General features: G+C 37.8%; 5 protein-coding genes and 3 pseudogenes across 7 annotated transcripts; 4 read left to right on the top strand and 4 right to left on the bottom strand.

Annotated features, from left to right (window-relative positions):
* The first annotated feature begins 6995 nt into the window (after positions 1 to 6995).
* On the top strand, positions 6996 to 7745 carry LOC119542895 (ADP-ribosylation factor 1-like). Its single transcript, XM_037847494.1, has one exon. The coding sequence runs from the start codon at positions 6996 to 6998 to the stop codon at positions 7743 to 7745; it is 750 nt and encodes a 249-aa protein (XP_037703422.1).
* Positions 7746 to 13100: 5355 nt separating this feature from the next.
* On the top strand, positions 13101 to 13758 carry LOC119542894 (annotated as a pseudogene).
* A 7879-nt stretch (positions 13759 to 21637) lies between these two features.
* On the bottom strand, positions 21638 to 22937 carry LOC119542893 (sorbitol dehydrogenase-like). Its single transcript, XM_037847493.1, is given in 1 exon segment — positions 21638 to 22937. A coding segment is annotated over 1 exon segment (1275 nt). The 5' UTR covers positions 22913 to 22937.
* A 13616-nt stretch (positions 22938 to 36553) lies between these two features.
* Positions 36554 to 117510, top strand: LOC119541384 (basic salivary proline-rich protein 3-like). Of its 3 annotated transcripts, XM_037845254.1 has the most exons (5): positions 36916 to 37638; positions 97239 to 97365; positions 112801 to 113037; positions 116078 to 116338; positions 117416 to 117510. In XM_037845254.1, exons 2-4 carry the CDS (start codon positions 97317 to 97319, stop codon positions 116314 to 116316), a joined length of 525 nt encoding a protein of 174 aa, XP_037701182.1. In that variant the 5' UTR covers positions 36916 to 37638; positions 97239 to 97316; the 3' UTR covers positions 116317 to 116338; positions 117416 to 117510. The 3 variants fall into 3 exon arrangements, 2 of the variants coding, with proteins under 2 accessions (XP_037701182.1, XP_037701181.1); XM_037845253.1 differs by lacking the exons at positions 36916 to 37638; positions 97239 to 97365 and adding an exon at positions 110841 to 110912; XR_005218241.1 differs by lacking the exons at positions 97239 to 97365; positions 112801 to 113037; positions 116078 to 116338; positions 117416 to 117510 and adding an exon at positions 59276 to 61860 and having other exon boundaries at positions 36554 to 37638.
* Positions 46265 to 47206, bottom strand: TAS2R42 (taste 2 receptor member 42). The gene has a single exon (XM_037845252.1). The coding sequence runs from the start codon at positions 47204 to 47206 to the stop codon at positions 46265 to 46267; it is 942 nt and encodes a 313-aa protein (XP_037701180.1).
* On the top strand, positions 65546 to 66415 carry LOC119541385 (annotated as a pseudogene).
* Positions 77524 to 78265, bottom strand: LOC119541383 (annotated as a pseudogene).
* Positions 117511 to 120229: 2719 nt separating the features above from the next.
* LOC119542892 lies at positions 120230 to 130756 on the bottom strand. Its single transcript, XM_037847492.1, has 12 exons — positions 130327 to 130756; positions 129290 to 129352; positions 128398 to 128460; positions 127645 to 127686; positions 127435 to 127497; positions 126677 to 126718; positions 126468 to 126530; positions 125697 to 125738; positions 125487 to 125549; positions 124513 to 124575; positions 123731 to 123783; positions 120230 to 121196 (listed from the first exon to the last, which is right to left on the bottom strand). The coding sequence occupies exons 1-11, from the start codon at positions 130754 to 130756 to the stop codon at positions 123749 to 123751; spliced, it is 969 nt and encodes a 322-aa protein (XP_037703420.1). The 3' UTR covers positions 120230 to 121196; positions 123731 to 123748.
* Between the last annotated feature and the right edge of the window lie 8024 nt (positions 130757 to 138780).

The following is a 138780-nucleotide window of genomic DNA, read 5'->3' as shown; positions in this document are numbered from 1 at the left end:
ATTTCTTTTACAATAATTTGTTGGTTATTTCAGTTGAAAGGTTACTAAGTGTTTTCCATTTTACATGTCTTATCCTAAATTCCATGGTCATCTCTTCCTTCTAGGCACATAGAAAATTATATTTTCCAGTCCTCCCTTACAGCTGGTTGTGGTAATATGACTGAAATCTGAACAATGTACTGGGAGTAGAAATGAATTGCACCAATTCCAGGCCTGTCCCATAAAAGCCTCTGATGTACTTCTCCACACACCATTTTCCTTCCAGCTGTCTGAAATGGAGTTGACTAAAACACAATATTGAAGGCCACATGTTAAAGGTGACAAATTTGTGTATGTGGTGGTGGGGGCAGGTAGGCTGGGGTAGGGGTGGGGAGGGTGAAAAGGAGAAAGTCCAGGACTCCAAATATGGAGGAGATTGGATTCTGCTGCTCCCCTGGATGTGGCCTTGGACACTCCCTTCACTGCTTTGATCCTGAAGGAACAAACTTGTGAAGCTCTAGAACACCACTGTCCCATAGAACTTTCTGGAGATGCTCTATATCTGCAATGTCCAGTTAGCCAGCAGCCACATGTAGCTACTGAGCTCATGAAATGTGGCTTGTACCACTGAGGAACAGAATTTTATATTTCATTTAAAATTTTTTTTAAAAATTTTACAAATGCTTCTCCTTTCCCCATTCCACCATACCACCTCCCCCATAACCTCTAATCTTTCCATCTCTGCAAATTTGCTAACTTCTAGTGATCTCTTATAAGTGATATCATACAATTCTGTCCTTATGTGTCTTTCTTGTTTCAGTGAGCATGATTCAAAGCATCTTCCATGTTGCAGCATGTCTCATAACTTTATTTGTTCTTATGGCAGTATAAATATGCCATTGTGTATATGTACAATATTTTGTCTATCCATTCATTTGTTGATAAACATATGCATTGTTTCCAGCTTTGGCTATTATGAACAATGCTGCAGTAACATTGGTGTACAAGTAACTGCTTCCAACTCTGTTTTTGCTCTTTTGGTATATACCTAGAAATGGGATTGCCAAGTCAATTGTAAGTCTATATTTAACTTTTTGAGGAACTGCCACACAGCTTTCCACAGTGGCTGCCCATTTCACATTCCCACCAACAATGCACTAGATTCCCAATATCTTTGCATCCTCTCTATCACTTGTTATTTTTTTGTCTGTTAATAAACATCTTTGTGGGTGTGAGGTGGTATCTCACTGTGGTTTTAATTTGCATTTTCCGAATGGCAAATAACGTTGAGCATCTTTTCATGTGTTTTTTGACCATTTCTCTGTCTTTGGAGAAATGTCTATTCAGGTCCTTGCCCATTTTTCAATTGGGTTTTTGTCTTTGCTGTTGTCAGTTGTAGTAGTTCTTTATATATGCTGGATATTAAACCCTTATCTGATATTTGGCTTGCAACTATTTTCTCACATTCTGTAGATTGTCTTTTTCACTTTCCTGATAATTCCTTCAACGACCAAAAGTTTTTAATTTTTAAAAAATTGTCTAAAAAAGTTCATGAATATTTGTCCCTATGTTATCCCCTAAGACTATTACAGTTTTAGCTCTTAATAACAAGGTTCTTCATCTATTTTTAGTTGAATTTTGTCTATGATGTGAGGTATGTATCTAACTTCATTCTTCTGCATGTGGGTATGTACTTTTCTCAATGCCATTTGTTAAAGAGAATATTCTTTCTCTATTGCATGTACTTAGCATCCATGTCAAAACCAATTGGTCATGTATGCATGGGTCTATTTCTGAACTTTCAATTATGTTCCAATGCATTGAATTTATATATTGCTTTGGATAATACTGACATATTAACAATATGAACTCCTACAATCCCTGAACATGGGATGTCTTACAGTTTGCTTAGGTCTTATTTAATTTTTTCAACAGTGTTTTATAGTCATTAGTTAAATTTATTCCTAAATATTACATTCTTTTAAAGGATATCATAAATGCAATTGTTTTCTTAATTTCCTCTTCATGTTAATCACTGCTAGTTTATAGGAACACAATTGTTTTTGTATGTTGATCTTGTATCCTGCCATGTGCTGAATTCATTTATTAGCTCTAATAGCTTTCTTGTGGATTTCTTTGGAATTTCTCTGTATAAGATTGTCTGATCTGCAAATAGAGATAGCTTTACTTCTTTCCAATTTGGACACATTTTATTTCTTTTCCTTGCCTAACTGCTTTCACAGGTATTTCTAGAATATTGAATAGCAGTAATGAATGAGGGTACCTTTGTCTCTTCCTAATATTAGGGGGAAAGCTTTTAAGTCTCTCCATTGAGTATGATGTTAGATGTGGGTTTTTCATAAATGCCCTTTATCATGTTGTGAAAGTTCCCTTCTATTCCTAATTTTCTGAGTGTTTTTATCAAGAAAGGGTGCTGGATTGTGCTGAATGCCTTTTCTGAATCTATTGAGATAATCACAGATTTTTTTCCCTTCCATTCTATTTATGTAGTGTATTAGATTGATTGATTTTCAATTTTCATAGGTTGAACTACCCTTGCATTCCTGGGATCATTCCCACTTGGCCATGGTGTATAATCTTTATAAAATGCTATTGGATTCAATTTGCTAGTATTGTGCTGAAGATTTTTGAGTCTATATTCACCAGGGAAATTTTGGTGTAATTTTCTTTTCTTGTTATGTCTTTACCAGGTTTTGGTATCAGAGTAATGCTGTCCTCATAGAATGAATTAGAAAGTGTCCCTCCTCTTGAATTTTTGGAAGACTAGGAGAAGGATTGGTATTAATTATTCTTTGGATGTTTAGTAGAATTCGCTATGAAGCCATCTAGTCCTGGATTTTTCTTTGGTGGAAGGTTTGTTGATGCTTTCTATTTTCTTCTTGAACCAATTTGGGTAATTGGTGTATTTCTAGGAAATTTTCCATTTCTTCTAAATTATCTAGTTTGAGGGTGTACAAATGCTTATACTATTCTCCTATAATCCCTTTTATTTATTAAGTTCAGTACTCATATCAACATTTTCTTTTCTGATTTTAGTTATTTGCATAGTTTCTCTTTTTTTTCCTTGCCAGTCTTGGAAAAGGTTTGTCAATTTTATTGATGTTTTTAAAAGAACCATTTTTTTGTTTTGTTTTATTTATCCCCTAAATTGTTTTTCCATTCTCTATTTCATTTATCTCCACTCTAATCTTAATTATTTTCTTTCTTCTGGTAACCTTGGGTTTATCTTCTTTTCATTTTTCCTAATTCCTCAGGATGTGAAGTTAGGTTAACTTGAGATCTTTCTTTCTTTTTAATATAGGTTCATGTGTCAACTTGGTCAGGTGATGGTGCCAAGCTGTCTGGTCAAGTAAGCACTGGCCTATCTGTTGCTATGAGGACAGCTGTGAACTTAAAGCATCATTTTATTGCTTGCATCTGTGGCTAATTACATCTGCAGTCGGCCAAGGGGAGTGTCTTCCATGGTGAGAGCATTTAATCAATGGAAGGCTTTTAAGGAAGAGGTGATACCATCAGCAGATAGAAGAGAGAACTTTGCCTAGACAGCCATCCTCTGCTGGGGAATTCATCAATGACCTTCATCAGAATGCCAGCTTAGAATTTGGACTTGTGCATCCCCCACAGTTGCATGAGACACCTTTATAAAACTTATAAAATTTATACAAATTAGTAAAATTTCGTGCTATTTACAGCTATCTCCTGTTAATTCTTCCTAGAGAATCCTGACTAATAAATTAAGCATTCATACATATCAGTTTCCCTCTGAGCAATTCTTTGCTCCATCCCATAAGTTTTAGCATATTGTGTTTTTGTTTTTCTTTGTCTCTAAGTGTTTTTCAATATCCCTTGTAATTCCTTCTTTAACCCATTGGTTCTTTAAGATGGTGCCATTTAATTACCACATACTTGCAAATATTCCAGTTTTCCCATTTGTTATTGATTTCTAGCTTCATTCCATTATGATCAGAGAGGTTATTTTTTATGATATCAATAGGTTAAAATTTTATTTAGACATCTCTTGTGCCCTAATGTATGGTTTATCCTAGAGGATGATCCTTATGCACTAGAAAAGAATGTGAATTTTCACAATTGTTGAGTGAAGTATTTTATATATATTGGTTAGATCTAGTTGGTTGATAGTGTTTGTTCAGGTCCTCTATTTCCTGATTGAGCTTCTGATTGGATGTTCTATCCAGGATTGAAAGTAGTATTCTAATTTCTGACTATTATTGTAGAACTATCTATTCTCCCTTCAGTTCTGTCAATGTTTCTTTCATATATTTTTGCACTCTGCTGTTAGGTGTATATATGTTTATAATCATTAAATATTCCTGTTAAATTGACCCTCTTATCAACATAGAACATCCTCCTTTGTCCTTTGTAACAGTATTTACCCTAAAGTGTACTTTGTCTGATACTAACAGAGCCACCCCTACACTTTTATTTTTAATAAAAAACATCTGAAATTACAAGACAAATCAGCAAATATCTGAAGGCAAATGAACATGAGAACACAACATATCAAAACCTATGGGACAGGAGCGGGGCAAGATGGTGGAGTGGTGAGGTGAAGAATTTAGTCTCTCCTCTAGGGTAGCTGGTAATTACCCAAGAACTGTATGAAAGTATTTTTTGTGTCTCCATGACTATTCACACATTGCACACAAGTTTGGAACCTGAGGAAAAGCTGAGATCACAGCAAATTTTTTAAGTTACCCTGACAAGGGGTCTGCTGCTCCTCCCCACCCAGACCCCATGGAATATCTTGCAGCTGGCTCCCTGAAAAGGAAAAAACAAAACAAAACAACAATATGCCGAGGGCAATAAGGGGGGCTCAATCCAGCCTCAAATGCAGAATTAATTAACAAATTAATTAACTAATTTTTGGAGCTGGGGGTGCTAAAGAAGGACTGGGCTCTGAAAAGGTGGGGGTCACATAAAAGCCAGCACCCATTCCCTGGCTTCAAAAAAGCCTTTTTTTTTTTTCCCCTACATTTTGTCCCTTCTCCTTTCTCACTGAATACTTGTCTTTTTGCACTTCAATAGCCCCCATCAGGGGCAGAATTGAAGCAGTTGGAGAGTAATGATCAGTCAACAGCCCAAAGTACATCATTAAATGCTCTATTCTGACATTGACAAAACATCCAGGCTGGGGAAAGGCTTTTAAAAGGACTTCATTTTTTTTTCTTTTTATTTCTTTTCTATTTTTTAAATTTAAAAGTAACAAATGTGGTTACTTTCTATCAGACAGCCCAAGTTGAAGGTCTGGGCTAGTCTTGTAGGCAAACAGAGAACCCAGAACTTCTTTGAACTCCAGATTCACTTATGAAGAAGGTCTCCACTCCAGTCTTTAATTGGCAACTCAGGCAAACCAAGGAATTAAGCTGGAGTTGCCCTAAAGAGGAGAGAAGGGAATAGTGCCCCTGGGAGACAACTGGAGTTCTTAGGATTGGGAGAGTAGAGGGAGGTCCAGATCAACTGGCAGCCCTCCTTCTGGGGACTCAGACCCCAGGAGCTGGAATTCAGACTCCAGCTTCAGTCAGCCATGCCCCCAACAGGATCAGAGTCACCAGGAGAACTAAAGGCTCCATACCTTTAGTATGGGGAGCTATGGGCTGGGAAGCACCACCTGCTTGACAGGATAGGAAAAGCACTGATTCTAGAGGCCTCACAAGAAGGTCTCATTCTCAGGGAAACTCCATATCCTCCTCATAAGACCTGGGCCTCTCTAGACTGGGAAAACCAACTGGGGTAGACCATATCAGAGGAGACCCTCTCACAAAAACGCTACATAGAGGCAGGACAAGAAACAGAAAAATAAGAGGTGAAAAATTCTGACCAACTAAATAGAACCTAAGTTACAGGTATAGAATAAATTGAACTGAACAACAAAGGTTAGAGAACAAAACCAACAAACAAGAAACCCCTAGGTAAAAGAGCAAAAGCAAGCTCCAGAATAAACTAATCTAGAAAATCAGATGCCTAGACAACTTAAAATAATGAGCCATACTAGGAAACATGAAAATATGGATCAGCCAAAGGAACAAACTAATAGTTCAACTGAGATACAGGAGTTGAGGCAAATAATGCTAAATCAATTCAATGAACTGAGGGAAGATATGGCAAAGGAGATGAAGGATATAAAGAAGACACCAGATGACCATAAAGAAGAATTCATAAACTTGAAAAAACAAATGGAAGAACTTATGGGAATGAAGGCCACAACAGAGAAGATGAAAAACACAATGGAGGGACACAACAGTAGATTTGAACAGGCAGAAGAAAGGATCAGTGAACTGGAAGACAAGACATTTGAATTCATACACACAAAAGAACAGATGGTGAAAAAAATGGAAAAATATGAGCAGGGCCTTATGGAGCTGAGTGACAACTTGAAACACATGAAAAGATGTGTTATGGGTATCCCGGAAGGAGAAGAGAGAGGAAAAGGGGAAGAGAGAATAATAGAAGAAATATTCACTGAAATTTTCCAACTCTTATGAAAGACAGAAAATTACAGATTCAAGAAGTACAGCATATCCCAAACAGAATAGATCCCAATAGACTTATTCCAAGACACTTACTGATCAGCTTGTCCAAAGTCAAAGACAAAGAGAATTCTGAAAGCAGCAAGAGAAAAGCAATCCATCACATAAAAGGGAAGCTCCATAAGACCATGTACAGATTTCTCTGCAGAAACCATGGAGCAAGAAGACAGTGGCATGATATATTTAAGATACTGAAAGAGAAAAACTGCCAACCAAGAATTCTATATCTGGCAAAACTGTCCTTCAAAAATAAGGGGGATTGTGGGAATGAAACCAATGCCTGGCTCCGAGCAGCAGCAGGAGCAGCAGCAGCAGCAGCAGCAGCAACAGCAGGAGCAGCAGCAGCAGCAGCAGCAGCAACAGCAGCAGCAGCAGCAGCAGCAGCAGCAGCCACCACAGCCGCCAAGGGGTTTCTCTGGCCAGTGTTGATTACACCAGCCTGCAAGCATGGGGAATATTTTTGCTAACCTCTTCAAGGGCCTTTTTGGCAAAAAAGAAATGTGCATTCTCATGGTTGGCCTGGATGCTGCCGGAAAGACTACTATTTTGTACAAACTGAAACTTGGTGAAATAGTAACTTCTATTCCCACTATAGGTTTCAACATCGAAACTGTAGAGTACAAAAACATCAGCTTCACCGTGTGGGGTATGGGTGGCCAGGATAAGATCCAGCCTCTGTGGCACCACTACTTCCAGAACACACAAGGTCTGATCTTTGTGGTCCACAGCAATGACCAAGAGCATGTGAACGAGGCCTGCGAGGAGCTCATGAGGATGTTAGCCGAAGATGAGCTCAGGGATGCTGTCTTACTAGTGTTTGCTAACAAGCAGGATCTCCCCAATGCCATGAATGCAGCTGAAATCACAGATAAACTGGGATTGCATTCTCTGTGCTGCAGAAACTGGTACATTCAGGCCACCTGTGCCACCAGTGGGGACAGGCTGTATGAAGGACTGGACCGGCTGTCCAATCAGCTCCAAAATCAGAAGGGAACTGAGACTGTGTCCACTCCCCTCCCTCCTCTCCTTCTTCCTTCCTCCTCTTCGCCCTCTGCTTTACTCTCATATAGCAAACTGTGCTACTCTGTGGTATTGAGTGCCAGAAGCTGTTTCCCTGGGTTTTGGTCACAGTATGTATTGCACCATGCTGTAAATGTGGCAGACGCAGCCTGCAAACAGGTTTTTTATTTAATGTAAATAGTTTTTGTTTCCAATAAGGCAGTTTCTGGTACTCCTATGCAATATTACTCAGCTTTTTTTATTGTTAAAAAAAAAAAAGGAAAATCAACTCACTGTTTAGTACTGAGAAGGGACTTCAGGTGCACTGGCACCTGGGCTTCCAGGGGTTACTGTGTTAGAAGAGCTGACAGTGCCTCTGCTTGGCTTTAGATCTATGTTGAAATCCATTTTAGAGGTTGGTTTTTAACCCAAACTCAGTGCATTTTTTAAATTAGTTAAAAATAAAAGATAAGGAGAACACTTGAACACACAGAAGGGAGAAATATGCCTAGTGTAGGTTTTGCAGTAACAACCTGAATACTAGTCCATCCGATCATCTATGTTTCCCTTTAGGAATGTGAGAGAAGGTGATGCAAATCAAACACATGATAAAATTTTGCATGGTCACAATAGAGATCCCTGTAATTATGCTTTGTCTTTGGATCATCCTGTATTTCATAGAGTTTCTGCTTGTACTTGTGCTCAATTGGTTACCTACGAAATAAGCTTTGAAGCTGTGGTGAGGCCCTGGCCACTGTGAGACCAGTGGCCCCTCTGTCAGGTCTCTGGGGCCCTAGACATCCCCCATATGTCAGAGCCACTTGACCCACAGGAGGGCCTGTGTGCTGGCCATGGGCATGGCAGCAGCCTCTGGCTCTCAGTTGAGAAGAAAGCAAGGAGCCACCAACCTTTTATTTTGGTCAGGTGTGTGGTGCTTTTGTTGGAAACCACTTGATAGAGCCAAGAGCCTGTTACTCCCAGCGTTTACTCAGTAGATCTCTTGGGGGTCCTGGGGTGTCACCTCCAGAAATGCATGCAAGTTGGGAGAGTCATTCCATTCTAGAATGCACAGCCCATCTCGGAGCACCTCTGTCTGTATATGTCTGAAGTAGCTTTCACTCCCTCCTCCTGCCAGGGTCAGATTTGCCACCAGAAAAAGATGACCTCTATCCTTTTTTTCTTTTGTATTTTGATAAACACTGAAGAAGCTGGAGCTGTTAAACTTTATCTTGGGGAAAAACAACCTCAGAACTGCTTTATTTGGTGTTGTGGAACCTCTTACTGCTTTCAATACACAATTAGTAATCAACTGTTTTGTATACTTGTTTTCAGTTTTCATTTTGACAAACAAGCACTGTAATTATAGCTATTAGAATAAAATCTCTTAACTACAAATAATAAGGGGGAGATTAAAATATTTTCAGACAAAAAGACACTGAGAGAGTTTGTGAATAAGTATTTCTTGCTCTACAAGAAATACTGAAGGGAGTGCTACAGCTGAAAGGAAAAGACAGGAGAGAGAGAACTGGAGAAGAGTGCAGAAATGAAGATTATCAGGAAAGGTAAAAGAAGACAGAGGAAAAAATAAGATATGACATATAAAATCCAAAAGACAAAATGATAGAAGAAAGTACTGCCCTTACACTAATAACACTAAATGCTAATTGACTAAACTACCCAATAAAAAGACAGGCTGGCAGAATGGATTTAAAAACAGGACTCATCTAGAAACTCACCCAAGACACAAGGGAAAAAATAGACTGAAAGTGAAAGGTTGGAAAATGATATTTCATGCAAACAACCAGAAAAAAAGTGAGAGTAGCTATATTAATATCAGACAAGTTAGACTTCAAAAGTAAAACAATTAAAAAGGACAAAGAAGGACACTATATACTAAAAAAAAGGGGGGGTAATTCATCAAGAAAACATAATAATCATAAACATTTATGCACCAAGCCAGAATGCCCCAAAATTCATGAGGCAAACACTGACAACACTGGATACCTCTACAATAATAGTTGGAGACTTCAATACACCACTCTGATCAATGAAAGAACAATCTAGATAGAGGATCAATAAATAAACAGAGGTGTTGAATTGTATGATAAAATGAACTAGACTTGACAGATATTAACAGAATAGTACATCCAACAACAGCAGGATACACTTTTTTCTCAAGTGCTCTTGGAACATTCTCTAGGATAGACCACATGTTGGGTCACAAAGCAAGTCTCAACAAATTTAAAAATATTGGTATTATACAAAACACTTTCTCAGACCATAATGGAATGAAGTTGGAAATAAATAACAGGGAGAAGCTCATAAAATTCACAAACATATGGAGCCTAAACAAAAACCTCTTAGAAAATCAGTGGGTAAAGGAAGAAATTACAAGCAAAATTAGTTAATACCTTGAGGCAAATGGCAATGGAAACACAACATATCAAAATTTATGGGATACAGCAAAGGTGGTGCTGAGAGGGAAACTTATGGCCCTAAATGCCTATATTAAAAGAGAAGAGAGAGCAAAAATTGAGGAATTAACTGTTTGCCTGGAGGAATTATGGAAAGAACAGCAAAGGAACCCCAAAGCAAACAGAAGGGAAGAAATAACAAAGATTAGAGCATAAATAAATGAAATTGAGAGCAGGAAAAAAAAATAGAGAGAATCAACTAAATCAGAAGTTGATTCTTAGAGAAAAACAATAAAATTGATGGACTGCTAGCTCAGCTAACAAAGAGAAAGAGAGAGAGAGAGAGAGAGAGAGAGAGAGAGAATGCAAATAAATGCAATCAGAAATGGGAAAGGAGACATAACTACTGACCCTGCAGAAATAAAGGAGATAATGAGAAGATACTATGAGCAGCTATATGCTAATAAACTAGAGAACTTAGATGAAATGGACAACTTCCTAGAAAAGCATAAACAACCAATATTGACTCAAGAAGAAATAGATGACCTCAACAAACCAATCACAAATAAAGAGATTAAGTCAGTTATCAAAAAGCTCCCAAAAAGGAAAAGCCCAGGACCAGATGGCTTCACATGTGAATTCTACCAAGCATTCAAGAAAGAATTAATACCAATCCTGCCCAAACTCTTCAAAAAAAATTGAAGACGAGGGAAAGCTACCCAACTCATTCTATGAAGCCAACATCACCCTAATACCAAAATCAGACAGAGATACTACAAAAAAAGACAATTATAGACCAATGTCTTTAATGAATATAGATGCAAAAATCCTCAACAAAATACTTGCAAATTGAATTCAGAAGCACATTAAAAGAATTATACACACAAACAGCTGGGATTTATTCCAGGTATGCAAGGTGGTTCAACACAAGAAAATCAATTAATGTAATATACCACATCAATAAATCAAAGCAGAAGAACCACATAATCATCTAGATCAATGCAGAAAAGGCATTTGACAAAATTCAACAACCTTTCCTTATGAAAACACTTCAAAGGATAGGAATAGAAGGGAACTTTCTCAATATTATAAAGTCAATATATGAAAAACTCACAGCTAACATCATACTCAATGGGGAGAGATTGAAAGCTTTCCCTCTAAGATAAAGAACAAGACAGGGATGCCCATTGTCAACATTGTTATTCAACATTGTGCTGGAAGTGCTAGCTAGAGCAATGAGGCAAGAAAAAGAAATAAAAGGCATCCAAATTGGGGAGGAAGAAGTAAAACTTTCACTGTTTGCAGATGACATGATTCAATATGTAGAGAATCCAGAAAAATCTACAGCAAAGCTACTAGAACTAGTCAATGAATACAGCAAAATGGCAGCTTACAAGATCAACATGCAAAAACCTGTAGTGTTCCTATACACAAGGCACGTGCAATTAGAGGAGGAAATCATGAAAAATTCCATTTACAATAGCAACCAAAAGAATCAAGTATTTACGAATAAGCTTAACCAAGTACACAAAAGACATTTACACAGAAAACTACAAGAAACTGCTAAAAGAAATCAAACAGGACCTAAAAAAAATGGAATAACGTACCATGTTGGTGGATTGGAAGACTAAATATACTTAAGACAGCAATTTTACCTAAACTGATTTATAGATTCAATGCAATACCAATTAAAATCCCAACAACTTACTTTACAGAAAAAGAAAAACCAATAGCCAAATTTATTTGGAAGAGCAAGGTGCCCTGAATAGCCAAAAATATCTTGAGAAAGAGGAACAAAGTGGGAGGTCTCACACTACCTGACTTTGAAACATATTACAAAGCTACAGCAGTCAAAACAGCATGGTACTGGCATAAGGATAGATATACCGACCAATGGAACTGAATTGAGTCTTCAGAAATAGACCCTCACGTCTATGGACAATTGATCTTTGATAAGGCAATCAAGCCAAGGCAACTGGGACAGAGCAGCCTCTTCAATAAATGGTGTTTGGAAAACTGGATATCGATTTCCAAAGGAATGAAAGAGGACTGCTATCTCACACCTTATACAAAAATTACCTTGAAATGGATCAAAGACCTAAATGTTAGCACTAAGGACATGTGCAAATTTGAATATATTATGTTCCCCAAAATGCCATTATATTTGATGCAATTTTGTGTGGGCAGATGTATTAGTATCGACTAGACTGTAATTCTTTGAATGTTTCCATGGAGATGCAACCTACCCAACTGTAGGTGATAACTCTGATTGGATAATTTCCATGGAGGTGAGGCCCTGCCCATTTGGTGTGGGCCTTGATTCGTTTACTAGAGCACTATATAAGCTCAGACAGAAGGAGCAAGCTTGCTACAGCCAAGAGGGACACTTTGAAGAACACACAGGAGCTGAGAGAGGAGCTTCAGCTTACAGAGACATTTTGGAGATGGCCTTTGAAAGCAGACTTTTGTTTTGGAGAAGCTAAGAGAGCACAAATGCCCCAAGAGCAACTAAGAGTGACATTTGAGGAGCTGAAGCCTAGGGAGGAACATTCTGGGAGAAAGCCATTTTGAAACCAGGACTCTGGAGCAGATGCCAGCCACATGCCTTCCCAGCTAATAGAGGTTTTCCAGACGCCAATGGCCATCCTCCATTGAAGGTACCCAATTGCTGATGCATTACCTTGGACACTTTTATGGCCTTGAGACTGTAACTGTGTAACCAAATAAACCCCCTTTTATAAAAGCCAGTCCATTTCTGGTGTTTTGCTTTCTGGCAGCATTAGCAAACTAGAACAGGCCATAAGACTCTTAGAAGAAAATGTAGGGCAATATCTTAAAGATCTTGTGATAGGAGGTTGTTTCCTAGACCCCATACCCGAGGCTTGATCAACCAAAGAACAAATAGAGAAATGGGATCTCCTCAAAATTAAAAACTTTTCTACATCAAAGGACTTTGTCAGAAAAGTAAAAAGGCCATGTACGCAATGAGAGATACTTGGAAACCACATATCAGATAAGGGTTTAAAATCCTGACTATATAAAGGGATCCTACAACTCAACAACAGAAAGACAAACAATCCAATATAAAAATTGGCAGGCGGTGCCCTTCTGGCCTGGGTACTGGTCGGAGCCCTGCCCCATGCTCGAGCTGTCTCTGGGCCTAGCCAATTGGCGCACCCATGCCTGCAGTGACCCTCGCCACTTCCTAGACCTATGCGTACACATGGACTGTATGCCGACATCTGGGCGCTGCATGACTGGAGTGCCTGGCTCACACCCTTCATGCGACTCGGCAGTCGTCGCTTCGACACAGCCTTCTTCCTGTGCTGCCTGCTGGAGGCACCATCCATCTGCCCAGACTTGACTGAGGTGGTGGACTGCCAGTGGTCATCTCCATCAGAGGTAACTGAAAATTTCATATCAAAAGAAATTTGGTTGGCAACCCCACAGTTCTATGAAATAAGAAGACTTGAAAACTTTGCCTCTCTTTCTGATTTGCACAAATTTTGTTTGGACCATGCAATAGAAGGGAGGGAAATACGGCTGACAAGCACAATGTTAACGCTAATGGTGTGCTCCAGCTTTTACCAGGTGATGAGCTCTACTTGGAAAATTTACACTATTTGGAAAAACATTTATCCACTGGAAAAAAGGTTGAAGAAATCATGAAAGAAGGCAAGAAATTTCACCAACTAGTGATGCACGAACTCCATCTTTATAGTCTTTATGTGACTGTTCAGTCAAAGTATAAACAGGTTTATCCTAAGTCATATGCCATGGGTAAGAGCCATATGTAGAGGCTGCTTGTTTGCAAACTGGCATATTTGAAGTAGTCCTAATGAATTATGAGAGTTGACCAGACTTGTTTGAAACTGAAGGAACTTCATACCTGTAAATGTTATAGCACAGCCTTTCTTATTTCAAGTGAATTATTGTGCTCTCTTGCTTATTTTATTCTTTAAACCTTTGAGCATGCCACCAATATAAAGCATTAATGTTCTTGTTAACAACATGAGAAAAATTTCACAGTGGTTCCCATTTTTATATTGTTTTATTATCTCAAAAGTTCAAATAAGATGTCCTACTGTCTTTGTTCTTCTAACTATCCAGAGTATTAGTACTTTCCCTGATGTGCTTAGCAGGTTGATCCATGAATTCCGTAGACTTTCTGCTGGAATTAATTAAGGTTGCCATGATTAGGTGGTAAAATAGACTTGAAACAACATTCAACTGATATCATTTTCTTGCTATACCTTTAGCTTTGATGGTTAAAATAAAATTCTGTTTAAAACCAAATAGCATTATCTGTCCCCCAGATTGAAATCTATTTTAGTTAATATTTTAATGAAATATGAAGCTACTTATCAATTTAACAAAAACCATAATTATTTTTACTCTGAAGTGTTAATTAATAAATGCAAAGAATTTAGAGAAATGTAGATCTAGTCACCATTTAAAGGTGTTTAAGGATGTTTATTTTCAGTATGTCTAATATAACATAGGAAACTGTTTCACTCTTAAAAGAGGAATAATATTTGTTGATTAAAGGTGGGAAATGATGAGTAAGACACCTTCTATTTCAAGATCTTTGACTATATTGTACATTATACAATGAATTTCACTTTTCATGAAATGTCTTAGTTTTCTTATCTATAAAATAGTAATAATGATAAATAAAGCAGAATAAAGCTCACATGTATTATTTTTTTTAAAAAATGGGCAAAAGATATGGATAGACACTTCTCTGAAGAAGAAATACAAATGGCTAAAAAACATATAAAAAATGCTCAACTTCACTGGCTGTTAGGGAAATGCAAATCAAAACCACAATGAGATATCATCTCACACCTACCAGAATGACCATTAGCCAAAAAAACAGAAAATTATAAGTGCTGGAGAGGATGTGGAGAAAGAGGCACACTTATTCATTGTTGGTTGGAATGTAGAATGGTGCAACCACTCTGGAAGACAGTGTGGAGTTTCCTCAGGAAGCTAAGTATAGCTTTGCCATATGACCCAGCTATTCCATTGCTAGGTATATACTCAGAGGAACTGCAACTTAAGACACAAACAGACATTTGTAAACTGATGTTTATTGCAGCATTATTCACGATTGCCAAGAGATGGAAACAGCCCAAATGTCCATCAACAGATGAGTGGATAAACAAACTGTTATATACACATGATAGAATATTATGTAGCTGTAAGACAGAACAAAGACATGGAATATATAATAAGGTGGATGAACCTTGAGGACATTATGTTGAGTGAAGTTAGCCAGAAACAAAAGGACAGATACTGTATGGTCTCACTAATATGAACTAACATTAGTGAGTAAACTTTGAGAATTAAAAGCTGACAACACAGGCTACCAGGAGATAGAAAGAGGGTAGACATCAGGCATTTGATGCTGAAGGACTACAGAATGTTCAGCAGGACTGATTGTATAGATTCAGAAATAGATAGCATAATACTGTATGATGGTAGCACAATATTGTAAGTACACTGAACAAAGATGTCTGTGAGTAAAGCTGAAAGAGGTAGGATAGGGGAATGTATGACACCAGAGATAAAGATAGATGATAAAGACTGGGACTGTATAACTTGGCAAAAACTGGAGTGGCAAATGACTGTTACTAAATGTACAAATATAAAAATGTTTTTACATGTGGGAGAACAAACGAATGTCAACTATGCAGAGTGTTGAAAAAGGAACAGTATTGGGGAAAAAACATAATCAAAGCAAACTGGAGACTATGGTCAACAGTAACATTGTAATATGCTTCCATTAAATGTAACAAAGGCAATATGCCAATGCTAAATGTGTATGAGAGGGGGATATAAGGGAGGGATATGGGATTCTTGGTAGTGGTGGTGTTTTCTGTCCTTACGATTATATTTTATTGTATGACATTTTATTTTTCTTTTTATTATCTTTTTTATTATTCACTAAAAAAAAAACTTTTTTTGTAGTAATCAATATGTTCAAGTGCCGATTGTGGTGCTAAATGTACAACTTTATGATGATACCATGAACAACTGACCGCACACTGTGGATAAATGTATGGTATGTGAACATATCTCTATCAAATTGTAGGAAAAAATATAAATGGGGTAAAAGTGCTGAAGAAAACATGGAGAGAGGGATGTACCCATCTACTGTTGATGTAGGAGGCAGAATGGTGTAGCCTTTCTGGAGGTCAGTGTGGTGGTTCCACAAAAAGCTGAGTATTTGGGAGTCATAAGGTCCTGCAACCCCATTAGGGGGTATGTACTTGGAAGATCTGAGAGCAGACACATGAATAGACATTTGCACACTGGTGTTTATGGAGGTAGTATTCACAATTTGCAATGGGTGGAGGTGGCCTAAGGGTACACCGACTGAAGAACAGAATGGTTAACTGTGGTGTATGCATACAATAGAATTTTGAGCAACTATGAGAAGGTATGAAGCTATAGACAGCATTTTGAGTGAAGTATACCAGAAACAAAGGCAAGTACTATAATGCTTCACCAATATGGACTAACTACAATGTGTAAACAGAATTGAATCTTAGAACACAGCCTAAGAAGGGAATGATTATTGTAATGGTCCCTAGACTGTAAGCTCTTAAAGCAGTCAAACCTATTCCTGAATTTTAATGGCTATCTCCAAACTCTGAGATGCTGATCCCTTTGTGTATAACCTGATCAGTCTCTGGAACATTGGGTATCTGTGTGACACCTGAAACTCAGAGCTAGAGCTCAGCAGATATGAATGTCAGTACCAGCGCATACAGCAACTGTTCAAAACAAAACAAAAAGCTGAAAAAAACCCCAGAGTTCAATTAGAGATATGAATGAAGCAGATCTAGCTAAGACTAGGGTAAATCAGGCCAAAGGGTGAAGGTTGAAACTGTGTATTAAAAGTTGGTGCAGGATCTATATTTTCTCAACGGTATCTGGGACTGTATAACACTGTATAACACTGTATAACACAGTATAACAGTATCTATATTTACTAAACAATATAACTTCTACAGACAGTTGTTCAAACACCACAATTACATGGAACTTTAAATAGGAAGTGAGATATGGTAGGTTTGTATAGGTTAGAGTGAAAGAGTGACACATCCCAAAGTAATTTGGGCAAAGAATTAAAATATATATGCAGGACACCCCCCACCTTGAGAAGCTGGGGGAAAATGTGGAAGTGTTGGACTTCCTCACCTGGACTGTTGCTGATGTTCTCACAAATATTGAGGACTGGCGGTTTCATGGGACTTGCCCTTATGAAGCTTGTTACTGCAAAGGAGAGGCTAAACCTGCATATAATTGCACTTAAGAGTCTCCCCCTGAGTACTTCTTTGTTGCTCAGATGTGGCCCTCTATCTCTCTTTCTAACTAAGCCACCTCAGCAGGTGAACTCACTGCCCTCCCCTCTATGTGGGACCTGACTCCCAGGGGTGTAAATCTCCCTGGCAATGCAGGATATGACTCCCAGGGATGAATGTGGACCTGGCATTGTGGATTGAGAACATCTTCTTTACCAAAAGGGGGGTGCAAAATGAAATGAAATAAAGTTTCAGTGGCTGAGAGATTTCAAATGGAGTCACGAGGTCACTCTGGTGGACATTCTTATGCACTACATAGATAACACTTTTTAGGTTTTAATGTATTGGAATAGCTAGAAGTAAATACCTGAAAGCATTAAACTCCAATCAAGTAGCCTGGACTCTTGAAGACAATTGTATAACAATGTAGCTTACAATGGTTGACAGTGTGATTGTGAAAACCTTGTGGATCGCACTCCCTTTATCCAGTGTATGGATGGATGAGTAGAAAAATAGGGACAGACACTAAATGAAAAATAGGGTGGGATGGGGGGATGATTTGGGTGTTCTTTTTTATTTTTATTTTTTATTCTGATTCTGATTCTTTCTGATGTAAGGAAAATGTTCAAAAATAGATTGGGGTAATGAATGCATAACTATATGATGGTACTGTGAACAGTTGATTGTACACCATGGATGATTGCATAGCATGTGAATATATTTTAATAAAACTGAGTTTAATAAAAAAAAAATACACAGGGGAAAAAAGAAAACTAAGGGATGCAGTGAAGGCAGTGCTGAAAGGAAAATGTATTGCCCTAAGTGGTTACGTTAAAAAAGAACAAAGAGCTAAAATTGAAGACTTAACTGCACACCCAAAGGAAATAGGAAAAGAACTGCAAACTAACCCCAACACAAACAGAAGGGAAGAAATAACAAAGACTAGAGCAGAAATAATGAAATTGAGAAAAAAAAATCAATAGAGAGAATCAACAAAACCAGAAGTTGTTTCTTTGAGAAAATTGATTTTATTGTATTTAGCCTTAGCTGGACTGAAAAAGAAAAAAAGAGAGAGGATGCAAATAAATAAAACAAAAAATGGAGGGGAGACATTATTAGTGAACGCTCATAAATAAAAGAACCACAAGATGATACAATGAGCAACAGTATGCCAACAAACTAGACAACTTAGATGAAATGGTTATCCATTTCTGAGAAAAACATGAACAACCTACAGTGACTCAAGAGAAATAAAAGACATCAAAAAATCAATCACAAGTAAAGAGACTGAATCCATCACCAGAAACTTCCCAACAAAGAAAAGTTCAGGACCAGATGGTTTCACAGGTGAATTCTAACAAGCATTCTTATTTAAATTCTTCCAAAATACTGAAGAGGAGGGAATGTTACCTGACTCATTCTATGAAGCCAACATCACCCTAATACTAAAGCTAGACAATGATATGACAAGAAAACTAAATTACAGCTCAATCTCTCTAATGAATATAGATGCAAAAATCTTCAACAAAGTACATGCAAATGGAATTAAGCAGCACATTAAAAAAATTATACACTAGGATCAAGTGGGTTTTATCCCAGGTATGCAAAGGTGATACAACACAAGGAAATCAATTAATGTAATATACTACATTAACAATTCAAAGGGAAAAAAAACAGATGATCATCTCAACTAATAAAAAAGGGGCATTTCACAAAATCCAACATCCATTCTTGATTTTAAAAAAATACTTCAAAAGATAAGAATAGAAGGAAACTTCCTCAACATAGTAAAGGGCATATATGAAAAGTCCACAGCTAACATCATACTCAATGAGGAAAGACTGAAAACATTCCCTCTAAAATCTGGAACAAGACAAGAATGCCCACTGTCACCACTTTAATTCAACCTTGTGCTGGAACTTCTAGTTAGAGCAATTAGGCAAAGAAAAGAAATAAAAGGCATATAAAGTGGAAAGGAAGAAGTAAAACTTTCACTCTTTGCAGATGACATGATCCTATATGTAGAAAGACCTGAAAAATCTTCCACAAAGCTACTGGAGCTAATAAATAAGTTTAGCAAAGTGGCAGAATACAAGCTCAATGCATAAATATCAATAGTGTATCTATACACTAGTAATGAGCAATCTGAGGAGGAAATCAAGAAAAAAAATTCTACTTTTAATAGCAACAAAGAGAAGCAGGTATCTAGGAATAAATTTAACCAAGGATGTAAAGAACCTATATGCAGAAAACTACAAAATATTGCTAAAAGAAATCAAGAAAAGCCTAAATATATGGAAGAATATTCCAAGTTTATGGATTGGAAGACTAAATATGGTTAAAATGGCAATTCCACCCAAAATGATTTATAGAATAATGCAATACCAATCAAAATCACAAAAACTTACTTTGAAGAATTCAAAAAAAACAATAATTAAATTTATCTAGAATGGTAGGGTGCCCCAAATAGCCAAAAACATCTTGAGAAAAATGAAGTTGGAGGTCCTACATTCCATGTCTTTAAAACATATTACAGGCTTCTAGGAAGAAGGTGGATTAGGAGAGGCAGAGCAAAATTCTCCTCCATGAAAAACACTAGATAAAGGACAGAAAATGCTCCAGAACATTAGTTCCAGGGTGCCACCAGCTGGGCAGGGACTTCTACAGCACATAGTGAGACACGGCTGGAGAAATTGAGAGACTGTGTTTAAGATGGGTGAGTATTCAACTCAGAACACTGCTGCAAATGGGCAGTTGAAGTAGGCTGAAAGGAGCAGAGGGGAGCAGCCTTCCATGCCCCATGCACCAATTTACAGTTGGCTGTGGAGATAACCCTTTGCAGCCCTGTGGCCAAGAGCCCCCAAGCCAGGGAATGTGATTGAAGCCAGCAGATAAGCGCAGAAGTGGACAGCATTCCAGATCCTGTGCACATCTCAGCAGTTGGCTGGGTGGATAACCCTTCACAGCACCGTGGCAGAGAGCTGCTGAACCAGGGACTGACCGCAGAACATGGAGCGAGCAGCTTTATAAGCCCCTGCACCCATCTCAGCAGTTAGCTGGGGCGATAACACTTCACAGCCCCATGGCTGAGAGCTCCCATGAGGGAACTCAGGATTCAGTGGGCTTATGAACACATCTACTCTCTTTTTTTTTGAGCACCAAAGCAGAGTTGATTACCCTAAGCAGTTTGACAAATTCCAGGCACTGACACAGCCTTCCCTCATCACAAGAAAACCAGAAGTTCTTGAAACCACACTCCTCCCCAGCTGAAGTGCGAAATTAAAGCTCACAGTCCAAGCTATGCCACAGCTACTGTATCCTCCTTGATGAATCATCTCAAAGTCACAAGTGGGCATGATGTGACTTGGATCCAAATCTTACGCAGACAACCCCACAATTAAAATAAGATTGGTCTGGTCACAGGTCCAGAAATAGAACCTTCACTGCTTTTGAGAACAGGAAGCTTTTCCACTTATAATTACTGGAATTAAATGGAATTGTCTAATAATTATCAGTGAGTTCAGGAGGGCCTAAAAGGAGGTGCTAATCCTGTGGGCTGGGGAAGACTGACCAAACTTTGGCGATTTAAGGTCTCACCATGACCGTCCTTAGGTAGGAATCTCCTGGCTGCCCAGTGACAAGGGAGCCCACAGTGGCTGTCAAGGAGTTTGCCTAGGGCTGGGTGTGGGGAGTGGTGGGAAGGTGGTTCTGTGCAAATTAAATTACACAGAATTCTTAGGAGTTGAAAAAAGGGAATCTTAAAGCAGTGATGAGAAAGCCCCTGACTATTTCCACATTTGGGGAAGACAAGCTTGTCTGATCTCACATAGGACTTTGGTTTTATTTGATTGGTTTTAAAATTATTCTGGATCCAGGAAGGCTAGATCCTTTTCTCGCTCTCCTTTTATCATCAAATCAAATAGCACTTACTTCCAGAAACACTGAGATCTAAACAAAAAATGTGGAAAAACTGACTTTGAGTTGCAGATTTTCATGAAAATCATCTTCGGGCCAGTTACATTTTGATGAAGCTGTCTCCTTATAACTCACCCCCACCCCACACCTGGCCACAGTCAGGGTAGAAGCAGGAACCCAACAGGCAATCTGCCCTCCTTGCTCAACTAAGGCACTCCAGGAAGAAGGAGAGTTTCCAGCAACTGCCTCTGTCAAACTCTGCTCCACCTGAACTTTTCTCAGCATGAACAGGTCATCGTGGCTACAAGTTCCCCCAAACTATCCCTACTAGTATCTTGAGGGCACACCTCCTCCTCTAAATAAGGCTCTCTATTTATAATGAATTATTGCAATTACCATCACCATTAAAAAGAAATTTCAGCATCAAAGCCTACCCCTGCCCAGCCATTCAGCCCCCAAGATACTGGGAGGGTGGGGATGGGGGCAGACCCCAATTAACATCAGGGTTCTGGTCATTGGGGTGACACTTGAGCATGACCTTCAGCCCCAATCCCCTTCTAGATGTTTTAAAGGCCTCCAGAGCTCTCTCCAGAGGAAACCTATGAGTGACCAAGGGCTTAACATTCACGGACTCGGATACAAGCACTGAAATTGCCATTGGCCACGTGTTGCAGTATTGAAACATGCCCTTGAAATCCACTTCCCATATAGCTGAGTGCACGAGGGGCACAGTGGACGTCTTGTGGCCCAGCCCTAATAGCACCAGGGTCCCACCAGAATGGGTGGCATAGATGCCCACCTGGATGGCAGCCTCTGCCCCTGTGCACTCGATGGTGACTTCTGGCTTGCATCCCAGCAGACCTTCTACTTTACTGGCAATTTCTTGAGGGCTCTCCTTGGAGACCTGGAAGATGAGATCAGCCCCTACTTCCTTGGCTTTGGACAACTGAGAGGCAGACAGATCAGTCATCACCATTTGAGCAGCTCCCATTGCCTTGGCTACAAGCAAAGTGACCAGTCCAATTGACCCAGCTCCACAGACAAAGACCTTGTTCCCCAAGGTGACTCCAGCTCTCTGTCAGTTGTGGATCCCCACAGACAAAGGCTTAATCAGGGCCCCTTCCTCAAAGGTGACATTGTCAGGAAGCTTATAGCAGAAGTCTGCATTGTGCTTGTAGAATTGGCAGAGGTTCCCATCATCGGGGGGTGTGGCACAGAAGAAGATAGATGGAGACAAATTGTATCGGCCAATCTTGCAGAATTCATCAGTTTCTCTGGGGGCACCAGGCTCAATGGCAACACAGTCACTTGGTTTTAGGTGCTTTATCAGCAATCCCACTTTTATGACTGTTCCTGAAGCTTCATGCCCCAGCACCATAGACTTTTTCATAACGAAATCCCCAATTCGACCATGCTGCCAGTAGTGGACATCTGAGCTGCAGATTCCAACTGAATGCATCTTCAGCAGCACTTCATTTGGGCCTGATTCAGGGATGTGGTAGTTCTCCAGCAGCAGGTCCCTGGCTCTGTGCACCAGCAAAGAGAGGTTCTTGGGCTGGGCTGCCACTGCCATGTTGCTTGCTCTCTCTGGGGTTGATGATACAGTCTGTAGGGTGCTTGGACACTCTGCTGGCTGCTGGGTTGAGAGTCTGGGGTAAGGGCCACATCTACTTTTCTTCCATGGAAGCCCATGGCACACACAGATGAAGGCAAGGGCACCCATGGAAGTGCCAGGAGTTCCTCCCCAAACCAGGGACTTCCGGGCAAAGAACAGACAGGAACTGTGGGGCATTTGAGGTGGAAGGTGAAATGCACATCTCCACAGCCACAAAGTAGTCCACCCACAGCCCTGGGAGCTGCCAGGATCACTCCTGGAGTGGAGCCCCTACCGAACTGCACAGGACCCACTCCCCTCCCACAGGGCAGCAGTCTTTAGTGTGCATGCAAAATTGGTGTGCTGATGGGATTTCCACCCAGTTTGGACCCCACTCAATGCATAGATGAAATTGGGGAGAACTGGCTTGAGGGTAAGAGTGGCTCAAGAGCACCACCTGCTGGTAGGACAGGGAAAGTGCATCCACCAAGCTGTGGCTCTGCCAAATTAGAGAAATGAATGAATAATCCTACTTATGCTAAAATAACCTTATCAAGATAAGAAAATGCCAAGAGGCCAAAAACAAGAGAAAATTATAAAGCATATGAAGAAACCAGAAGATATGGACAATCCAAATGTCCAAATTAAAAAGCCAGAGGAGCAATTAATCAAAGAATTATACACAAATTTCCAAAACAATTTCAATGCGACAGCTAATGACAGCAAGAGACCCTAGAAGAGCATAAGAATTTGAGAGAGTAATAAAAAAAGCAAATAAATGGAAATAAAAGATACTGTTGATCAAACTAAAAATATTCTAAAGATACACAACAGCAGATTTGAAGAGGCAGAGGAAAGTAGTGAACTAGAGGACAAGGAGATGGAATGCAAAAGCATAAAAGAACAAATGGTGAAAAAAACCCAAAAATTTGAAATGGACCTCAGGGAAACAATGGACAACAGAAACACACAAATAAAAGAACAATTGATATTCCAAGAAGATGAAGAGTAAAGGGCTAGGAAGAGTATTAGAAGATATTGTTTGAGAAAAATTCCCAACCCTTCTAAGTGACATAAATATGCAAATCAAAGATGCCCAACAATCTCTAAGTAGAATAAATCCAGATAAACCCACTCTGAGACATACTCTGATCAGATTGTCAAATGCTGAAGAGAAGAGGAAAGTTCTGAAAGCAGCAAGAGAGAAGTCATTCACCACAAACAAGGGAAACCACAAAAGACTAAGTACTGACTACCCAGCAGCACCATGAAGGCAAGAAGGCAGTGGCATGACATATTCAAAATTCTGAAAGAGAAAAATTGCCAGCCAAGAATAATTTACCCAGTAAAACTCTTCAAAATTGAGGAAGAGCTTAAAATTTTCACAGACAAGCAAATGCTGAGAGAATTTGTTAACAAGAGACATGCCCTACAAGAAATACTAAAGGGAGCTCTACTGGCTGACAAAAAAAGACAGGAGAGAAAGGTATAGAGAAGGGGACAGAACTGAAGAGTATTAGTAAGGGTAAATTAAAGGAAATAGAGAGAGGGAGAAAAACAGATTTGATAACTAAAAACCAAAGGATAAGATGGTTGATGGAAGAACTGCCTTCACAGTAATAACATTGAATGTGAATGGATTAAACTCCTGAATTAAAAGATACAGATTGGCAGAATGGATTTAAAAATATGAACCATCAATATGCCATTTACAAGAGACTCATTTTAGACTCACTGACACAAACAGATTGAAAGTGAAAGGATGGAAAAAATATTGCATGCTAGCTATAGCCCAAAGAAAGCAAGGATAGCAATACTAATTTCAGATAAAATAGACTTTAAATTCAAGGATATGATAAGAGACAAAGAAGGACATTATATACTAATAAAAGGGACAATTCACCAAGAAGAAATAACAATTATAAATGTTTATGCACCCAATCAAGGTGCTCCAAATTACATGAGTCAAATATTGGCAAAACTGAAGGAAGCAATAGATGTGTCTACGATACTCTTGGGAGACTTCAATACACCACTCTCTCTTACAGATGGAACAACCAGAGAGAGGACCAATAAGGAAATTGAGAACCTAATCAATGTGATAAATAAATAAGACTTAATAGACATATATAGAGCATTACATCCCAAATTACCAGGATATACATTCTTCTCTAGAGCTCATGGAACATTCTCCAGGATAGATAATATGCTGGGGCACAAAACAAGCCTCAGTAAATTTTAAAAGATTGAAACTGTTCAAAGCACATTCTCTGACCAAATGGGATGCAACTAGAAGTCAACAACCACCAAAGCACCAGAACATTCACAAATATGTGGAGGTTAAACAACATATTCCAAAATAATCAGTGGGTCAAGGAAGAAATTGCAAGAGAAATTGTTAAATATCTAGAGATGAATCAAATGAGAACACAACATGTCAAAACCAATGGGATGCAGCAAAGGTGGTGCTGAAGGGGAAATTTATAGTTCTAAATGCATATATTAAACAGGAAGAAAGAGCTAAAATCAAGGAATTAACAGAACTGAAGCAGCTAGAGAATGATCAGCAAACTAACCGTAAAGCAAATAGAAGAAAATAAATAACAAGGATTAAAAAAGAAATACATGCTATGGAGAAAAAAAACAATAGAGGGAATGAATAACCAAAAGTTGGTTCTTTGATATGATCAGCAAGATTGACAATTCCTTAGCTAGACTCATTGACCAAGTGAAAAAGAGAGAAGACCCAAATTAACAAAATAAAAAAATGAGAGGGTGGACTTTACTGTGTATCCTGAAGAAATTTAAAAAAAAATAGTAAGAGGATAATATGAATAACTATACACCAACAAACTAGACAACTAGAGGAAGTGGGTAATTTCTAGGAAACACATGAACAGCCTAGACTGACCTGAGAGGAAACAGAAGACCTCAAAAAGCCAATCACAAGTAAAGAGATCCAATCAGTCAACCCCAAAGCCCAGGACCAGATGGCTTCACAGGGGAATTTTACCAAACTTTCAAAAAAAAAAAAAAAACTAACACCCTTTCTCCTCAAACTCTTTCAAAAAATTGAAGAAAATGGAACACTACCTAATTCATTTTATGAAGCTAACATCACTCTAATACCAAAACCAGATAAAGATGCTACAAGAATGAAAACTACAGGCCAATCTCCCTAGTGAATATAGACGCAAAAATTCTCAAAAAAAAAAAAAAAAAAAAAACAAATTGCAAACTGAATCCAAAGATACATTAAAAAAAAAACCATGTACCATGACCAAGTGGGGATCATCCCAGGCATGCAAAGGTGGTTCAACATAAGAAAATCAATCAAAGTAATACAACACATTATGAAATGTGAAAAATCAAATGATCATCTCAACAGATGCTGAAAAAGCACTCCACAAACTTCAGCATCCTTTTTCATAAAAATACTTCAAAAGATAGAAATTGAAGAAACTTCCTCAATATGATAAAGGATATATAGGAAAAACCCACCAGCAGCATAGTACTCAATGGACAGAGACTGAAAGCCTTCCCCTATGATCGGAAATGAGACAAGGATGCCCACTGGCACCACTATCATTCAACATTGTGCTAGAAGTTCTAGCCAGAGCAATCCATCAAGACAAAGAAATAAGAGGCATCCAAATTGGGAGGGAAGGAGTAAAACCATCATTATTTGCAGATGATATGATCATATTCGGAAAATCCTGAGAAAGCGACAACACAGCAACTTGAGCTAATAAACAAATTCAGCAAAGTGGCAGGATACAAAATTATTGCGCAAAAGTCAGTAATGTTCCTACACACTAGAAATGATCTAACTGAAGAGACACCCAAGAAAAAAAATCCATTCACAATAGCAACTAAAAAAATCAAGTACCTAGAAATAAACTTAACCAAGGATGCAAAAGACCTCTACACAGAAAATTACATAACTTTACCAAAAGAAACAAAAGGGGACCTAAAGAGATGGAAAGATATTCTGTGTTCATGGATAGGAAGGCTAAACATTGTTAAGATATCAATCCTACCAAACCGATCTACTGTGTTCATGGATAGGAAGGCTAAACATTATTAAAATATCAATCCCACCAAACTGCAATCCTACCAATGCAATTCCTATCAAAATTCCAACAACCTAATTTTCAGACATGAAAAACTAATTATCAAATTTATTTGGAAGGGAAAGGGGCCTCAAATTGCTAAAAACATTCTAAAAAAGAAAAACAAAGTGAAGGACTTACACTTCCTGACTTTGAAGCTTACTATAAAGCCACAGTAGTCAAAACAGCATGGCATTGGCACACAGATAGACACATTGATCAATGGAATTGAATCAAGAATTTGGGCATAGATCCCAGGATCTATGGTTGACTGATTTTTGATAAAGCCACCAAATTCAGTGAACTGGGACAAAATAATCTCTTCAGCAAATAGGGCTGGAGAACTGTATAGCCATCATACAAAATAATGAAAGAGGACCCCTACTTCACATACTATACAAAAATTAACTCAAAGTGGATCAAAGACCTCAATATAAGAGACAGCACCATACAACTCTTAGAAGATAAGGTAGGGAAACATCTTCAAGACCTAATATTAGGATGTGGCTTCTTGGACCTTACACCCAAAGCACAAGCAATGAAAGAAAAAAAAATAGATAAATGGGAACTCCTCAAAATCAAATGCTTCTGTACCTCAAAGGACTCTGTCAAAAATGGTGAAGAGGCAGCCCACACAATGGGAGAAAATATTTGGAAACCAAGTATCTCATAAGAGACTGCTATCTTGCATACATAAAGAAATCCTACAACTCAATGACAATAGTACAAACAGCCCAATTATAAAATGGAAAAAAGATATGAAAAGACATTTCTCCAAAGAGGAAATACAAATGGCTAAAGAACACATGAAAAAAATGTTCATCTTCATTAGCTAATAGGGATATACAAATCAAGACCACAACAGGATATCATTTCACATCAATAAGAATGGTTGCCAATAAAAAAAAAACAGGAAACTACAAATGCTGGAGAGGATGTGGAGAAATTGGAACTTTTATTCATTGCTGGTGGTACTGTATAATGTTACAGTACTGTGGAAGACAGTTTGGTAGTTCCTCAGAAAACTAGATACCAAGTTATCCTATAATCTAGCAATTTCACTTCTTGGTATATACCCAGAAGACCTGACAGCAGTGACACAAACAAACATTTGCATACCAATGTTTGTAGTGGCCTTGTTCACAATTGCCAAGAGATGGAAAAATCCAAGTGGCCTTCAACAGATGAGTGGATAAACAAAATGTGGTATATACATATGATGGAATACTACACAGCACTAAGAAGGAATAAGGTCTTGAAACATATGTCAACATGGATGAACCTTGAAGATATAATGCCAAGTGAAATAAGCCAGACACAGAGGGATAGTTTATGTTACCACTGATGTGAACTCCATGAACAATGTAAATAATGTATTATATGGAATATAGGGGACCTAGAGATAGACAGAAGCTAGTGAAGGGGGAGTGATAATCTACTATGTACAGATATGATAATGAGGGTGAATCTAATGGTATCATGATGGACAGGTGTGATTATGGTTCATTAATGGGATTGTAAGTATCAGTGCCACATTGAAGGTGAATATGTTTGAATGTGGTTGTTTAAAGGCATGTAACTCACAGAGTAGCACCACAAACATAAATAAATGTTAGCATGATATAAGGTATGACACCAGTACAAAGAGGTAACAGCAGAGTGGTGTATGAAAAACTACCCATTACATATTATAGGCTATATCTAATAGGAATATCTTACTGGCACTACACTAATACTAGGGATGAATAATTAGCAGCTGATAAGAGCTCTGGGATGTTTTATGTTATGATCATTGTTTAAAATTGAGAGTGATAATGACTGTACAATTAAGTTAAGATAATGTGAGAAACTAACCATTTATCTGGGGCAGAATATATGTTATGTGAAATTAGGAACCCAATACTTAATAAATCAGGCCCTCGATCTTGAGGCTTGCTCTTGTGAAACTTAGGGCTTTAAATGAGAGGCTAAGTCATCCTATTAATTATGCCAAAGAGGCACCGCCAGTGAACCTCTTTTGTTGCTCAGATGTGGCCTTACTTTCTCTATTATCTATCCTGATATGAAGGCAGTTGAACCCTGTAAAAAAGTTATCAACCATGGAGGATATTATGGAGATGGATTAAATGCCATTGTTGTGTTTGCTGTCTGTTTTATGCATGAAAGTGGTCAACCTAACTATAGATACCAGATGGACAATCTCTTTAAGCATGTTATTGGCACTTTGTAGCTGTTAGTAGCAGAAAACTACAAAACTAAATGATCATTTGTTTAAATGGTGCAAAAACTTGAAGAAAAATGCCCAGTCTAGAATGGCTTAGGAAATGCTATCAGCAAATGGATAGAAGGTTACAGAAAAACCTAAAATCGCTAATCATTGAACATCCCTTTTGGTTTATCAGAACACTTCTGGCTGCTACAAGATCATTTATTAGAGTTGACCAAGAGCTTAATGGAAAACAAGATGAACCAAAAAGTGAACAATAAGTTTAGCATCTAGTCCAAAGACTGAAGAATGTGCTGATGAAGCAATTCTCTTTTTTTGCATTTATAATGCATTTATTCACCCTTATTTTTAGGTAACCCATTACAAAGATGACTTGACTTTTTCTTAATGGACTTTTGTACAAGGAACTGTTCACTGCTGTATTGGTTTGCAAATCTATTGAATTTAGCTCTTTAATAGCTAATTATATTGTAATTACTTTATATTTTATATTGCTAAATATCCAAGAATCACACTTTATACAAGCAGTTCTTGCATTTGTTTATTGAATGATGCATCATCTTCAGTAAAATATTTATATTCACAAATGGTAAAGATAAGAGATAATACATATTTTTATGTTTTTGAGCAACATTTTTAATGTATACTTGTCTTCTGGAAGAATATGCAGGTAAACAAGACCACAGTTTTGTAAAGTGCATGTTTTTTATTTGTAAATGGTTAAATACATTTCTTGGGTAACTTAGAAAATTAGGTTGCTCATAAGCGAGGACAGTTAAACTCGTTCTCGTGAATACCCAAAGATCCTTCTTGTTCATGAACATAATTTAAATAGAGTAGTTCTATCTAAGCTTTTTTCTCACTTAAATATATTGCTCCTTAATTCAAAGTGAAAATACAAGTGCATAGCACATTTTTACCTTTTTAAACTTAAAGAAGTCATATTGCAGAGTAAGTGATGAGTTGTTCACTGTCACTATTTTTTTCTGTAGAAACAAGGGCTGCTTTTTAACTGCTCTCAATGTGAGCACTTTACCAAAATACTTCCATATCAGTTATATGTAATTGGTAGGTGTTGGACCTAGTCAGAGGGGTTGTTTTCACATTTCTGTTTGTCAGTACTGTAAATTATGTTAACTTTGTAAATCTTAGAGCATTGTTATAGTGTGCTTTTTGGGATGACATATTTGATATAAGCATGTAAACTTGTTTAATTTGGTAAGTACTTTTACTTTACATTAAAAAAAATTGTACCAGTACCTCCGAACAGAGTTTACCCATAAAATCATCCTAAAATAACAGAGTAATCTAATATTGTGTCATATACTTGTGTGACTCATATATATTTGGTAAAATTAGTATCCTCCAGATTTGGGGGTCACACTATTCTCTTGACCATCCTATGAGGTATTTTACAAAAGAGTGGCCTACAGCAGCAAAGTTGAAATGGATGCAAGCTAAACTTTTAAGATTTATTCTGTCCTAGTCTGGCTTTTACCATTGCCTTTTTTAGCATAAAATTCCTATTACAAAAGGAAATTTTCCTTTATTTTTTGTCCTCATCAGTCATGAACTTTGCTAACTTAAAAACAATCAAGGGAGATACTGGGGGATTTCTGGAATAAGAAATTCCTCAGCAGCCTCCTGTTTTAATGTGGATTTAGCAGCTGTAGGTAGATCTTAAACTAATTTCACTATATTGAATAAGGCGAAAACCATTATTGCTTGCTAAAATCTTAGAAACACTTTGTGTTGAAGAAATTAACAGTAACAACTTAGGCATTCCTTTTTAATTCACTGTATGAAGATTATGAATAAAGGATCATATTGAATTAAAAAAAAAACCACAGATAACATCATACTCAATTATGAGACTGAAAGCTTTCTCTCTAAGGTCAGGAACAAGACAAGGATGCCCACTATCACCACTGCTATTCAACATTGTGCTAGAAGTTCTAGCTAGAGCAATTAGGCAAGAAAAAGAAATTAGAAGCATCCAAATTGGAAAGGAAGAAGTAAAACTGTCATTATTTGCAGGTGACATGATTCTATAATTAGAAAATCCAGAAAAATTGACAGCAAAGCTACTTGAGTAATAAGTGAGTTAATAAGTGAGTTCAGCAAAGTAGCGGGATGCAAGATCAACACACAAACATCAATGGTGTTTCTATACACTAGTAATTAGCAATTAAAAGAATCAGATATCTAGGAATAAACCTAACCAAAGATGTAAAGGACTTGTACACAGAAAACTGCAAAATGTTGCTAAAAGAAAACAAAGACGACTTGAATAAATGGAAAGACATACCATGTTCATGGATTGGATGGCCAAATGTCATTAAGATGTCAATTCTACCCAAATTGATCTACAGATTCAATACCAATCAAAATTCCAACAGACTACTTTGAAGAAATAGAGAAGATAATTATCCATTTTATTTGGAAGGATTAAGGGCCTCAAATAGACAAAAACAGCTTGAAAAAGAAGAATGAAGTGGGAAGTATCAGGTTTCCTGATTTTAAAGCTTAATATAAAGCCACAGTGGTCAAAACAGCATGGTATTGGCATAAAGATAGAAATACTGATCAATGAAATCAAATTGAGAGCTCAGAAATAGACCCTCAGATCTACGGTCAATTGATTTTTTATAAGGCTCCCAAGCCCACTCAACTGGGACAGAACAGTCTCTTCAATAAATTGTACTGGGGGAACTGGATATCCATAACCAAAAGAATGAAAGAGGACCTCTATCTCACACCATACAAAAATTAACTCAAAATGGATCAAAGTCCTAAGTTTAAGAACCAGTACCATAAAATCCTAGAAGAAAATGAAGGGAAATGTCTTCAAGATCTATTGATAGGTGGTAGTTTCTTAGACTTTATACCCAAGGCACAAGCAATGAAAGAAAAAACAGATAAATGGGAACTCCTCAAAATCAAATACTTCAGTGCTTCAAAGGACTTTGTCAAAAGGGTGAAAAGGCAACCGACTCAATGGGAGAAAATGGTTGGAAACCACATAGCTGATAAGGGTTTTATATATAAACACACACACACACACACACACACACACACACACACAATAAAAAGGCAAATAACCCAATTAAAAAATGGGCAAAGGACATGAATAGACATTGTTCCAAAGATGAAATACAGATGGCTAAGAGGCATGTGCTGGTTTGGATGTATTATGTCTCCCAAAATGCCATTATCTTTGATGCAGTCTCGTGTGGACAGGAAATGTATTGGTATTGATTGGGTTGGAGACTTTTGATTGGATGTTTCCATGGAGATGTGCTCATTCAACTTTGGGTGAGATCTTTCATTGGACAATTTCCATGGAGGTGTGTCCCCCCCCCCCCATTCAGCATAGGCTTTGATTGGTTTACTGGAGGACTGTGTAAGGTCAGATAGGAGCAAGCTTCCTACAGCCAAGAAGGACACTTTGAAGAATGCATATGAGCTGAGACAGGAGCTGCAGATGAGAGACAGTTGAAAACAGCCGTTGAAAGTAGACTTTTGCTCCAGAGAAGCTAAGAGAGGACAAACACCCCAAGAGCAACTAAGAGTGACATTTTGAAGAGGAGCTGTGGCCTAGATAGGAACATCCTGGGAGAAAGCCATTTTGAAACCAGAACTTGGAACAGACGCTAGCCACGTGCCTTCCCAGCTAACAAAGGTTTTCCGTACGCCACTGGCCATCCTTCAGTGAAGGTACTCTATTGATGCATTACCTTGGATGCTTTATGGCCTTAAGACTGTAACTGTGCAACCAAATAAACCCCCTTTATAAAAGCAAATCCATTTCTGGTGTTTTGCAATCTGGCAGCATTAGCAAACCAGAATAAGGCATATGAAAAGATGCTCAGCTTCACAAGCAATTAGGGAAATGCAAATCAAAACCACAATGAGATACTATCTCACACCTACTAGAATGGCTGCTGTTAAACAAACATGCAACTACAAGTGTTGGAGAGGATGTGGAGAAATTGGAACATTTATTCACTGCTGGTGGGAATATAAAATGGTACAGCCACTGTAGAGGATGGTTTGGCAGTTCCTCAGGAAGCTAAGTGTAGAGTAGCCTTGTGACTTGGCAATCCTGCTACTCGGGATATACTTGGAAGATCTTAAAGCACAGATGCAGACACCAGTGCATGCCAATGTTCACAGCTGCATATTCACAACTGCCAAAAGATGGAAACAACCCAAGTGTCCATCAACAGATGAATGAATAAACAACTGTGGTATATACATACAATAGAATATTATTCAGCAGTAAGAAAGAATGAAGTCCTAAAGCATGAGACAACATGGATGAACCTTAAGGACATTATGTTAAGTGAAATAAGTCAGACACAAAAGGACAAATGTATGACCACACTGATATGAATGAATTACATAATACGTAAGCCCATAGACATAAAATATAGGATATACGTTACCAGGATATAGAATGATGCTAAGGAATGGGGAGTGATTGCTTAATGTGTGCAGAATATTTAACTAGGGTAAACTTAAATGTTTGGAGGTGGACAGAGATGGTAACATGTTATTGTGAGAATAACTGACAGTGCTGAATGATGTGTGGGTGTGGTGCCAGAAGGAAAGTTGGAGGTTAAAACATGGGAATGTATAACGTGGTGAATCTTGTGGTGGACCACGTCTGTGATTAACTGTGCAAATACAAAAAAGTTCTTTCATGAACTAGAGCAGATGTATGACACTACTATAAGGAGCTAATAAAAGAGGGGTATATGGGGAAAAATGTAACTATGGCAAGCTATTATGGACTACAGTTAACAGTAATATTTTAATATTCTTTCAACAACAGTAACAAATGTACCACACCAACCCCATGGGAAAATAATTTGGGGGGATAAGGCATATGGGAGGATTAGCACTTTCTTTTTTATTTTTATTTCTTTTCTGGAGTAATGAAAATGTTCCAAATTGATCATGGAGCTGTATGAACAACCATGTGATGATACCGTGAACCAGTGATTGTATTCTTTGGATGGTTTCTATGCTGTGTGAATATATCTCAATAAAATTGTGTTTTAATTAGTGATTAGTAGAACAAAACAAACAACAAAAGAATGGATTTCAAAATTTCACAATTATTAGGTATATTCCATTGGCAAAAGAATGTAATGAAAGGAGAGAAGGAGGGAGGAAGGAAATAAGGAAAAGAGGGAATGAGGGAAGCAGGGAGAGAGGGAGGGAGGGAACAAGAAAAGAAAGAAAAAGAAAATATTTCTGGAAATGTGGAAATAGTTGTATAAGCTTAGCTAGGAGAACGTTCTAGTGAGAATTACAATGCCAAACTGTACATATTAAAGCCATAGCAAAATACAAGGGAAGAGAGGAAACTCTTTTATGGACTTCTAATTGATTTCATTTTATGGACTTCTAATTTATTTCACTTTTCCTAATACAAAAGAAAAATATATCATTGCCTCTTCTTTCTATGGAGCCTAGGTTTTCCATCGTATGAGGCAGAACATCATCTTCCATGACATTATCTATGATGCCTATCTCCGCTCTTGCTGTTCCCAGAATCAGGATCATTGAGTGACCAGAAGGCAGAAGGTTGCTACTATCTGCAAAAGCACCCCACCCAGTGAATCAAATTTGCATAAAGTGAATCACATTTGGTATAAAAACTGAAAAACAGTACATGATAGATAAAAATAAGAGATCACAGCTTTCATGGCCCTCATGTGTCTCTCTTTGTTCACAATTGTGGCAAGTCTCCATAAAACATTTATTTGCCATTGGAATGCTAATAAACCAGAAAACTATGAATTAGAATCATAACTGCATCAATTCTTCACTTCATCCAGAGGGTTTATGGAAGAGAAAAATCAGCTATCTTGAAGCCAAAGAAAATTGTAGGTAGCAAACCAGAGGGCTGAGTGACTGAACGGTGTCCAAAAGAAAATAGTACTTTTCTCTAGTCTGGCAGTGACACAAGTAAATGGTGTGGTGTGGACACAAGTATAAAAATATTACGTAGTATTAAACACAGCTGACAAATTCTGGAGATGCCAAAACTCATGAGAAGTCCGTTGAAGAACTCTTCCAATGCCTGAGACATTCAATGCAGTTTACCAGTACAATCAAGTCATTTCCAAACATTCCAATCATGAATTCTAAACCACCAACAGTTAAATAGTCTTCATTTCACCTGGCATATCTGGAGAGAGAAAATCTTAAAGCTCTAATGTTGCAGCTGATAGTTTGCTCCAGTATGACACAAATCTGATGCTTGATTAATATAGTCTTGATCCAGAAATTGTTCACTATTAGTATGGGACCTAATCACTGGTATATTCTGATAGAATCTGACTTCTTTTCAAAGTGTGCTACTAAATCTGTGTAAAAGTTTCCACTAAACTTTTGTGTGATGGAAATTGAATGGCTGAACTCAGTTTGCAGTTTTTCTCCTGCCATTAGGCTTGGCTCATTTGGATACAATGCTTGCATTCTGAATGCATTTCTTACTACGTAGAGTGTTTATATTGCCAAATACTCAAAAAAGCAATTTTTTTTTTTTGAGGAGAATTTGCAGACCCACTGAAGCTTACCTTAAAACTTTCCCAAAGGATCATTAAACTAAATAATTCATTAGGTAGAGATTGTTTATGATGAAAATTACAGTGCTTAGTTTAAACGGGAACTTAGTGAAGATAATGAAATGTGGATCACTTACACATCTCCGATTACACCAGAAGAGTATTGTGGCTTTGGAAGATCCATTATATTATCACAAGGTTATTCAGGGCTGGAAGTAGATGCTAGTAACACCCCAAAGTTGTGGCCCAGCCACAGGTTTCACAGGAGCATGTCCATGCAGAAATGATTGAAGCTTCCACACTAATATGGACTTCATATGGATGAGAATATGATATACTGCACATGGCCTGCAAAAAAAAGCATATGTATGTGTACATTTTTTCTTTTATTTTTGCTTCAGTTGGTGTGTAATTTCTGTTACATGCAATTGAAATAGCCCTAAAACAGGAAACTCCAACGCCTCGGACTGTGTTAAAGTTATGGTATATTATTTATATGCGGACTTTATGCCCAGATTGGCTTATGCAAGGAGATCATCTTGCCCTAATATTGGAGCTATGGATTCAAAAGGATAAGATTCCTGGCTTATATCCCAGCTCACACAGCAGAAAACCTGAGTTTGTTAATCCAGTCTTTGGCTTTTACAGTGTGCACTAGAGTATATTATAAAATTTCATTTGGTTTGTTTTCCTCATTTTAAAGGGGAAATAACGTCTGTATGGCTGTTCATATATGTTATTAAAAAAATATGTAAAACATATATAAGAATAACGGGTCCAGACCTCCCACGTTAAACTCTTAAGTGGGAAATTATGAAACGCAGACAGGAAGAGGCGGGGCGCCAGCAGCTGCCCGGGCCTTGAGCGTTGCCGGGAAGGAAGCAGCCAAACGAGAGGCGCAGGTCTGGGGCCGGCGGCAGCGTAGCCCGTAGCCTCTCTCTGTCCGGGCTCTCAGTCGGCGAACCCGCCTCCAGAAGCTGGGCGGGTGTCAACGCCGAGTCCATGATCACTGAGGCGGCTTCCTCGGCCTTGGTCGTCAGGGCCTCAGGCCTGACCGCGGCCTCTGGCTCCTACCAAGTCTTCTGCAAGGGACTCTCCCGCACTCTGCTTGCCTTCTTCGACTTGGCCTGGCAGCTGCGCATGAACTTCCCATACTTCTACGTCGCGGGCTCCGTGATCCTCAACATCCGCTTGCAGGTACACTTTTAGAGCCCTGATTAAATTGCAGGCGTGATGGCGGACCCACCCGAGGCCTCACAGCTAACTGGAGCTACTCCCAGTTACCCCCGGGAAGCCCTGTGGTCTCGCGATATTCCCAGGCGGCTTTGCTCTCCTGATGGTCGCGGATTACTTGCTGGGAGGAGAAAGGAGTTATGCGATTCCGGAAGAAGAGAATTTAAATTAAGACCCACGGAAATATTTAAGACGAGCAACCTTAAAATAGAAACAGGAGAAATTTAAGGATGTGACAAAGGGCAGAGGATGCATTATAAAAACGGAAGGCTGCTAAACTTTTTAGAAAAAATTTTTTTATGTGTGCAAGAAACTCATGGTCCAAACCATAAGGAAACCAGTACACTTCAGGAATTTTGGATTGTTTTGTAAGTAATACAGTGAATGAGGAAGAAGAGGAAGAGATTAAGGGTACGATGTGGTAGCATTACATTTCTTCATCCCACAAGAGTAAATATCAACAATCAAACTTCAGGTGAAAAACAAACCTGTACCGGAGAGGCATTCTCCAAATACCAAGCAAAGTGAAATGCTGCGGGATATCTAACAATGGTGGTACTGCAAGAAAGTGAACTCTATTTCATTGTCCCTATGAATAAGGTTGTTTCAAGGACTATGTCAAGACCTTGGAACCTGAGAGAAGGGCATGCAGCCATAGTACAAAGTTTGGCTGTTCAGTGAATCATATTTAATCATAATAATGTAAGTGCTGTTTATGTTTTTATCTTTTAAGGGACTACTTAATTATGGTTACAAAGTAGAATGCAAATGTTATCAGCTTGATAATGTAAAAGGTTAGGGTTTGCAAGTGGAGATATTAATGGGGGAGGAGAAAGTAAATGGAATGATAGTGGCCTCCTTATGAAGTGGGAAGTTAAGAGGTACTGTTTGTTGTTGAAGGAAGACATGTTATATTACTTAAACGGTAGCCACAAAGTCTAAAGTGGTATATAGCTTTATTAAAGAGAGAGGAGGGTAGGAAAAAATAGCATGAAATCAACTGGAAATGCCTAAAGATGGAGAGTTCAGTTGGGATGTCTCAAAAAGAAAAATTGTTAATAGTACTTCATGCATTTGAATGTACAAATAGATTTTTAGTTTTCAAAGAGTTCCGAGGTTACTTAATTATGTGTAGATTTAACACATGAAGAAAACAAAACTGAGACGATTGTGAACTCCAGAAGTTAAAAGTTGTTAATGAACAACACTGCAGACCTCAACTGTGGATAAAACTAGTCATATAAAATTGGCCATTATTTTGTAAACACTGAATATTGATTTAACAAGAAATGATTATATAACATTGGGGAAAAGGAGAGGGTGTTACATTATTTTGTAAACACTGAATATTGATTTAACAAGAAATGATTATATAACATTGGGGGAAAAGGAGAGGGGTGAGGTGTATATGTAATTAGGGAGAGTCAATCAAAACCTAATATAAAAAACCATCCAGAAAAGTACTATAGACATGGTATTTAGAAAAATGGAGGTAACTACAATAAGAAATAGCCAAGATAAATGTGGTTGTCTTTGGAGAAAGGAAATCAGAGGTAGACAGAAAAAGCAGAGCAAAGCTGTATTTCACTACCAGTCTAATGGTATTGTTTGATTTTTTTTTAACTACTTATATGTATTTCTTTGAGTAAAGTTAATTTAAATAAATTTCGTTTTTTAAAATTCCCCAGATGATTAAAAGTATACACCACTGGTTAAGATCCACCTAAAAGTAGAATGGGATTGAAGTTTTAAATCAGGCAGTTCTCTGTTAAAATACAAACTAGTTTCCTGGCCTTAAGTAAGTCTATTTATCTACCTAATCTTTGGTTTCTTAAACTGTTAAATGAGAGTAAAAATACCCACCTTGAAAGGTCAGTTTGAGATTTATAAATGTCTGTCTTAGTGCTGGATATATACACATAAGCATTATATGTTGTAACAGAATGTAACATTAAGATGTGAATAAAACTTAAAACAGACATATATGGAAAGCTTGCTTTTTCAGTACAGAGACCTGAGATGGGGGTGGAGGGGCGATGCCTGCAGGAAGATTTTAGATGAGACATTTGAGCTGAAAGAGACTAGTATTGCCCCAAGGTAAAGGTTTAAAATAATTGTAGTGTTTTGCATTCCACTAATTGTACCTAACTAATCAGTATACTTTAGACTTTAAAATAATAAGTGCTCCCTCCAGCACCTTGTTTGGCTTTGGGTAGTTGCTGCTTCTACTCTATTCATTGTCTCCAGCCAAACTCTTATTAAGCACATCCTCCTCTAATACATCCTCTACCCTTTTTCTGCCTATGGATATTCTAATCATGTTTTAAGGCTAAAGCTTGGATGTCACTTTTTTCCATTAAGTTTTTCCCAGATTTCCCTGACCAGATTAGAGCTCACGTCTTTTAATCCATCTAAAAGCTGTGTTAGTATCTATCTATGGCATTTTCATAGGCTGCCTAATTTTTCCTAATGGTGCATTAATTATCTGTTTTTGTTTTTTAAAATAATTCCCAAAGAGATAGATTTCCTGGACTGTAATATCTCTCCTTGATAATTGCATATTGTGCAATTATGAAGGGTGCAGAAGCTAAAACGTTTTAGTCTAAAATATCAGAAATGTAATTCAGTCAAAATAATTCAGTTCAGTTAATGAAATAATACTGAGGGACTTAAAAATGGAAGTCACCACTATCTCCTAGAGGCACAAATGTCCTAATTTGTAACAAGAATGTGGCTGCTATTGGCCCTGAATGGTGAGATGTAGTGGGGAAGGGCCATTCAGGTGGCTAAATGAAAATGTGCTTCCTTCAGTCTTCCACTTCTGAACAGTCCTTTGTTACACTGAAGAAGAAAAAAAAAAACTCTAAGTCACTATAGTGAACTTATTTATAATTTCCTCAGATTGAAAGTTCTGTTAGAGAAGATCTTGTATCTTATCCAATTTTATAGCATGTGGTATCAACAAATATACAGTAGGAGCTGAATGAAAGCTCCATGATTTACCCTTTATGCTTCACAGTTGCTCATAAACCTAGATTTATATTTTTCCTCCCACATGATGCAACTCAGTTTCCCAAGGGAGAAAACACGATTTTTGCCCAGTTGCTGTAAATGAACCTTTATTAAGCCACTTATTATTCTGAGTCACAAATAATTTAATTCCTGTTGGCACTCCTCCAGGTAACCTTCCTAAGGTCAAGGATTTATCCCCAAGCACAGAACGTTGCCTAATACAAAATGATAATAAATATTTGTTGAGTGAAGGACAGTTTTATTGGCTATTAATCTGAGTCAGCAGTCAATAAAGGAAACAGAAGATATATTTGCCCCTGACGTTAAGATGATCCTCGTTGCGTGTTAATTGAGCTTCCAGGCCATTGTAAATATTGATTGATCCAAGAGACCCCTGAAGCAGAGTTATCATGATTAAGACCAATGAAAGAAAAAACTGGTTTATAAAGTGTAGCTGATAAAAATGCTGGAGAATGGGTGACTGTGTTTTTTATAGCTCATTATAACTATAAAAGGGAAATAATGTTTATAATAATATATGTAACTTAAGGATTAAGGACTAAGAATTTTTTTTTTTAATGCAGGGCAGAAACTTGTGTGATTAGTTGGCTTAAAGAGCATCTCATACTGTCCGTAATTCCCATGAGTACCGTATGGGGGAGATATTTTTTATTGTAATTTTTCAGATAAGAAAACACTTAGAGAGGTTAAGTAACTTTCCCAAAGTTGTGGTAACTGGTCAAACTACAATCAAACCTCAGGTTTATCCCTAAAGATACATTTGATAAGGGGGTTAATTTCTTTTTCAGATTTAACTTGAAATTCTTTTTTATTGCAGTTTTATTGAGATATATTCACATACCATACAAACCATCCGAAGTATACAATTACTACAGTATCATCACATAGTTGTGCATACAACCCCATGATCGATTTTAGAACATTTTCATTACTTCAGGAAAGAAATAAAAAGAAAAAAGAAAACCCAAATCCTCCCATACCCCTTATCCCTACCTATTATTGACCCATAGTATTGGTGTCGTCCACTTGTTACTCTATGAAAGAGTAATAAAATATTACAATTAACTATAGTCCGTAGTTTGCAATAGGTACATTTTTCCCATATACCCTCTATTATTAATTCCATGTAATAGTGTTGTACATTTGTTATAGTGCTTGAAAGAACTTTTATATTTGTACAGTTAATCATGGACATTGTCCACCACAGAATTCACTGTGTTATATATTCCCATGTTTTAACCTCCACCTTTCCTTCTGGTGACATACATGACCCTAAACTTCCCCTTTCTATCACATTAACAGACCATTCAGCACTGTTAATTATTCTCACAATAACATTCTACTGTCCCCTCTACCCATTTCCACACATTTAAGTTCAAACTAAACATTCTGCACATATTAAGCAACCTCTAGAGGGGTTTAATTTTTTAAAATGTGTAGGTGATTTTGAATAACCTTGTTCCCTTTCTCAGATTCCCAAAAAGAAGTATTACCTGGTACATATAGTTGGTGATTTCTTTCTTTTTTAAAATAAAATTACTGAGGGCTCTCTTTATTAAAATATAAATACTAAACATGATTTGATATGGAAATTCAAGTATTCTGTACTGTCTGGAGTCATTTAGCCTTTTTTTTTTCTGGAGGGGCCATTAAGGGAGAGAGAGAAAAAGATGGAAGGGAAACTCCTTCTCTCCACGTAGTACAGATCAGGTCATTGTGAAATTTGAAGCCATTTCTATCACTACCCCAAGGACTATATTTTATTACAAGATCTTATAGCCTGATTTTAATAGAGACTTTTCCTCGTGAAGTATCAATAGCATTTGATAGAATAAAGAAGAAAATAGAGCATATATGTGGAGGCATAAAGAGGTAGGAATGGAAAATTGAGGAATAGAGGGAGAAAAGGAGAGAGAGAAAAATCCTAATGCCAGCAACTTTGAACCTGGAAAGTAGTCTGAAATGTAAGTGGACCAAGAGAAGAGTCCCTGCCCAGTTGCTCTAAATGAACCCTTACTAAGCCACTTATTATTCTGAGTCACAAATAATTTAATTCCTGTTGGCACCCTTTCAGGTAACCTTCCTAAGGTCAAGAATTTGGGAACTGTCTTCCAATTTTGACAAGAATCCTGGATAGCCTATCGCTGTCCACAAGTACCAGTGTCACCACCAGGCCAGGTCACGAATCTATTTCAAGCCCTCCACACCTGCACTTCCCACAAATAAAATTTCAGCAATGCTCTTGGGGACAATTGAAAACCCAAATGTCATTCCTGAAAAGAAGACAGTGTGGAATTCTTAGTAGCTTAATTGCAAGACATCTGAGGGCACCCTTGTCAGTTCCTATTCTGATGAGGGATCTGCAGTGAATATTAGCAAATCTTGACTGCCCTTATGGATTTCAAACACCACATATGCGGATTTATTCACAGTAAGTAGTGGAGTGCTTCAACGAACAAGAAAAGAGAAATAAAGGTCATTCAATAATTAAACAAGGGAGGTTGGGTATACCTTTTTCATGAAACAAAATGAAAAATAAATCATCAAACAAAGGGTAGAAGTCACTAATGAAATACCCTACCCAGAATGTCTCGGCTTTGAAATTATTGGCACAGAAATAGAGATTATGTCCAGCAGATTAAAAAACAAAAGGATGTTTAAAGTGGGTAAAAAACAGTTGTTTTTCCAGAGGCCACTTTAGCTTTTTAAATACTTAAAAGAAAATTTTAAAATCATCTCAAACTGAAGTCAAAGCCTTAAATATAATTGGTAAAAGTGTTAAAATGCAGAGCCTGGACTATATGAAAGGGAAATGAGGTTACTTCAAGAACTAACTCATTTAAACATGGGGCTAAGGAATAGGGGCACCAATATATGTCAAGTTCTGATAGTGCCTTTGTGTCCTAATGCTTCATCCACATTAGTGTCCCTCCAAAATGGCTAAAATTGAAATTTGCCCAACTGTCTCCTGAGATTTGATGTTGTGTAACAAAAAATTGATCAAACCAGACATACGACCTTTTTTTTTCAAATATCCCAAATGATCTTTTTTTATTTTTATGTTTTAAACAGTTTTATTCATACACCACACAGTCCCAAGTAAACAGTCAGTGGTTCCCAGTATAATCACTTAGTTAGGCATACACCACCACAAACCACATGAGAACATTTTCATTTCTTCCGCAAAGAAAGGGAAAGAAGAGAAAAAAAGAAAACGAAAAAAAAATGACAACTAAAAAAAAAAAAGAAAAAAATACAATAAAAAGGTCAGACAACACCACCAATGCTAAGAATCCCATAACCCTCCCTTATATCCCCCTCTTATAGACATTTAGCTTTGCATATGACCTATTTTTTAAATGAAGGATTATTTTCAGTGATCCAGCGAATAGGGCATAGTTAACTGTAGAGAGCATTAATCAGTGTCACAAGTGAATGGACTGTGGACGTCCAGGTTTTGTAAATGGCCACCTTGATTCTGTGCTTAAATTAAGAAAATCCCTGGCTCAGAGGATACGAGATTTCATTAAAAGCAGCGGACAGACCACCCAAAGCCTCAGGGATTCAATATTGCCACTTTCTCTGAGCTCTCTATTAATCAAAACACATTTCAACCATGACATTTTCTTTCAAAAAGGTTCAAGACAATATATATGGCTTGGATGTACTAAAATGTCTTCTTAGCTTAAATCCAGGTTATTTGCATCTTTCCTATAAATAGTGTAGGTGAACTGAAAAAAAAAAAAACTCATTATATGAAGACTACAAAAAAAGTTTATTTGGGAAAAGTGATTTGATAAGAAATCAGCATCAGTTATTTTCTTCTCCCAATTACTTGGTTTCATAATAGGATGCAGTTTTCTCCAGACTGCATAGGAATTAGCTATGGATGTGATAATAGGACTTGTTGCATCACGAGTTAGGTCTCCAACACAAGCTCTTGTTATGGGAAGTGGAAGGACAGAGCTTAATTTCTAAATAACAAATAGGGGAAATGCAACATATCAGTAACCCCAGCCTGTGAACCAGGCTTCATCTTTGGTCATTTTCTGCGCTTCTGTCAGCAGCAGTGGTCCTCTCCTCCTCATAGCTCCAAGGTTTCTACATGAAAAGTGAGGACTTAATCGTAATGACACAAAATTGTTTCAGTTTTTTATTTTGGTTATTTAGAAGAAGTTTAGTAACACTCATGTAAATCTAAAAGTAAGTATACTTAGTGTATTAGTTAGGGTTCTCTAGGGAAACAGAATCAACAAGAGATATCTATAAATATAAGATTTCATGAAAGCGTCTCATGCAACTGTGGGTATGCACGTGTCCAAATTCCGTCGGGCAGGCAGCAAACTGGCAACTCCAGTGAAGGTGTTCGATGAACTCCTCAGGAAATGCTTCGCTGGCTAGTCGAAGAAGAAGTGAAGGTCCTCTAACTTTTTCCCTTAAAAGTCTTCAACTGATCGGATTAAATCTGGCTGACTGAACTCTCTCATTGCAGAAGACACACCCTTTGTTGATGTATTCAGTCACAGGTGCAGTCAAGTGTCTGATGATTTAATAAACCAGCCTTCTGGTTTATTAACCAGCCACAAATGTCCTTGCAGTAATGGTTAGGCCAGTGTTTGCTTGACCAGATACCTGGACACCATCACCTGGCTAAGTTGACACATGATCTAACCATCACACTTAGCATCTTCTAATGAATACAAAGTAATCTTTAACTGTTTTACTGAAAGGGGTACATTCTAAATCAAAGTATCCCCAATATCTGAACCTAAATATAGCCAGTTTGATTTGAATTTTACCTTTTCTAAGGCAAGATGATGATAATCATTGGGAAATTTCTTATATAGTGTCAACCAAATGAATGCAGTTTTTAAAATTGAAATCTCATGTAGATTTGGATATACATTTATCGCCATCAATCATCAAATAATCGTCATCGTAGATACATGGGAGCAGCACTCGTCAGCATAGATGTGATCTCAGCAGCTTTTCTAGAGTAAGAACTCACTTGAAAAAGCCTTCATGATTCTTATATTCTTCCCAGCATCACTGTTGCTCCATCAAAATTAACTTGCTACCCACATATTTTCAACATTTATTTTATACAATATGTTTTCATTTTATTTTTTGCTTCTACCATTGAAAGATTACAGCAATGATCAACCTTAACAATAACGTCTTTATTGTTGATAGTTTTTAAATGTTTACATTTAAAATTTCTAAAAATTACCATATTACAGACTATTATGTATGTAATATTATTAGCAAACACATTTACCACCTGCTCACTTTAGTATTGTTTACATTTCTAGCTACTTTATTTTATTATAGAAGGCAAACCAGCACTATATGTACCCACAAATACGTCTAAAATTTCCACAAATATATGACTTTCTTTTGTGAACTAACTTTCTGTTCTTATCCCTGCTGAGTTGATTGTGTTTGTTTTCTCTGAAGGGATGCTAGTGGTCATGACACATGCACACACTACACACAAACTCAGTGCCAAAATGCAATTTCAATCCTTGTACAATGGAAATATAAGAATTAGTATGCACTTAACTCAAGTTATTTTGAAATATATATTATAAACATTAGCAATTTACAAGCCAACTAATTTATTTCTGCCCTTATGAAAATGTATATTTTAATTCCTTGAATTAGAAATTAACGAAATAAATATGGTGTCTAGGAAACCTAAAATTTTTATAATTTAGAATTTTAGTTCTCAATGTGTTTTGTAGATTAAATTTATTTTTCTCTTATTGTACAAAGCTAGTGCCTGTTCTACCTTGGATTCCTAATGATAAAATGCTCATTTGTTTTAAAAGCTGGTTTTAAAGGTTATGTGTGTCATTTAAAATGTCAACATTTTTATTCCTTGATATATTTTTCATTTATTCTACAAATGGTCTACCTACTCCAGCATGGAGAATATTTTCATTTCTAGATAATCTTATGTTCATTTCCTCACATGTCAATTTAATTTCATGTTTACCAGCACATATAAAATGAATACATGTTGCATTATATACTTGTATTCTTATTAAGTCTCAAATATTTTCTTGTTAACTAGCAAGTATTATAATGACAATACTTGCTTTAAAAAATCCAACATTATATCAGCTGGCTGTGTGACTAAATTGTTAGTTAATAGCTCATTGTAGGGGAAATTTCAGTGATGCACAATAATATATGAAACAATCCAGTAAGAGAAACAAAAGTTAAAATTGATCTACAAAGGCTTCTCATTATTTAATTCCTCTGGAATAAAGAAATTTCTGGAAAAGTCTGTCTATGAAGATAAAGGTTTTGCTCTTTTCATGTGGCCCTTAAGATGCCTCAGTAATCTTAAGGCAGTCTGTCTCAGCTTTCTGTTTTCCCAAATTAGGAGAAATGAGTGGCCTGAAGGAAAAACAGTTATTATTAACATGATAAATAAACTTGCTTCATCTTTCTGTGATGTAAGGTAAATCCATCCCACTATATGAGTGGATAAACAGTGAACTATGAAGAGGAGAAGGAAAGACATCACCATTTTCATGGCCCTTTTATGTGCCTCTGTGCTGAGATCCTTAGAGCCCATGGAGTTGAGCTGCAAATTCTTGGTGTGTCTCTTCAAGGAGAGATACAAAAGGAGCAATGAGATCAGGGACAGAAGGAAAGGAATTAAATAGGTGATATTGAAAGAAATCAAGCTGTTACAATACAGAATTTTACTTACATCTGAAGACCAAGCCAAGTTCCTTTCATCTCTGAAAGTAACATTATTCCATAAACCATGAAATGAGCCTATAGATAGAAGATTGTAAAACAGTATAAACGAAGACCCCAGTAGAAGCACCAGTAGCACTTTGTTAATTCTCCACTTTAGCCAAATTAAGCAGGGGTGGGAGAAATTGGGTATTTTGAGGAAGTAGAAAACACTTAAACAGGTGGCAAACCAAGTAGCGAGGTGATTGGTCAGTGTCCAAAAAAAACTAATAAATCTTAATGTTTTACGAATGTCATGTAGATGTGGCCATAGCACTACTGCAAATGAATAAAGTAGTATTATCCAAAGATAACTGATTCTGGTGATAGCCAGGCAGGTGAGGATGCAGTCAACTGATGAGATCTTTCGACTCTTGACCCAGTCAATGCAGTTAACTAGTCCAATGAATCCATTCCCCAATATTCCCATTAGGAATTCTCCTGTTGCCAGTATCAGAAAGAGATTTTGAGGTCCAGATGGCATTTCTGTGGAAAGAAACCCAAAAAGCTAATTCTGTGTTTCACTGATACTTTTGCTGTCAAAGGGTTGCAGAGTAGTATCCAATTTGATGCTTTTAACTTTTGCAATAAAAATGCAAAAGTAACTTAGAAAGTGCTTCTCTTTGATACTATCTAACTCTTCTTCGTGAAAGTTCTGTCTGTTTTTTGTTTTAATTCTAGCCTTAGGCCTGAAATGCATGCAAAGGAGATCCAATCTCGTAGGTCTTAATGAAAAATTTTAATATTACCTTCAGTCAGCTCCTGATTTCCAAATAAAATGGTAAATGTGCCCACTCATCATTGGCACTGGTAGCAGTTTTCCACTTGTGATGACATCTGAAGTGAGGTATGCAAACATGCAAATAGGAGACAGACTTCTTTACATTGATTTGTAGTTTCCTTCTCAACTGCAACTCAATATCACTTGGAATCAGGTGTCTCCTTATCTTTAAGAAAATTCTCTAAAAATAATCTATAATTCAGGCATTATTCATTAATTTCATGAAATCATAATATCTCAGATATTACTGTAGATGAAATAAGTGTTATAAAAGTAAAGAGAAGCAACATCATACAGCTCATAGAGTAAAGAAACAATCTCAAATAAGTAATTACTATTGAGTAACACAAAAATTTGACCAAACCGCAATTGGAAATATAGGAGGGTGCTACAAAATCTGTGATCAGTAGTGAATTCTGGTTTCATGAAGGCAGTGACAATTGGCTTGGGTTTTTAAGCTTTTTAGTATTCCTTGAAGAAACAGATAAAAGGGAAAACGATTTTCCAGAATGATCATGACCATATGCAAAAGTACCAAAATCATTTCTCCATCAGAGCCATTCTTAACCCCTGACCTTTTTTCCAATTTTCCAATATATTGCTGGCTATTCAATTCTGAATGTGTCAACCAAAAGGAAAAAAAATAATTAAAAGAAAAAAAAGGTAGAAAAATAGTCCAAACTGGGGAAAGGGAACCAGGGAGATTCTCCATTTCATTAATTCTGCTCTTGGAAAAATTCTCCGTCTCACAAGAAATTAATTCTCAGTAAAATATTCTTTAGCTTGGTTTTTGTTTCAGCAAACAGGTAACTCTAGTAGAGTCAACCTTGACTGCACAATAGAATTATCTGGGGAGCTTTTAAAAAATACTAATGGTTATGAATCACCCCCAGGGATTCTGATTTGATTGATCTGGGGTTCACCGTAGGCACTCCATGAGAGCTCCTTGATCAAGTCAGTTGAGTCAATTGAGAAGATCTGTAAGTCAGTTCTGGACCTATTCAGAGCAATTTATCCATCCAGTGAACCCACTCCCCACCATTCCAATTATGAATTCTGCTATTGCCAGTACCAAAAGATTTTATCCAATCCTGAGAACATTTCCATAGAAAGAAAATTAAATTTCTAATATCATATCTCATTGATAAATTTGCAGTCAATCTTTTGCAGAATTGCATGCATTTCTGATGCTTTTCTTCATTGTTTTTATTGCAAGTTCAGTCTTAATCAGAATCTCCTGATGTTGGATTCAAATTCATATCTATTTAAAGAAGCCCTTCTCTCTGCTTTTAGTGTAATTCCAACCTTCATCCAGAAAGATCTGCTAGGGAATACAAACTCACATAGCATCATGAAAACATTTTTATTTCTTTGAAGGGTAACTAACTTCTAAACGTTTGTGTGTTCATTTATCATTGGCACAGTCTGCAATTTTCCACTTTGTAATGATTAAAAGGTCAGAGTCCAAGTATGTTAACATGCAAATATGAGCCAAATTCTTTTTCACTTATTTGCGCTTTCCTCTTCTCCTGAAATACTATACCATTTGGATCCAAATATCTTAGTTGTTTTTAATAGAAAGTTCTAGAAATAATCTAAATAATTTAGTTATTCAGTGAATATATTATTTGAGTGCCTGCTAATGTGTTGCACCTTTTTGCAAATGGAATACAGGTTAATATTTTTAAAAAATAAGCATTAGGAAGTCAATAAAATAACCAAAATACAGAAAAAAATCAATGAGACAGATAATGTGAACACAGAAAAGGTAACTACAAAAACTACTTTGGGGGAAGTAAAGAGGTCATGAACATTTGCCTAGGATTTTGAAGATATTTAGGATTTCATGAAGAAATTGGAGAACGATATTTGTACTGATAGAAGAGTATAGGAAAAGACATCAAAATCCAGGCTACTTTTCTGACATTTAAGCTCTTTTATCTGATAATTTACTGGTTATTTCAATCTGAATGTTCCTCAGTATCTCAGAGTAACATGTTTACAGTTAAACAAATTTCATAATTTTGCCCTTTTACCTTTCTATGTCTTTATTTATTTATTTATTTGGTGAGAGACATAATGCTGTCAATTTAGCCTTAATAGATGGGAAGGAAATCTTTGATTCAGATAAAATAAGGTACTAGTAAATAGAGGTATCTGTTCTGCATTTCAGTGACTGATTTTGACAAAAACCATTAGGTCATGAAAAGTGAACTTAGAGTTATAAACTTTGTTTCTTGATGTATGTGTCAGCAGAACTCTATTGTAAGAGTTCAGAGTTAAAATGTTGCCTGACACATAAAAATGAATGAAATCCTTCAAACACATGGCTGTCATGTCCCTCCATTAAATTCTATTGATTAATTTTTTAAAGTGTTTATTTCAAGAACTATGTTGTGTAATAAATAAACTAGCAATAGGTTATTTTGCATGAATAAAAAATATCTTAATTTAGGACTAATAATTTTAAGTCAGAAAGAGGGAAGTAAACCATAGGGGAACATATTGTATAAGAGAAAGTCTGAATGAAAATTAAGGGATTTGTTAGTATTTTAGAGAGAAGACTGATAACTTTGACCAGATTAGTATCAAGAGATGGAAACAAATGGCTATGAGAAGCATTTAGGAGGATGAATCTGTAAGGCTTGATGATCGATTTGGGGGCTAGAAAAGGGAGTAGTAAAACATGACATCCATGCTTTTGCTTTTGCCCCTGGATCCATGGAGTACCGTGACCTGAGGGAATTATTGTCAGAAGGACAGGTTTAGGAAGCCTAGAGGAGGAGGAGGAGGAAAAGTTGGAAGATAATGAGTTGAACACTTGAGGGTATCTGTAAGTCACCAACCAAAAAGATAGAGTAGACATTTTGGTATTTGTGCCTGCAGCTCTTTAAAAAGCTTTAACTAGAAGTGGAGATTTGGGGAGCATTATCACAAATGTGAGAAGTAATGGGTTCCAAGAGCCTTGAGGAACACCAGAAGATGAAGAAACCAAAAAGAAAACGTAAGAAATAGAGGGAGGAGAGAAATCAAAAGACTACAATCTAGAACAAAGAGTGTTATATGAAGGGAGTGATCTGTACTTCATGATACTAATAAGAGGTCAGTTACAAACTAGATTGGGTACTGTTTTAGTTTCCTTGGCTGCTGAAGCAAATACCATGAAATGGGTCCAGTTAAACAGATTTGAGGTTAGGAAAAAGGTCCAAATTAAGTCATCATCAAGACAATGCTTTCTCCCCAAAGACTGGCATTCTGGGGCTGGCTGCCGTGATCCTTGGTTCTTAGTTTGTCACATGGCAAAGCACATGGCGGTGTCTCCTGGTCTCTCCCTTCTCTTCCAGGTTCCACTGATGTTCAGCTTCTGGCTGCTCTGTCTGTGGCTTTGTCACTGTCTGAATTTCATTCTACATATAAAGGACTAATAGGACTAGTGATAGGATTACTAATAGTAATCATACAAGTAATATGATTAATTAATAGTAATAGGATTAAGACCCATCCTGATTGAGTTAACTGAGATAACCTCATGAAAAGGTCCTGCTTACCATGGGTTCACACCAACAGGCGTGGACCCACTTTAAGAATATGTTTTTTGGGGGTACATACAGTTCCAAACCTGCACAGTGACTAAGTTATTTACATCCCCTTGTTCAGTATGTCATTTTAAAAATACCTGAATGATTTGGGAAGTGAGCAGAGAAATTAGTTGAGAAGAAACCAGACAATACTTATTGGGAAAATCATAAACAGCTTTAGGCTCTTTTTTACTAATTATGAAAAATAATAATAATAGAATTGTAAGTGGCATTTATAGAACTTTTACTGTATGTCTGGCTGTGGGTAAAGTGATTTATTTGCATTTGTACACATATTCACCTAAGAACTTGCACAAGAATATTGGTAGTAGTACTGTTTGTATTATATAGCAATGTAAATAAATTTAAGTTGAATGAAATGTGGGTGAATCTCATAAACACAAACACAAAAGGTTCCATATTATCCATTTTTATAAAGAGGCAAAATAAAATGATAGAGTCAGGATAGTAATTATCTTTGGGAAGAAAGAAGGGCATAATGATTTAGAAGGAACAGGAGGGGAGCTTTTGGGATGCTGGCAAAGTTCTCTTTCTCTTCCGTAAAATGGCTGTCATAACACTACCTTAAAAGTTAGCTCTGATGGCTAAATGAGATAATGTATAAAAAATGCCTAATACTGTCTTGCACATAGTAAGTGCTCAGTTACAGGTCCCAATCATATTTTAAAGAGAACTTGTCCTCTGAATTTTCCAAATCAGTGCTGATAAAGTTGTTTTATTTAAATCTCCTATAGCTAAAATAGAATTTTTTACCCTTTACTCACTGTAAAGGATAATTCTCAAAATTCTTTTTATGGTTATCAAAACCTTGTTAGGATGAAATAAAGCAAATCAGTTGTCAGCCTATACATCTAGAATTTTCTCCTTCAGTATCTTTGAATGTGTAGAAAATAATTTTATTTGGAATATGAGTATGAGTTGGCTCAATTTTTAATGTTTATTGAGCTATAATGTAGGTACTTTTTTTTTAAGAGAAAATCTTGTTATTTTTTCCCTCCCACCTGGGACTGAGATACAATGTAAATTCAATTTGGGCTGCACTAACTAGAGAGTTTCGCAAAAGTGAAAGAGTGGTTTAAGCAGGAAAAACCAAATTGTGATTTTTTTTCCCCTTGCCTGCGATTATAATCATTGCTAACATACTCATGCTCTGGTTAGTTTGGGGTGGTGAAGGATTTAAGCTCTTACAGTAATGAACCATTCATCCCACTTGGTATTTATAAGTCACAAAAGATTTGGCTACAAAGTAGCATCTGACTAAGTATAAATTATTTAATTTGAACAAAAATTCATTTTTAAAAAAAATTAAGTGAATTTAACTGTGTATAGATTATATGACACACCAGAAAACAAATGTTTTTATTTATTAAGTAAGGCTTTGTGAGTAAGATGGAATACTTGAGCTAATAGTAATTAGACTCCCTTCCTTCTGCCTGTGAAGTAGAAAAAATAAGTCAATGAGAGTAAATACCACCCCTCAACCTCTCCACCCACCCCTGGCCAAACATACACACACACACACTCACACACACACACACACACTCACACACAACCTTGTAGAAAGGAGCCGGAAAAGTTGGTTTGGTTCCCATGAACGGAAGCACATGAAGGTGAGAAGAACTCTATTTACTGGATATAACACAGTTGATGTTAAAACAATTCCATTAGAATAACCTTATTTTTTTTTATGTTTCACCCAGAAAACACAAAGATAAGGATCCAAAATACTTCAAGCATGGTCCATGTGGCACTCTTTAACACTATGTCAACTTTAAGCTACGTCTATCCCAAGGGTGACCTTCATACGACCCAGGACTTGAGGCAGAGAGGGGAGACTGGGTGCCATTCATGCCATTTTTATCTTTTCTGTTGGCCCCAAGCACCCAATCTATGGCTTTTTTCAATGTGTATGGTATTAAGAATACACATCATGAATGAGTCATGTGGGTAGGTTGGTATTATCAATATAGGATGCCCATAAATCCCTACATTAGTCCATGGGATTTCAGCATATATCCACACCTGCCTCTTAGCCATGGGGCATGGATCTGATCTATGGAGCTTGTTGTTGTTGTTGTTGCTACTGTTTTGGTTTTTTTTCTTTTCCTATTTTTTTTTTAATGATCTAAGTCTGTGGTCAAAGAGGTGATGAAGCTTCACCTCTAAAATTAGGCTTTGTCTTCATTTTTGGTTTTCAGAATTGGACACAATTCTTTTTAGTTCACAACCAGAATCATGGATACAAATTTGCCTGAAAAAAATGCAAAACAGTAAATCAATCCCTAATTTGCAAGTAAGTAAATTTGATGTTAACTTGCCAGGCATCATCACACATGCAAAAGCTAATCTGTGACAATAGCTTTTTAGAAGCCATAAAATAGCTTTTACGTTGATTAAAGGAACAGAAAAAGGTTGTTGAAAATAATTACACCCCTATCTCATATCACAGTTAGGGTTGGTAGGGGAAAAGTCTGACTTAAAAAAATTAGTCATAAAAAGAAGAAAATCACTGTACAATCAAGAAATCATGATAAAGAAGTGTATACCTGTTATTCTGTAGCTATTTGATTAGACTTGAGACTGTGAACTGTAAACTCTGTCTCTGCAGGGAGACCAAATGCAGTGACAGGACTTAGTGACTGATGGAAATCGGAATTGTGTAAAGAAAAAGAAAAAGTCAGAAATGTCTCAGTTTTGTACCTTGGATGTGTTGCTGCCAATTAAAATAAAACATACAAGAGAAAGTGGAAATAGGGAGAAGAAGATAGATGTTTTTTAATTTAAGACATGCTGAGTTTGAGATGTCTGAAAATAAACCTTATAGTAGTTTTGACCTTGAATTCTACTTTTACCTCTGCTTTAATTTTGTTTGCTTTACCTAAAAATACATGCCTCATAATTCTCTTGTCACTTAATTCAGGTGTGTCTCATTAATAGCACAAGGTAGGGACTAAAAAAAAAAACATTTTCTGTCTTTAGTCAATAATGAAATCTTAATTGTTCACATTTGTTATCTCTAATATACTTGGAATTTTGGCCATATTTTACAACTTTTGCTCGGTGCTACTTGTGTTTATCTCTTTTTAAATATTCTGCTAAATGGAATATGCTTTGTTTGCCTTTATCCTTAGAAATTTCTCACCTGTAGAATTAGGTTCCTCTTAATCTTTCTGCTCTCAGACTTACCCAGTGAACATAGAAACAGCTACAAATTTTCAAGGCTTTTGCTGATCCATTTATCTTGTATTTACCATTGCCTAGCCCCATACAAACTAAAGTGAAAATCTGTTGGTTGAGTCAGTAAATATTTACTGAATGCCTACTGGTGCTAGACACTAGATTAGGTTTGAGGAAACAGTGGCAGCATGGCAGACACATTCTGCTTTCTGGAAGCTCAAAATGCAGCAAGGGAGAGAGACACATTTTACCAATTTACCATTATAAGAAAAAGTGCGTCTTTTGAAGTAAAGGAATGATGCTCTGTAACTACACTGTAACTGTAACTTTTCTTATGTGACACTTGAACTGAGATCTGATGGATACTTAGGAATTGATCCATTAAGCTGAGAACAAAGAGTATTCTAGGTTAAGAAAATCATACAAATGTTCAATACCAGGAATGAGATGGCCTCATTTGTGGAATGGAAAGTTGGCCATCGTGGCTGCAGTGCAGAGTAAGGGAGTGAGTCCCGTGAGACAGGAATGAGGTTCTTTGTCAGTGACCAGACCATGCAAAACTATGTCAGTGATCTTAGTGTCTATCATAAAACTGTTGAAAAGACTGTGATGGGTTTTAGCAAAAAAGGTGACATGATAATAATTCCATTCTTAAAGATTACTGCAGTGTTAGGGCTGGGAATGGATTGTAGGATGGTCATAGTGAAAGTTGCAGCAGAATCCCAGGTAAAATTTGATAATAGCTTCAATTGGGATGGTGGGTCAAAATGCAGCAAAATGGAAGATTTTCACTGACGTAAACATTTGATTGAGATAAATCTTTGATGGAGGTTAAGTTTTGATGTATGAAAACTTAAACTTGGGACTTGTTTTAAAACAAATTATCAACCCAACTGTAAAAGATAAATAAATTACTAATTAGGCTTAAAAGTTTCATATTTGTCAAAAACCTCAGTTAAAACTAGTATGGGATCATGCTACCAAAATTAAAAAGCATCAGTTCGGGAATGTAACTGAAAATGGCAAGAATGTAATGGATACAATTTGGAAGGATGAAGTTAATAATTGCATGCTGTTGACATCTGAAATGAAACTGGGTATTGTCAGTAGTTTATTAATATTTTTATATATGAACTCCTCTATGATTTGTTTATTGTGTATATTAATGTAGTAGCCTCACAAAAAAAGGAAACATGGCTCTCATTTTTCATCTACTAAACTGTATCTCTTGTTTTTTTCTTTACATCTTTTGAGGAAATACATTTTGATTAAAGTATTTTAGAATTAAACACCACTTTTCAGAAGCCAACTATGGCATGTTTGAAGAGAAACAAACACATGGATACACACACAGGAAACATTTGTGCTTCTATTACCACAGTAATAGACTAGATGGATTTTGATCAGATTTGGAGAGTATATTTGGTATGGTCTGTATATTTGGTATGGTCTGCTTATTTTCGGTCTCCTTAATCTGATAATAAATTTGTCTTTTATACATTATATTTATGCCCTAACAATCATGTATCTTAATGATCTATGTTGTTTTGCTTGCTGTATATAGATTCATAATATATTCTTGGCAGATCATACTTTCCATCAATATTTTTTTCCATACAATTAACTGATATTTATACTGGATTTCAGTTTGTCTAACATTAAAACCTCCATCCTTGTGTTATTTTTGAGTGCATGTTCCTAATATGTATTTCCCTATCTCTTTTTTTTTTTTTTTTTTTTTTTTTGTACTTTTGTATCATTTTCTTCTATCCGGAACCTTTTTCCCTATTTCTTTGATTATTTATTCTCTATTTACATTTATCTCTATTTTTATCATTTCTTTTATGTAAATATAAGATCTCTTGGCTTTATCTTCCTTACCTTATTTCTCTTCCCTGCCTATGTTTCATTTTCTTTCTCTTGATATGTCCACTCTATTCTGAGAGAGTTCTATGAATTCATCTTTAAATCACTAATCCTCCCCCAAGCATTATGCATTCTATTAATTTTCTCTAAACACCTATATTTTAAAAATTTCAGGTAACATTTTGAATTTTGAATTTTTTTAATTGTTCAATGCAATATACACAATAATCTCCCTGAGAATTCTAATTACTGAGTTTTGTTCCCCTCTTTTTCCTGTTTTCTCTCATCACTGGGTGTTATTGAGGGCTATTTGCTTGGCATGCTGACTTGACTGCTCTTTTTCTGACTCAGTTTTCCTTAATTATTTATTTCTTCATTTCAGTGGCAGATACAAGGGTGGAGAAATAGACTGGAAGGTTAAGCGCCATTTTGAAACCAGGAGACCTGTGGTTTAGAGTTGATGAAGATTTTTTAATCCTTTTCATTTCCTTGTCCAACGACCTTACCAGAAATGTAACAATGTAGTTTTGTAGGAATGAACAACTAAAATGGTTGAAATCATTCTCATTTTTTAACCTGCTTTCTTTTTCTTTCTTTCTTTTTTCTTTTTTTTTTTTTTTAGCTACAAATCAGTTACACAGAATCAGGTAAAAGGACTCACAAAACTCCACAGGATGGATGCACCCAAAGCTTTAATAAAGCTTTAATAAAAACAGGAAAAAGAAAGCACAGACAATGATAGAGGGTCCCAAAATTTCCAGGTGCAGCCCCCAGGGTCCTTTCTCAATCTCATATGACATGCTTAATCCTCAGATTATAAATCACAAGATATTTGCTAAGTATTTTTGTTACAAGGAACGCAGGTTTACTGAGGGGTCTTTTATACCCCATTAGGGTTCTGAAAAGCCAGGACATTTAACAAGTTAGGCCAGGTGAAAATCACCAAACTACACACCCCACCCAAACAATGTGTACCTGCTAGTACAGAGTGCCTCCAAGAGAATTTCAAACTTTAAACAGCATGTCATAAATCACCAGCTGGAACATCCCATCCTTATCTTGGGTCAGTACCAGACCTCCACATGTTCCCAGAGACAAGCATGAAGTAAATACAATCCCCCTACAAGTTAATTTAACCAATAACAATAACAAAAAAAACCTAAGGTTATGTCTAATAAAGTTCTCACTATTCTTTGAAAACAAATTGATGTTCAAAGGTGAAAAAACAAATTTTTTTAAACAAATTTTAAAAACAAAGTTTTTAAGCCTGTGTTAGTGAAGTTAAGGGCATCCTCTTTTTGCTACTTTGAAACCTTTCTTTTTAGTTGCCTCCCTAACCTTGTTCCCTATAATCAGGACAAAAGTGTCCTGAAGGATATGTGGCCCAGATTATTTTGCCACATAGTATGGCTGTTTTCCTCTTGGGTATAAAATGGCTTGTAAGTGATGGGGAAATTCCCAAATAGTAGAGTGAGAGGAATAAGAAAGCAATCACAGTGTTCATGACTTTCACTGGGTCCCTGTACTTGGATATCTGGAGCCAGAGGCCAGGGACTGCATCTGGCTAGTGTGTCTCCCCTGGGAGATAATTAACAAGGATCATGAGATTAGAGAATAATAAAGTCTATAAAAGACACCAGATTAATGAGAATATGGCCAACAATAAATGGACTTTCATTTATGCTGACCTTCCGACTGGAGTTTCTTTTGTATTTTATATCAGTGTTAATCCAGAAATAATTTGACCTCTCAGTCACTGAAAGAAAGGAAATATAGGAAAACAAGTATAATAGTAAAAATAAAAATAACGTTTTCTTCTGGTTGTTAATCCTGCAGCCAGAGGAAAATGGGATGGTAGAAAAGTGCTGACTTTAGCAAATAAAAAATACTGAGATGATGCAAACCAGATACTTGAGTACTTTGAAAGCAATCTAAGGACATCAGGAATTTGAACAGTCTGAAATTGGTTACTAATAGCAACACCCATAACAAAATTGTTCTTGAAAGAATGAAATCAGTCAAATAGATGTTCTAGTTCTTGACACAGTTAAGGTTACCAGTCCTATCAATCCAGTCCACCAAAATTATGAATTCACTACTGCCATAGTAATAAAGATATTCTACATTGGCCTTGATACAGCTGCAAAGTGAAGGAACCACTTGCATGAAATTTATGAATAATGGATCCATTGATTTACAAACAATCCATTGTAGTTAATACATATACCTGTTATTTGGTATTCATAAATTTTCCCTCTGTCACTCATCACTCAGCCTGCAATCAAGGAGTACTTGTGTTCTGTTCACAGAGCTCAGCAGTGTTGCCAACACAAACTCTACATGTGACCCTGACATATGCCCTTACACAATGCCCTTAGATTGTGATTTCTGCATGTGATTGTGACGCAAATATGTTTCTTTTTACTAAAGACACAAATTGAGGAAAAGTAGTTTTTGAAATTGTACATACCCAACTCCAACTAATTTGGATGCCTAAGCTAATATATTTTCTAAGAGGCTCCAGCAACAGTCTTAAATAAAGACTATACATCAAATCATTTTTATCACTGTCAGGAAAATGCAATAGATTGAAAATACTTTGGAAATTATTTATGACTTGGAGCAATATATGTGCTTATTGTGTAATGTTTTATTTTCCAATATTTTCCAATATTTATCTGATTCAAGAAAATATGCATTAATTTAAAATATATTGATTGAAAACCAACCATGTACCAGGTACTGTACTAGGCACATTTCAAAGTCTCAAATATAGAGGACCCTATTACTGTCAGTTCAAAAATAGTACTTCAATCTGAGGTAGTGAAAATACATAACAGTAACTATTATCTTTGCAATGCTTTCCAATGTATAAAGCAATTTCAAGAGTGTGTGAAGAAAAACATTTTACACAATTAATGACTAATTTTTTAAACATATCCAGTCATATCTGCAGGCAAACCTGGTTCTGCAAAAAGTATCTCCTATGTCTTGTAGGCAGGGCATACCAAGAGAGAGGGAAGTAGAAGTCTACCCTAGAAGAGAGAAGTGTTTTATCACTGACATTATTTAGAATTACAAATGAATCCTGAAAATAAAAAAGTAGACTGACTTTTGGCATCTGGCTTAGGTGGTTTCCCGTGGAGGAACTGAACAACCTTCTGGTGTTACACCTGGAGGCATGGCCGGTGGACTAAATCTTCGACCCCAGTTGAGCCATAATTCTGAAAATGGAGTGGATGAGACAGGCCCTGATGTGGTGGACATAGTGGACTTCAAGGGCCAATCCAAAATCATCATCTTTGGACATCCCTGGGTACAGCATTGAACAAAGAGCATGCCCTTTGGTCTGACATTGTTGCACCTAGAACACAAGCTACAAGTCCCCAGACTCCACAGCATCCTGTTGCTTAAGACAGCATAGTATTGTCCAGAGTGTTAGGAGCACAGCTCTGCTTCTGCTACTGAAGTTGAAGGGAAACAAGTATCCTTAAATTTCTGCATTCCATTGTTGTGTGTCTTAATGAATAGTAGTTTGATTGTTTTGATGCAAACATAAATATGAAGCTCTTCTAAGAAAGAAATGGATTTCCTTGCTTTTTTTGTCCAATGACAAAACAAGACATAACAAAAAGTAGACTGGCTTTCAGTGGATTGCGTTACTGTTTTTAAATTCTGTACAAACATGGACTCCTTTGTCCTTTGTGCCTGGACAGACACACACACACCCACCCTTATTGTGCATTGCCCTCTTTACTGACACCACCCACGTTATTAAAGCTGACTTTGTATTGTTCATTGAATGTAAAGATAGCAGTGGAATATAGGGTAAATCATTAGGTTTGTTTGTGTAAGGTCATTGCATGATTTGCAGAGCTAAGCTTAGACACATCAAGTCCTACAAAGTAATAAGAATAAAAAATAAGAGCTAACATTTATTGAACTCTGTGAGAATTGCACTTAATCCTCACAACAATCCCAGTGATGAGTATTATTATTATCCTTATTTTAAACATAAGGAAACTAAGGTATAGAGAGGTTAATTAATTTGCTCAAGTTCACACAATTAGTAAATTATACTGACTTCTCGTCAGGTGGATGCATATGGATGGGCTTCTAGGAAACCTCCTTAGAATGTCTCTTTAAAATTCCCTTCATAATAAAACAAATATGAGTAATACCATATCAGCACTGAAAATTAAGTATATCAGTCACGTAATGGGAACTGAGATTACTTTTTCTAGCCAAGCGAATAAACTGGCAGTAGATGGCATGCCCAGGTAACCAAGCCCCAAATAGGAGTCAGCCAGGGAAACTCCTGAAGGCACTGATGGTGTTGGCCTGATTCAAGTTTAGACAAGTTTGGGACACATCAGAAAGAGCATTGCTTACTTCCTGTCACTTCTGTGATGCAGCAACACGAGGACCACATTAGAAAGTAAGTTATGGAAGTCCAGGGCTTCACTTCTGACATGGGTTTCTGTATGAAGCAGAAAATTTAGCAAAATTTAAAAGGTCCCACTCCTTGTAGTGGAGTTTGTGTAACTTAGACGACCTTTAAGCAGTATGAAGCTAAATTCCTAGCTCCTGCTCTCAGTGCTTTCCCCAAGAGATGCTTGATCTCCAAACAAGTCACTCATGACCTTATCCTCCCTTCTGTACAAGAAGGTAATGTATTTATGCAAGGCCCCTTATCAATCTAGGACAAAATACAAATTAATGCCTACTTGATATTTAGTCAACACAAAGGTAGTATAACTCTCTTCTTTTGCAGAGAAATTCACTAATAAAAATCCTTTCATGAGGCCAGATGATTTCTTCTATAGTTCAAGAGGAGCCCTGTGCACCGAGAATTCATTGTCTAAGGAAATACATCTATGACAAGAAAGAAGATTTATGACAATAATTTCTTCATGTTTTCCATAATAGTCACAAAAATACTGCCACTGTATTATAGAACAAAAAGGAATACAATGAGAAAAGAAATGGCTTTGCAGAGAGATGAAAAACATGGTAGCATAATTTAAAATCAATATGAAGGCAAGAAAGAGTAAATTTGATGTTACAAAATTAAGATAACGATAACTGAGCTAGAAGCAGAAAACATAGTTTTCTTAGTTCAACAATGAAAGATGAAAATTTAAGATGAAGTAACAGAAATGGAGACGATAATAGCAGTAATAATGTTAACATAAATTTTATTTAACTCTCAGTATTTTCCTAGTATCTTACAAGTATCATAATCACTTAATATTCACATAACCCCATTAGTTCAAGTACTCTATTATCACTACTTTAAAGATGAATGAACTGAGGCTTAGAGATGTTAAGTAGCTTTCTGAAGTTGCTACAATCAGAAACCACAGAGAAATTTGAAACTAGCTCTTGGATTTCAGAGCCCATACTAAATTAAATCATTAGAAGGTGCCACCTTTTATATCTGAATCATAGACTTTATCTATTTCACCTATTTTATTGATTCCAAAACCTACAAGAACAAAACAAGAAAACATGAGCTGACCACAATTCTAAAAACAAAATTTTTGTTTGATTTTTTTAATTTCTTTTAAGTCCTAAATAATACACTAGGAAATTAATTTCAACACCAAAAGTATAATACTAGTCATGATGGTTTCACAGATGTATACATAGGTTAAAACTTTAATTGTACAATTTAAATATATGCAATTAATTGTATATCATTATACCTCAATAAAGCTGTTTTTAAAAGTATAATACCACAAGATCCTTGACGTTTATTTCAGAAATGCAATCATGGCTCAGTAGTGAATACACACTCATGTACAAACATACATAATAATAGGTATGTTTTTAGGTTAAAGCAGAAAAGATGCTTTTAGGTTAAAGCAGAAAAGATTAGTAATTATATTTAGAGATATAAAAAAATTAATTTTTATGAAGAAAGGATGCAAGATTTTTTTTTTGGTTCACATTTTTTAATGTAATTTTATTGAGATATATTCACACACCATATAATCCATCCAAAGTATACAATCAATGAATGGTTCGTGGTATCGTCACATATTTGTGTATTCATTACCATGATCATCTTTAGAACACTTGTATTACTCCAGAAAAAGAAATAAAAAGAAAAAAAGAATACCCCAAATATCCCATACCCCTTACCCCTCCCTCTAATTGATCACTAGTATTGCACCAATTTTAAGACTTAGGATATAGGTAGGTTAACTAAGACAGTGTAGTTTTGTCAGAGATAGATATATAGATTAGTGGAACAGAACAAAACATCCAAAAGTAGCTCCATACAAACATGGGCAACTGCCCTTTTTTTGTGTGTGTGTGCTATATCATTACACAATAATTATTAAAGATCAAGGTTACTGGATTGTAGTTCAACAGCTTCAAGTATTTCCTTATAGTTATGCTAAAACACTAGACACCTAAAAGAAATATCTATATAATGAGTCAGTATATAGTCATTTGTTAAATCCAAATTTCTCAGTTACACCTCCTCCTCCTCATTTGATCTTTCTCTCAATCTTCAGGGATATCTGGACAATGACCATTTTAACTTCTTCGTGCAGGAAAGGGGTGTTGACCTTATAGAGTAGAGGCATGAAACTGCTTGATGTCCTTGGAGAGACTGGTACCTCTGGGTTTCAAGGCTTTTCTGGGACAGGATCAATCTGGATGCCTTAAGTTTCTGAAAAAAATAACTTACTAAGAAAAACTTTTATACAAACTTCAGATACAGTCCAGGGCATTCCCTAGTGTTTTCAGGAATACCGTTGGTTGGGGCTTGGCATACTGTGGTAGTTTGCAGTATCTGGCTAAAGCTTGCATAAGAGTAACCTCCAGAATGACCTCTCCAGTCTATTTGAAATCTCTTAGCCACTGAAACTTTATTTTATTTCATTTCTTTTCCCCTTTTGGTCCAGAAGGCATGTAATGCATTTTCAGTATTTAAAATACTGAAAAATATTCATGATGTTTAACTTAAAATTTGTGAGAATAGAAGGAAAAACTCTGAAATTAAAAAAAATATATATGTATTGGGGGAAATTGCTACACATTAAAATAACACTGTAAATCTTTTATAATCAGAAAAATGTTGACAGCATGGATGAACCTTGAAGACATAATGCTGAGTGAAATAAGCCAGGCACAAAAAGATAGATATTATATGTTACCACTAATGTGAACTCTGTGCAAAATGTAAAATAAATGTTTTATATTGTAGAATGTAGGGGACCTAGCGATAGACAGCAAATAGTGAATGGGGAATGATAATCTAATACAAACAGGTAAGTTATGGAGGATAATCTTAATGTAATGGGAGTGCTCAGGAACGACTATGGTTTGTTAATTTTGGGGGGGTATGGTAGAAACATGTTGAAAGCAATGTAGATATTTTGGGTTATTTTTTTTCTTATTCTTTTTTTGGTTTTGTTTGAAATATTGGTTTTTTTATGTTTGTTTTTTAACAAATGAGGGTGGGCCATAATCTGATTCTGGAATCTTATAAACAGAAGAAATTCAGGCATTGTCAGAGAAAGCCATGGGCAGGAGCAGGAAGCCGGAAATCAACAGAAGCTGGAGTCCCAAAGTCAATGGAATTAGAAGAGAAGGAGAGGATATTACCATGGATCAAGAGGGAGGGATGCAAGGCAAGGGACCCTAAGGATCACCAGCAGCCAGTACTAGAATGTTGCAGACCAGAGAGAAAGCCATACCTTGCTGACACCTCAATTTTAGACTTCTCCTAGCCTCAAAACTGTAAGCCAATAAATTCTTATTGTTTTTAAGCCAAGTTTGTGGTATATGGCATAGGAGCATAGAAGACCTATGATATATATACCTAGATGTATATACAGAATCTCAGCCTGTGGGGGAGGCTGGTTTTTACCATGCATTAAAACTAGAAACCAAACAGGAAAAAATTCATGTAATTGAATACATAAAAAACAAAAATTCCTATAATAGAATAAAAAAAAATTTTATTAAAAATAAGAAAAATAACATTTATTCAGACTGCCATATATGCCTAGCATTTGTTCTCCCCAACAATATCATATTGCAAATTCTATTATTATTTCCCTTTTTCAGACAGAGACACTGAGGTTCACCAAAGAACATGAGTTGATCAAGGTCTCAAGCCAGTAAGTGGCAGTGGGTAAATGACTCCAGAGCAGACACTGATTATTACTAAGCAGTCATCCATGTGGACTCATATGTAGATGCCCTCCCTAGTCCAAGAGGAGGAAGTGTAGGAAGATAATTGCTGACAGTCTCAGGCACAGACTGGATGTAATCTCAGGTGAGACCAGGGGTGGGAGGAGAAAGTCCTAACATTCAAGCCATGTAGGATGCAGGTTAAAGTCCAAGTGGAGATCACATGGCTCTTCCTTTTTCCTATCCCCACCCTTCTTGGCATCTTAGATGTGGATGTGGGAGATTGGACAGGAATTGGAAAGGGACTAATTGCTTCATCCATGAGAGTGAAGCATCTTCTTAAAGGGCAGAACAATGCAGCCAGAGAGACAGTAATGGAGTGGAAGGAGCCTGAGTCCCTAAAGGAATTAGGTAGAGACTCATCCAAACCAGTCATGGCTACACATGAGCCAGGTGGAGAAAAAGTTTCATCCAGAGTAAAGAGGAGGCAGAGAGATTATAAAAATATATGGAAACAAGGATGGGGGACTTCTGGGAAAGATGGCAGAGTAGGAAGCTCCAGGACTCTGTCCTTCCACCAAAACAACTATTTAACAGGCAAGAACTGTCTGAAACAACTATTTTGAAACTCCAGAGGCCAGAAGATCACTGGACAGCATCCAGAGAAGAGTGGAAGAGGCTGATAAACTCTAGTAAAGAACCATAAGTTGTTCTCTGCAAGGCAACTGGCACCCATCCCCCACTCAAGCAGCAAGCTGTCTTGGTGACAGAAAGATACATAAAATATCTTTTTGATGCACAAAAGGCATTTGACAAAATATAGCATTCCTTTTTGATAAAACACTTAGAACACTAGGAATAAAAGGAAACTTCCTCAATATGCTGAAGTGCATATATGAAAAGTCCAAGGCTAACATCCTACTTAATGGTGAAAGTCTGAAAGTTTTCCCTCTAAGATCAGGGAAAGAGACACTCTCACCACTGGTATTCAACATTGTTCTGGAAAGTATAGCTAAAGCAATTAGGCAAGAAAAAGAAATATATGTCATCCAAATTGGAAAAGAAGAAGCAAAATTTTCCCTATTTGCAGATGATAAGATCCTATATACAGATAATCCTCAAAAATCTACAACAAAGCTCCTAGAGCTAACAAACGAATTCAGCAAAGTGGCAGGATACAAAATCAACACCCCCAAATCAGTAGTGTTTCTATACACAAGCAATGAACAATCAGAAGAAGAAATCAAGAAAAAAATTCCATTCACAATAGCAACCAAAAGGATCAAATATCAAGGAATAAATCAAACCAAGGATGTAAAGGACTTGTACAAAGAAAACTACAAAATACCGCTAAAAGAAATTAAAGAAGCCTGATGCAACTTTCCAAACCCAGTGCAACTTTCCAGCCAAAGCAAGCGCTCCTCCTCTGAGGTAGGCTGCACCCCTCAAGGAGAAGCAAGACTGCGGATAACACAGCCATGACTGAGGCTGATATCAATCTGAAAGCCTTTCCCCTCAAAGATGCCACCTGACCAAGAAACTATTGGACCTCATTCCACAGTCATATAACTACCAAGCAGCTTCGTAAAGGAGCTAGTGAGGCCACCAAAACCCTCAACAGAGGCATCTCTTAGTTCATCATGATGGCTGCAGATGCTGAGCCCCTGGAGCTCATCCTACACTTCCCCTGCCCCGCCCCTGCTGTGTGAAGACAAGAGTGTGCCCTACATGTTTGTGTGCTCCAACCAGGCCCTGGGGCAGGCCTCGGGAGTCTCCAGACCTGTCATCACCTGTTCTGTCATCATCAAAGAAGGCTCACAGCTGAAGCAGCAGATCCACTCCATTAAGCAGTCCATTGAGAGGCTCTTAGTGTAAACCTGTGGCCTCTGCCACACTCTCCCAGCTGACACTCTCCCTGGGGTAGTGTATCATATATTGTCCATGTTGGCATGTAGTGTTTTCAGCTACTTTTTATTGTTATGAAATATTGTAGTCCTGAACAGTTTCTGGATTGTTGGATTGTTTTTGTTTTGTTTTACAGGCTTTTTTCTCTCCTCTCCCCAGTCTTCTTAGTCTCCCTTTTGAAAATGAACTAATACTAACTAGAAGAAGTAGATTGGTGGCCACTTTCATAGGCAGGGAAGAGCCAGGATAGAGATCTGGTTCCAGCTGTCATCCTCTGGCTTCCTGGAGACCTACTGTGTGCAAACATACAGAGGGCATGATGGAAGGAAACACTGTCCACTTTGTGTACCTGTGCCTGGCATACAGAATCATTGCAAAAATGTTAAACAATCTAGGGGTTTCCTTTGCTCTTTAGGGGATTCTGGGTCATTTGGAGTGGAAGCATGTGTTCTGTGAAGTTGTTAGGTGTATGTCCAAGCATCAGTTACTAATAAAAACCCCTGTTTCTTTTTGGTAATGTGATGTTATATTCTCTCACCAACTCCCACTGGTGTCCCTGAGGTTGGCAGGATAGCAGCATACCAAAGAGATGTGCTGTAGGATTCCAGAGGCAGCCTGGAAAGTGGGGCAGTTGACCTAGGCTGTAACAGAGTCAAGAGTAGCAAAGGAAAAGAGGGTCAGTGGGTGTTGGAATGAAGGATTCTGGGAAGGTCATGGACACCTGGCTGGAATGTGCAGCAGAGATTACTGAGTCCAAGGCAACATCCCTTCTTCAGTGAATGAGGATTTCTTCAGTGGACACTTTGTCTCTGCTTCCTGCCACAATGTGGGTCAGGTGTATACTTTATCACATCGGAAGGACAGTGCTAATGTGTCATTCCTTCTTGTGACCTTCATAATAAAGAAATATATTCATATTCAAAAAAAATAAAGAAGAACTAAATAAATAGAAAGATATTCCATGTTCATGGATTGGAAGACTAAATATCGTTAAGATGTCAAGCATACCAAAAGCAATTTATAAATTCTAACAACTTTCTTTGCAGAAATGGAAAAGCCAGTCATCAAATTTATATGGAAGGGTAAGAGGCCCTGAATAACTAAAGCCATCTGGAAAAAAAAATGAAGTTGGAGAACTGACACTTCCCAGTCTTATAATTATTAATCAAAATGACATGGTACTGACATAGGACAGACAATGTAGACCAATTGAATCAAACTGAGAAATCAGAAATCAACCTTCATATTTATGGCCAACTGATTTTTGAAAAGGTGTCAAAGACCACTCAATTGGGAAAGAATACTCTCCTCAGCAAACGGTGCTGGGAAAATTTGATCTCCATTTGCCAAAAAAAAAAAAAAAAAAAAAATTAGGATCACTGCCTCATACCATATACAAAAGTCAACTCAAAATGGATCGAAGACCTTAATATAAGAGCTAGAACTATCAAACTCCTAGAAGAAAATGTAGGGAAGCATCTTCAGGACCTTGTGTTAGGCAATGGTTTTACATGCAAAGCACAACCAACAAAAGAAAAAATACATAAATGGGACCACATCAAAATTAAAACTTTTGTTCTTCAAAGGACTTTATCATGAAAGTAAAATGACAATCTATACAATGGGAGAAAATATTTGGAAACCACATATCTGATAAGGGATTAATACCTAGAATATATTTAAAATCCTTCAACTTAATGACAAAAAGACAAGCAACCTGTTATGGGTTACTAAAGCTGCCAGAATGCAATATGTCAGAAATGGGTTGGCTTTTACAATGGTGATTTATTAGTTTACAAATTCACAGTTCTAAGGCCATGAAAATATCCCAGTTAAGGCATCAACAGGATGATACCTTCTCTGAAGAAAAGCCAATGGCCTCCAGGGTTCCTCTGTCACATGGGAAGGCACATGGCTGGCATCTACTGATCCTTCTCTCCTGGGTTTTGTTGCTTTCAGGTTTTGGCTCTTTCAGTTTCTCTGTGTCTTTGCTTGCTTCTCCCAGGGCTTTCCTCTTCAAGCTCTCTTAGCATCTCTGGGTGTTTCTCTCTCTAAGCTCTTTGGCTTTTTTCTGTCCTTTATCCTCTCAATACGGACTCTAATAAAGGATTAAGACCCACCTTGAATCAGGTGAGTCACATCTCAATTGAAACAACCTAATCAAAAGGTCCCACCCACAATAGATTTGCACCCACAACAATGGATTAAAAGAACATGGCCTTCTCTGGGGTACATAACAGCCTCAAACCAACACACAATACAATTTTTTAAAATGGGCAGAAGACTTGAGCAGACATCTCTCCAAAGAAGAGGTACAAATGGCCAAAAGGCACATGAAAAGATGTTCAACATCATTAGCCATCAGGGAAATACAAATCAAAATCACAATAAGATACCATTTCACAGTGGCTGCTATTTAAAAAAACAAACAAACAGAAAATACAAGTGTTGGAGAGGAGAAACAGAGAAATAGGAACACTCACTCATTGCCTGTGGCAAGGTAAAATAGTGCAGCCCCTAGAAGACAGTTTAGCAGTTCCTCAGGAAGTTAAGTATATAGAACTACCATATAACCCAGCCATCCCACTACTTGATATATAACCAAAAGAATTGAAACCAGAGACTTGAACAGGTATTTTTCACACTGATGTTCACAGCAGCATTATTCACAATTGTCAAAAGATGGAAGCAACCCAAGTGTCCATCAACTGATGAATGGATAAACAAAATGTGGCATATATATAGAATATTATTCAGGAATGAAGGAAAGAGGAATGAAATCCCCGTACATGCAATAAAATGGATGAAACCTGAAGACATCAGGTTAAGTGAAATAAGCCTGACACCAAAGGACAAATATTGTATAATCTCACTGATTTGAAACAAATAGAATAAGCAAGCTCATAGAGTCAGAATCTAGAGTATGGGTGTTCTGGTTTGCTCATGCTGCCATTATGCAAATACCAGAAACGGATTTGCTTTTATAAAAGGGGTTTATTTGGTTACAAATTTACAGTCTGAAGGCCATGAAAATGTCCAAATGCAGGCATCAACATGAGTATACATTCACTGAAGGAAGGCCAGTGGCATCTGGTAAATCTCTGTTAGCTGGGAAGTCATGTGGCTGGCGTCTGCTTATCCCAGGTTGTGTTCTAGCTCCTCTCTCAGCTCCTGTGCATTCTTCAAAATGTTGCTCTTGGGGCGTTTGTCCTCTCTTAGCTTCTCTGGAGCAAAGTGTCAGCAAAAGTCTGCTTTCAAAGGGTGTCTCCAAAATGCCTCTCTAAGCTGCAGCAGCTCTAAGGTCCTTCTGTTTGTGAGCTCTTTTATAGGACTCAAGTGATTAAATCAAGACCCACACCGAATGGGTGGGGCCACACCCCCATGGAAATAATCTAATCAAAGGTATTACCCACAGTTGGGTGGGACACATTTCCATGGAAACAACCCAATCCAAAGGTTCCAACCTAATCAAGACTAAATACATCTTCCCCCACAAGATTGCATCAAAGAACCTGGTGTTTGGGGGGACATAATACATACAAACTGGCACAATAAGATTCCAGGGGACAGGGTGGGGATAGGGAATGGCAAGTTAAGCCTTCAAATATACAGGGTTCCTATGTGGAATGATGGAAATGTTTTGGTAATGGATGGTGGCGATGTAGCACAAACTTTGTGAATACAATTAATATAACTAAATATATATCTGAATATAATTAAAAGGGGCAAATGTTAGATTGTATATATGGTAACAGACTAAAATTTTTAAAGAAAATCCATGGAACTACCCTACAAAAACAGTGAACCCTATTTTAAACCATGACCTTTTATTAATATTACAATTTTATGTGCTATCATCAATTGTAACAAATGTTCCACACCAATGCAAGGTGTTGGTGGTGGGGTGGTATATGGGAATTCTGTGTTTTATACATGATTGTTCTGTAAACCACAACTTCTCTAGTAATAATAATAATAATAATACATATGGCCCACATACCACACACCCAGATGGACTGATTACTGCAGACACGTTCATGACCCAGACCAAATGAACATTCTGAAAACATTTTTTGTTTTGTTTTGTTCTTGTTTTTGCTGTTACTTTGCCTTTTTTTTTAATTAACACAGTTGCAAATTTACATAAAAATCATACAGAAAGTACGAAGTCCCCATATAACCCCACACACACACACACACAGTTTCCCTTATTAACATTTTGCATTAGTGTGGTAACATTATTACAATCGATGAGCCAATCTTATTTTAATTGTACTATTAACTATAGTCCGTAATTTACATTAGGGCTCATTCTTTGTGATACCGTTCTATGGGTTTTTAAAAAATTGTGTATTCTGGTAACATACATACAACCTAAAAGTTCCCTTTTTAACCACTTTCAAATATACAGTTTGGTGGTTTTAATAACAGAAGCACTGTAGCACTGTTCTTTTTTCTTTTTTTTTTTTTTTTTTTTTCAGATAGATTGACCACTCCACAGCGACTAACTCTAAACCCACCAATAAGTTAAAACAATACAAACTGGCACACCCCATGGCTGGCCTGAACACGCCGGCCTGTCTAGACACAACGAATGTTCAGTCCGCATAGTACTCTCCAGCCCAGACACGCTGACCTGACAAGCCCAGACACGTTGAGCAATCCAAATTGATGAACTGGAAAATCCAAGTCCTTCTACACAATAAACAATCTGGCAACAGTGAATATTCCAAACACACTGACCACAGTAGGTAATAAGTATCCTCTAACATTGACCACTCTCATATTTCAACCTCCAATCCACCCCGACCATTCTAGGAACTCTCCAGGTCCCAGACACCCCCCGCCCACCTCCGAATGAGTAGCGAAGGGCAGGATGAGGCGGAGGAGGAAGTTGAGTTGGCCCAGTGGACCACTTTCTATCTTCTTTTATCTATGAAAAGAGATTATTTTTATCTCCTTAAGGTTCAGCTAAACCTAGTTTTCACATACTCTAAATAAATACTATGCAAACATCTGGTAATCAATTGAAAATAAGCTTGCTAATTTATATGTGTGGACACTGACAGATAATAGCAAAGTAGTTATTAATTATAACATAATATGTGATTCTCAGGAAATATATAAGATTTAGCGATTTTTAAAATTATCTTACGATTCCCACACTATGAAACTTCAACCATATTACCTATTTTGAACTTAATGTAGTGTATAAAGTGATCATAAAAATTATATGTGCTTTGAGTCTGACATGCAATCAGTTTTTAATAGAATCTACTAATGCATGTTAAAACTTAGGTTGAAATATGTTTTTGTTGTACTCTCAAAACTTCAATCATTGGACCCATTAAGTACTATATTTGAAAAAAATGCAGTTGATAATTATGTTTAAAATGAAATGTATTTAAAATATAAATAGACAATATTGACTTGCCCACATTATCAATTCTGCCTCCAATACCCAAAACGCACCATCATACAATTGAAGTATGTGTCCCTGATCTTTGGGGATCCAGCCTGTAGAATAAACAAAAGTAACTAGAGGGAGAGTGCCAAGGAACGTCTTTGATTAGTCCTTTGGTTAATCCCTCTGGCCCATTTCCACATTCCCCAGCAAGAAGATGACTAGAGAAATCTTTAGATCATTTCATATCAAGCTTTTTTGCTATATTTAAAATGTCTTTGGGACCCTGTTCTCCAGTGCAAATCTATCCAAAATATACCCTTAGAACTATCTATAACCATGTATGTATTATTCTGAGTTGTCAAATTTTAAACTACATTTTGGGTTTAGGGATTAGACATTATCTTTCTTTCAGACTAGGGTTTCTTTCTTTCTATTGCAGGACTATTCAGTCATACCCAAGCCCATCTATGGTTCATGTTTGCCCATTGCTCAAATTTCCCTGTCCCTTTATTTTGTAGACCAATCAAAAGCACTGGCTCTGGAGTGCTTGTGTCTCTTTTCACACTGCTGATCACACACCTGTGGCTATCTCTTCCTCCTCCAGATGTTACACTTACCTCCGCAGCTCTGGGCTGGCACTGCCACGTATCTGCCTTATGGTGCATGAGCCAGAAACCAATCTTGCAGTGTGGCAGATAGAAAAGAACATAACTCAAAATATCTCCCTCAACCACACTTTCTGTCCTTTCTCAGGCTCACGCTGCTGTGTTCTCTCACACCATGTCTCAGCCACCTTCTGTCTTTTTGAGTTTTCTCACAGTTTTTACTTTAGTTCTTCAGATTGAAATAGTCTTCCCTTGCTCTTATGGCATCTAGAAAATGGGATTAGGGAGAAAGTCAAGAGCGTGATCTTTTTCACAAAAATTGTTAGAAACCTAAAGCTGCCTTCTCTATAGTTACCTTTTATATTTTAGCATTAGTAAAAATGAAATAAATTTCTACATCACAGGATTGTGTAAAGCATCAAATAACTACATGTAAAAGAGGTTTACATAGTGAAAATGAATCACAAATGTAATTTAGAATTGTTGTTATGAGATCAAGTTATCATAGCTTGAATGCATTTTTCTCACACACAACATCCAGTGGACCAGAAAGCCTATTTGTTCCTATCTTCAAAATATATCCATATTTTTACCACTTTTCACCCCTCCCCCTGTCGCCACCCTGGTCCAAACACCATCACTTACCTAGATTATTACAATAGACTCCTAACTGGTCTCTCTGCTTCTGCTCTTGACCCTACACAGTGATTCCATTAATATGTAGGTCAGATCATATCCTACTCCACACCCTCAAGTGGCACCCCATGTCATTCAGAGTAATATCAGTTACAGGCCCATCACCCCCCGCCCCTCCACCATAGCTCCCTGTTGACCTCATCTCTGACTGCTGCTCCCATCACACAAGCTCTTCTGTTCCACTACCCGCCATTCTGTTCCTCAAGTGCTTCAGCCCTTTTGGCCTCGTAGCTTTTTGGGAGGCTGCTCCATCTGCCTGAAATCCACATGGCTCACACCACACTGCCTCATGTCTTTATGCAAAAGTCCCCTCTTCACTGAGGCCTTCCATGGCCACCCCACCCTGATAATTTATATCCCCCTTCCCTGCTATTTTTTCCTTTGCACTTACAACTAACAAACCTACTATAGATTGTTTTTTATTTTGTTTGTCTATCTCTCCCCTAAAATGCAAACTCCTTAACAGCAAGGATCTTTGTCTATTTTACTCACTCCTATATTCCCAGCATTTAGAATATGCCTGAAGATGAGTAACAGCATGATTTTTTTTTTTTTTAAAAAAAGTATGCCCTTCCCCATAGCCCAAATGTTGGTGACTCTCCAAATCCAGGGGTCTAGATAGTTGAAATCAAGAACAAGATCACAGAATACAAAACTAGGAAAGCAGTAATGGCAAATGGAATGGCTTTGACTGAGTCTGCAGAGAAAGCAAGTAGTGTTGAATTCTGTGAGAACTTCCAGGAGCTTAAACTATAAGCAATAACTTGATGGATGTATTCAGAATAACAGATTGTGAGTCCAGGGTGCCACCTACTGGCAAGACTTTTTAAAGCAGGAACAGCTTTTAAGGAATTGAGTAAACCCTCCAAGGTGCAATTAACAACATAAAATAAATGATGATGTAATCTATCTCAAATATTAAGAAGTCATAATTAGATTTCTAGGTTAAAGTTGTAACTGCCCAGCAACCCCTGATACAGTTTATCCCATCCTTCGTCAAATGCATTTATAAAGGTAATACAAAAAGCAAGAATTACAAGCATATGGATAATCAACTCTAACTTAAACCAGTTGTAAAAATTTGGGAAAAAGTTTTATTGATGATAAGGTAACTCATTGGTTGAAGTACAATTTATTGTAGACTCAGATTTCAGCCCATTTAATAAGAAGCTATTTGAAAAACGGTAGAATGGTATGTCATTCAGATATTTATTAAACAAATATTTACTGAGCATGTAAGTGCCGGGAACTAGTCTAGGTGCTGGAGGTGCTACATTACACAAGTCAGACAGTATCCCTGCTCTTGAGGATTTTCTGTCCTCTTTGGTGAATACATAAAGCACAATTAGAGAAGTAAATTACAAGCATATTTTCAGATAGTGATAAGAGCTTCGGAAGAAGCAAGGCAAAATAATTGGATAGTTTGATCCTAAAATCCAGCAGGGTAGATGGCCAGAGAAAGCCTTGTTGAAGACAGGATATATCAGTTAACTGTTTTTTAATTAAATTAAATTTTTTATTGTAGAATATAACATATACTTATAAGTAATAACTTTCCAACTGCAATTTAACAAGTAGTTTAGAAAGCAAATTTCGAAGAATATTACGGGTTACACTTCTACAGTTTCACTTATTTCCTTATTGTGAAACATAACAAATACATAAAAACATATTTTTCTAAGTATGATTTAATAAGTAGTTATATAGGAAATTTCCAAAGCTGTTATGAGTTACAATACCATACAATACCATAGTTTCAGTTATTTCCTTATTGTGAAATATAACATTTATACAAAAGGGTGATAGCTTTCAAATTACAATTTAACAAGTAGCTATAGAACAAATTTCAAAGGATCCTATGGGTTACATTTCCACCATTTCAATTCTTTCCTTCTAACTATTCTAATACCCTAGCAACTAAGAAATATTTAATTTTCTATAGAGATTCAGTATTCATAATCCTTTGTTAAATTCCATCTTGCCTGTTAACTTTTGCTGCATAAAAAGCCACACAAAACCTTAATGGCTTTAAAAACAACAACAACATGTATTATTTCTCATGATTCTGTGAATTGGCTGTGCAAATCACAACCATATATGTTGTTGATCTTGGACCGCCTCACTCCCATCTCTGGGGCCTGAGGCAGGACAGCTGGGATGACTGGGCTTCTCTCCACAGATGGTAGAAGGGTTCCCAGCAGCAAGTGAGGAGGACAGACAAATGGTAAAGAAAAGTCATAGACAGTAATGATGAATCACTTTGTTTTCCATCTTTAATTTTTTAAAAACAATCAGTTAAGCCAGTGGACCTACTTGTACATGGTTTTACTTATTTCATCAGTATATCAGTTTCCTATTTCTACTGAAACAAATTACAAATTTAGCACCTTAAATCAATACAAATTTATTGTCTTAAATTTCTCTAGGTTAGAATTTCAACACAGATCTCATTGGTCAAAAATCAAGTTGGCAGAGCGGCATTCCTTTCTGGAGGCTCTAGGAGAAAATTCTTGCATTTTTCAGCTTCTGGGTTCATGGCCTCCTTCCTCGGTCTTCAAAGCCAGCAGCATAGCATCTCTCTGACCCTTCTTCCGTCACCACATCACTTTCTCTGACCACAGCCGGGAAAGGTTCTCTGCTTTTAAAGACCCAAATGATTAGATTGGGCTCTCCCGGATAATCCAGGATAATCTCCGCATCTCAAAAAGGACTTCACCCATTTTGGATTAAGGCCTCCCCTCATTCAGTCTGGGCACCTTAACTAATAGCATCTTCAGTGTCCCATTTACAATGGGTTCACACCCACAGGACCAGGGGTTGGGACCTGAGCATGCCCTTTGTTGGGGCCATGAGTAAATCCCCAAAAGCTCCCCCCTCTTTTTTCCTGTGCTGTTCATTCTGTTCTCTCCCATATTTAGAGTCATCTTGATGCCTTTTTATACCTCTATCAAGTTATACTTAGTCATTTTTTAATACTTACAAAGCATTTCCTATATACAGTCTAAGTACTTTGTATAGAATGACTAATTTAACCCCCCAAATTTAACTAACTTAACAGCATGAGTTAGGTATTACAACTAACCCCATTTTTACATGTGTGAAAACTGAGGTGCAGAGAGATTAAATGACTTGCCCAGATTCACACAGCTAGTCAACAGAGAGAACCAGGATTCATACCATTCAGCTTGCTTCCAGAATCTGCATTCCTGCCCACTATACCTTACTGCTTCTCACCATTATTTCTGCTATTTTACTCAGGTCATTTTATCTGAATCATTTTGTCTCACTACTACAAGTGTGAGAAGGCAAGAAAGAGACCTACACTGACACACTTGGGATTGTGCTATGAATTTCTTATTTTGTGTGAGAAATCCTAGGTTGGAAGACAATAGATAGTAAGACAGAACTCTCCTGCAAATGTCGGGGCTGCGACTATCTGAGCCTGAGTCAGGAGAGGTTGGTACAGCCTGAGTGAGTGTGTCCGGGTGTGGGAGGCTAAAGAATTTACCTGGTAGTAGATGTATGTGCCTAAGAGGATGTCCTTTCCTATTGCATAAAAAAAAAAACAGAAACAATTTGTATATTATATAAAATTTGGGATTACACAGGCTCATCTCTTTGATATGTAATTAGGTGGAATCGTTGATTCTATTTACCATTGCTAAACTTCGGGGATTCCCAAACTCTGTCCATCTGGCAGAATCGCTGGGGGGCTGTTTAAAATGCTGATTATAGGGTCAATTTAAGAGCTATTCAATAAGAATCTCTAAGGGAAAAGCCAGAGAATTTTAGTCTCTCTAAAATATCCAGATTCTGATGTAGCTGACCCAAGACGTGGCAATTCTTAAATCACCACAGTAGACAACCCAATAAAAACACAGCAATGACACTGTGCATTAAGTTGGAAAGCGTGGCAAAACTTCAGTTATAATATTATGTTGGTTTTTCAGACTGAATTATTTCAGGATATCTGCCTTGTTGCCAAAAAGAAACCTCAGCAAACATTTAACCAACCCTTCCGTAGGCCAGGAGCCAATCAGGAAATAAGGATAAAAAACAAAAACGTGAGAGCTGAAACTGAGGGTCTTCCGGTGTGGGGCAAAAATAAGATATCATTCTCCTCAGTTATTTTAAACAGGCTATGTAGGCTGCCTGATTAGCAATCCCAAGGCTGTTCCCAAATGCTGCTGGTCCTGCTGTCAGTGGCTTGCTGGTTACCATTGTCATCACCTTGAGCAGAGGGCAGTGTGTGTTGCAGGAGCCTTAGAGAGGATAGACGACGGGAAAGATCATTGGGCTGCCAGGAAGAAACCCATCTTCACCAAGGGCTCTGCCATTAACTACCTGCTTTCTGTATCCATTATTTGATGGCTCCAGGCACCAGTATCCTCAGCTGTAAAATGAAACAATGTATTAAACCCATGGTGTCATTCTACATCCCAAAGTGAGAATGTGATGGGGCACCGTGGGGTGAAATGGGACTCCGTGTGGATAGGGAGCCAATCCCTCAAATGAACTGCAAGTAATTTTTAACTCTGTCTACAATGGGTTTCTGTTTTTGTTTTTTAGATTTAATGCCTGATCTTATTTATTTGTTACTCTTTGAAAATCTTATTTTTCACTGGACTCAGACTTAGAGGTGGAAGCTCTCAGAGAAAACAGCCTCTGTCTCTTCGCAGTCTCTTCCTGATGTTTTCCTTTGGCCTCCTTCATTCTCTGGGCCAAAGGTTTAGCATATCCAGTAGCTTCTTCCTCATTTTTCTTAGTACCTTGTTTCTTCAGAGCAATACGGTGACATGTGTAATTGCAGGAAAGGTAGAGTAATAAGCCACCGAATCTTGGGTGCTTTGGTCCTGGGATTCTTGCCTTCTTTGTTCAGGAGCTTTCTTGCAAACATGCTGGCCGACATCGTCTTCTTTAGGGGCACTGGAAAGTCTGCAAGTCTGCTAGCTCCTCTGGTCCCCAGGCAACAAGACACAGCAGCACTAGTCAGACAAGGAATATCCTTCTCTCCTTTTATTACAATAACCAAATTGAGAACACTCAGATAGGCATCCACAATGCAACCCCAAACAGAAGTGCACTTTCTGTCTCCAGTTCTCCTTGCCTGCAATAGGAATGTGCCTTACTCAGTAACAGGTGGACACGGCCGCAGGTCAAGACCCTGCTTCATGGGGGCAACCTTGTTTGTGGTTTCCACCACTGATCCATAACCCTTCCATTCTTCACCCAAAATGTCAGCATTAATTTCTATGGCCATCAGCTTCTCAAGTAAGGTACAAAGGTTGTGTTCACCGTCCCCTTCAATGAGTGTCTGGCAGCCAGTGGCCAGGGAAGAGATGTTCAGCTTCATCCTGAAGCAGCTGATGGCCTCCAAGGCACCACGAAAATGGGCTATACTGGGTTTTAAGCTTACATTTGAAAAAGGATTTTCACTATTAACAGCTAAAGAGAATTAAAGTAATTAAAACAATGTTAAAAACCAGAAAAAGTGCAAAGATTAAAGCTAACTCAGCATAGCAAAAGAAATCAGAGACATAACAAGAAATAAAATTAGCATGCAGAAATAATCTGTATCGATAACCAGTTACAGTATATATTTATTTATATTATTATTATATATTTATAAACTGTTAGAAGATTTAAGATAAAGAAAATCCCATTTATAGTTGCAATAAAGAATATAAAATAGTGGAAAATAAACAACAGGAAATGTATAAATCGTACATGAGAAAAACAAAAAAAACCCAAAACCCTGAAATACATAAAAATAATTTGACCAAGTGAAGAACATTCTTGGTTTTTGGAAAGGAAGACTAAATATCATAAAGATGTCCGTTCTAAGTATTTTTGCCCTATTTGTTTCCTCATTTGTTCAATCTACCTACCTATCTAGCTATCTATCTATCTGGCCACACATACATACATACATACACATACATTTTTTCTGAACCATTTGAGAGTAAATTGCAGACATGATGCTCCTTTAATACTAAATACTTCAATGTATATTTCTTTTGGAAAAAGACATTTTCTTATAATCACAGTATAATGATCAACTTCTCTAATAAAAAAAGAAAAATAAAGTTATCATTGACTAGTGATTTGAAATGCCACCATCTTCATATACCAAATGCAAGTGTACTTAAGTCTATTTCTGTAATTTCTATTCTATTCCATTGTCTGTGTATTCAAGAGCCAAAATCACACTTTTTAAATTATGGAAACTTTATAAAATGTTTTAATATCTGGTAAGGCTGGTTCTCCCTTGTAGATTTTTCACTTTCTGTATTTTCCTCTCTTTTCTGCATATTTATTTTCCCATATGAATTTTAGTATCAATTTCTCTTGCTCTATTTAAAAAAAGCATATTGGTGTTTTGTTAGAATTTCATTAAATTTATTGATTAACTTAGAACGGACATCAGTTGGCCATAGATGTGAGGGTTTATTTCAGAAATTTCAGTTCAATTCCATTGGTCTAATGTTTGTGCTTGTGCTAGTACTGTGCTGTTTTAATTGCTGTAGCTTTGTGGTAACTTTTAAACATCAGAAAGTGTGAGTCTTCCTACTTTGTTCTTCTTTTCCGAGACGGTTTTGGATATTTGTGTTTCTTTACCCTTCCATATAAATTTAATGATTAGCTTTTCCATTTCTGCAAAGAAGTCTCCATTTAGTTTATATAAGTCTTTAAATTATAAAATTAATTAGGAATTTGGGGAAGATGGTGGCAGTAGATATGTATTTTTTTAATCTTTTCAAATTCCCCCATAAAAACTGGCTGTGCAACTAGATAACAAAACTAGAAACTCATGAGCAACATTTACTACAAATCTAGGTAGCAGTATTCCTCACAAGTCCAAAAGATAAGTAATTGAGGACAAACCAATAACAGTCACCAAACCTGCATGTCCTTGGCTGGGTACAGGAAGTAGAGAGAAGCCATGGAGAGCATTTGTCAGCCTGAGAATAGGATACTCTCAAAAGAGCCAAGCAGTAATAATTGGAACTTGTAGAGGGCCAATATAAGAACAGCAGCTGAAGCTGTGGGGGATTTTGCCCATTCCAATAGTTGCTGAAGGCAAGGAATCCACAATGAGGCCTGAAAGGATTGGAGCAATCTGTGCCACGTGAAAGCTCAAAACTGAACACCAATTGCCCTCTCATTGCCCTCTCACAGACAGGATCCCAGAGTGAGAAGCTACAGACAGACAAATCAAAATGGAGCAGAATAGGGACAAAAGAGACGAAGAAAGAAGTTCCAGATAAAATTCAGAAGTCCATATGTTCTCAGACATATGGAAAAAAAAGTTTCTCACATATAAGATGGAAATTTCTAATGTTGTTCTCTGAGTCGAGAACAAAGGGGCAATAGAACACTTTGAATGACCTCTAGGTCTTTTGATGTCCTGAAATTTATACCTCATTGTTTATTTTAAAGGACCAATTTTTGCTCTCTGATTTTCAGTAGATCCCAAAGACACCACAGTTGTTGTTACATTGTTTAAATTGAAAGCATGAACAGTCTCAGGTCCCAAGACATGCCATCAAGCATGTAATTCTCTTGGCCTTATATACCTACCAGTTCTGCAGCCTCTCAATCATATGCCTGAGCCCAGGTGTAATGCTGTCTTTTCCCACGCCTTGGAAATAACCTTGGTTTCTCATAGTTCCCTGTAACCATCATTGGCAGAATTGCCTTTCCCATGATCTTCACTATGTTAACTTTAACTCAAGTGGCATCCCCAGGCTTAAAGAAAACAGGATATTTCTACTCTCAATTATTACAGCAACATTGGCTATACTTGCCCCTCTTTATACAAGAAGTTCCATTTTTTAAGGAAATGCAGAATCTGTGTTGAGTCTTAAGAGTAATTTCTATCCATATCCTTCCCTTACTTGACTCTATAAATCATAGAGAAATCAATTTCTTTAATAAACTCTGTCAAGCTTTAATTATGCCCTTTCCATTTCTGAATCTTCTGATAAACACTCATTATTTACTTAGGAGTATTAGACCTTGAATTCTTACACTCATTTTTGTACACCAATTATGTATTAGTTCCAAACAATTTTCTGACAGATGTATGATTGTTAACTGGGAAATAATTGCCTCCATCTCTAGGGCTCTAATTGTAGGTATCTAGGCATTATCCTCCGTAGGAGTTAGGACAGAAAATCCACACCCAATGTTTTAAAACTGAAGGCAAATACACTATCAGTAGGGGAGGCAGAGTGTTGAAGACCCAAATCCTCAAAAATGCAGTTTATCTCAATTAATCATGCTGACATTTTCTACAGGGCCATCTCCCACTCCTGAAATCTATTCTCACCTCATTAGCTGTCTTTTCTTATATGTGCTTTCAACTGAGAGCTTCTTTCCATCTTGTTTCTCTGTTATTCCATACCCCATGTTTTCTACCTTTAGGAATTCTTCATAAATTTCTGATCCACAGTTGATACTTTCTGTTGTCTTCCAGAAGAATTATGAATTCATCCTTTTAAAAGTACTTGCTACCATTTCAAAGAATTTGGGTCAAAAGGCAATGTAAATACACATGTTCAATTTCATTTTCTTGATCAAATCTCATGCAAAATGATTTTATGGTTATATTAAATTACTGAAGAACCTCAAGGTTGTTTTCAATTCTTCATTATTTAAAAATCCTTAAAGGGATGTTTGAGCATATATTTTTTCCTCTTTTATGATTGATGTCTATAACTTAATTACATCTGCTTATACAGAATATTTTATCAGACCAATGACTGATTTTTAAAATAGGTGTGGATTTTTATATTTTTCTCTAGAACGGTTTAAAAAACAATAAAATTGTCTATTCCTTGAATATTTAAAATAACTAACAGTTGACATCATGTGGACCTGATCCTTTTAACATAGGTAATTTGGAACAACTTTCTCAATTTCGCCCATGTATATTGTTCTATTCATGTAAATCATATATTTTTGAGTCAACTGTATTGTTATATTTTATTAATGGTATATTTTATTTAGAATTTAAAATTAATTGGCATAGGGTTGTAGTATATATATATTGTATATATATACATGTGTATACACATATTCTTTAATTCATTCCATTTCACCTATCAGCACTTTGAGTCTGTAGTCATTCTTCACTATAGAAAATTTTTCTTTTGTTATTTCTTTGATAATTTATTCCCTTCTAACCTTTCTGTTTTCTTATTTTAGAGCCCCCATTAAATAGATATTGGAATTTTTTAATCTATTCTCTATTTCTCCAAAATGTTCTTTTACACTTATTTTTTCCCTTTTTTCTTTTGCAGTGTATTCTGGGAAAATAACATTTTCTTCACCTCAGTAATTCAGTCTTGAGCTGTGTTCATTCTGCTATTTAGATCATCTACTTCAAAATGTTTTCAATGATGTTTTCTATTTATGGCAGTGTGTTTTTCTAAATGTAGTATTCTTGAGAATGCTATCTTTACATTTTTTGCCTTTTACCTCATCTCTGTTTCCTGAGGTTGGCGATACTAGGGAGGTGGGTTTGTTTTTGAGTTCCATAACTCTTTTCTCATGGTCAATGTTTCCGCATATGTTTGGTAAATCTTAGGTAATCATCTGTGTGGATGGGGAGTGGTTGAAATAGAACTGTGTGAGCAGCTGGAGCATGTATCCTCAGGCCAGAAGAGAAATTTTTGTTTGCCTGTCAGTTAGTGCACATCCTGATAGTAAGATCCCCATCACGAATGTTTGTAATGCAGCATTTTTTAAAAGATTGTATAAACGAAAACTTAAGTGTTGTAGGTGGTTGCTGTAGATGTCGTAAGCTGACATCGCAATTGTGTGTAGAGCTAGCCTATCTTGGACTCCTGTCTCAGGAATATTGCTAATCACCTCTGATTCATTACCTCACACCTCTCCCCCAACTATTTCATTTTCAGGGTCTAGATGAGTATTTCACAATTGCCCTCAGGACTTTTTCCAAACCACTGATAACCATTCTACAGATTCCGAAGCTGGCATTTCTGATTTTTGTACGTGCACAGGCAACAACAACTCTATCACATCTGGCCAAAAGAGAATGTGAGATGCCATTCATTTTATGATACAGACTGATTTCAATAGTGAAAAATTATGTCTCAGAATCAGTGCAATATTATATTTAGGCAAAGGTTATTGGAAGAAATGGGCAGAAACAATAATGTGGTGGTAGTTTTATATACCTTTATCACTTGTTTGTAGACCATTTGCATCAGAATCACTTGGGATACCTATTAAAAATACAAATTTCTAGAGACTTACTGAATCCATTTCTTTAGAGTTGGAGCTCTGGAAAAGTATATTTTTAACAAACTCCATGCCCAGAAAGATCCTGAAGAAATTTCTGAATTAAAATACAAAGAGAATATTCTAAAATTCTTCAAAGTGAGAAATAGTAAACCAAATAGTAGAAATTGCCAACAAAAAGGTGAGCATTATATTGACCAAAGACTTCTCACCTGCCATTTTGGAAGCTAAAAGGTAATAAGGTAATTTTTTCAAATTTCTAAGGGATAACTTCTTAAACTAAGTATTCTATTTGAAGCCAAGTGAACTTTTATTATGCAGGCAAATAGATATTTTCAGACTTGTGATGATTTTTTGAAAGGATTTGTCCACTGACACAAAAAAAAGAGGACAAAGAAAAATAATAGTAAGAAAAGAAATCAGTAAGAATAATAAATTCAACCTCAATAATTACTGATAAAATAGCTATAAAACTTGAAGTCAGAAATAATTTTCAACACTAAAGAGGTATTTTTTAGCCTGGAAATAAAATTCCAGATGATTTTAAACAAACATGAATAGAAGTAGTATGGTGGAAGAAGAGATAAAAACAGAATGCAAAAGGGATTGTTATGTCTGAAGGGGAACTCAATAGATATTAATTATCAATATTAATAGAAAAACATAAAACTCTTAATCTAGACAAACAAAAAACAACAAAAAACAACAACAAACAAAAAAACCATAATAAATAGCAAGCACAAAACAATATACCAAGAAAACAACCAAACATAAATACCTAAATAAGAAGATAGGCATTCTCAGATTCAGTGGAGTTTACCCAACTATATGCTGTGTGCTGGTTAAAGAGACACACCTATAACAAAATGATTTTTTAATTGAAAATAAAGAGAAGAACAAAAAGAAACTAGGCAAAGTTTTAAAAAAGAATAGAAATAAATACAATAGTACCAGTCAAATAGATCTCATGACAAACAAAATCAATAAGACAAGAGGATTATTTTTATCTGGTAAAATGTAAAATCAACCAAAAGATAAAGTCACATATCTTTTATGACCCTAATAATATAAATTCAATGTGTACTTAAACAATTAGGTATAGAAGTAGAAATTCATACAGATATACTCATAGCAATAGAATTTAGCCAAGTTTTCTAATAAATTAACAGATCAAATAGAGGATAAATAAATGTGGATAAAGTTTGAAGCATCGATTAACAACTTGACATTACTGATATAAATGAAATATATATGCATATAAACATACAGATTTACATTCTTGATCTTAGGAAGACACAAAGAAAGCACCATAAATTCCAAATATTAGAAAATGTTTAAGCTGTGTTATTAACCAAAACACAGTAAAATTAGTTAAAAGACCCATGCAACCCAAGCTCTTCTCTCCATCCACATCTCCCTCTAAGAACCCCCTCATCCCCTCCACTCCAGCTACACAGGCCTCCTTGCTGCTCTTCAAATGCATGTACTCCAGCCTTTAAGTACCCTTCTCTAGGGCCCCTCTGTAAATTAGCCACATGGCTCATTTCCTTACTCAGTCAAGTCCTTATTCCAATAATCTCAATGAGGCCTATTCTGACCACCTGTTTAACTCCTAGAGCACTCCTACCTCCCCTGAGAGTTCTGATTCCCCTCAGAACTACTTTTCTTTTTCCATAGATCTTATCACCTGCTAACACTCTACACAGATTTACTGATTCATTCTGTCTGTTATGTATTGTCTGTATCTCCTTCAAAACGTAAGGGAATCTTTTCCTGCTTTGTTCTCTGGCTATAGGCCAAGTGTCTGGAACAGTTCACACAGTAGTACCCAATAAGTCTTCGTGAAAATAATTGACTAAGTGAAAAGATTATATCATAACCAATTAGGATTTTCTCAGAAATGCAATGATGGATAAACATTCGGGAATTTATTACTGGAATTCACTACATCACCAGATTTAAAAGAAAGCCCATAAAACCAACCTAAGGATTTGAAACACTCATTTTTTTAACACTTAAAAATAAAAATAGTCTACCATGCCAGGAATAGAATAAGACTTCCTCTACTATAAGAGGAATTCTCTATATGAGAATTTACCACAACTAAAGAGAACATTCTTAATGGTTGCCTTAGTTTTGCCAGAGTCTGTGACAAATGCCACACAATGGGTTGGTTAACATCAGGAATTTACTGACTCACGGTTTCAGAGGCTAGCAGGCTTGCTTCCTCCCCGGGTCAGGAGAGCCAGCACTCCTTGGTTTTGATACCAAACAAAAGCAGTGTGTTCTCTGCCTGATGCACTTAACAGCCAATCCATGGCACCTGCGCTTCAAAGAGAGAACGTGTTTAATGCCAGGTAAGAAGCAGGCGATCAGACGGCCTGTGCTCCCAAAACTTTGTCTCCTCCAGCCTAAGGAGTTCAGGGTTTTTGGAGTTGTTACTATTACAATAGTAAGTATACACAGGACTGAGACTAGACTAAAATAACTATTACTATCATAGGTATACACAAAGCTATTATAATAGTAAGTACAAACAAGGGTGAGGGAACTGTAAACAGAGGCAAGACTAGTTGAGTTTCAGTAATTTCAGGTATTAACATCTGCCTACTCTACAATATAAACAGAAAAACATCTATATAATGATTCAGTAATCACAATTGTTTGTTAATTCTTAATTTCTTGGTTACAGTTCCCCTGACTTTCCCTTCACATGGTAAAGTCCTATCCTTTCTCTTTCAGGTACCTGCTGCGTTCCATCTCTTCTCTTCCAGTAATCCAGATAAAACCAACCTCATTCAGTTGGACCATATGTTAACCTAAAATAACATCTTCAGGAGGTCCCATTTTCTACTGGGTTCACACCCACAGGAATGTAGATTAAGGTTAAGAACATGTCTAAATTGGGATACCTAAGTCAACCTACCACAATACGAACATGTATAAGCATTTTTATTTCAATCAGGAAAAATACAAGTATTCATATTCTTACCATAACTTTTCAACACCGAAGAAATATATAGCTAGTACAACACCACAAAAAGAAATAGGTATAAGACACAAAACCACCAGTATTTGTAAGCAATATAACCTTCTTCCCAGAAAATCCAGAAGAATCAACTGTCAAAGAGCTAGAACAGATAGGGAAGCACAAGCTACTCTTATATAAAATCAATAGCTTTCCTATGCACCAACAATAGCTCATTAGTAAATTTAACAGAACAAATATCCCATCATCAATATCAAAAGAAATTATTAAAATTTCAATAAATCTTAATAAATTCTTAAGGGGGAAAACTTAAAAGTTTAATTAATTACATCTAAAAAATAACCGAAGTAATATTAAGACCTATTTTTAAAATTATGTAAACTTTGTGAAATAAATGATAGATTTCTCATGAACAGAAAGATGCAAATTTTAGAGATAGTTCTCACCAATGTAATCAAAAAGCAATTCTATTCTAATAAAAATGTCAACCTGATTTTAAATGAAATTTGATGGCTGATTTAAAGTTCCTAGAAAGTAAAATTTTCATGACTAGCTAAGGAAATTCTGAAAAAATAACATTAAAACAGACCTCTTTCATGAGTATATATCAAAATATACAATAAAACTATAGTGAGTATTCATTGTGGTATTAGCCCCCAAATACACACATGGACAAATAGTACAAAATAGAAATTTTGACAAAAGACCCATATATAATTATTTAGTGTATGTTTTAGTTTTCTATTGCTGTCATAACACAAATTTAGAAGCTTACCCATATATATATATATTTAGTATATGTTTTGGTTTTCTATTTCTTCCATAACAAATTAACACAAATTTAGAAGCTTACAAATTATAAAGACCTATATATATAATCACTTAGTATATGTTTTAGTTTTCTATTGCTGCCATAACAAATTAACACATATTTAGGTCAGAAGTACAGCATAGGTTTCACTGAGCTAAAATCAAGGTGTAAGCAGAAATGAGTTCCTTTCCAGAGGCTCTAGAGGAGAACCTATTTCCTTGCTCACTAAGTCAGTGGCAGAATCCAGGTCCTTGGCCCTATAGGGCTGACGTCCTTGTTTCTGTGCTAGCTGCCAGCTAAGGGCCATTCCCAGGTGCAAGATGCCACCCACATTTCTTGGCTCATGGTCTCTTTCCTCTACCCTCAATGTCAGCACAGCAGGTCAAGTCCCTCTCATACTTTTCATGCTTGCATCAACAAATCTCTCTGACCTACTCTTCTGCCTTGTTCTTCGCTTTCACGGACTCATGTGATTGGATTGGGCCCACCTGGTTAACTCAGGCTAATATACCATCTGAAGGTCCTGAAAAGTCCCTTTTGCCATGTAAGGCAACATATTTTTGGGTTCCAGAGATTAGAAAGTGGATATCATTGGGGGAGCATTCTTCTGCCTTCCATTGTATATGAGAAATATTAGTGGAAAAATGCTAATTAAAAAAAAATCCTCTTTGGGAAACTCAGAAATCCATGCATTAAAAATATTAAAGTACAGATTTGTCTGCAAATTATGTTGTCAGTTTTTGTGTTTTGCCAACCTGGGAGGTGAGAAGTAAGATCTTGGGATAGTTTAATTTGCATTTCTCCTAAGATGGGCAGGATTGAGCGTTCCTTATGTTTAGGGCCATTTGTATTTCTTTTCCTATGAGTTATTAAGATATTTTGCCTATTTTTCTATTGGATTGTTGCTTTTACTTCTTAATTTTTAAGGACTTCTTTATTCTTTTTCTTGAAAAAAAATTGAGCCTAGGTGAGATTCAACAGCAAGATTCAGTGGAGAGTCCAAGCTTTGGTGCCAGACACACCTGGATTCAAATCTTGGCTCCTTAATTTGCAAACTGTTTGCCCTTGAATATGTTATTTTACCTATTTCTTTATGTCTATACCCATTTCATTGGGTTGTTACGAAGTTCAGAAATACTGTCTTTGAAGAACCTGCATATATGCATTCAACATATTTAGATTTCTTCTTTTCTCAATTCCCTGTTTATATCCTCAACCCATTTTTTATTTTCTGGGTTGTTCTTCTTCTTGAGTTGATGGAGGTCTTTGTATATTGTGGATATTAATCTTTTGTTAGATATGTTAGATTTTGTTAGGTATGTGCCAGTGCGATGTATTATGTCCCCCAAAATGCCATTATCTTTGCTGCAATCTTGTGTGGGCAGACATATTAGCGTTGATTAGATTTTGGAATCCTTTGGGTGTTTCCATGGAGATGTGATTCAGTCAACTGTGGACAAGACCTTTGGTTGGATAATTTCCATGGAGGTGTTGCCCCACCCATTCAGGGTGGGTCTGAATTAAATTACTGGAGCACTATATAAGATCAGACAGAAGGAGCAAGCTGATACAGCCAAGAGGGACACTTTGAAGAATGCACTGGAACTGAGAGAGGAGCTTCAGCTTACAAAGACATTTTGGAGATGGCCGTTGAAAGCAGACTTTTGCTCTGGAGAAGCTAAGAGAAGACAGATACCCCCAAGAGCAACTAAGAGTGACATTTTGGAGAGAAGATGAAGCCCAGAGAGGAACGTCCTGGGAGAAAGCCATTTTGAAACCAGAACTTGGAGCAGACGCCAGCCACCTGCCTTCCCAGCTAACAGAGGTTTTCCGGACACCACTGGCCATCCTCCAGCGAAGGTACCTGATTGTTGGTGCATTATCTTGGACACTTTATGGCCTTAAGACTGTAAATGTGTAACCAAATAAACCCCCTTTTATAAAAGTGTAAATATATATATATATATATTATATATATATTAAAGTTAAATTTCTATCTTATGCCATAAGAAAGTAAATTCCAGATGGTTGAAAATAAACAAATTGAATATTCGTCTCAGCAAAAACAGAATAATGACAATAGAAAAAACCTTAAGGAAAAGCAGGTAGAAAATCTATTATACTGGAATAGTGGAATTTATTAAATTATATAATAATTATTTAAAATGCATTTGGTTAGAGTGGTGCAAAGGCAAAAGCATATAGGTACATGTGTGCTCAGCTATACTTCATGTGTTAGGTTAGTAAAAACAAAATATTCTAAATTGATGCATTCAAAAGACATCTTTGTCAACAGGTCTGTCCTCTCCTGAAGTTCTTAAATACTCAGTACATTGTGTCTTAGTAGCTGCAGAAAAGGTTTTAGTTTGAAATCCTGTACCTAATCCTAATAGAAATCTCTTAAGACATCAATTATTGAAGGATAGTTCCTTAATACTAAAAAAGAATATCAGTGTAATCACAAACATTGAGGACTGGCCATTCGAGTGTCAAGCCCTCTATCGTGGGACTTGCTCTTATGAAGCTCGTTACTGCAAAGGAGAGGATAAACCTGCAAATAATTGTGCCTAAGAGTCTCCCCCTGAGTACTCCTCATTGTTGCTCAGATGTGGTGGCACTCTCTCTCTCTCTCTAACTGAGCCACCTTGTCAGGTGAACTCACTGCCCTCCCCCCATGTGGGACCTGCCTCCCAGGGGTGTAAATCTCCCTGGCAACGCAGGATATGACTCTCAGGGATGAATCTGGACCCAGCATCGTGGGATTTAGAACATCTTCTTGACCAAAAGGGGGATGCAAAATGAAACAAAATAAAGTTTCAGTGGCTGAGAGATTTCAAATGGAGTCGAGAGGCCACTTTGGTGGACATCCTTATGCACTATATAGATAACACTTTTTAGGTTTTAATGTATTGGAATAGCTAGAAGTAAATACCTGAAACCATCAAACTCCATCCAAGTAGCCTTGACTCTTGAAGATGATTGTATAACAATGTAGCTTACAAGGGGGTGACAGTGTGATTATGAAAACCTTGTGGTTCGCACTCCCTTTATCCAGTGTATGGATGGATGAGAAGAAAAATGGGGACAAAAAACTAAATGAAAAATAGGGTGGGATGGGGGGATGATTTGGGTGTTCTTTTTTACTTTTATTTTTTATTCTTAGTCTGCTTCTTTGAGGTGTAAGGAAAATGTTCAAGGGTAGATTGGGGTGATGAATGCATAGCTATATGATGGTGCTGTGAACATTGTACACTATGGATGATTATATGTTATGTGAATATATTTCAATAAAACTGAATTTAATTTAAAAAAACAGAATACCTGATACAATAGCTAGCACAGAGTAAGTTTTCAATAAGTTTTGTGCTAAATCACTGAATACTTTAAAATAAAATCAAATGAAGGCTTTCATAGAGGCACATAGTTGGGTATGTGCTTTAAGAATACTATAATAGATTATCAAAATTACGTTGAAATCACTGCATTTATGTGTTCATATGACTCACTGAGACTGTGGGAGAATTCCAGAGTAGAAAATATATACATTTTTTTTCTGTATCCCCATCACCTAACACAGTTACAGGCATAAGGATAAGGAAATTTTTAAAAGACGCAAACTTGTTGTTATTCAAAAAATAGTTCTAACTATTTCTGTTTTAAATAAAATGCAATGCTGAGAACCTTGAAAAAAAAGAATATCAGTGAAAAGATTTCTAAAATGTCAGATGAAAAGTCAGAAAGATTGCGTAGAATATAAGTACAGTAGAAAATGAGTAGAATAAGGGCTTGAATCTGGATTGCTTGGGAGCTCACAGCTATAAGTTGGTCTCTACTTTCTCTTCACCTTGACCTTTATCCTTGACAGGAGAAAGCTCATGTAATGCTTCCCTTAATGCTCTTTTTGTTTATTTGGTGACGCTATTTCTGATATTTACTCTTTCATGGTACATTGATAACTCCTACTCATTGGAAAAGGTTAGAAAAAGTGCCTTGGTTAAATAACACATTAACAACAGGCATAACAAAATCAATATTAAGAAAGAAACCTGCACACTGATGTTGACCTAAGTAGAAAAAGAAAATTTGAATGTCATCTAGTGATTCCATCCATCTTGAAATCATTCGGAATGATCAGAAACTATGCAGGTATCTCTAAGATGGCACAGGCCCCATTCTTAAGCATCTCTAGAAAAGATTGACAAACCTCATGTTCTGGAACATACCTTCAGAATCAGATTTATCCTCAACTCCAATAGTCTAGTCACTATATTTGTGTTAATGAATGCTGTTTGATTTCATTTCCTACCATACTTGGCTCACACTATTAGCTCATATTCAGTTACCAGTTAACCAGGACAAATAAATTTTGCTTAAACTGCTACTTGTGTAATTTACTTTTTAATCTAATGCAGAACTTCACACATGATTGATTATAGCTTTGAACTAAGAGGATTTCAAATTCTGATTTTGGTATCTACCAAATTTAATATAAATCCTAACTTTATGTCCTAAAAATATTGATAAGCATACTCTTTCTTTTCAAAACAGACATGTACTTAGTTTAATTTTGCCAAGTTTTAATGAAACTATCATAAATCCTAGTGGTTATAATTTTCTTTGCTAAGGTACCACATCATTTATTTAACAAACACATCTAAAATATTATATAATTCACAGTCATTCATTAAACATTCAGCTTTATGCTTTTATTTGGCACCTATTATGTATCAAGAATTGTACATGTTGCTAAAATACCAAGATAAAAATGACACAGATCCTGTCCTCAATGACTCAGTCCAGTGGAAGAAAAAATTACACACACACACACAATGCTGTATTTTAAAATAGATGTTTATATTTGGTATATATGGTGGTTGAAGCTGTATGTACCCCAGGAAAACACAGTCTTAAATCTAATCCCTTCCTGTGGGTGTAAGCCTATTGTAAGTAGGACCTTTTGATGAGGCTACTTCAGTTAAGATGCGACCCACCTCTATCAGTATAGATCTTAATCCTTTTACCAGAGTCCATTATAAATGGGATGAAAACAGAGAGAGAAAGTCATGGAAACAAGAAACTGAAATCAAGGAAACCTAGAAGAGAAGGGAGAAACCAACAGATGCCATCTTGTACTTTTCCATGTGTCAGAGGAGCCAGGGATCACTGGCAGCCTTCAGGAAGAAAGCATCACCTTGATGATGCCTTGATTTGGACATTTGCTTGGCCTCAAAATGTAAGCTAATAAGTGCCCATTGTTTAAGCCAACACATTTCATGGTATCTGCTTTAAACAGCCTAGGAAAATAAAACAGTATAATTAAATAGTCAACAATAATTTATTTAGACAAATTTTATGCTCTTTTAAATCCTCTTAATAGATTTCATATTAGATAAAAGAATATTGTATCAGTCTTAAATTTCCTGAATTTGATAACCATACTATACTTATGTAAAAGAATATCCTTATTCTTAAGAAATATCCACTGAAATTTTAAAGAGTAAAGGAGCATAATACATAGAGCCCACACTGAAATTGATTAGGAATATATATATATATATATATATATATATATATATATATATATATATATATATAGAGAGAGAGAGAGAGAGAGAGAGAGAGAGAGAGAGAGGAGAGAGAAAATGATAAAGCAAATATGGCAAATTATTAAAAATTGATGAAACTGGATAAAGTGTACATGGGGGTTCTTTGTATTCTTCCTGCAATTTTTCTGTGTCTTAAAGTATTGCAAATTTCAAAATTCAAAATTACTAATGCTCAAGCCAAATCTCATTCCAATTAAATGGAATCTCTGGAGATACAATCCAGGCATAAGTTGTTTCTGTTTTAAATGTTCAAGGTAATTCTAATGTGCAGCTAAGTTTGAAAACGAGAATACTAAAAATACCCATGTGCATGAAGAATAGTTAACACATTACTCATTGTATCATAGCTCTACTCTTCTATGCCGCCAAAGTACTGGCATCATGGCACTTTAATGTTCCAGATGAGGTTTCCAGATAAAGCTCCTATAAATTGTATTTGTTTCTATCAAGCTCTAAATAGAAGACTCACATATTTCCAACTGAAAACAGCATAAAGAAAAAAGTAAATAGATAGATACATAGATACATAGATACATAGATACATAGACAGATAGAAAACATCAGGTCAGAAAAAAGTGGTATGCAATATCTGTTCTCCCTTCTGGCCCCCAAAAAACACCTTTAAACACTGTTGGTCTGTGACAGAATATGACTCTTGGCCCACCTACTCCACCAGCGTTGTGATCTTCAAATTTATAGAATTTGACATAAAAACTCCCACACATTTCACAAAATGTGTGCTGCCCTCTTATTGAGGGAAGTCCAGTACTTTTTGTTTCTGGCAGAAGTATCTCAAAATCTGTGTTTTGCAATTAGCACTTTTTTTTCCACCAGGGTCATCTTGGTTCAAATAAAGAAACTCAACTAAAATTAGCTTAAGCGAAAAAGGAAAATCACTGATGCAAATAACCGGATTTCCAATGTGACTGATCCAGTGACTCCCTCAGCTCTCTCCCTGTGGCTAGCAAAATGACTGCCAGTAGCCTCATATTTCCATCCCCTCATTTTAGCAATTCATTCCTGTATCAAACACTTGGAAGGCACTGATTGGATCTGCTTTGACCACATGGCAATTCCTCAACCAATCACCATGGCACAGGCTGGATGCTATGATTGGCCCCTACTACATCAGATGCTAAACACATTGGCTTGAGATTTGGGCAACTATGATTAGAAGCTTTACTTGGTCCACAAAGACTGAAATAGTTTCCCCAAGAAAGGGGGGTTGGCAGGCTAGCCAATAAATTGATATGTCTTCTGTAGTTTCAGTACTATTACCCCGCACCACATTCTTTTCCTACCCCTTTTCTCTTATGTTATTTTGTTCAATTTTGGAAGAGGCAGGGTTCAAAAAGCTTGTTTGTATCTTCCCATCTCTCCTAGAATTTCTGTCTCAAAAACTTATGACTCTAAGAACATGTCTACAGATTCTCTGTAACCCAAAATGCAATTCATCTGACTGTGGGAACTTCAATATTTTTGAAGTGATATGTGTTCTCCTACTTTCTTATTACCCACCTTGGATTTTAAGTTCTTCTTTAAAATGTCTTTCTATGTATAGTCTTCTCCTCTTTTTCTATTTTTTTGTTTTTGTTTTTGAGACTTTGAAATTGATTATTTAACTTCCAAAGAACTATTTCATATCTTTTTTCATGAACACTAAGTAAACCTTTTTATTACAGAAGTTGTAGGTTTACAAAAAACTCATACAGAAAATAAGAGTTCCCATATACCACCCCACCCCCCACCCCCCAATATCAACACCTTGCATTAGTGTGGTACATTTGTTACAACTGATGAAAGAATATTATTATAATTATACTATTAACCAGAGTCCATCATTTACATTATGGTTCCCTGTTTACTCTTGATGGAGAATATTTGTAGTGGAATGAATTGGGGAGTTCTATATCCCTTCTTTTTTTAGAAGAAATAAAAAAAAAAACCCATCCCTGAGTTAGCAACATCTATCATAGATTTAAAAAGAAAAAGAAAAAAGAAAAAAGAAAAACATTTACATCCTGTGTAACCAGCCAAATATCAGCCTGACCAGCAAATAGACATGTTTTCCATTTTACAATAATACGAGAGTTGTTGCTTTGAAAGGGGCAAAATATTAACAGGAGGTAATTTGGTTATTTTTTGCTGTGTAACAAATGACCTCACACTTAGCAGTTTAATAAGGCAAACATTTATGATCTCACACAGTTTCTCTATGTCCAAAATGCAGAAGTGGTTTGGCTGGGAGGTTCTGGCTCAGTGTCTCATGAAGTTGGAGTTATGCTGTTGGGCAGGGTTGCAGTCATCTCAAGGTCAAACCAAGGGAGAGATCTACTTTCAGTCACTCTCATTTGCGTGGCTGCTGGCAGGCCTCAGTTCTTTGCCATGTGCACCTACACATAGTCTGAATATCCTCACAACAAGGCAACTGGTTTCCTTCTCCCCAGACTGCCTTCAACAGGGCAGCTGGCTTCCCCCAGGGCAAGGAGTGATTCAAGGGAGAGAGAAAGCCAGAGAGCACCCCAAGGTGGAAGCCACAGTCTTTTTATAACCTAATGTCGCCACTTCTGCCATATTCTATTCACTTGAAGGGAGTCCACTCCACACTCAAGGAGAGGGAAATTAAGCTCCATCTCTTGAGAGGAGGAAGTATCAAATAATTTGTAGACATATCATTAAAACTGCTACTGGAGGCATTGACTTTCCTTATGTGAAATTATACTGTATGTCTCATAAAAATTAATACTTGCCTTAGTGGAATTATCTGCTTCCTAGATTTAAACAAACAAACAAACAAACAAACAACAGTGAATATTTAGCCACCATGAGCCTTGGAAGGGATTCTGAAATGCAACTGGGGGACCCACAACCCACATTCATGGAAATAGACCTTATCCCTCCTCTTTGGATTTGGCAGTTTCTGCCCAGAAGATCCCCCTTAGCATTAAGCTAAAGCCTCAGGTGCTCCAGCTTACAAGTCATAACAAAAGCCTGAGAAGCAGAACTAACTTCTTCTGTGAGAAGAGATGGATTTTCCCAAAAAAAGAAATGAAAAAAATATGAAAAGGGAAACCAATGGGTAAAGGAGATGGTGATGAGGACAAAGATGGAAGGTGTTCTTCTTATGGGACACCTTCTTTTTAATGACCTAAGACTTCAACTAAATTAGACAAAGTTACAATATCTGTACCTCCTGTATATACCTCCATCCATTACTCACTGCATACTCAAACAATAGCTTTAATAGGTGAGGTAGAGATGTACAGGCATGAGATCTAAGAGGCACTGCAGGGCAGCCAGAAGAAGGCACACTTAACCAAAGACTGGAAGGACTGATAGGATTTAGGCAATAAAGCTGATGGAAAGAAGTTCCATTTTGAGAAAACAACATGTGCAAAAGAGTAGAGTTGGGATAAAGCACGTGACTCTTGAAAAATAGTGTGAATGGAGCATGAAGTGGGATGCGGGAGTCATCAGAGATATTATGCAAGTATTAAGCTGAAGTTCTGAATCCAAAAGTCTTTAGAACAAACTTCTTGTTCCCAGAAAATGTAGGGAGTAGAATTAGAAGTATAAATAACTCAAAAAAGAAAACCAACAAAGCCAGAATGTGGGACAATCCTTAGAACATATGACCTAGTTTTATCAGTAAGTTAAAAGCAAGGGGGGAAAGAGGAAGAGATGTGTTTCTCTAGATTAAGAAACATAACCAAATGCAGGGAAGGACCCAGGTTTTGTGGAGTCTGAAGTTTATATAGTTTGGATTGCTCTCTTTAAGAAAACAATACAAAATTATGAATACAAAATTGCTAGACTCCTCCCAGGGCTTCGGAAGAGGCCTGTGCAAATAGAGAACCCCAAAGTTTAAGCTGCATTAGCTTCTTAGAATATTTAAATCTGACCAAATATAATTCATGAACTTGGTTTGCATCTTAATGTAAATAAACCAGAGTTTGTTCTACAAAAATGTAAAAAGACATTCTTAAGACAATCAGGAAAATTGAGTGTAGACTGGGTTTAACTAGAAAACAGAGAAAGTTAGTGAAAATGTAAGGTAAATCCAGATTCTTTCTGTATCTTATAAATGTGCATGTCTGTCTATATCTGCTTACCAAAAAGGACAAAGGGTCTTCCTATAATTTTGAGAGGTTTATTTCAGTAATTCTAAGGATGGTTTCAAACAATGAATATTTGTCACAGGAAACTATAGTTATTAGAGTATTACAGTAAAAAACAGTATTTGGTCACTGGGAATTGTTTCTAGAGTTGCAGAACTAGCTTGGGCTTACTAACCAACCATGTGAAAATTAACCATAAACTCATGGACATGTTATAGTTAGTGCACCAGTAAAAAAGAACTATGTAGATTCTGGTAAAATTAGGAACATAGATAATAGCATTCTGCCTTGTAAACTAACTTGAGCAAAGTTTTCAAAAAAAGAATTAAGCAAAGGGAAGACTTGTGGAAGACATTTTAAGCTATAATAAGGAATTTGAGTTTTTATCTTAAGGATATTCAAAAACTATTCAAGAATTTTAAGCCAGGAAGTAAAAGGATTAGAACTGCACATTAGGAAGATCACTTAATGTTTTGATTTAAACATGGTGCATTCAACACATGTTTATTTCTGCTCTTTTCCAAAACCCCAAGAAAATTATAATGAAGAAATAAAAAGAATTAACGCACAAGTGCAAGAAGACCGGGAGAGGAGATGGTAACACACAAGCAATGTGGACAAAATTATGGAACTGGAAAGAGCAGATGAAAGTTAACAGAGGTATTATGGGAAAAGCTGAAAAACGGGCATATAAGGGAGGACAGCAGCACAAATCATTTTACCTACAGAACCCCAGAACATCAATTGGCTTGTGTAAAATATTGCATTTTCCTATCCAGAAGTTTAGTATCTTTCGCCATTTATTCACATTTTATTATATAATCTGCTTCCAAGTTTGGTCATTTTTCTTCAACTGAGTCCTAGACATTTCTTATTCTTTGATCCCAGGAATTTTAAGTTCTTACGGACAAGTTCTCTCTCGCTCGCTCTCCCTTGCTTTCCATTGTATTTCCTAACTATTATAAAATGTACTTATGAAGTGTATAGTACATTTATACTTCCCAAATCTAATTCTTCCTAAAGCTTATCCTTCCCAAAGCTTATTCTTTCAAAAACTTGCACTGATACATCCCAAAGCTGTATACTTTATAAGTCATTCAATCATATTAAGTTTTTGTTCCTTCATCCGAAAAGTGAAAATCATGCAGGAAACCATCAAAGAGCTATTGTGAGGAGTAGATGAGCTAATGAATATAAAGCATTTTTCACCATACAAGGTATGAAGAAATGATCAACAAATGTTAACTATAAAGCCATGCACGTATGGGAAGTTAGTATATGATAAAGATGGTAATTCAATATAGTTTGGAGGGAATTACCGATCCAATTATTTTTTTTTATCTTCATTTTATTGAGATATATTCATATACCACGCAGTCATACAAAACAAATCGCACTTTCGATTGTTCACAGTACCATTACATAGTTGTACATTCATCACCTAAATCAATCCCTGACACCTTCATTAGCACACACACAAAAATAAAAAGAATAATAATTAGAGTGAAAAAGAGCAATTGCAGTAAAAAAGAACACTGGGTGCCTTTGTCTGTTTGTTTCCTTCCCCTATTTTTCTACTCATCCATCCATAAACTAGACAAAGTGGAGTGTGGTCCTTATGGCTTTCCCAATCCCATTGTCACCCCTCATAAGCTACATTTTTATACAACTGTCTTCAAGATTCATGGGTTCTGGGTTGTAGTTTGATAGTTTCAGGTATCCACCACCAGCTACCCCAATTCTTTAGAACCTAAAAAGGGTTGTCTAAAGTGTGCGTAAGAGTGCCCACCAGAGTGACCTCTTGGCTCCTTTTGGAATCTCTCTGCCACTGAAGCTTATTTCATTTCCTTTCACATCCCCCTTTTGGTCAAGAAGATGTTCTCCGTCCCACGATGCCAGGTCTACATTCCTCCCCGGGAGTCATATTCCACGTTGCCAGGGAGATTCACTCCCCTGGGTGTCTGATCCCATGTAGGGGGGAGGGCAGTGATTTCACCTTTCAAGTTTGCTTAGGTAGAGAGAGAAGGCCACATCTGAGCAACAAAGAGGCATTCGGGAGGAGGCTCTTAGGTACAATTATAGGGAGGCCGAGCCTCTCCTTTGCAGCAACCATCTTCCCAAGGGTAAAACCTATGGTAGAGGGCTCAACCCATCAAACCACCAGTCCCCTATATCTGTGGTCATGTTAGCAACCATCGAGGTGGGGTAGGCAAATACCCCTGCATTCTCCACAAGCTCCTCAAGGGGGCACTACATCTTTTTTTCCTTGTTTTCCTTTTTTTTTTTTTTTAACTTTCCCTTCTTTTTTAAATCAACTGTATGAAAAAAAAGTTAAAAAGAAAACAAACATACAATAAAAGAACATTTCAAAGAGACCATAACAAGGGAGTAAAAAAAAGACAACTAACCTAAGATAACTGCTAAACTTCCAACATGTTCCTACTTTACCCCAAGAAAGTTACCTAATATAGCAACATTTCTGTGAACTTGTTCCTACTATATCCATCAGAAATTAACAGACCATAGTCATTCCTGGGCATCCCCAGAACGTTAAATAGCTTATCTGTTCTTCTTGGATTATTGTTCCCCCTTCCTTAATTGCTCTCTACTGCTAGTTCCCCTACATTCTACATTATAAACCATTTCTTTTACATTTTTCAAAGTTCACATTAGTGGTAGCATATAATATTTCTCTTTTTGTGCCTGGCTTATTTCGCTCAGCATTATGTCTTCAAGGTTCATCCATGTTGTCATATGTTTCACGAGATCGTTCCTTCTTACTGCCGTGTAGTATTCCATCGTGTGTATATACCACATTTTATTTATCCACTCATCTGTTGAAGGACATTTGGGTTGTTTCCATCTCTTGGCAATTGTGAATAATGCTGCTATGAACATTGGCGTGCAGATACCTGTTCATGTCACTGCTTTCCAATCTTCCGGGTATATACCAAGAACTGCAATCGCTGGATCGAATGGTAACTCTATATCTAGTTTTCTAAGGAACCGCCAGACTGACTTCCAGAGTGGCTGAACCATTATACAGTCCCACCAACAATGAATAAGAGTTCCAATTTCTTCACATCCCCTCCAGCATTTGTAGTTTCCTGTTTGTTTAATGGTAGCCATTCTAATCGGTGTTAGATGGTATCTCATTGTGGTCTTAATTTGCATCTCTCTAATAGCTAGTGAAGCTGAACATTTTTTCATGTGTTTCTTGGCCATCTGTATTTCCTCTTCAGAGAACTGTCTTTTTATATCTTTTGCCCATTTTATAATTGGGCTGTCTGTACTCTTGTCATTGAGTTGTAGGATTTCTTTATATATGCAAGCTATCAGTCTTTTGTCAGATACATGGTTTCCAAAAATTTTCTCCCATTGAGTTGGCTGCCTCTTTACCTTTTTGAGAAATTCCTTTGAGGTGCAGAAACTTCTAAGCTTGAGGAGTTCCCATTTATCTATTTTTTCTTTTCTTGCTTGTGCTTTGGGTGTAAAGTCTAGGAAGTGGCCGCCTAATACAAGGTCTTGAAGATGTTTTCCTACATTATCTTCTAGGAGTTTTATGGTAGTTTCTTTTATATTGAGATCTTTGGTCCATTTTGAGTTAATTTTTGTGTAGGGGGTGAGGTAGGGGTCCTCTTTCATTCTTTTGGATATGGATATCCAACTCTCCCAGCCCCATTTGTTGAAAAGACCATTATGGCTCAGTTCAGTGACTTTGGGGGCCTTATCAAAGATCAGTCGGCCATAGATCTGAGGGTCTATCTCTGAATTCTCAATTCGATTCCATTGATCTATATGTCTATCTTTGTGCCAGTACCATGCTGTTTTGGCAACTGTGGCTTTATAATAAGCTTCAAAGTCAGGGAGTGTAAGTCCTCCCACTTCATTTTTCTTTTTTAGAGTGTCTTTAGCAATTCAAGGCATCTTCCCTTTCCAAATAAATTTGATAACTAGCTTTTCCAAGTCTGCAAAGTAGGTTGTTGGAATTTTGATTAACTAGCTTTTCCAAGTCTGCAAAGTAGGTTGTTGGAATTTTGATTGGGATTGCATTGAATCTGTAGATGAGTTTGGGTAGAATTGACATCTTAATGACATTTAGTCTTCCTATCCATGAACATGGAATATTTTTCCATCTTTTAAGGTCCCCTTCTATTTCTTTTAGTAGAGTTATGTAGTTTTCTTTGTATAGGTCTTTTACATCTTTGGTTAAGTTGATTCCTAGGTACTTGATTTTTTTAGTTGCTATTGAAAATGGTATCTTTTTCTTGAGTGTCTCTTCAGTTTGTTCATTTCTAGCATATAGAAACATTACTGACTTATGTGCATTAATCTTGTATCCCGCTACTTTGCTAAATTTGTTTATTAGCTCTAGTAGGTGTATCGTTGATTTCTCAGGGTTTTCTAGATATAAGATCATATCATCTGCAAACAATGACAGTTTTACTTCTTCTTTTCCAATTTGGATGCCTTTTATTTCTTTGTCTTGCCGGATTGCCCTGGCTAGCACTTCCAGCACAATGTTGAATAACAGTGGTGACAGCGGGCATCCTTGTCTTGTTCCTGATCTTAGAGGGAAGGCTTTCAGTCTCTCACCATTGACTACTATGCTGGCTGTGGGTTTTTCATATATGCTCTTTATCATATTGAGGAAGTTTCCTTCAATTCCTACCTTTTAAAGTGTTTTTATCAAAAAGGGATGTTGGATTTTGTCAAATGCTTTTTCAGCATCTATTGAGATGATCAATTGATTTTTCCCCTTCGAGTTTTTAATGTGTTGTAATACATTGATTGATTTTCTTATGTTGAACCATCCTTGCATGCCTGGAATGAACCCCACTTGGTCATGGTGTATGATTTTTTTAATGTGTCTTTGGATTCGATTTGCAAGTATTTTGTTGAGGATTTTTGCATCTATATTCATTAGGGAGATTGGCTGGTAGTTTTCCTTTTTTGTAGCATCTTTGCCTGGTTTTAATATTAGATTGATGTTAGCTTCATAAAATGAGTTAGGTAGCGTTCCATTTTCTTCAAAGTTTTGAAAGAGTTTGAGTAGGATTGGTGTCAGTTCTTTCTGGAAAGTTTGGTAGAATTCCCCTGTGAAGCCATCTGGCCCTGGGCATTTATTTGTGGGAAGATTTTTGATGACTGATTGGATCTCTTTGCTTGTGATGGGTTGGTTGAGGTGTTCTATTTCTTCTCTGGTCAGTCTAGGTTGTTCATATGTTTCCAGGAAATTGTCCATTTCCTCTACATTATCCAGTTTGTTGCCATACAGTTGTTCATAGTATCCTCTTATAATTTTTTTAATTTCTTCAGGATCTGCAGTTATGTCACCTTTCTCATTCATTATTTTGTTTATATGGGTCTTCTCTCTTTTTGATTTTGTCAGTCTAGCTAGGGACTTGTCAATCTTGTTGATCTTCTCAAAGAACCAACTTTTGGTGATATTTATCCTCTCTATTGTTTTTTTGTTCTCTATGTCATTTATTTCTGCTTTAATCCTTGTTATTTCTTTTCTTCTACTTGGTTTAGGATTGGTTTGCTGTTCATTTTCTAGCTTCTTCAGTTGATCCATTAGTTCTTTGATTTTGGCTCTTTCTTCCTTTTTAATATATGCGTTTAGTGCTATAAATTTCCCCCTTAGCACTGCTTTTGCTGCATCCCATAGGTTTTGGTATGTTGTGTTCTCATTTTCATTCGTCTCTATATATTTAGCAATTTCTCTTGATATTTCTTCTTTAACCCACTGATTGTTTAGGAGTGTGTTGTTTAACCTCCAGGTATTTGTGAATTTTCTAAGTCTCTGATGGTTATTGACTTCTAATTGTATTCCATTGTGGTCAGAGAATGTGCTTTGAATAATTTCAATCTTTTTAAATTTATTGAGGCTTGTTTTATGTCCCAGCATATGATCTATTCTGGAGAAAGTTCCGTGAGCACTAGAAAAGTATGTGTATCCTGGTGATTTGGGATGTAATGTTCTGTATATGTCTGTTAAATGTAATTCATTTATCAGATTGTTTAGGTTTTCAATTTCCTTATTGGTCTTCTGTCTGGTTGATCTATCTATAGGAGAGAGTGATGTGTTGAAGTCTCCCACAATTATTGTGGAAACATCAATTGCTTCCTTTAGTTTTGCCAGTGTTTCTCTCATGTATTTTGTGGCACCTTGATTGGGTGCATAGACATTTATGATTGTTATTTCTTCTTTTTGAATTGCCCCTTTTATTAGTATGTAGTGGCCTTCTTTGTCTCTCAAAACATCCCTGCATTTAAAGTCTATTTTATCTGAGATTAATATTGCTACACCTGCTTTCTTTTGGCTGTAGCTTGCATGAAATGTTTTTTTCCATCCTTTCACTTTCAGTTTCTTTGTGTCCCTGTGTCTAAGATGAGTCTGTTGTATGCAACATATTGATGGTTCATTTTTTTTTGATCCATTCTGCGAATCTATATCTTTTAATTGGGGAGTTTAATCCATTTACATTCAACGTTATAACCGTGAAGGCATTTCTTGAATCAGCCATCTTATCCTTTGGTTTATGTTTGTCATATATATTTTTCCCCTCTCTCTATTAATATCCTTTATTGTACCCATACCGAATCTCTTTAGTACTGAACTTTTCTCCAAGTCTCTCTGTCCTGTCTTTGTTTCTCTGTCTGTAGGGCTCCCTTTAGTATCTCCAGTAGGGCAGGTCTCTTGTTAGCAAATTCTCTCAGCATTTGTTTGTCTGTGAAAAACTTAAGCTCTCCCTCAAATTTGAAGGATAAAGTATTCTTGGTTGGAAATTTTTCTCCCTCAGAATTTTAAATATATCATGCCACTGCCTTCTTGCCTCCATGGTGGCTGCTGAGTAGTCACTACTTAGTTTTATGCTGTTTCCTTTCTATGTGGTGAATTGCTTTTCTCTTGCTGCTTTCAGAACTTGCTCCTTCTCTTCTGTGTTTGACAGTGTGATCAGAATATGTCTCGGAGTGGGTTTATTTGGATTTATTCTATTTGGAGTTTGCTGAGCATTTATGATTTGTGTATTTATGTTGTTTAGAAGATTTGGGAAGTTTTCCCCAACAATTTCTTTGAATACTCTTCCTAGACCTTTACACTTTCCTTCCCCTTCTGGGACACCAATGAGTCTTATATTCGGACGTTTCATATTATCTATCATATCCCTGAGGTCCATTTCTATTTTTTCAATTTTTTCCCCATTCTTTCTTTTATGCTTTCATTTTCCATTCTGTCATCTTCCAGGTCACTGATGCGTTGTTCAACTTCCTGTAGTCTTGTACTATGAGTGTCCAGAATCTTTTTAATTTGGTCAACAGTTTCTTTAATTTCCATAAGATCATCCATTTTTTTTATTTAGTCTTGCAATGTCTTCTTTATGCTCTTCTAGGGTCTTCTTGATCTCCTTTGTATCCCGTACTATGGTCTCATTGTTCATCTTTAGTTCTTTGAGTAGCTGCTCTAGGTGCTGTGTCTCTTCTGATCTTTTGATTTGGGTGCTTGGGCTTGGGTTATCCATATCATCTGGTTTTTTCATATGCTTTATAATTTTCTGTTGTTTTTGGCCTCTTGGCATTTGCTGAACTTGATAGGGTTCTTTTAGGATTTGTAGACCAATTGAAGTCCTTATCTCTAATTTATCAGATCTACAGCTTCGTGGAGTACACTTTCTCTAACTAACCAGCAGGTGGCGTCCACGAGCCACCTGTTCTCCACAAGCCAGTTCTCCCCTGCTTAGCCTTTTTGGTGAGTGGGGGAGTGAGTCTTGTGGGGTCCAATTGGTGTACCAAGCTTGCGTGTGTAGTTGGTGTTGCCTGCCCTGTATATGGGGCGTGCTTCTGGGCAGTCAGGGAGGGGGGGTGGCTCTAACAATCAAATCTCCCTGGTGATCCTAGAGTTTTAAAGCTGCTGCAATAGTCTAATCCTTCAGTTCAGTCCTGCCACAGTTTGTCTCTGCCACTGACCCACAAGTCCTTGGTATTGGCGTATGGCTCCTGAGACTTGCAAATGGGCCCCTCTTCCAGGCTGTGCACCCGGGGTCCTCTGTTGAGGGATGACTGTGCTATGTCACAGGTGAGTGCCATCGCCCCAGGGCAGTTCTGGGCTGCTGGGCTGTGTAGGGAGGCTCCCAGTCTGCTGAAATGATGGCTGAATGGGGCTTTGTTAATTCACACAGCTCCACCTTCCCAACTCTGGGACAATCAGCTGAGGTTGCAGGGAAAGCTAATGTCCACACCCAGTTTTGTGGTGTGTGCCTGTTATTTGAAGCACTTCCGTCACACTGGGTTGTCTGGGGCAGCTCTGGGCTATGGGGCTGGCGATGGGCAGGAGTGTTTCCTGTCCACCAGGATGATGGCTGTGAGCAGACACCCCCCTTTTCTTGGGAAGTTGTGGTGTTTAGTGAATTTTCTCAGCCACTGGATTATTGCCTTTTGTCTCAGAGGTCTCTTAGTTCTGCTCTTGTCTTGACCTGCCCAAATTGAAAGTCTTTGAAGCTTTCTGTATTGGGCTTCTTAGAGTAATTGTTTTAGAAAAAGAAAAAAGGATTAAAAAAAAGGGCCCTCCTCAGAGATCTAATGGGTTATTGAAATGCTAAGAGACAAAGCAATTAGGGCCATTAAGGAAAGGTCCACAGGGCAGAGAGATCAGCTTTTCTTCGGGATTTGCATATGAGCCTCAGGGCCTAAGCTCTGCCCTTCCCGTTTCTATGTCCACCAGAACTCCAAAAATCCTCCGCTTTTATTTTGGAGTTTTTCGTGTTGTTTTTTTCTATGCCTGTCTCCTCTCTGCTGGGCTGGCTGCTCTCAGATTCTCTGGTGTCTGGTCTCAGTCTATCTATGGTTGGAGTTTGGATCAGTAGAATGAGTTTCCGATAAGGGCTGCCACTGCAGTTCTCCCTTCTCCTTCCCGGAGCTGACAGCCCCTCCTCCCACGGGACTGAGCCTGGCAGGGAGGGGTGTGGGTCCCCTGGCCACAAAAACTTACAGATTTCGCTGATCTCAGCAGTTCCACGTTTTCATGAGTGTTGTATGAAGTATGCCCAAAGTCAGATTGCTCTGTGGTGTCCAGTCCATGCAGTTCCTGGCTTTCTACCTACTTTCCTGGAGGAGTAACTAAAACATACAGCTCACCAGTCCGCCATCTTGCCCCACCTCCCCCAATTATTTTTAAGAACTCATTTTAGAGCTATACCTCATACCAGTCACAAAAATTAATTTCAAATGGATTAAAGAGACAAATGTGATTTTTAAAAAAATATTTGTATGTTTATAGTGCTGAGGTAGGGAAATAGAATAGGGATGTTTATGATGGCAAGGTGGAAAAAGCATTCTAGCACAAGACACAAAACACAGAGTGATTTTTAAATGTTAAGATATTTGATTATATCAAAACTTTAAAATGCTTATAACAAAAGATACCACTAACAAAATTAAAAAGACATTTTGCAAATTAGGAGAAAATATTTACACAATATATATTATACAAAGGATTGTATCTACAATATATAAAGAAATTAAACCAAACAATAAGAAAACTACAAAAAATATCAAAATGGACAAATATGATTGCAGAACAGGCACTCTGACTAATGTAAGAGACTGTTAGCCTGTCTTCCAAAAGCATCTGGATTCCTCTCTATTAGGCTGAAGAGCTGAGGGTGATAAATATGTTCTTACCTGAATGTATGTAATTTAATCTATGATCATAATGTAAATTATGGAACCCTGAGACAGATGGTGCCCCTGGTCAGATAAATATATATGTGGAGTGAATCCACTTCAGCCTACACACTTGTTCAAACTTCTCAGCCTGATTTATGAACTGCTGTGTCTGGAGGAGGCAGTTCAGTTTCAAGCAAATCTGACCCTCCCTCACTCAGACTCAACCTCTATGACAACAAACAACTGGAGAGGCTTCTGGGGGCTCAGCATCTCGCAACTCCCCTGGTCTGGGTGATGTTGCTGATCCCTCTGCCATATTCTGTCTCCCCCCTCTATTCTCTGAACAAAGCTAACCTTACTTGAGCCATTTCAAGTGTTTCCTGTGAATGTCCTTTCTACCAATCAGGACCAAATAGGATAATGTTCTAAAACTGATTGTGGTGATGAATGCCCAACTCTATGATTATACTGTGAGCCACTGATTGGATACTTTGGATGGATTATATGGTGTGTGAATATGTCTCAATAAAACTGCTCAAAAAATAAAAGTAACAGATATCGAGGAATGAAGAGGGTATTGGCAAACTATTATCTTCAGATGCTACTCCTAACATTGTAAATTAGTACAGCTATTTTTTTAAGACAGTATATGTTAACATTTTTAAACTGCGCACTCTGGTCCAGAATTCCACTTCTTGCCATTCACTTATGGTATATGCCATAAAATGCAAAAAAAAAGAAAGAAAGTGGTATCAGTGTTCTTACACATTCTTGGTACCACCATGTAAAGACTTTTCATTCTCATTGTATTTCCCTGAATCTAGGATGCTATGGATGGTCAAACACACCATAATTTTAGGTACCACTAAAAAAAAAAATGTCCACAGCCAATTAAGCTACAACACGTCCTCAGTTGTAAGACGCATCCTCTTCCAGTTAGTTACCATTCCTTTGGTACCACCCCAGGACTTAAAAAGAACAATTTTATTATGCTCATGGATTATTTGAGTCAGAAATTTGGATAAGACACAGAGGTATGGTTTTTCTCTCTTCTACATTGCTAGGGTCTCAGCTGGAAAGAATGTAAAGCTGAGCATGACTCAACAATTCAGGGGTAGAATCACCTGGAGGTAACTACCCACATGTTTAGCAGTTGACACTGGCTATTGGTTAGCATCTGTGATGGTTAGGTTCATATGTCCACTTGTCCAGGTGATGGTGCCCAGTTGTTTGGTCAAGCAAGCACTGGCCTGATTTTTACTGTGAGGACATTTTGTGGACTTAGATCATCAGTAAGTTGATTGCATCTATGGCTGATTACATCTACAATGAACTGAGTAGATTGCCTTCAAAAATGAGAGAAGTCTCATCTGATCAGTTGAAGGCTTTAAAAGGAGAAGTGCTGATTTTAGCAGTCAGAAGAGAAAATTTCCATTTCTACTTCAGCCAGCCAGCCTCTCCTTGGGACTTCTTTGAAAACCATCAGATTTCCCAGTTTGTGGCCTGCCCTATGGAATTTGTACTTGCCCATCCCCACAGTCATGTGAGATTTCTGCTTCCCTAGAGAATCCTGACTAATACAACATCACATGTGAGCTGTCAGAACACATACATGTGGCCTTTCTATGTGGTCTCTATGCATGAGCTAGTTTGGGCTTCCTCCCGGCATGGCAGCCAGGTCCCTAAGAGAATAAGTTGGAATTTCATGGCATTTTTATGATTTAGACCAAAAGTCACAAAGCATCCTTTCTGACATACTCCACTAGTCAAAGCAGTCACAACACTCCCCCCAGATTCATGGGGAGAGGGCACAGACCTCACTCCTTAAAGGGAGAAGTCCTAAGCAACTACTCCCTCCCTTCCATAAAGCTCAGCTAGAACCATTCTGCCTTTCCACATGGCCAGAGAAGAATTGCCAACTGCAAATATCTTCGCCCCTTTAGAATACATCCATAACTATGCCAGGAGAAACACCAATCTGCCTTGCAAGGCAGATTGCACCTTGCAAGGGCAATGTCATCTGTAGCAAACCCCACTGTGGAAGCCTTTCTGTAATACTATCTGCAATCCTTCAGAAAGGAGCAGACCCAGACACTCATATGAATATGTTCTGCTTTGCTAAAGCTGCTGTTATGCAAAATACCAGAAACAGACTGGGTTTTATAAAGAGGATTTATTAGGTTACAAATTTATAGTTTTAAGGCCATAAAAATGTCCAAACTAAGGCATCAACAAGAGGATACCTTCACTGAAGAAAGGCCAGTGGCGTCAGGAACACCTTGATCAGCTGGGAAGGCACATGGCTGGTGTCTACTGTTCCTTTGCTCCCGGGTTCTGGTTTCAAAATGGTTTTTTCCAAAATGTCTCTAGGCTTCTGTCTCTCTTAGCTTCTTTCTCTTAGTTCCTGTGCATCCTTGCTTGTTCTCCCAGGGCGTTTCTCTCTAAGCATCTTGGGGTCCTCTCTTAGCTTCTTGGGGCAAACTCTGGGCTTCATCTCTTAGCTTAGTATCTCCAAACATCTTTCTGTCTGCATCTCCAAGCGTCTGTGTCTGTGTCAGCTCTTAACTTCTCCCAGGGCAAACTCTGGATTACGTATATTAGCTTCTCTCCAAAATGTCTCTCTCAGCTTCTCTGAGTTCCTTCTCTCTGTGAGCTCCCTTAAAGGACTCTAGTAAATTAGGCAAGACCCACTCTGAATGGGTGGGGTCACATCTCCATGGAAACAACCTAATCAAAAGATCCCACCCACAATAAGTCTGCCCCCACAAGATTGCATTAAAGAACATAGTCCTACCTGTAGTATGTAACAGTTTCAAATTGTCAGAGCATAGCACAGAATCCACTCATCCACACTGGTCAAGGGGCCTCTATTTAGGATTTCCAGTCACATGGCTGTCCCACTAACACCCCCAACCAAACTACCCTCAAATAACTACTGACCCTGCCTATGCACCAAAACTGAACAATAACAAGATCTACACCAGTTCTGAAATAAGCAGCTGATAATAACAAATAATCTACACCTTCAATGAAAATGATAAGCAGGCAACTACTGGATATAACAGAATAATCAGCAGCTGAAAAGTAAGAGATAAATGCAGGAAATAACTATAACCTAAAAAGACTTTTTGGAACACAATAACTTGATCCAACATTTTAAAAATAAAAATTCAACAAAGCTAGTGAAGAGCAGAGTAGACCCTGATTTACAATATTAAATAAAGGAATTCTCCCAAAATGCAGAGCAAATAACATAGGAGGATTGATTCAGGAGATAAAATATTGATGAATATGTTTCAGAAGGAAAGTGGGCAAAGCTGATTATTAGAATATTGTAGAGAAAAACAATATGTGTTAAAGAACAATCTTTTCTATCTACAAATTTTAGCATAGAACTTGATTTAAAAATAAATAAATAAAACCAAATCAATACAATGCAGTTGGAGTGCAAGAATGTGGCACCTTGATTGGAATGCAGAAGTGTGGCCACTAAACTATCAGTGGAGGTGATTAGAAAATATTTCCTAGAAGAAATAAAGTCCACACTGAATCTTGGGAACATTCTAGAAAAGGGGAACAACCTGGGAGAAGTCTTAGAGAAAATAGCATGTTTCACTCAAGGAATTGTGCACTCATGCAGATAGGCTTTTGCTCTACTCTAGAAATCCCTTGGTGGTTTCTGTGGCCACTTTTGTTTTCAATAAATCCCGTAAGTATCATTATTCAGGACTCTAATAAAAACTGAATGCTTCAGGTCATCCGTGTTCTACAACATTAAGCTTTCCCTGATTAGAGCCATGTCTGGGAACTATTGGACTATCTTTGTGGGACTGGGCAGTCTGAGGGCCAACTTTCTATGATTCTTCTCTGCTCAAGGATATGTTTCCTCACTGAATTTCAAAGTTAAAAAGAAATGATCTCTATTACTTTGAAAACCTTAGCTAAATATCATACGCATATGAACACACAAACTATGAATGATGGAGTGTGGCCTGTACTAACAAACAGAAATATTGACCTTCTTCACTTTTGGCTGTAGATCACTGCCAAAACAGACACACACACGCGTGCACACACACACACACACACACACACACACAACCAGTGGAAGAACAGAGAAACAATCTCAACAAACAGGCTGAAAATGAAAATCAAATGATGACATAATTCAATTTTGATACGTGTGTTGATTGCTTGGGCACTGTTCCTTCAAAAATGTTACCCAAGTCACATGTTGTACCTTTTAGAAACGAGAAACTAACCACACCATATCCATCCCATCCTGCTGGGCTAAGTTCCAAAGAGAAATAATGGATGCAGATTACTTGATGTGAGGAAACTAAAACCTACTCCATCAGGTGACAAGGTCCATCCAGGACAGAGCTCAAAGGTCCATTGTTCTGAGTCTGTATAAAGAAAGCTTCCCAGTTTCTCGCAGCACATAAGTGGGAGCAACCCCAGAGCTTTCTCCAAGATGCTGCTGGTGCTGCTCTCAGCAGGCTTGCTGGTCCTGAGCTCAGCTCTAAGTCCAGATAATGGTACAGTATGGGGAGCAGAGGTGCTGCGCCTCTGCCTGGGGCTTCAGAGATCACTCTGCAATGAGGGAGGGTCTGGAGAAGTGAGGAGATTGAGAGGAAATCTGAAGGTGCGGAGAACTTAGGACAAAGATAAGGCCATGCCAAAGCTCTTACAATTTATTCAAAGCTCACTTGTAACCCAATGAACAGTTGCAACCAGAGGAGACACAAGATGAGATTTTCATTTCTAGGAAGGTCTGACTGTGATATGAAGGAGGCACTGGCAGATGGCAAGACTGCTACAGCCAAGTCCAATTGTGAGGATATTACAGTAATCAAAATAGACAGTGAATGAAAGTGGCCTTGCTAGGGGATGCAAGATAGATGGGGGAGATAGTTACAGACCAGAGCTCTTTCACGGACAGAAAACAGGATATTAAATTTATCTCTCTACATAGAGCTATAGGGATATTAGGGCCCAGTTTTCTCATTTTCTCTCACTTGCCTTGAATATTCAGTGTGCTCTAAGCAAAATTTGAGAGATTGTATACAAATCTTTATCATTTTAGGCTCATTTTAAGAAAGCATGTTAAGGTAAACAAAGTATTTAGTAAAGGAAGAAAAGTGCTAAATACTACATTGAAATACCCAGAGCACTTAACCTAATTTAGCATTAAGTTTCCAGAAACCCCGGGGAAGACAAAAGAAGGCTTTTCTACCTTTGACTAGTGGATGACACTAAGCTTAGTATCAACCCTCCCACTCCCTCTCATCTTCCTCCCTTTCCAACAGCATTACCAGCAGTGGCTGACCCATTTAACGTAGGGGAAGAATCCCTTTCTCTTTAGAACAGGTGAACCCTGAATGATTCATGACTTCTCACTTCATCTTATGCTTCTTTTCCTGGATGTCATCAATGAAGGACGCGCACTGGGTTTCTTTAATTACTTAATACTTAAACAAATAACCCTCAACCAACCTTCTTTCCCTTTTTTTTCTTAGGAATTTTCCAGTTTTCAGTGTCTTGTTATTATCACTTTCTCATCAGGAATTGAGTAGTGTTAGTTCCCCTAAGATAAAGCAAACCTTACCCAACTGTGATTCTGGAACCGTGGGCAGGGCGGCCAGCTTGGACAGTAGAGATGCCCGGCTTGAATGACAAGTGCAGTAGGCAGCCTGGTCCCCCAGTCAGGAGTGACTGCAGACACAGGGCAGAAGGCAAGCAGTCCCCGTTCTGACTTCTCCCTCCAACTGAGAGCCTCTCAACTCTTTTTTCTTCCCCAATATTCCTCTCTATAAATACTTGGCTTCCAATTGAAATGCAAAGAAATAAGGGTCTGGGGCATTTTTGTCTATGAGTTGTTCCCATCTCTGTCCCTGCAGAGGATTTAAAAATATACCACATTTCTTCCATGAATACTGTGTGGGCCATGTCTTTGTCTTTCTCTTCTCCCTCTTAGTATTTCTCTACCTGGGTTTTGGAGCCTGAGGAACCACCTCTAGTTTCCAGATAGGGTCAGGTGCCCAGATATGGAGTCAGAGTTGCCACGTTCTTTCAGAGGCCCAAAATATAACTGACAATATAACTAACATTTATGATTCCTTTGCTTCTCTTCTGTCCATGGAGATACCTCTGGGAATTCTAGGAAAATATCCAAGATCTGTTAATTTTCCAAATTTGAGGGCACATGCTTGTCCCTTTCAAAGGTACAAAGAAACAAGACCTTCAATATTACCACTATATATATTAAGAGAAGTGATGCATAAGAAAGCAGTGGGCAGGACAGAGGTTAGCACTTGGGAAGCAGGTTCTTGGAATGAAAGGCCTGACTTCAAAGCTGAGCAGAGCTAAAGTAAGAGGAGAGTCTACCATCTCTATGCTCATCTATTCTTGTGTGTACCTGTACAGATGCAGAGAACCCAATCCAGGGTCAAGATCAGGAGCCTCACGAACCAGTTCTTGAAGGAGTCCCACCTGGACCCCCTCCTGATGATGAAAACCAAGGGAATGGTACTCAACAGGGACCACCCCCACAAGGAGACCAGAACAACAATCCTCCTCCTGAAAATCAAGAAGGACCACCACCACCACCACCACCACCTGCCCCTGGTGATGGACAGCAGGCCCCCAACAGGACTAAGAGAGGTATGACTGAAGTTCACTCTCCATCAAATGCCCCTGCTTCTGCAGTTCTCAGACTTTAGTGCTCCTATGAATGACATGGAAACATGTCAAAATGGCAGTCAGGAACCCATTCCTAAAGATTTTTATTCATGTATTCTAGGATGGGATAGCAAGACCCTGTATTTTCCACAAGCTCTTCAAGATGATAGTGATACAGACCATATTCCTAGAAGCACTTTCCCATATTTTCCCTTTTCCCAAGAATTACCTGCCTAAAATTGGGTTGGTATTTAAGAAGAACAAGTTCTCTTTGAGTCCTCTGGCTTCTCAGTGATCATCTCTCTAGCTTCACATCAGGCCCCTTGGGTCCAGTGTCCCTGCTAAATGATATTTTAACCTCATGCTGCTAAATGTTATCTAGGTTTTAAAATAATTATGTTTAAATTAATACATCCTCAAGGTAAAAATTTTAAAAATCAAACAGAAGAGAAGGCTATGAAGCTCAATCTCAAAGGCGCATCTCATTCTAAGCTCTCCCTTTTCCCATCCAAAAGGCACCACTCTAAACTCTTTCTTGGACATCTCTTAGAAATATTTATGCCTATATAAGCATGATAATCCTTTTTTCCATAACTGATATCATACTTTATGTGCAAATCGATATGTTGTTCTTTTCAAATAACAATAGATCTTAGAAAACTTCCACATCAGTTCATAGAAATATGTAGATCTATCCCATTGTGTTGCTGTGCCATTTCTTTCACCAGCCCCCTGCCAATGGGCACTTAGGCTGGTTTGTTTTTCACTACTATAAAAAATGTTGCAGTGATCATCTTTGTAGATATCTTTGCATGTTTTCTCTAGAAACCAAAAGATAAACAACTTAAGAATAATCATCTAGCTTATCTCTTAGCAACAATTTATAGCAATTATCTGCTAGAAGTAATGGATGCAGATGAGTCAATGTGAGCAAACTAAAACCTACTCTATCAGGTGATGAGGTCCATCCAGGACGGAGCTCAAAGGTCCATTGTTCTGAGGCTTTACAAAGAAAGCTCCCCAGTCTCTCCCAGCACAGAGGTGGGAGCAACCCCGGAGCTTTGTCCAAGATGCTGCTGGTGCTGCTCTCAGCGGGCTTGCTGGTCCTGAGCTCAGCTCTAAGTCCAGATAATGGTACAGTATGGGGAGCAGAGGTGCTGCGCCTCTGCCTGGGGCTTTAGAGATCACTCTGCAATGAGGGAGAATCTGGAGAAAGGAGATTGAGAGGAAAGCTGAAGATGCCGAGAACTTAGGACAAAGATAAGGACATTCCAAAGCTCTTACAATTTATTCAAAGCTCCATTGGAACCCAATGAACAGTTGCAACCAGGAGTCACAAGATGAGATTTTCATTTCTAGAAAGGTCTGACTGTGATATGAAGGAGGCCTGGCAGATGGCAAGACTGCTACAGCCAAGTCCAATTGTGAGGATATTACAGTAATCAAAACGGACCATGGATGAAAGTGATCTTGCTAGTGGATACAAGATAGATGGAGGAGACATTTACAGACCAGAGCTCTTTCAGAGACAGAAAACAGGATACTAAATTTATCTCTCTCTACATAGAGCTATAGAGATATCAGGGCCCAGTTTTCTCATTTTTCTCTCACTCACCTTTAATATTCAGTTTGCTGTAAGCAGTATTTGGGGGATAATATCCAAATCTTTATGCTTTTAGCCTCCTTTTTAGAAAGCATGTTAAGGTAAATAAACTATTTAGTGAGGGAAGAAAACTGCTAAATACTACATTGAAATACCCAGAGCACTTAACCTAATTTAGCATTAAGTTTCCAGGAACCCGGGGAAAGACAAGAGAAGGCTTTTCTACCCTTGATTAGTGGATGGTACTCAGCATAGTATCAACCCTGCCACTCCCTTCCATCTTCCTCCCTTTCCAACAACATTACGGGCAGTGACTGACACATTTAACGTAGGGGAAGAATCACTTTCTCTCTAGAACAGGTGAACCCTGAAAGATTCATGACTTCTCACTTCATCTTATGCTTCTTTTCCTGGATGTCATCAATGAAGGACACACACCAGGTATTGTTTAATTACTTAATATTTAAACAAATAACCCTCTATCAACCTTCTTTCCCATTTTTTCTTAGGAATTTTCCAGTTTTCAGTGTCTTGTTACTATCATTTTCTCATCAGGAATTGAGCAGTGTTAGTTCCCCTAAAGACATAGCAAACCATACCCAACTGTGATTCTGGGACCGTGGGCAGGGCGGCCAGCTTGGACAGTAGAGATGCCGGCTTGAATGACAAGCACAGTAGGCAGCCTGGTTCCCCAGTCAGGAGTGACTGCAGACACAGGGCAGAAGGCAAGCAGTCCCCGTTCTGACTTCTCCATCCAACTGAGAGCTTATCAACTCTTTTCTTCTTCCCCAATATTCCTCTCTATAAATGCTTGACTTCCAATTGAAACGCAAAGAAATAAGGGTCTGGGGCTCTTTTCTCTGTGGTTTGTTCCCATCTCTGTCCCTGCAGAGGATTTAAAAAATGTGCCACATTTCTTCCATGAATACTGTGTGGGCCATGTCTTTGTCTTTCTCTTCTCCCTCTTAGTATTTCTCTACCTGGGTTTTGGAGCCTGAGGAACCACCTCTAGTTTCCAGATAGGGCTCAGGTGCCCAGATGTGGAGTCAGAGTTGCCACGTTCTTTCAGAGGCCCAAAATATAACTGACAATATAACTAGCATTTACGGTTCCTTTGCTTCTCTTCTGTCCATGGTGATACCTCTGGGAATTCTAGGAAAATATCCAAGAACTGTTAATTTGCTAACTTTGAGGGTAAATGCTTGTCCCTTTCAAAGGTCAAAAGAAACAATACTTTCAGTTTTAACAGTATATATATTAAAAGCAGTGATTCATGAGAAAGCAGTGGGCAGGACAGAGGTTAGCAGTTGGAAAGCACGTTCTTGGAATGAAAGGCCTGACGTATGAGGTCAGCACAGGTAAAGTAAGAGAAGAGTCTTCCATCTCTATGCTCATCTATTCTTGTGTGTACCTGTACAGATGCAGAGGACCCAATCCAGGGTCAAGATCAGGAGCCACAGGGACCATATCCTGAAGTATTCCCACCTGGACCCCCTCCTGATGATGGAAACCAAGGGAATGGTACTCAACAGAGACCACCCCCACAAGCAGACCAGAACAACAGTCCTCCTCCTGAAAATCAAGAAGGACCACCACCACCACCACCATCCCCCCCACCACCACCCTCATCACCACCTGCCCCTGGTGATGGACAGTAGGCCCCCAACAAGACTAAGATAGGTATGACTGACGTTCACTCTCCATCAAATGCCCCTGCTTCTGCAGCTCTCAGACTTTAGTGCTCCTATGAATGACATGGAAACATGTCGAAATGGCAGTCGGGAACCCATTCCTAAAGATTTTTATTCATATATTCTAGGATAGGATAGCAAGACCCTGTATTTTCCACAAGCTCTGCAGGATGATACTGTTACCCACCATATTCCTAGAAACACTTCCACAAATTTTACCTTTTCCCGATGATTACCTGCCTAAGATTGGGTTGGTATTTACGAAGAACAGGGTTCTCTTTGGGTCCTCTGGCTTCTCGCAGATCATCTCTCCAGCTTCACATCAGGCCTGTTGTTTCCAGTATCCCTGCTAAATGATATTTTAACCTCATGCTGCTAAATGTTATCTAGTTTTTAAAATAACGATGTTTAAATTAATACATCCTCAAGGTAAAAATTTTAAAAATCAAACAGAACAGAAGGCTATGAAGCTAAATCATAAAGGCACATCTCATCCTATCCTCCCCTTTTTTCCACGCCAGAGGCACCACTGTTAACTCTTTCTTGGACATCTCTTAGAAATATTTATGCCTAGATAAGCATGATAATCCTGTTTTCCACATATGATATCATATTTTATGTGCAGACCTACATGTTGCTCTTTTCAAATAACAATATTTCTTAGAAAACTTCCACATCAGGTCATAGAGATACATTGATCTATCCCATTGTGTGGCTCTGCCATTTCTCTCACCAGCCCCCTGCCAATGGGCACTTACGCTGGTTTCAGTTTTTCACTATTATAGAAAATGTTGCAGTGATCATCTTTGTAGATATCTTTGTATATTTTCAATAGCAACCAAAAGATAAACAACTTAACAATAATGATCTTGTTTATCTCATAAGCAACAATTTAGAGCAATTATCTGCTAGACATGTAAAAACAATGAATAACAAAAATTAAGGAAAGGAGAGGAAGGAAGAAGGAGGGCTCTCACAGACCTCACTTCCTGTAATACCAACAAGGGAGTAGAAACTACTTGCCATGGGATGTCTTCCCTCTAACCTTCCCTTTTGTTTCTTTCAGAAAATGAGTAGGATGGATGATGGTCCTTCAGAAAGCCTTAACTTCGGATCAATGCAATCATAACTGTCTGTAATCTACCAATAAAATAATCAGGATCTCATTTCTGGTTACTCTCTGTTTCTGGATGTTTGTGAGTCTGGAGTTTTAGGGCTGTTGGGGATTGAATCATGTCCCCCACAAAAGGCATGTTCAGGTCCTGGTCAAAACTTTCCAATGAATTTCCATCACTTTTCTCATATCAGAACAAAATCCAAATTTGTTACTGTGGCCAAGGCCCTATGTGACTGACCTCCTGTCTATCTCAGAACCAATGTGATGGTATGTCACTTCTGAGATAAAGCTATAAGACACTGTGGCTGCGTCTTGGTCCCCCTCTTCTGTTCTCTTTCCCTCCAACCCCCTCATCTCCCCATGTCTCTCACTTACCCTTGGGGAAGACAACTGCCATGTGGAGCAGCTCTATGGAGAGGACCCTGGTTTATAAGGGATTCTCTTGGAGCTCCCCTCATTTTGCTTCAGAGGGGAAAGTACCTTGAGGGGAGAAGGAGGAAAAGACTCTGAACTCCAATCCTACATTCTCCACACTGAACCTCCGATAGCAGCCTCACTCGCTCCAAATTGTTCCTCACATGGACAGAGATGGGGGCAGTGATAGAGCTGGGTCTGCTTCCTCTTAGTAAGTTCTACAGGTGCCGAAGGTGCTTTTCTGGTGACTTTCTAGACTAAGGAATTGTTTATTACCTTTTGTTTATACCTATGTGCTATAGTCACCAAAGTCAATACTATTCTATAGCTAAAACCACCTGGCAATTACACCCACATTTCCTTCCTTGCAAAACTATTTATTTTGCCAGGAGTTAATAGTTATCTCTTTCTCCTCAGTTGTTCCATTTTCTTTGAACACCTACAACCTCCAAGGAACCTGTAAAATCCCTCTCAATGCAATTATCCTCTCCCTCAAACCTGTCAAATAATTTGCTTTTATCCTGGAAATCCCCTCTTAAGTAGGATTACCTGTATCCTGAATCCAGGCCTTCTTTCTTGTTTTTTTCTTTGCTTGTCACAGCATGTACTAACATGGTTTCTTGCAAATGGGTGCATCAGAAGCAAAATCTTTTGAGATTCTTCATGTCTGAGAATGCCTTTAGTCAAGCCTTATACTTGGCTGATAATCTGACTATATATAGGATTCTAGGTTGAAAATTATTTTTACTCTGATTTTTAAGACACTGTTTCACTGTTTTCTGACTACCACTGCTACTGTCATTCTGATACTCAACCCTTCGTATATGAAATTTTTCTCCCTGGAATCTTCAGGATTTTTTATCCCTATAATTTAACTCAATATACTTTGATGTGGGTCTTTTCTCCATTTATGTGCTGGGCACTCCATACTCCAAGAAGGGACCCTGTCCTTGGCCCTGCACTTTGGAAGGAGCCCACACAAATATCAAAACCAAAAGCATTGTTTTTTTGTTCTTTTCAGTCTCACTAGGAAATATTTTTAAAATTCTATAAGTAAACAAACAATGACAAATTATGAGAGAGGAGCACAGACTGAACTGGGACCCCATGCCTGAGGAGGCAGGATTGAGAGCTTGTAAAGAGAAGAAATTCACAGCTTCTATCCTGGGTCATTAGGAAAAAAAAAAAAAAGACTGCTGTTATTTAAAGTTAGTCACCCCAAATCAACCAAAGTGCAGGTCTAAACAGACAGATTCCCCCAAGAACTGCACTCCCTGCCCCCCCTATGTTCAGAGGTATAATTTTGAGAGGTGCTTAGAACTTCCTGGGAATCCTAAATCAGAGGTGAGGCTTGAGAGTACACACTCTGGAAACACACACACTAAAATATATACTAAAGCTTGCCTCTGCACACGGATGACGCACACATTCATGAAGAAGAGAGGCAGCATGAGGGAGGAAAACCTGCCTAGTAGGCTCCCGTGGGAACTTGATCGGGTCAGTCCCGGGCCCCAGCCCAGCTTGCAACGTGCTATCAGTTCCCTCATAAAAATAAAAACCAAAATTCAATACAAAGAAGTTTCCCACGCCTATTCAATGGAGAAAGAATAATCTCTTCAGCAAATAGTGATGGGAAAAGTGGACATCAACATGCAAAAGAAAGTGGACCCCTCCCTCACACTGTAACAAAAGTTAACTCAAAATGCATCAAAGAACCAAGAACTAGATAAGAGATAGAAACATAAAACTGCTAGAAGACGACCGTGTTCTGATCAAGATGGCGTGTAAAACATTCAAGGTTCCATCCCCACACAGAAACCTTGAACAACCAGGAAGAACTGGCAGAAACATCTATCTTAAAGCTCTGGGGAATAAAGGATTGGAGTAACAGAGTGAGTGATGAATCAAGAAATAGACAACTTAAAAGCAGCAGGAATGTAATTAATAGCACTGAATTATATACTGGAATGTGGCTAATGGGAAATTTTAGGTTATATATACGTCACTAGAATAAAAATATAAAAAAAAACAAAGACTGTACAACACAGTTAATCCTATTGTGAAAATGGACTATACTTAATACTACAATTTTAAAAATGTTTTTTCATGAATTGTAACAAGTGACAAAAGAACACACCAATGAAAATTGTTAATAGGGAGGTGTATGGGAACTCTATTTTATGCACGATTTTTCTTTAAACCTACAACTTTTCTAATTAAAAAAATAACTTAAAGCATAAAACAAACCCTTTAAATAACACATCTAAAAGAAAATTAATATTTTAATATATCATTAAAAAAAGTGGGAAAGCCCCTTTATGGTGCCCCAGTTGCCCCTTCCCCACCCCCTCACCAGCTTGACCCAGAGCCAGACAATACTCCCAGGATGAGTCCCTGGTCCTAGTCCTGCAGGGAGCAGAGTCACCCTCATACAGATACGAGGTGCACGTGTGTCTGTGCCAGTCTGCTAGTGGCTGTCTGAGGGACTTACTAGGATGCCACACATGCTACTCCATGAATCTTGAAGCCACCATGGTGAATAAGTCTGACACAAAAGTACAGACTTTGTATGACTTTACTTATGTGAAATAACTAGAATATGAAAATTCATAGATAGAAGGTAGATTGCAGGTTATCAGGGATGTGGGTGGAGAAGAAATGTGAGTCAACGCTTAAAGGATAGTTTCTTTTGAGGCAGTGGATAAATTTTGGTAATGGATATGGTGATGGCAATATAACATTCTAAATGTAATTAATACCACTGAGATACACACTTGAGAAAGTGGATAAAATGGGAAATTTTGCAGTGCATGTATGGCATTACAGCAAAAGAAAAAAGATCCATAGAATTATACAACAGAGCAAAACCTAATATAATTGTAATAGTATTGATTCATCAATTTTAAGAAATGCACCACACTAAGAGAAAACTCTGGGGGCAAGGAGTACACATATGGGAACTCTATGGACTTGTCTACAGAGTTTCTACCCAGTTTTTCTGTAAACCTATCACTGCTCTAAAAAATGTTTTTTTTTTTTAATTCCAATTGAAAGGAAGATTTATTGAGCTGACATGAAATTCAACATGTTTAAGAAATGTTCCTTCCCACCTTTATGTATTCAATTCCTTCCTCCCACCCCAAAATTAATGCCATGCTGTGTTTCTCTTAGGCTGGGAACCCTTCTATGTTTCACTGGTTTCCATGCAATCCATTATAGTATAGTGGTAGGCTTTTCTGAAGCTTAGAATCTTCTTAAAAAGTGGCAGGTAGCAGAGTGACGATGTCTACAGCTAAGAGAACATTTGCTCCACTTCCTGAAAAAAAAAAAACAGAAATGACAGTTACCAAGAGAAGCAATAGAACATAGGGTCAAAAGATAAGCCTCAACTCTCCCACTTAACCACTGCATATTTAACTTAAGGTGTTATTCCCTATTCTCCCGCTCTCTTTGTGTCTTAAGTAGAACATTTACACACTGACTGGAAATACATTTTACTACATGAAGAAACCAAGTAGTGGCTTGTAAGAAATCAGAGGAAGGCCAAGAGTGACATCTGCTAGAAAAACGGAGTACATGTCATAAGGTAAATTCTTCAGATAAACTTCTCTTTCTCTTATCTCAGTTTATTGATAATTGCCACAGTCAAAAAGCATATCCTAATAGATGGATCTGGGCCACTAGGCTGCTTCTAACTCTTGTAGTCAAACATCAGAATTTTCCTGAAGCCCCTTGGGTCCCAGGACAACATAGTTAAATTATTAACCACTCTATAAATGCAGTGTATTTAGCACACAACAAATATTGAAATAGAGCTCCATTCTGCAAATGAAGTGTATTCTACAAAGAAGAATATCAGTGGCACAATAAGGATTTGAAAACAGAAAACCCAACCTTTTTTCTAAGAGGCAATTAAGTCTCCACTAAAATACAATTTCTAGTTTCCTCCAACTACTATCTCTAATCCCCTCATACATTTGGAACAGTACTAGAATGTAGTGTATTTCACTAAATGTTAGTTATTATATTTGTGCATATAAGGATTGAATTGCTCAGAAATTATTTTTGTAGATAAGGCCAGTTACTTTCTTGTTTTAGAAAAAACAACAACAACCCAGGCATCCCTGACCATTGTGATATGTTTGTAAGAACAAAAGGCATTAAAATCTCATTAACCTCTGCCAAAATTGCAGGCAGAAAAATCAAAAAAGATGGAGAATCAACAGAGGGAGTCGGGAGATAGAGGGCCACTGCTTAATTCTTGAGGTTTTATATCCATTCTCTTCTGATCAGTCTCAATTCAAATGAAATTTGCACTAATGGTATCCTTGGCTTGCAAAGTTCTATGTATGAACTATATTGTAATCAGCTGGGGGGCAAAAAAGGAAATTATTACCCCAGTCCTATCAATAAGTCCTTCAAACCCATAGACACCAAGGAGGTGAGACTCTTTAGAGAAGCCAAGAAGTCTGATTTAGGAGATCGATCAGTTTAGGAGATCAACAAAGCTGTGAGCTATGTTGGTATTCAACAGATTCTCCTGACATGAAGGGGACAATGTTTGAATACGCACATTATAGATAACACTTTTTAGGTTCTAATGACTGGGAATAGTTGGCAGTAAATACCTGAAACTATCAAACTGGATCTTGAAGACGATTGTTAACAAAGTAGCTTATGAGAGGAGACAATGTGATTGGGAAAGCCATATGGACCACACTCCCCTTTGTCCAGTGTATGGATGGATGAGCAGAAAAACGGGGGCAAAAAAAAAAAAAAAAAGGGCACCCAGAATTCCTTTTTACTTTAATTGTTCTTTTTCACATTAATTTTTATTCTTATTACTTTTGTGTGTGTGGTAATGAAAATGTTCAAAAATTAACTTTGGTGATGGACACACAACAATATGGTGGTACTGTGAAAAACTGACTGTACGCTTTGTTTGACTGCATGGTATGTGAATATATCTCAATAAAAATGAATTTATTAACAAAAAAAAAAGAGGGGGGAAGAAAACAACACCTAATACACCCATGCTGATTCCAATGTATTCTGGTATCAGACTGACACGAGTTTCAATCTTGGCTCTTACTGTGTGACCTTAGGTAAACCAACCTCTCTAAACCTTGGTTTCTTCTTCGGTAAAAGGCAGATAATAATGCTGTCTATGCATAAGGTTGTCCTTAGAATTAAGTTAGATGACCAATGTAAAACATTGGACATAGTGCCAGCCACACGATAAACCTCCAATATAGGTAAGCTATTGCTATTGCTAATTCTACTAATAGTGCTATTATTAGTATCACTATTTGTTCTTCTATAAACATGCTTGGTATTATCGTGCCTCCATAATTGTATTCATGTTCCTTCATCCTGTAATGCTTTCCCCCTTATCTTTGCTTATACAAATAGGAAGAGGCACTGTCATTTATTTATACTATCTTGTGACATCTTTCTCTTATACTTGTAAGCATTTATTGACTACTTCAATTGCCAGAGTAACAAAATTAAATAGAAAAAAAAAAAAAGTATCCCAAATCTACAAGCAACCAAAGGACACTGCTGAGTAAGGAGATTTAAGAAAGGAAAAGGAGGCAGGGAGAATTCACTGCATTCTTGAAGAGAATTCTTACCTCTAGCCCAGGGCCTTAAGTGATTGATCAGGCCAAAACTGAGAAAACAAAATGTTTTTACGAACTAATATTGAAATCAGGTGAACTGCAGGAAAGTAGGCTTTCCCTCAGAAATGCAAAACATGACAGTCCATTACATTCATTTTCATACACTACTCATTCCAGCTAGATTTATTTCTGGGAAAAATATGGAACATAAAGTGGGAGCCTCCCTTACCAAAATCCTTTGTGTTCTTCACAGGATATTCATAGGATATTCAGTAGCTGACTCTAGAGGAACCAAAAAGGAAAGATGAGCTCGAGTACTTCTATGGGAGATCACATCCACCATCAACAAAACCTTCCCATTCACAGCTAGCTTTTATCCTGGAAAAAAACATGGACCATTCAGTGGTACACTGAACAACATGGGTCTCACCACAAGTCTCTCTTCTGCCAATAGCTAGAAAGTCCCTCATGCCCAGGAGTGTAGTGCAGTGCCCGTGCCCCACCCTCGAGGGAGTAAATTTAGAAAGGAGCATTTAATACAGTGCCTCAAAATGTGACCAAAATTAAAATTGGTAAGATTGGCATACAATTCAAATCCCCAAAACTCCCCAATCTCTAAAATCTGTCCAGTCTCCTGATGGCTAGAAACAAAAAGCCAAAAGAGGGCAAGGGGAAAGAAAACCTTGATCCTGTCACCACAGCTCTTCAACCCCAGATACAAAGGAGATCATCCTCTTTAAGGAAGCCCAGAAGACTGTTCTTAGAGATCAAGTTGGAGCAGACCTCAGGGCTGTGAGCTATGCTGGTAATAAACAGATTCTCCATACACAAATGGGACACTGCTCAATTGTTCCTCAAGTTTCAGAGAATTTTTGGCATATCTTTACCTCAGAGAACAAAGCTGCAAAAGTATGCCAAATTTATAAGCGACCAAAGGACATTGCTAAGCAATGAGATGTAAGAAGGGAGACAGGGAGATACTACTAAAGCTTTGAAGAAGGGAATCCTTACCTGTGGCTTCAGTGGCTTTGTCCTCAAAGCTGGAAGTGGTTGACTGCACATCAGAAAAGAAATCTGGGAAAACAAAAGGGAAGATGGGCGTGGTGAAAGCTAATGATGGGAAGAATCCAGTACACTGGAGGAAAGCAGGCTTTCCTTTAAGAACACAAAAGATGTCAGCCCACCCTGCCCGTGACTTATTTAAAGCTAGGACTCTCACTGACCAAATTCCTTGGTGTTCTGCAGAGGCTCTTCAGTATTTGACTCTAGAAGAGTCAACTCAAGTACATTTATGTGTGATTACACCCATCATTTCCATACTTCTCTTGACAGCTAGATTATTTTCTGGAGAAAATATGGAATATGACTGCTATACTAACTGAGTGTGTTTCCCCACAAGTCTCTCTTCTGCCACTGGCTAGAAAACTACAGTAGCTGCAAGAAATTTATTTCAGTGCCCTGTCCCCACCTGCCACGAGGGGGTATCAATTTAGAAAGGAACATTTGATTCTGTGTGTCCAAATGTGAACAGAATGAAAATTGGTAAAACTGAAAGAGAAAATTCCAAAAACCCCATCATCCACTACAATTTGTCCAGTCTCTAAAAATAAAAAGAAAAGGAGTAAGGGTGAAGGAAAACTATGGTCCCGTCAACAAGTCCTTCAACCCCACAGAGACCCGGAGAAGATCATCCTGTTAGAGAAGTTCAGAAGGCTGGTCCAGGAGACCAGGTGGGGCAAACATGAGGGTCATGAGCTACGTTGGTATTCAACACATTCTATCTCCTGACACGACTGGGAAAATGCTCAAATTTTCCTCAAATTTTCAAAGAACTTTTGGCAAATCCTTACTCTACCTCAGAGGATAAAGCAGTAAAGAAATCACAAACTTATAAGGGATCATAGGACATTGATGAGCAATGAGATGTAAGCAAGGAAAGTAAGGCAGGGAGTTATTACTGCATGTTTGGAAAAGGGACTCCTTACCTGTGGACTCAGTGTCTTCATCCTCAAAGCTGGAAGTGGTGAAGTGTGCATCAGGAAAGAAATCTGGGAAAAGAAAAAGGAAGACCGGTGTGGTCACAAGCTAATGTTGGGAATCCACTACACTGGAGGAAAGGAAACTTTCCCTCAGGAATGCAAAAGATGCCAGCCCACCCTTCACAGGCCTCCTTTGAAGTTGGGACCCTCACTTACCAAACCCCTTTGTATTCTCCAGAGGGTCCTCAGTAGTTGATTCTAGAAGACACAAAAAGAAAAGGATGGCTCAAGTACTTCCAAGGGTAATTACATCCATTTCCATATACTACCTATTCCCAGCTAGACTTTTTTCTGGAAGAAACATGGAACATAAATTGTTACATTAAACAAATGTGCCTCCCCACAAGTCTCTCTTCTGCCAATTGTTGTATGAAGCCAGTAGAGTATCTCAGTGCCCCATCCCCATCTTCCTGATGGGGTCAATAGAGAGAGGAGCATTTGATACTGTGTGTCCAAACGTGAACAGAATGAAAACAGGTAAAAATGGAACAGAATGAAATTTCCAAAAACTCCATCATCCTCTACAAGGTGTACAGCGCCTGAAGGCTAAAAAATAGAAACAGGGTAAGGAGCAAGGAAAACTATGATCCTGTCAATAAGTCCTTCAATCCCATGGAGACCCCAAGCAGATCATCCTCAGTGGAGGTACAGAAGACTGGTCCTGGAGACTACATAGGGACTGACTTGAGGGCTATGCACTATGTTGTATTCAACAGACCCTATCTCCTTATACAACTGGGAAAATGCTCAAAGTTTCCTCAAGTTTTCAAAGAACTTTTTGCAAATATTAACTCTACCTGAGAGAACAGAACAGTAAAGGAATCGGAAACCTATAAGTGATCATAGGGCATAATTGAGCAATGAGATGTAAGCAAGGAAAGCAAGACAGGGAGACATTACTGCATGTTTGAAGAAGGGATTCTTTACCTGTGGCCCCACTGGCTTCGTCCTCAAAGCTGGAAGTGGTGAACTGAGTATCAGGAAAGAAATCTGGGAAAAGAAAATGGAAGATGGGTGTGGTCACAGCTAATGTTGGGAATTGAGTATACTGGAGGAACGGAAACTTTCCCTCAGGAATGCAAAAGATGCCAGCCCACCCTGTCCAGGCCTCCATTGAAGTTGGGACCCTCACTTACCAAACCCCTTTGTGTTCTCCAGAGGGTCTTCAGTTGTTGATTCTAGAAGAGACAAAAACAAAAGAATGGCTCAAGTACTTCCATGGGGAATTACACCCATTTCCATATACTACTCATTCCCAGCTAGATTTTTTTCTGGGAAAAACATGGAATAGAAATTGATACATTAAACAAATGTGTCTCTCTTCTGCCAATTGTTGTACTGTAGCTGGGAGAGTATCTCAGTGCCCCATCCCCATCCTCCTTGATGGGGTCAATATAGAGAGGAGCATTTGATACTGTGTGTACAAATGTGAACAGAATAAAAATTGGTAAAACTGTAACAGAGTGAAAATTCCAAAGACTCCATCATCCTCTACAAGGTGTCCAGTCCATGAAAGCTAAAAAGGAAAGAGGTAGGGGACAAGGAAAACTATGGTCCTGTCAACAAGTCCTTCAACCCCATGGAGACCCGAAGAACATCATCCTTGTTAGAGAAGTTCAGAAGGCTCGTCCAGGAGACCACACTGGGTAATCGAAGGGCATGAACTATGTTGGTATTCAACAGATTCTATCTCCTTACACGACTGGGAAAATGCTCAAAGTTTCCTCAAGTTTTCAAAGAATTTTTCACAAACCTTTACTCTACCTCAGAGAAGAGAGAAGTAAAAGAATTTAAAGTCTATAAGCGATCGTAGGACATTGTTGAGCAATGAGATGTCAGCAAGGAAAATGAGGCAGGGACTTATTTCTGCATGTTTGAAGAAGGGACTTCTTACCTGCGGACTCAGTGGCTTGGTCCTCAAAGCTGGAAGTGGTGAACTGTGCATCAGGAAAGAAATCTGGGAAAAGAAAATGGAAGATGGGTGTGATCACAAGCTAAGACTAGGAATCCAGTACACTGGAGGAAAGGAAACTTCCCCTCAGGAATGCAAGAGATATGAGACGACCCTTCACAGGCCACCTTTGAAGTTGGGACCCTCACTTACCAAACCCCTTTGTGTTCTCCAGAGACTCTTCAGTAGTCAATTCTAGAAGAAACAAACACAACGGCTCAAGTATTTCCAAGGGTAATTACTTCCGTTTCCATATACTACTCATTTCCTGCCAGATTTTTCTCTGGGAAAAACATGGAACATAAAGTGTACATTCACCAAATGTGTCTCCCGACAAGTTCCTTTTCTGCCAATTGTTGTATGTAGCCAGGAGAGTATCACAGTGCCTTGTCCCCATCCTACTTGATGGGGTCAATTTAAAAATGAGGATGTGATACTGTTGAAATGTTCAAATGTGAACAGAAGGAAAACTGTAAAAGTGGAACAGAAGGAAAATTCCAAAGATTCCATCATCTTCTACAAGGTGTCCAGTCCCTGAAAGCTAAATAGAAAAGGGGTAGGGGGCAAGGAAAACTATGGTCCTTTCAACAAGTCCTTTAACCCCATGGAGATCAATTCCATAGAAATACAGAAGACTCCTAAAGGAGATTACATTCGGGACAGACTTCAGAGCTATGAATTGTGTTGCTTCAACAGATTCTATCTCCTCACTTGACTGGAAAAATGCTCAAATTTTCCTCAAGTTTCAAAGAACTTTTGGCAAAATTTTACTCTAGCTCAAAGAACAGAGCAGTAAAGTAACCTCAAATCTTTAAGGGACCCCAGGATATTGCTAAGCAATGGGATGTAAGCAAGGAAAGGGAGACAGAGATAAACTGTTGCATTTTTGCGGAAGGGAATCCTTACCTGTGGCCCCAGTGGCTTTGTCCTCAAAGCTGGAAGTGGTTGACTGCACATCAAGAAAGAAATCTAGGAAAAGAAAATGGAAGACAGGTGTGGTCACAAGCTAATCTTGGGAATCCAGTACACTGGAGGAAAGCAGGATTTCTTCAGGAATGCTACAGATGCCAATCCACCCTGCTCAGGCCTCCTTTGAAATTGGGACCCTCACTTTCCAAATTCCTTTGTTTCCTTCAGAGGCCTTTCAGTGATTGACTCTAGAAGAACCAAAAAGGAAAGTACAGCTTAAGCACTTCCCCAAGAGATCATAACCACCACTTCCATACCCTTCCCATTACCACTAGAATTTGTCTGGGGACATATAGAATATAAAGTGTTATACTGAACCAGATGAGTCTGACTACAAGCCTCTTCTCTGCCAACAGCTAGTTAAGTCCAATAGTTCCCAGGAGTGTATCTCTGTGCCCCTGTCCCTACCCTCCTTGAGGGAGTCAGTTTTAGAAGGAGCATGTGATACTGTGCCTGCAAATGTGAAAACAATGAACATTGGCAAAACTGGAACAGAATAAAAATTCCAAAGACTCTACCACCCTCCCAGTGTGTCCAGTCTCCTAAAAGCTGAAGAGAGGGGCAAGGGCATGGAAATCCTTCGTCCTTTCAGGAAGTCCTTCTACCTCATGGAAGCAACAAGGAGGTCATCCTTTACAAATTCTATCTCCTGTCATGACTGGGAAAATGCTCAAATTTTCCTCAAGTTTCAAAGGTTTTTGTGCCTCAGAGGACAAAACAGTAAGAGAATCCAAAGTCTATAAGTGATCATAGGACATTGCTAAGTAATGAGATGTAAGCAAGCAAGGAGGCAGGGAGACATTATGGCAATTTTGAAGGGAATCCTTACCTGCGGCCTCAGTGGCTTTGTCCTCCAAGCTGGAGGTGGTTGACATCATATCAGCAAAGAAATCTGGGAAAACAAAATGGAAAATGAGTGTGATCACAGCCAATTTTTAAAAAGAAAGAGAGCAAGAATGGAATAGATCCTTCAACTAAAATGGGCCATTTCTACCAGTTTGATTTAATGAAGCTTGTCTAGGACATCCTTTCCAGGCTGTTCCGTAGAATACATGCTCTAGATCTGCTAGGGTTTGCTAACCATGTAAGTATCACAACCCTGTAGGTAAACCTAGTTTGGGTGATTATGAACACCCTGCCTATGAGGCCAAAATCATTAACTCTCAATTTATTCGCTTTTTTAATGTACAGTCATATGCAGTGAAGAACCCCAAACACAGCATCCGATAAATTGAGAGCTGCCAGAGGAAGAGCTGGGAGGAAGAGAACAGAGCAAAACATACATTGTAATGCAAATAAATGAACACCCCTTCTCCTGGGAAATCCACCTGAATGCAGCAGTTCCTAGAAAGCAAAGTTCCAAAACTTTGCTTCCTGTCCCTCTTTCAAATCACCAGGACCTCTATTCCTTCTCTTTGGCAATGTGCTTCACAAGTTCCAATTCCAGCGTCACTGCTTTTCATTGCATGTGACTGACTATCTGCTAAAACACCGGATCTTTACTATATTCCACTATAAAATGTGGATGTACCTGCTTCATAGAACTTTGACTTAAATAAAACTTCTAAAGCACCCAAAAATGGACTCACAGAAAAGCCTGAGTCATTCTCTAATAAACCACCCTAATCACATCTGACTCAATCATCCTACCTTTTCGAAGTCAATTCAAACACAAAACCCAAAAGCCAGAGCTCAGCCGCCCATCCCAAGACCAAGCCCATAAAATTTTAAGCCAATTTCAACTTTACAACTTTTATGTCTTTTACCACAGAGGCTCTCTCCTCACTTGCAACACACGCAAACACGCGAACTCCATGAAAGGATTTGGGCCCCGCTTTCCAAAAGACCTCCAAACGGTGCATTTACCTGGGGCCGCGGTCGGGAAAGCCCCAGCCAGGGCAAGCAGGGAAGGGAAAAGCAGCGCCCTCCCGAGCATGGTGCCGGCGGGGCGGCCGCAGCCGAGCGCAGGGAGGCGGGCGGAGGGCAGGCGCCGGAGCGTGTGCGGCCCAGCGCCCCGCCGCGCTTTTGTACCTCGCGCCGCCCCGGGCCTGCATTCCCAGGTGGCTGTAATGAGCCTCGCCCACAGAGTGAAATGCCCCGGAGCGGGCGGGAAGAGGGAAGGCGGGCGGGGACGGAGCACGGGAGGTTTGGAGGAAAGGGTGATAAGCACCTTTGAGAAATTCCTTCGGGTTACCCCCTCACGGTGCCCGCCCTCTCTGCTCCTCCGAGGGCCAGGGGAGAAATTCCAGTTCCACGAGATCGCCGAGGCCGCGTTTGTCATCCAGCTGGAGCCCATCATTGCTTGAGTGAGTATCGGAGCCCCCGGAAGGCCACTTGAGGTGGGTCTGGATTTCCGTCCCAGGCATCCTGGTCCGCCAGGCAGCTTTGGCCCACAAGCCTCGGACCAGGCCTTCGGCTTCTTAAAGTGCCCTTGCTGGCTACTTCGACTCTGCGCCCTGCTGCAGAGAGTATTCTAACGCTGGAAAGGCCCGGAAAGAGAACTGGCAATGACTACAACAACTGCCACTACTGCTGAACAGTAGTAATAACAGCAATACCTAAACTTATATTACAAAATTTCCCCTGTGCTGTTTCATTTGATTCTCACCACGATCCTATGGGGTTGGCATTATTATCCCCAATTTTCTGTTGAGGGGCCTGAGCTGAGAGGTTCAGAGATTCACCTGAACTTAGTCACTCTGGGAACTTTCTGTACTTGTTATCATTGTGGACCTGGCTTCTAGTAGTGAATTTCCCAGTCCTTCCAGGGGACATTATCAATCTGTGACGAGTCCATGGCTGCAGCCCTGACTCTTTTTTCTCACCGAAAGGGTGCAAAATAATCCAGAGAATATGTAAGTGGCTTGCTCACATAAATCAGCCTCAGGTGAGGGCTCAATTAAAAGTCAATACCCTTACCTGGAAAGCAGCTTTAAGGGGTATGCACTTATGCAGGGCTCTCACTGAAGGCATAAAATTCCTCTAAGGTCTTTAGGTCTCAGTTTTCTTTAGTTAGAAGGTCACAGCTGATCTGTGTCCTCAGAAACCACAGGGTTGACCATATCATATTGACAGAAACCTCTCAGTAATGATAATAAACACTGCTAATATTTATTGAGTCCTTAACTATGTGCCAAGGCATAATGTATTATTTTCTCCTAATACCAACCCTAAGGTAATATTATTATTCCCATTTTCTAGAAGAGGAAACCATGGCACAGAGAGGTTAGGTAGCTTATGAAAAGTCACCCAGTGTTATAGTCAGGGAGCAAACTGGCAGGCAGTCTTATGCTAGATCCCATGCTCTGAACCACTGTTCTGTTTGTCCCTCCAGCCCAGTTATCTCTCTGATCTCCACATTGTTGTGGCCTGTGAAGTGTGGCATTGTATGAGGCTTCCCTGTAAAGGCAGAGAACTTTTTGTTTTTCTGGAAACAGTTTTCTTGACAAACCCTGTGCAATGAAGTAACTTACACACAATAGTCAAGAGATTGGGAAGCAAGAAGCTCGTGAAAACTTGCTGGCAAATAGCACCAGCAAACAATAGGACTCAAATGAGGCCATAATGTGGTAAGTCACAGGGCAGTGGAAGAAGAGGATTGTATCTGCATTGGCCACAATGTAAGAGTATTTCCTTTCACTACAAAGTGCAATATTCAGCTGCCAAATGTGCTACATTGAATGTCTGAATGTTTTGAGAGCTGGACTTAGGAGTTATGAGGTATTGACAGGGCAGGAATGAGTGACCTACTCCTCTAAAAGCTTTGTCTTGTAGCCTGACCACCTGAAATTATGCACACTGCTTTAGATGGTCTTCCAAAGGTCATGGCACCATCTTTGTGTGCCTCAGTTTTCCCCAGAGTCAAGGAAAGTGTGTCTGCCTGGTGACTACTATATTCACATATGGGAGAAATGTGATCTCCCTTTATGGAAATATGCTATTCTTTCTTATCACCTGAATATTGTTAGGTCATTGATATAGTGGATCCCAGGGAGGAGGCTGGCCTCTACTAAGGTGAGAGCTAATAAAAAAATAAGTTACAATTGTAGGGTTTTATTTTTTTTTTTATTAATGTGAGGCTATAGTCCTCCTGTTATATTGATGTGATGATTTGACTTTCTTGACGTTTACATAAGCATTCAAATTTTATAGAATCATGTAATCTCAAGGTTTGAAGTTATCTTAAATTGTACCTGCTCAGTCAGACATCTAAGGTATTTTAAAATAGTAGGAGTATTTGTTTCCTTATATAATATATGTGACCAGTGGTCTGTCAAGCCTGGTGATGGAGAATGCACCACCTACAGAAAAATAGTTCATCATCTCTGGACAATTATTCCTTTTTGTAATTTCAACCTGTTTGCCCCAGTTCTATCCCCAGTTCAGGGAAAGAAATACCCATTACCACCTCCAGGGAAGGAATCCTACTTCATGGGGGGTACCAAAGACATGGCAACCTACTCCATACAGGTGTCAGTGTTGCCAAGAAAGAAAGACTTACATGAGCATTGGATGGAACAACATTTACTTATATAGAAAAGAGACAAAGCAAGGTCAACTTCACTAGTGGGCATTGGTCCCTGTGCCAGTTTGGATGTATCATGTCCCCCAAAACACCATGTTCTTTGATGTAGTCTTGTGGGGACAGATGTGTTGGTATTGATTGGGTGTTTCCGTGGAGCTGTGACTCAATCAACTGTGGGCGAGACCTTTGATTGGATAATTTCCATGGAGGTGTTACCCCGCCCATTCAGGGTGGGTCTTGATTGAATAACTGGAGTCCTATAAAAACAGTTCACAGACCGAAGGAGGTTCTGCAGCCAAGAGAAACATTTTCAAAACGGCCATTGAAAGTAGACTTTTGCTATTCCCGAGTTTGCGTGGGAGAAACAAAGAGAATACCCCCAGATGCCTAAAGAGAAACACCCTGGGAAAAAGCCATTTGACACATAACCTGAGAGCAAAGAAGAAGATGCCAGCCATGTGCCTTCCCAGACAACAGAGGTGTTCCAGACACCGTTGGCCATTCTGTGAAGGTACCCTATTGTTCATGCCTTAGCTTGGACACTTTCACAGCCTTCAGACTGTAAATTTGTAACTAAATAAACCCCCTTTATAAAAGCCAATCCATTTCTAGTATTTTGCATAATAGCAGCATTAGCAAACAGGAACAGTCCCCCACAGCCAGTGGATCTGGCTCCAAGACTGACACAAGGAGATGGTCTATACACCATAGACCTGTTTTGTATGCTGTAAGCAAGGAGATCCCGCTCCCTCCACACCAATAGATATTGGGGAGTGGAGGTTCGGTACTATAAAATGCATATACCTGGCCAAACTGTCTCCAGTGAATTTTTATAAAAATGCTATTTTTTTCTTTCTTTTTTAGAGAAGTTGTGGGTTTACAAAACAATCATGCATAAAATACAGGATTCCCACATACCAACAACGGTTTGCATCGTTGTGGGACATTTGTTACAATTGATGATAGCATATTTTTATCATGGTACTATTAATTAAAGACCATGGTTTAACTTAGGGTTCACTGTTTGTATAGTGTAGTTCCATGGACTTTCAAAATAAATTTTTTACTCTGTTACAATATATACAATCTACCATTTCTCCCTTTAATCACATTCAGATATATATTTCAATGTTGTTAATAGCGTTCATAATGTTATGCTACCATCACCACCATCCATTACCAAAACATTTCTTTCATTCCAAATAGGAACCCTGTACATTTGAAGCCTTAACTTCCCATTCCCTATCCCCACCCCCTCCCCTGGTAACCTATATTCTAGATTCTGACTCTGTGAACAGGTATTCTAATTGTTTCAAATCAGTGAGATCATACAATTTTTTTCCTTTTATGTCTGGCTTATTACACTCAAGATGATGTGTTGGTACATCCATGTTGTCTCATGTATCAGGACTCCATTCCTTTTTATGCTGAATAATATTCCAAGGTGTGCAGATACCACATTTTGTTTATCCATTCACCAGTTGATGGGCAATTGGATTGTTTCCATCTTTTGGCAATTGTGAATAATGTCACTATGAACATTGGTGTGAAAATATCTGTTTTTTGGGGGTATTTTTTCAGTTTGCTAAAGATGCTGAAATACAATATACCAAGAAATGAACTGGCTCTTAACAATGGGGATTTATTAACTTACAATTTACAGTTCTTAGGCCATGAAAATGTCCAAATTAAGGCTTCAACAAAATGATACCTGGACCCTGAAGAAAGGCTGCTAGCATGTGGGACACCTCTGTCACATGGGAAGGCACATGGCAGGCATCTGCTGGTCCTTCACACCCAGGTTTCATCGCTTTCAGCTCTGATTCCGGTGGCTTCCACTCTGTGTCCTGCAGGTGCTCTCTTAGCTTTGCTGGGGCTTTTCTCTCCTGGCTCTCTCCAAACTTCTCTGGGTGTTTCTCTCTATAAGCTCATTTGGCTTTTTCTGTCCTTTATCCTCTCATAAAGGAGTCCAGTAAAAAGGATTGTGACCCACCTTGAATATGGGTCACATCTCAGTTGAAATAACCTAACCGAAAGGTCCCACCAACAATAGGTCTGCACCCACAAAAATGGATTAAAAGAACATGGCATTTTCTGGATTATATAACAGCTTCAAACTAGCACAGGTATATACCCAGAAATGGGGTTGCCAGGTCATGTGGTAATTCTATACTCAGCATTATGAAGAACTGCCAAACTGTCTTCCACAATGGCTGAACCATTGTACGCTGCCCCCAGCAATAAATGAGTGTTCCTGTTTCTCTGCATTCTATCCAACACTTGTTATTTTCCACTTTTTAAATAGCAGCCATTCTAATGAGTGTTAAATGGTTTCTAATTGTATCTTTGATTAGTATTTTTCTCATGGCTAATGATGATAAGCATCTTTTGCAAGTGGTTTCTGCCCATTTGTGTATCTTCTTGGAGAGATGTCTGTTCAAGTCTCCTGCCAGTTTTTAAATTGGGTCATTTGTCTTTTTGTTGTTAAGTTTGAAGGATTTCTTTATATATTCTGGATAGTAAACTTTTATCAGATATATGGTTCCCAAATATTTTTTCCCATTGTGTAGGTTGCCATTTTACTTTCATGATAAAGTCCTTTGAGGAACAAAAGGTTTTAATTTTTATGAACTCCCATTTATGTATTTTTTTTTATTTGTTTTTGTGCTTTGGGTGTAAAGTCTAAGAAACCATTGCCTAACACTAAGAGCGAAGATGCTTCCCTATGTTTTCTTCTAGGAATTTAATAGTTTTGTTTCTTTTATTTAGGTCTTTGATCCATTTCAAGTTGATTTTTTATATATGGTGTGAAGTAGGGGTACTTTTTGGCTTTTGTTTGTTTGTTTGTTCATTTGTTTTGGCAAAGGGAGATCCGGTTTTCTCAGCACCATTTGTTAAAGAGACTATTTTTTCCCAATTGAGTAGTCTTTGATGTGAAAGAAGGGGAGCACACTCCGTCTTCAGTGTTCATTCAAAAGAAAGTTTTATTCTACTCATTTCTACAGGTCTTTATAGCATACAAGGTAGTTTCCTACGTGACTCCTTTGAGGTATTTCCGGGAGGGGTACATTTTTTCTAAAGCCATGAGGTGTATTTATGTATCTTTAGTCTTAAGGGACAATTTCTTTGGGGGCTAGACAGGAAACAGTGGGGGCGGGAGACAGGAGCACGGAAGGAGCCCCGCAGGAGCTCAGAGACTATTCCCCTATCTAAATTGCAGTCCGCTTTCAGACATGCAAAGCTTTTGGCCTTTTCCCGTTCTGGAGCCCACCTTCAGGCTTCCAGATTTTGGGAAATGGGCCCTATGTATAATCTATCGAGCCAGGGGACCTTCCGTGTCTCCACACTTTGACACCTGTCAAAAACCATTTGGCCATAAATATGGACTCTGAGCACTCAGTTTTATTCTGGTGCTCTATGTGTCTGTCCTTGTGCCAGTACTATGCTGTTCTGATTACTGTGTCTTTGTAATAAGTTTTAAGTTCAGGAAGTATAAATCCTCCAACTTTGTTCTTCTTTTTCAAGATGGATTTAGCTACTTGGAGCCCCTTACCCTTCCAAATAAACTAGATGGTTAGCTTTTCCATTTCTGAAAAGAAAATTCTTGGAATTTTCATTGGGATTGCATTGGTGTGGGTAGAATTGACATCTTAATGATATTTAGTCTTCTAATCTATGAACACGGAATATCCTTCCATTTATTTAGATCTACTTTTATTTCTTTTAGCAGTTTGTTGGAGTTTTCTTTGTACAAGTCCTTTACATCCTTGGTTAGATTTATTCTTAGATATTTGTTTCTTTTAGTTGCTACTGTGAATGGAATTTTTTTCTTGATTTTTTCATTGCTTGTGTATAGAAACACTGCTGATTTGGAGGTGTTGATCTTGTAGCCTGCCACTTTCTGAATTCATTTATTGGCTCAAGTAGTTTGATGTGGTTTTTTAGGATTTTCTGTATTTAGGATCATATCGTCTGCAAATAGGGCAAGTTTAGCTTCTTCCTTTCCAATTTGGATGCCTTTTTTTTCTTTTCCTTGCCTAATTGCCCTAGCAATAACTTCCAGTACAATGTTGAATAACAGTGGGCATTCTTGTCTTCTTCCTGATCTTAGAAACCTTTCAGTCCCTCACAATGAAGTATAATGTTAGCTGTGGGCTTTTCATATATGCCCTTTAACATGTTGAGGAAGCTTCCTTCTATTCCTAGTGTACTAAGTGTTTTTTATCAAGAAAAAGTGCTGTATTTTGCCAGATGCCTTTTCTGCATCAATTAACATGATCATGTGTTTTTCCCTTCATTCTGTTAATGTGGTGTATTTCATGAATTGATTTTTTTGTTGAACCAACCTTGCATACCAGGGATAAATCCCATTGATAATCATGTAAAATACTTTTACTGTGCTATTGGATTCAGTTTCTTAGTATTTTCTTGAGGATTTTTGCATCTATATTCATAAGAGATATTGGTCTGTAGTTTTTTTTTCTTGTGGTATCTTAATCCAGCTTTGGTATGACAGTGGTGCTGGCCTCATAGAATGAGTTAAGGGTGTTCCCTCCTCTTCAATTTTTGGAAGAGTTTAACCAGAATTGAAGTTAAGTCTTCTTGGAATGTTTGATAGAATCCTCCTGTGAATCCATCTGGTCCTGGGCTTGTCTTGTTGGAAAGGTTTTGATTACTGATTCAATATCTTTATTCCTAATTAGTTTGCTGAGATCTATTTCTTCTTGAGTCAGTGTAGCTCATTTATATGTTTCTTATGTCCATTTTGTCTAGGTTATCTAATTTTTTGGCATACAGTTGTTCACAGTATCCTCTTATAGTCCTTTTTTATCAGTGGAGTTGCTAGTCATGTCCCTTCTGTTTATATCTGATTTTCATTATTTGTATCCTCTTTGTTCTTTGCCAGTCTAGCTAAAAGTTTGTCAATTTTATAGATCTTTTCAAAAAACCAATTCTTGATTTTGTTGATTCGCTCTACTGTTTTATTTGTTTTCTATTTCATTTATCTCGACTCTAACCTTTGTTGTTTCTTTCCTTCTGCTCACTTTTGGTTTAATTTCCTCCTCTTTTTCTAATTCTTCTAGTTTTAACAATAGGTCTCTGGTTTGAAGTCTTTCTTCTGATTTCACTTCTGATTTCCACTTTAAACCATTAGTTGTTTAAGAACATGTTGTTTAGTTTCCACATATTTGTGAATTTTCTTGTTCTCCTTCAGTTATTGATTTATAATTTCATTCCATTGTGGTCAGAGACTATACTTTGTATGAATTCAATATTTTTGCATTTATTGAGACTTGTTTTGGGATCCAATATATGGTCTATCCTGGAGAATGATCCATGTGCACTCAAGATGAATGTGTATTCTGCTTAGTTCCATATATGCCTGTTAGGTCTAGTTGGTTTAGTGTATCATTCAAGTCCTATACTTCCTTATTGATCTTCTGACTAGATGCTCTATCCATTATTGAGAGTGGTATGTTACAGTCTCCTACTATAATGTAGAACCATCAAATTCTCCCTTCAAATCTGTCAGTATTGACTTCATATTTTTGGAGTTCTGCTATTAAGTGCATACTTATTTATAATTGTTGCATTTTCCTTTTGAATACTCCCCTTTATGAGTTTATAATTACCGTTTTTGTCCCTTGTAACTGTTTTTTAATTAAAGTCTATTTTATCCAATATTAGTATAGCCACCCATCTCTGTTGGCTACTACCTGCATGGTATATATGTTTTCTATCCTTTCATCCTCAACCTACTTGTATCTTTGAATTTAAGCTATGCAGACAGCATA

The sequence above is a fragment of the Choloepus didactylus genome, chromosome 8, assembly GCF_015220235.1.
Source record: "Choloepus didactylus isolate mChoDid1 chromosome 8, mChoDid1.pri, whole genome shotgun sequence".
Lineage (NCBI taxonomy): Eukaryota > Metazoa > Chordata > Mammalia > Pilosa > Megalonychidae > Choloepus > Choloepus didactylus.
Note: the sequence above shows the minus strand (reverse complement) of the source record. Positions and strands in the feature narration are given on the sequence as shown.

Excerpts from the sequence above, each read along its gene's own strand:
- LOC119542892 (XM_037847492.1), bottom strand. The coding sequence starts at position 130,756 with ATGGGCTCCAGCTGGATGACAAACGCGGCCTCGGCGATCTCGTGGAAC. Across the intron at positions 127,687-128,397 it reads CAAAGCCACTGGGGCCACAG|AATTGACTACTGAAGAGTCT; the intron begins GTAAGGATTCCC and ends TGTTTCTTCTAG. Across the intron at positions 126,531-126,676 it reads GGAGAACACAAAGGGGTTTG|ATTTCTTTCCTGATACTCAG; the intron begins GTAAGTGAGGGT and ends TTCTTTTCCCAG.
- LOC119541384 (XM_037845253.1), top strand. The coding sequence starts at position 110,849 with ATGCTGCTGGTGCTGCTCTCAGCAGGCTTGCTGGTCCTGAGCTCAGCT. Across the intron at positions 110,913-112,800 it reads AGCTCTAAGTCCAGATAATG|ATGCAGAGAACCCAATCCAG; the intron begins GTACAGTATGGG and ends GTACCTGTACAG. Across the intron at positions 113,038-116,077 it reads CCCCAACAGGACTAAGAGAG|ATGCAGAGGACCCAATCCAG; the intron begins GTATGACTGAAG and ends GTACCTGTACAG.
- LOC119542895 (XM_037847494.1), top strand. The coding sequence starts at position 6,996 with ATGGGGAATATTTTTGCTAACCTCTTCAAGGGCCTTTTTGGCAAAAAA.
- TAS2R42 (XM_037845252.1), bottom strand. The coding sequence starts at position 47,206 with ATGCCATCTGGACCTCAAAATCTCTTTCTGATACTGGCAACAGGAGAA.